The 144,179-nt window shown below is 46.7% G+C and overlaps 1 pseudogene; it reads left to right on the top strand.

Annotated features, from left to right (window-relative positions):
• The first annotated feature begins 33,107 nt into the window (after positions 1-33,107).
• Positions 33,108-132,301, top strand: LOC136611073 (vomeronasal type-2 receptor 26-like; annotated as a pseudogene).
• Positions 132,302-144,179: the final 11,878 nt, after the last annotated feature.

The raw sequence follows: 144,179 nt of genomic DNA, 5'->3' as shown, positions 1-144,179 counted from the left end.
GTACAATGTCGTCATTGATTTGAAGGTATGGAGGGTGTTTTTTGTGTAGAGATCAGAGATATAGTTTATATTATTATTTTTTTTTTTCAAATAATTTTTATTGGATTTTATGGTACATCAAGAGTACATATACAAACATTACATATGCAAGTAGACATTGTGTACATCGCTACAAAGTTCTTGTTAGTGAACAGTTCAAATTTTACACTTTATACAGCGACATATATTTTAAATATGGTGAAGTACTCTTTAAGTTTAATCAGTAGTTGAAAAGATCAACAAAACAGTTTTAAACATGTCAAAACGTATTTTTTAACTCGAATTGCTGCCATTTATTCCAAGTGCTATTAAATTTTGGGAGACAGTTGTTAAATTTTGCATATATCTTCTCATAGCAGTAGTGGTCTGAAACTGCGTCTAGGAGGTCCCTCATTGAGGGTGGGGAAGCTTCTCTCCTTTTTTTAGCTATGATGTTTTTGGCGGTTAGTAGAAAGTGGCATACCTATTTTTTTTTTCTTTTTTGGTATTGTTTGGCAATCAATGAGGAGAAGTGCTAGTTGAGGTGAGCATTGCAAGCGTATGCCAGTTATGAGTTGTATGGTGTTAAATACTTCCTTCCAGTATCTATGGATTTGGGGGCACTCACAGAACAAGTGATACAGGGTACCCTCTTGTCCGCAGCCTCTCCCGCATAAATTAGGGTAAGCCGGGAAGAATCGTGCCATTTTTGAGGGTGTGTAGTATCAGTTGGTTAATACTTTGTAATGGGTTTGGAGAATGTTGGCCGAAAGAGTAGCCTTATTTGCCCATTCAAAGGCTTTCAACCACTTGGGAAGTGGTATGTTTTCTTTTAGTCTGCATCTAAGATATATAATCTCCAATTCTTTTGGGAAGGAGAAGTTATGTATATCGGCGTGTTTGAGAAAGGAGATAATCTTTATATATGAGAAAGCGTCTGAGTCGGGTATATTGAATTTGTTTTGGATTATTTGAAAAGGTAGAGGTTTACCTTTATTTAGTATGTCAAAGATAGATTTTACTCCCTTCACCAACCATCTGTTTAGGTTTAGGTCCCGTATAAAATACGTGAGGACTTCAAATGGAAGCTCTGTTGATGAGCCCCCTGAATCAATCTTATATCCAAGAGCCAGTTGGTTCCAGTAATGTAGAGTGTTTGACATTAGTAAGGAGATATTTTGGAAATCTATTAATGGTTGGATCTTCGGAGTCAAGGCTCCTAGGATTGAGGCTTTAATTAAGAAGCCTAGGTGTCTATCCCCGTTTCTTTTTTTCTCTATATGGCACCAGGATGAAGATGGTTGGGGCTTCAGCCAGACACTAGATTGGCTTAATAAAGAAGCCTTATAGTAGGATTGGAGGTTGGGCACACCGAGTCCTCCTTGCTTCCTATGTTGGTATAATATAGACGCTGCCAGTCTCGGTTTTTTGCCGTTCCAAATAAAGTTAAGTAGTTGTCTCTGGAATTTTTGAATCATGGGTGGGGGGACTGGGTAGGACAGTGTGCGGAAAAGATATAGGATTTTCGGGAGTAATACCATTTTATAAAGTGCCATTCTGCCAAACCAAGATAATTCTTTTTTGCCCAGCTCATCCATCTCTGCTTGGAGGGAAACATATAGAGGGTCAAAGTTTGCGGGAATTGTTTCTAATGGGTTTTGGCATATTTTGGTGCCTAAGTACGGTATCTCGGTTTTCCACTGAAAAGGAAACTCCCTCTGTATATCTGATTTTAAATCAGAATTGACATTAATCCCCAGTATCTGGGATTTGTCAGAGTTTAGCTTGTATAGCGAGGCATTACTGTATTGAGTGATGCAGTTGTTTAGGATGAGGACAACACCCCGTCAGCCAGTACTCTGGCCGAGGGTCTCGTGTAGAGAGCTCGGACCGTCCGTAGGAAGCCCTCGCCCACCCCAAACCTCCGGAGCACTTCAAAAGCAAAGCCCCAATGCACTCTATCGAACGCCTTCTCTGCATCCAGGGAAAGGAGGAGAGAAGGCGTCCAACTCGAGTTAATCTGTTCTAGCAAGTTCTGGATTTTGCGTGTACCATCTGCGGCACTTCTTCCTTTTGTAAAACCCACCTGGTCATTGTGTATGACCATGGGCAGGACCTCTAGGAGGCTATAGGCCAATATTTTAGCATATATTTTTAGATCAGAGTTTAGAAGGGAGATAGGCCTAAAATTTGCTGGTGTTGTGGGGGGTTTGCCTGACTTGGGTATGGTGACAATGGTGGCCTGAAGTATTTCTTCATGCATAGTGCCTTGTTCCATCGTCTCGTTAAATAATGAATTTAGGTGGGGAGTCAACATGTGAGAGAAATTTTTTTTGTAATATTCATTTGAAAGACCGTCAGGTCCAGGGGATTTGTAATTTTTCAGGTCTTGTATGGCTTTGTGGATTTCTGCATCCGAGATTGGCTTGCTCAAGATATCTTCTTGGGCGTCTAGCGTGGGGAGAGTTATTCCATCCAAGAATTTGTTTATTAACTCCGGAGTGGGCTAAGAGGTGTTAGAGCTATCCTTGAGGTTATAAAGATTATTGTAATAGTCTTTAAATTGTTCAGCTATCTGCTGGGGGTGGGCCATTTTTATTTGGGAGATGTTGTTGTTGGTGATGTATGGAATTTTTGTTTTCATTTGTTTTTTCTTCACAAGGTTGGCCATCAGTTTTGAGGGCTTATCCATGTAAGAATAAAAGTTTGCTTTGGAGTACATTAGACCCCTGTTATAATTATCTAGGAGCTTTTTTTTAAATTCTCTTCGCAAGGAAGACAGTTCCAGCAGGTATATGCTTTGTGAAGATTTTTGATGGAGTGATTCCAGCTTTTTTATTTTTTCTAGTAAAAGATTTATCTTTTCTCGCTTATTTTTATTCTGTTGTATTTTGAGTTTTATTAGTACTCCTCTTATAACTGCCTTGTGGGCATTCCAGAGTGTGGCGTTACTTATTTCAGGGGTGAAGAAATATTCCTCTAGAGCTTTGTTAATAATTTTTTGGTTCTCGGGAATATTGTATAAGTTTGTGTCGTTGCACCAAATTTTTGTTAGGGTGCATGGTGCGCCCATATTCAGTTCTAAATGTATCGGCGCATGGTCCGACCAGGTGGAGACTCCAATCGTGGAGTTGTTGATTGATATGAGAGTCTCTCTATTCACCAAGAACACATCTATCCTCGAATATGTTTTGTGTCTTGGGGAGAAAAAAGTGTATTCCTTTGAGGAGGAATTGAGACATCTAAACGTGTCATATAGCCCCTCTTTATGCAACCAAGGATGGAGGACCGACACACTCCTGGTGGGTGCTGTGGAGTCCATTTCTTTGTCCACTATTATATTAAAATCACCACATAATATCAGTTTTCCCAAGAGGGTTTTTTTTAATCTTCTTGATTACTTTGTTCAAGAAGGAGATTTAGGATTTGTTAGGTGCATAAATGTTTACCAGAGTAATCGGTAAATTATTAATAGTACCTTGTAATATCAGATATCTGTCTTTGTCATCTGACATTTGTTTATTGAGAGAGAAGTGAAGATTATCCCTTAGAGCGATCAATACTCCTGCATGTTTTTTGTGGGCATTTGAAAAGAAAACATGGGGGTATTGTTTATTTGAAAATTTAGGACAGGACTGCTGAGCAAAATGCGTTTCTTGCAAACATAAAATGTCTATGTTGGACGCTTTAGCGTCTTTCCAGACCATTGAACGCTTAAATGGGGAGTTTAATCCCCTAACGTTTTGGGAGCAGATTTTTATATGCATTATAAAAGTAAGTTATAAACGTATGTGTTTGGAACACTTTGGCAGCATAGTAAACATAGAAACTTAAACCAGAAGTACAGGCGGAAACAGTAATATGCCTGTTAGCATTTAAAGATATACGGGTTGCATTGTTTATGCTATTCAGGAAAGCAGATTTAGGATATTCGTTTTTTATGTAATATAGCATTAAGATGAGTCCTCTATGCAAGAAGCAATGGACCTGTAAAACAAAAAAAAAATAAAACTTTGGATAATAGCAGGTATAATAACCTGAATCCTGTTGTGTGTGTGTGTGTGGGGGGGGGGGGGGGGGGTGAGTTCGACTTGCAGACCATCAGCCTAGTTTTGAAGGTCGACGAAGAATGTAACCAGCGACATATGAAGAAGAATACTTGGGGGTATTTATGATGTTCTCACGGAGGGGTGGTGAGAAGTGTGCGACGTTGGTAGGATTTAAAGGATCTTCAAGGCTTGCTTGTTTGTGGTTCTTCTGGGAGTAAAATATTCCATTTTGAGAAGATGTTGGCGCCGTCTTCTGGAGAGTTTAGAGCACCCCATTTGTAGGGGATTTTTGCAGCTCTTAGGGAAGAGGTGATTAAAGAAAAAGCCTTTCTTGCTTGTATTGTATTCTGTGATAGGTCGTGGAAAAGGTTGATGTTTGCAAATGGAGGTGGTAAGGTACCCTGTTTTCTTACAGCTGTCATCAGGGCATCTTTTATATGGAAAAAATGGAATTTAGCGATTACGTCACTTGGGACAGAATCTGGAAGAAAGTTCGGCTTTAGCAATCTGTGCGCTCTATCAATTGTGCGGTCCAATTCTGAGACCTCTGGGAGGATGCTTTTGGTTAGTTTGGTAAGAAAGCTTTTTAGATCATGCTGTGGGACACTCTCTGGAATGCCTCTGAACTTAATGTTGCATCTCCTACTTCTGTCCTCCAGATCTGTGAGTTTTTTCTTTATGTTTTCTACTTCCTCCTCCAGGGAGTAGTGTGCATCTATTAACTTATTGTGGGATGCAGTTACGTCTCCCATTTTGGTTTCAATATGATCAGTCCTCTCTTCTAGGTCTTGTATAGAGTTGTTTAGGGTAGTTGACAGAGACTTAATGTCCTTTTGCAAGGATCCTCTTAAAGCTAGGATCATTTGCTTTATAAAATCCTCTGTAGCAGGCATATTGGATGATGGGACACTTGTGATGAGGTCAGGCTCAAGTGTGGGGTCTTCTTGGAGTTGGTTAGTATATGGGGATAGTCATGGACGCTGTTTTTCAGGACTTGATAAAGGGGTGGAGGGGGCAGATGATGGCTGGGAGCCCGTCGGCGTCATTTTTCGGCCATTTGGAATGGTACTGTCACTCTCCCCTGGGGAAACACTTACCCCACGTCTGGATGTGCTCCTCAGTGTCTCCTCCCCCTGTAGATCTTGGTCAGTGTTTTGGCTTCTGGCGCCGAGTGATTGAGAAGGAGAAACCTCTGCTCTCTCTCTGGGGCTTGCAGGCGAGGGGGAGCCATTTTTGTTCATCGGTCCCTATCTCTTCGGGCCATGAGTGATAAAGAAGTCCAAGACTTTATTTAGTGGCGTTCAGGTGCTTCTTCTTTTAGTCATTTTTCTATAGAGGGTCTTTGGTTTGCTTTTGGGAATTTTAGAGGAGAGCAGGGTCACCTTTAATCCCTGTGTAGGTTGGGCGCAGTCAGATCTCTGTGTTATGCGACTGTGTCGGTCTGCGTTCAGGCCACTCCCCCTTCAAAAAAGCTCCTCATTAAATTCAATTTTGGTGTGCTTATGGCTGTGCTTAATCCGGTATATGGCCGATTATAGTTCATTCACTGTTAGGGGAACTCAATTTTCAAGCCCCAGTGCAAGGGAGTCACGGTCCCTGGGGGCCTTATCGCCGGCGCTCAGGCACTGCAGAGCTATTCTCTCTGTTATCAGTTCGCTGTGTAACATGGGCAGCGAGTTTTCCTGTGCCCAGCCGTCTAGTGTGATTGAACAGCTACTTTGAGCTTTATTGTTTCGGGAGACTTGGGGCGACAGCGCGCTATCTGGTGCTGTCACTATCACTATACTCTGCACATCGCGCTCAGCCGCGGCCACCGGAGTCCAAGATGGCACCTCGTTCCCGCGCTTCACCAGGCTTCTTGCTACATCGACTCACCGGGTGGCTTTGTGATGATAGCGCTGGGGCTCGATCTGTCTCCTCCATTATGGAGAATGTTCCCAAGGACGGGAAAGATCTCTGATGTGTCTCCAGATGCTTTTACCTCTCTGGGTTTCACTGGAAGACGGAGATCTCTGTTCTTTTCAGCTGCACTTCTCGGCATCCAGATTGCTCCCTTTCCACTGGAGGGCTCTTCAGCAGTAGAGTGAGCAGGTTTACTGCACTGGGAATGCTTTTTAAAGTTGCTTTAAGGCCAGGTACGAGCAGAACTCAAGGAGACACGTCTGCATCTAGGCCACGCCACCGTTTATATTATTTTTTGACCATGACTTCAGTTGTAGGTTATGAATAAAGAATTCCAGCGTTTCCAATGGTATCTTTAGAGGGATATTATGTGAATTTTGAATGGCTTTTTGTGTTAGATCTTTCCACGCCTCAAGTGAAGCTTTCATTGGAGGTGACATGGGTATAGACTTCAGGAATTTCATTAGAGAAGGTAGATAAGCACAGATGGTAGTAGCGATTAACAGAGTTTTTAATGGTTTTTGTTTGTTAAGTTCCAATTCTATTGATGGCCAATTAAGTTTTGAGTTGTGTCGTGTCCAGGGAAATAAGTGGCTTAATAGAGTGGATTTATAGTAAGATTCTAAGCTGGGAAGGCCTAGACCCCCTTGGTATCTATTGAGGGTTAGAATAGATAGTGCTATTCTGGGTCTCTTATTTTGCCATATAAATTTAGATAATTGTTTCTGAAAGCTAGTTAAGGTATGTTTTGGAATTGGCACAGGGAGTGAAATAATGGAGGATTTTTGGTAATATTATCATTTTGTATAAGGTGACTCTGCCTAGCCACGACAGACGGTGAGATTGGAAGTTGTCAAGGTCTTTTTGAATATCTGCGAGGAGTTGGGGAAAGTTGGCTAGTATTAAGTCAGAGGTAGGGAAGGGGAGGTTTATTCCTAAATAGGGAATGATATTTTTTTGCCAGTGGAATGGGAATTCTCTTTGTATGTCTTCCTTTAGTCTTTCTTTAAAGTGTATTCCAAGGATTTGGGATTTATTTGAGTTCAGTTCATAGTAGGATGTTTCCGTGAATTTTGACAAGATATTTTGGGTGGCTCTCAGTGAATGGAGAGGTTTTGTCAAAATAAGAAGGACGTCATCGGCAAATAAGCTCATTTTGTGTTGTCTATGCGCTGCTGGGATGCAATAGATGTCAGTTCTTATTTTTTTTAGCTAGGGGCTCCATTATTATTGTGAATAGTAGTGGTGAGAGCGGGCATCCCTGCCGAGTGCCATTCGTTTGGGGGAAAGAGTTGGAAAGCATACCATCAACTAAGACTTTTGCCGAAGGATTAGTGTAGAGGGCTTTGATTGCTCTAAAAATATTGCCCGAGAATCCGAATTTACGAAGAGTGGCAAATGCATATTCCCAGTGCAGTCGGTCGAATGCTTTTTCAGCATCAAGCGTGACTGTTAGGGAAAAACTCCCATTAGTATGTCATCCGGCGTCCAAATTGTAATGAGTACTCATCATTGTTTAAGTAATACCGATCGGCAGGAAGAGAGACCGTACATATGCATTGCTCATGTACAAATTCATCTACTATGAGTTTATTGGCGTTACAAGAGGTCTTTTTATAAGCATATCATATAATTAAAGTGAAGTTGATTCTGAGCCAAACATTACATAGGTGTTTACATCATTCAATAGTTTGCCACATGTTTGATCAAAGTCCATTTCATAATACCTAATATTTTCCATTCTTCAGCGGTTTTGCTATATTCTTATGAGAGACTAAACATTTAACATTTAGCATTTCATAATGATTCAGCATAACTATTTATTAGTGTGTGTTTACTTTTTATGACTTTATTTTGAGGTAAGTCTATTGCTTATACCTATCAATTTCTGTTACTTTATCTGTTATCAATCTGTAGCTCTCTCTCTCTTATCAATCTCATGACTAACTATGGCTATGGTTTTATTAACTGTTAGTTATTGCAATGTCTAAGGGTCATATCTATTAGTTGTGTACGTGACAGGGAAAATGAATATCTGAGACAGTAGAATTTAAAGGTAATATCACACAATAATGGGGTCCTAGATAATTTACCCCACAATTCCCCCCTATTTAAAAGAGTCCATGCGAGGAGACGTTGTGGTACTTCAAGGAGAGTGGAGCCCTCCGAGCCAGACTTTTTCCCAATTTTTTCTTCTTTCTTCGGGCCGGGTTCCCACCGATACGGCTCATCGATATGACTGTTTTTAAATTCATTGAAGATTATGATGGAATCGTAAGTCCTTCATTGTTTTCTTTGTGATGCTCAAGATGGTTTTCTTTTAATTCGTGTATATTCGTGTTTTGCTTACTTGATTCCTCAGATCTGAACAAACAAACATAAGCATTAGTTCTTATATAAACGTGACATTTCTATGTTATTCCCATAATAGGATGGTCTTCTTTTTGGTACATACTTCAGACATATAGTCACCAAATTTGGAATACATTGTATACAACAGTAGATCAATATTAATCCAACAACTATTATTGCAAATATCAAAAATATTTTCTTTATCCAGCTCAAACTGAACCATGAAAATAACCAACTGAACCATCCCTGATCCACATCTTGTTTTATACTAATGGATATTTCTTTTAAAGTGTTAATCTTTTGATCAATTGATTCCGAATGGTCAGAGAGGTTAAAACAACACATCCCCTCGAACGCTTCACAATCATGATTTAGTGTCAACAATAAGTAATCTATAGTGGCTCTATTTTTGTAGGGCGGCCTTTCTTACTCCTTGCAGATCCAATAAGAGGAGGTCTAAAGCTTGAGAGGTAGTATATAAACCTTTTTCTAAATCACAAGCTATACCATTTACAACTTTCCCATTATATACAGCTAGCCCCCAGACTCCTACTATAGAAAATCCTAACGCCTTTTACTTCTGTGTCACTGAGAAGGGTTGGTGGACCCTCACAGCTTTCATCTATCCCTTTTATTTCTCTTGTTTCTCTCTTTCGTTCTTCTGGTTTCTAATACATAAAAATACTCAATCGGGACAGTGTACATGGTCCTCCTGTGACATTTGCTGGAATATATGTATAAGTGAGATTTCCACATGATAAAACCCAACCAGTTGGTAATTTAACATGTCGAAAATGATTGGAGCTTCTAGCAATCACTTTACAGCGCATTTCATTTGTTACCTTCTTACATTGATTTACCGTACGATTACAGGGTATTTGAGAATCATTAGTAGCTTGTTCGGGGTGTGCTTCAATTTGCTGACATGATGTGTTTCATTATCTCTCCTGTGAAGTGGGTACCTCTATCTCATTCAATCACCTCAGGTACCCCATACCTGCAGATTATCTCGTTCATCAGATTCTTTGCAGTCACTCAGTTGCCGAATTGACCAGATAGCCTCACACCACCCCAACATGTCCACACATACTAACACAAATTCATACTTGCCTTTGCGGTGCAGTTGAATGTAGTCAATTTGCAGTCTCTGAAACAGGTAGAGTTGTCCAGGTGCGTGTTTCTGAGGTACTTTGACTTTTTGCCCAGGATTGCTTTACGGCACAAATTATATAAAATTGGATAAATGATGCGGCAGCTACAGAAAAACCAGGGGCCAACCAGAATTTCTCTAACGTTGCGACCATTGGTGTTCTTGATAGATGCGTTCTTCCATGAATGAGCTGGGCCATCATAGGGAACAAGGCACGTGGGAGGCAAGTTCTGGTAACAGTTCTTCATATGCCGTCATCTTCCTTGGCCCCAGCTTTCGTCCACTTGTCTTTTTCCTCTTTGCTGGCTTGTATTGAGAAAGTCTTAATAATGTCCATATCAGATGAAACAGGTGTTCCTGTGTCTGCTTTAGAACAAAATGTCTCTGTATCTGTATCAGAACAAAATGTCTCTCTTGTGACTGGGTCGGGGTCTGTATGCTGCGTAGCAAAAACCCCCTTTTTTTCTTTCTTTCCCATGGTTGTATCTTTTGTACGTGCTTTGATCTTTAGTACTGCTATCTTATCTGGCCATAGCAGGGCCTCAATTAATTCTTTCACTGCAGCACCATTTCTTAATAGGTTGTCCAGCAAAGGTTAAAAATTGTCTGGCCTTCCATATTGGGCCGTAATCATGAGGAATGCCGAAAGCATACCTGGAGTCAGTGTACACATTAGCTGTCTTACCTGTGGCCACTCTACACACCTCTGTGAGTGCTTTTAATTCCGCTTCTTGTGCTGAGACATGCGGAGGCAGAGACTCTGCTTTTACCGTGTCATGTTGTGTTACGACTGCATAACCGGAGTGGAATCAGCTATCTTCACCCTGATAACGAGAACCGTCTACAAAAAGTTCAAAGTCAGGATTATCTAATGGTTTTTCAACAACATTTTTAAAACCTGTTGTTTCTTGTTGCATCAATTCTATGCAATTGTGCTCGTGTGTGCCATCATCAAATATGTCATCATCAATTTCTGAATTTTCATCATGTTTTTCCCCTCCTTCCTTCTGGATTCCGGAAAATCCACTGGCAATAGAGTAGCCGGATTCAATGTTAGGAGGCATGAGGAGTGCATATTGCAAGCAGATCTGTCTGGCTGTATAGTAGGCCACAGGCCGTGGCCTGCCACCATGTTGTTGGCAAAGTACTGCTGTAGCATGTCCAGACAGTTCTGTACAGTAAAGTCGGAAAGGAAGTTGGTAGTTGGGTAGACCTAGTGCAGGAGAAGAAGTGATAGCCTGTTTTAGCAAATGAAAGTTAGTGATTGCTTCTTCAGAAAAAAGTGAAGGGAGTGGTAGTAAGAGCCTAAAAAGGTTCGAAGCTTTGCAGCAAAATTTGAGAGAGGCAAATTTTGAATAGCCTTTTTCCTTTCTTCCGTCAAATGCCTGGTTCCTTGTGACAGGCAGTGACCAAGAAAGATTACCTTCTAATTACAGAACTAAAGCTTGTCTTTTAAAGCTTTACATCTATTATCTGCTAGCAAATGGAGCAGTGAGATTGATGCCTGCTGGCAAATTTAGAGATTGTCAGCACATAGTAACAAATCATCCACATATTGTAGCAAGACCACCCCTTGTGGCCAGGGCCAGGCCTGCAGAAAAGTTTGTAGGGCCTGTGTGTACATGTTTGGAGAATTCTGCGCTCCTTGTGGCAGAACTGTCCAAGTGTACTGTTTCCCCTGAAAGTGAATGCAAAGAGATATTGTGAATCGGGGTGCAATACAACTGACATAAAGGCTGACATAAATTGCTAAGGTCAATCACTGTAAAATAGGTGGTGCTAGCGGGTACTTGTGCCTTGAGGCTTTTCTTTTAAAACCCCTGTCTCTGCATTTTCATGACAGCTCTAGGATTTGTAACCTATTCAGGTCTTTCATTTAATTCTATTCCTTTTTCCGTCTGCAACAGATTCTTATATTCAGTCTGCCGCCATTTAGGCTTGCATTCCTGTAATTTCTTGCGAATGGAGGGTTTAAGACCTTCCACAAATGATAATGCTAACACAGAAGTCCCAATGTTACCATCAGTTATGCCGCTATAACCAAGGTCCGCCCACCTATTATGTAGTTTTGCCGCATAGGTCTCCACACTCTCACCCTTTTCCTGCATCACATTGGACAGGGAAAGGGAAGATTCCCGTAGCCTTTCACTAGCCCACTTTTGGAGATCCTCACAGTATTATTGTCCCGGACTGTATACTTTTTCTATCTCCATAGACTGTACCATTTAAATCCACTGCTTCATTAATGATATTTCCCATAGCAGCTTCCCTTAGATTTGATTTTGCTATATTTTTCTAGTAATCACAGGGTAAAGTCCTTTAGGCATAGGGGCCAAAGGTTCTTCACCTGCTACTTCCTGCTTACAGACACGCTGAGAAAAAAAAAAGTTAATGCTGTGCTTTTGAGACAGTCTGCCCGAACCACAGGCAACACAAACGTCTCTATAGCATGGATTTTTGCAGTCTATAGTTCCCACAACTCCAGTAAGGACCCTTTTCTTCCGTGAGTAACTTTTTATTAGAATCATAGGCTGGTGGATTTTGTATTTTAAGAGTGTAATACATTATACCTTTGTACTCTTTTTATTGATAATTTATATCTTCACTTGTTTCACTTATTTTTATCCTGCTGTTTATTATCCCATATATGTTTTTAGCTGCAATCCATCCCCCCTGGTAATTCCTGAATTCTTCCCAAAAGGAAGATTTAATAATTCCAGCTTCTCCTAAACCTGCTCTTCTTAGCAACTGAATACATCTACATTTTCCTACTGCACTTTGTCCTTTTATGTCTTTTTACTATTTCCCTAGCGGTTTTCCATTGATTACCGCTATTTGGGCGTGTGTTTCCTGTTTTATTTTTGCCTGTACTTCCTCCCGCTTCTTCTCACTGACCTTAATTCCTACCCTTTACCTTAAAAAGGGCGTATCCCTGACTAGTTATATAAATATATATATATAGTCTATATAAAATAGCCATTTTGCTATTTTATTTCCCAAGGCGCAGTTTAAAGGGGATCTTTGTAACAAAGGGCCATAAAACGTTTCCTGTCTACAGGATTCCGTAATCATACACACCCAAATTAAGAGGACAAAGTACAGTAGTAAGCTTAGCAGCGCTCTAGTATATGCTGAAGGGAATCATTATAAAACATAAAACATGGGACGCAACATTCTCACCCGCCAAAATGACATACCAGATCCCTTTTACAGGTTCTTTGAAAATTAGGCTTTTAAAGGAGATAAAATTACTTACCCACTTAGCTCCGGACGGAAAGAGGAGAATTCCAGAAAAGCACAGATTTTATGGTAAGATAAAAAAAATCTCTTACCGGGGGGCGTGGCCTAGATGCAGACCCGGGCAGAAGTGTTTCCTTGAGCTCTGCTCGCACCTGGCCTTAAAGCTACTAAAAAAGCATTTCCAGCGCAGTAAAGCTGCTTATTCTACTGCTGAAGAACCACACAGTGGAAAGGGCATAACTTATATGCTGAAAAACGAAACCGGAAAAAAGAAAAAAAAATAGATACTCGCCATCCATCACAACCGGAGAGGTGGGAGCGTCCGGAGAAGTGTTGGAGCTCTCACCCGTATTTGGAGGCTTCTCTACAACGGAGGATACAGATCAGAGCTACAGCACAACCCTGCAGTGCCTCCCGGTGAGTTACTGTAATCAGAGGTCTGGGGAAGCGCGGGAACGGGGCGCCATCTTAGACTCCGGCGGCCGTGACTGAGTGTGAAGTGAGGAGTGAAGGAGAAGTGACAGCAGCTGATTGCACACTCTGCCTCCCCGAGTCTCCCGATATAAAGCTACTTACACACAGCAGCTGACTGCACACTCTGCCTCCCCAAGTCTCCCGTTATAAAGCTGCCCACAACAACTACTTACACACAGCAGCAGGCTGCACACTGCCTCCACAGTCTCCTGATATAAAGAGATCCATAACAGCTACTTACACACAGCAGCAGGCTGCACACTGCCTCCGCAGTCTCCTGATATAAAGAGATCCATAACAGCTACTTACATACAGCAGCAGACTGGGTACAGGAATGCTGGCTGCTTGCATTGAATAGTGAGCTGATAACAGAGAGAACAGCTCAGCAGCATTTGGGTGTCGGTGACAGAGTCCTCAAAGATAGTGACTCCACTACGTTGGATCTTGCAAATAGAGTTCCCCAAGCAGTGTGTAGGCTGAAAACGGCTGAATACAAAGACAAACATAGCCCTACACATACCACAAGTGAAATTAATAAAGAGCTCTTTTGGAGGGGGAGTGGCCTAATCATAGACTGAGGCAGCCACAAAATACAAAGAGTCAACTACTCCCAACACACGCAGGGACTGAAAGTAACCCTGATCTCCTCAAAAATACTAAAAAACTAGATTGGAGGTCCGCTATAGAAAAAATAAATAAAAATAAAAAAATGCCTAAAAGAAGAAGCATCAAATCATCACTAAACAAAGTCTCAGACTTTTTCACTACCCGTGGACCGAGGAGACAGGGGCCAATAAGCAAAGATGGCTCCCCCACGCCTGCAAGTCCCAGAGTGAGAGCAGAGATTTCTCCTTCTCAATCACCCGGCGCCAGAAGTCTAAACAATGACCAAGAATTGCAGAGAGAGGCGACACCAAGGTCCACAGCTAGACGAGGGGTGAATGCCTCCCCTGAGGCGAGGGACAGTGTCGCCTTACATAACCGCAAAATGGCTCCAACGGGCTCTCAGCCATCATCTGCCCCCTCCACTCCTTTGTCAAGCCCTGAAAAACAGCGCCCACGGCTGTCCCCAGACATCAACCAAATCCAAGAGGACCCCACACTTAAACCCGACCCTATCATAAGTGTCCCATCATCCAATATGCCTGCCACGGAGGATTTTATAAAACAAATGATCCTAGCTTTAAGGGGATCCCTGCAAAAGGACATTAAGTCTCTGTCAAATACCCTAAACACCTCTATACAAGATCTGGAAGAGAGGACTGATCATATTGAAACTAAAATGGGAGAAGTAACTGCATCCCACAATAAGTTAATAGATGCACACTACTCCCTGGAGGAGGAAGTAGAAGACATAAAGAAAAAAACTCACAGATCTGGAGGATAGGAGTAGAAGATGCAACGTTAAATTCAGAGGCATCCCAGAGAATGTTCCACAGCATGACCTAAAAAGCTTTCTTACCAAACTCATCAAAAGTGTCCTCCCAGACGTCTTGGAATTGGATTGCACAATTGATAGAGCACATAGATTGCTAAAGCCGAACTTCCTTCCGGATTCTGTCCCAAGAGATGTAATTGCTAAATTCCATTTTTTCCACATAAAAGATGCCCTGATGACAGCTTCAAGAAAACAGGGTACCCTACCATCCCCATTTACAAATATCAGCCTGTTTACCGACTTGTCACAGAATACAATTCAAGCAAGAAAGGCCTTCTCCTTGATTACCTCATCCCTAAGAGCCGCAAAAATACCCTACAAATGGGGTTTTCCTGCTAAAATAATAATTCACAAGGACAACACAGTACATGCTTTAAATTCTCCAGAGGATGGTGCCAAAGTCCTCTCAAGGTGGAATATCCTACTTCCAGAGGAACCACGACCTCAAAGACCTCTCAAGCCCTCCTACCGCCGCACGCTTCCTAACACTCCTCCGTGAGAAAAACAAAAGTCCACCCAAGTGTTCTTCTTTATAGGTCACTGGACACACTCTTCATCCATCTTCGTTGCCAGGCTGATGGTCTGCATGCCGAACTTTCCCCCCACAACAGGATTCAGGTTATTATACCTGTAATTATCCAAAGTTTTATCTGTTTATTTTTACAGGTTCGTTGCTTCTTTCAAAAAGGACACATTCTAATGCTTTCTAAAATGGAAAACGAATATATTAGATTTACTCTACTGATTAGCATTAACAACGTAACCCACATATTCTTAAATGTTAACAGGCATATTACTGTTTCTGCCTGTACTTCTATGTTAAGTTTGTATGTTTACTTTGCTGCCAAACTGTTCCAACCACATACGCTTATGACTTATTTCTATAATGCATATAAGAATCTGTTCCCAGAACGTTAGGGGATTGAACTCCCCATTCAAACGTTCAATGGTCTGGAAAGACGCTAAATCCCTACAGTCCTCTCTGTCCCCCATCTCTCTCCTCTCCTGCCCCAACCTGGCTGCCGCTCACTACAACACCGCTCTCAAACATGCCCTGGATGAAGCAGCGCCCCCCAGAACCCGAGCCATTCGATGTAGAACACGGCAACCCTGGCTCACACCTCATACACGCTTCATCCGGCGGTGCTCTAGAAGTGCTGAACGGCTGTGGAGGAAATCGCAAACGGCACCAGACTTCCTCCACTACAAATTCATGCTCAGAACCTACAACCTCGCCCTCCACCATGCCAAACAAGTCTACTTCACCTCTCTAGTCTCCTCATTATCGCACAACCCTAAACGGCTCTTTGATACTTTTCACTCCCTTCTCAGCCCAAAACCGCAGCCCCCAGTGACGGATCTCAGTGCTGAAGAGTTAGCTGCTTACTTCAAAAAGAAAATAGACGACATCCGTCAGGAAATAACTTCCCAATCCCAGACTAGCCCTGACCCTAGTCCTGTCAGCACTGCATCTAGCTCCTGCTCACTGTCTGTACTCAGACAAGCGACAGAGGAAGAAGTCTCCAAATTGCTCTTCTCTGCTCGCCCCACCACCTGCGCTAGCGACCCTCTCCCCTCACACCTCCTCCGTTCCTTCTCCCCAGTGGTCATCTCCCATCTCACCACTATATTCAACCTCTCTCTGACCTCTGGCATCTTTCCCTCTTCTTTCAAACACGCCATCATATCCCCACTGCTAAAGAAACCGACTCTGGACGCGACTGATGCTGCCAACTACAGACCCATCTCAAACCTCCCCTTCATCTCCAAACTACTAGAACGCCTAGTTTACTCCCGCCTTGTAAGCTATTTATCAGAGAACTCTCTCCTAGACCCCCTACAGTCTGGCTTCCGACCTCAACACTCGACAGAAACTGCCCTTACTAGGGTATCCAATGACCTACTGACAGCCAAATCGAGGGGCGATTACTCCCTACTGATCCTCCTTGACCTTTCTGCAGCGTTTGACACTGTTGACCACAAACTCCTCCTCAGTATGCTACGCTCCATTGGCCTAAAGGACACTGCCCTCTCCTGGTTCTCCTCTTACCTATCTGACCGCTCTTTCAGTGTCTCCTTTGCTGGCTCTACCTCCCCTCCTCTTCCCCTTGCTGTTGGGGTCCCCCAGGGCTCGGTCCTTGGCCCCCTTCTCTTCTCTATCTACACAGCCCCTATTGGACAAACCATCAGGAGTTTTGGCCTCAAATACCACCTGTACGCTGATGACACCCAGCTATACACCTCTGCCCGTGACATCTCTGCACCCTTCCTCCAAAACATCACTAACTGTCTGTCCGCTGTCTCTAACACCATGTCCTCTCTCTACCTAAAACTAAACCTCTCTAAAACTGACTTACTGGTATTTCCACCCTCCACTAACCGACCTCATCCTGACATCTCCATCTCAGTGTGTGGCGCCACCATAACTCCTAGACAACACGCCCGCTGCCTTGGGGTCATATTTGACTCTGATCTCTCTTTTGCCCCCTACATCCAATCTCTGGCCCGAACATGTCAGCTGCACCTCAAGAACATCGCAAGAATCCGCTCTTTTCTCACTGTGGAGACGTTAAAAACGCTTATTGTCGCCCTCATCCACTCCCGGCTCGATTATTGCAACTCGTTGCTGATCGGCCTTCCCTGCACCAGACTCTACCCTCTCCAGTCCATCCTGAATGCGGCAGCCAGGCTCATCTTCCTGTCCAGCCGCTACTCGGACGCCTCTGTCCTGTGCCGGTCACTGCACTGGCTGCCCGTTAAATACAGAATTCAATTCAAACTCGCTACCTTCATCCACAAAGCCCTCCACAGTACAGCGCCACCCTATATCGCCTCCCTCATCTCAATCCATCAACCAGCCCGGGCTCTCCGCTCTGCTAATGAAACCAGACTGAGCGCCCCTTTAATTCGAACTTCTCATTCCCGCCTCCAAGACTTCTCCAGAGCAGCACCGGTCCTCTGGAACGCACTACCAAAGGCTACCCGAGCAATCCAGGACTCGCAGAACTTCAGGCGTGCTCTAAAAACGCACCTCTTCAGGGAGGCATACCGCATTCCCTAAACAAACCTCTCTGTACTCCGCCTGATAACATGCTCCCTGACCTACTGACTGCAATCCCTGCTAGCCATCATAAACCGCTCCTGCAGTCACACCGTTTCTGCCGTCACACGGCTAAATGTCTGACCATTGTCTATGTGTATAGCATCGCTCACCCTCCACCTCGCCATACTGTGCACATCTCCAGCCCCTTTACCCTCTGTATCACCCCATTACTTGTAGTATGTAAGCTCGTTGGAGCAGGACCCTCACCCCTATTGTTTCCATCAACTGATTACTATATGTAACCGTGGTTCTGTAATGTTTGTATTTTGTCTTTCTGTATTCCCCCCTGTCTATGTAAGCGCTGCGGAATATGTTGGCGCTATACAAATAAAGATTATTATTATTATTATTATTATTAAAGCGTCCAGTATAGACATTTTATGTTTGCAAGAAACGCATTTTGCTCAGCAGTCTTGCCTTAAATTTTCTAATAAACAATACCCACGTATCTTCTTTTCAAATGCTCACAAGAAGCACGCAGGAGTACTGGTAGCCCTGAGGGATATTCTTCACTTTTCCCTTAATAAACAAATTTCAGATGATAAAGGCAGATATCTGATACTGCAAGGCACCATAAATAACTCACCGATTACTTTAGTGAACATTTATGCACCGAACAAATCCCAAATCTCCTTTCTGAACAAAGTAATAAAGAAGATCAAGAGAGTCCTCACGGGCAAATTGATCTTATGTGGAGACTTCAACATAATAGTAGACAAGGAAATAGACTCCACAGCATCCACCAGGAACGTGTCGGTCCTCCACCCTTGGTTACACAGAGAGGGTTTATACGACACATTTAGATGTCTCAACTCCTCCTCAAAGGAATACACTTTCTTCTCCCCAAGGCACAAAACATATTCAAGGATAGATATGTTCTTGGTGGACAGAGAGACTCTCACATCAATTATTAACTCCACGATTGAAGTCTCCACCTGGTCGGACCATGCGCCGATACATATGGAACTGAACGTGGGCGCTCCATGCACCCTGACAAAAATGTGGCGCAACGACACAAATTTATACAATATTCCCGAAAACCAAAAAATCATCAACTAAGCTTTAGAGGAATATTTTTCTCTCAACTCTACCCCTGACATAAGCAACATCACACTCTGGAACGCCCACAAGGCAGTTATAAGGGGAGTATTAATAAAACTCAAAATACAACAAAATAAAAATAAACGAGAGAAGATAAACCTCTTACTAGAAAAAAATAAAAAAGTTGGAATCACTCCATCAAAAATCCTCACAAAACATATACCTAATGGATTTGACTTCCTTGAGAAGAGAATTAAAGAAAGCTCTTCTAGATAACTATAATAAGGGTCTAATGTACTCCAAAGCAAACTTTTATTCCTATATGGATAAGCCTTCAAAACTGATGGCCAACCTTGTTAAGAAAAAACAAATAAAAACAAAAATCCCATTCATTATCAAAAATAAGACTCCACAAATAAAAATTTCTCACCCCCAACAGATAGCTGAGCAATTCAAAGACTACTACAACAACCTTTATAACCTCAGGAGTGATTTGGACACCCCGCAGCCTACTCCAGAGCTAATAAATAAATTCCTGGATGGGATAGCTCTCCCCACATTGGGCGCCCGGGGAGACGCCTTGGGCAGGCCAATCTCCAAGGCAGAAGTCCTTAAAGCCATACAAGATCTAAAAAACCACAAATCTCCTGGACCTGATGGTCTCTCAAATGAGTATTACAAGAGCTTTGCTCACCTGCTGGTTCCCCATCTAAACTTACTATTTAAAGGGGTTGTCCCGAGGCAGCAAGTGGGTCTATACACTTCTGTATGGCCATAATAATGCACTTTGTAATGTACATTGTGCATTAATTATGAGCCATACAGAAGTTATAAAAAGTTTTTTACTTACCTGCTCCGTTGCTAGCGTCCTCGTTCCCATGGAGCCGACTAATTTTTGGCCTCCGATGGCCAAATTAGCCGCGCTTGCGCAGTCCGGGTCTTCAGCAGTCTTCTATGGAGCCGCTCGTGCCAGAGAGCGGCTCCGTGTAGCTCCGCCCCGTCACGTGCCGATTCCAGCCAATCAGGAGGCTGGAATCGGCAGTGGACCGCACAGAAGAGCTGCGGTCCACGAAGACGGAGGATCCCGGCGGCCATCTTCAGCGGTAAGTATTGAAGTCACCGGACCGCCGGGATTCAGGTAAGCGCTGTGCGGGTGGTTTTTTTAACCCCTGCATCGGGGTTGTCTCGCGCCGAACGGGGGGGGGGTTTAAAAAAAAAAAAAACCGTTTCGGCGCGGGACATCTCCTTTAATGAGACGATGGATCAAGGCTCTATGCATGAAGAAATACTCCAAGCCACCATCGTCACCATACCCAAGCCAGGCAAGCCCCCTACAACACCAGCAAATTTTAGGCCCATTTCTCTCCTGAACTCTGATCTAAAAATATATGCTAAAATACTGGCCTATAGGCTTCTAGAGGTTCTACCCACGGTCATACACAACGACCAAGTAGGTTTTATGAAGGGAAGAAGTGCCACAGATGGTACACGCAAAATCCAGAACTTGCTGGAACGAGTCAGCTCGAGTCAGACGCCTTCTCTTCTCCTTTCATTGGATGCGGAGAAGGCGTTCGATAGAGTGCATTGGGGTTTTGCTTTTGAGGTGCTCCGGAGGTTTGGGGTAGGAGAGGGCTTCCTGCGGGTGGTCCGAGCTCTCTACACACGACCTTCGGCCAGGGTATTAGTCGATGGGGTGTTGTCTTCACCCTTTTCCATATCGAATGGCACCCGACAGGGCTGCCCTCTATCCCCATTGCTATTTGTTATGACGATAGAACCCCTTGCGGAAATGATTAGACCCTCTCCGGAAATAAGAGGAGTGTCTATGGGATTGAGACAACACAAAATTGGCCTTTTTGCCGATGACATCATTGTTACCATGACAGACCCTCTGAACTCCCTGAGAGGTGTAAATAACTGCATTACTCAATACAGCAATGCCTCTCTATACAAGTTAAACTCTGACAAATCCCAGATACTGGGGATTAACATTGACTCTGATTTAAAATCAGATATACAGAGGGAGTTTCCTTTTCAATGGAAAACCGAGATACCATATTTAGGTACCAAAATATGCCAAAACCTATCTAAAACAAGTTCCGCAAACTTTGACCCCCTATATATCTCTCTTCAAGAGATGGAAGAGATGGGTAAGAAAGAACTATCTTGGCTTGGCAGAATGGCACTTTATAAAATGGTACTACTCCCGAAAATCCTATATCTCTTTCGCACACTGTCTTACCCAGTCCCCCTGCCCACAATTAAAAAATTTCAGAGACAACTTCTCAACTTTATTTGGAGCAGCAAAAGACTGAGATTGGCAGCATCAATACTTTACCAACATAGGAAACAAGGAGGCCTTGGTGTGCCCAACCTCCAATCCTATTATAAAGCTTCACTATTAAACCAATCTAGTGTCTGGCTGAAACCCCAAACATCTCCTTCTTGGTGTCATATAGAAAGAAGCAGAAATGGAGATAGACACCTAGGCTCCCTAATTAAAGCCTCAATCCTAGGAGCCTTGACTCTGAAGATCCAACCACTAATAGAATTCCAGAATATCTCCTCACTAATGTCAAACACCCTACATTACTGGAACCAACTGGCCCTTGGATGTGGAACAGATTCTAGGGACTCGCCAGCGGAGCTCCCATTTGAAGTCCTCTCTTATTTTATAAGGGACCTAAATCTAAATAGATGGTTGGTAAAGGGAGTAAAATGTATCTCTGACATTCTAAATAAAGGCAAACCCCTTCCTTTTCAAACAATCCAAAACAAATTCAATATTCCTGATTCAGAAGCTTTCTCATATATAAAGATTCTATCCTTTCTCAAATACGCTGATATATATAACTTCTCTTTCCCGAGAGAGTTGGAGATTATGTTTCTTAGGTGCAAAAACTCCCAAGCTTCCCAAACCAAGATATTTTACAACACATTCACTCAAAATATTAATAGATCAAAAAAGATTCACCTACTAAATTGGGAGCGCACATTAAGAGAAAACATACCGCTCCCCAAATGGCTGAAAGCCTTTGAATGGGCCAACAAGGCTACGCTTTCAGCCAACATTCTCCAAACCCATTATAAAGTACTAACCAACTGGTACTACACGCCCTCAAAAATGGCAAGATTTTTTCCGACGTATTCTAACTCATGTTGGAGAAACTGCGGACAGGAAGGTACCCTATACCACTTATTCTGGGAGTGCCCCCAAATTCATAGATATTGGGAAGAAGTATTTAACACCATCCAATCCATTACTGGCATACGCCTGCAGTCTTCACCTCAGCTAGCGCTCCTCCTCATTGACTGCCAAGTAATCCCAATAAAGAAAAGAAAATGGATATGCCACTTTCTGCTAACCGCTAAAAATATCATAGCAAAAAAATGGAGAGAAACCCATCCACCCTCAATGGAGGACCTCTTGGGCGCAGTTTCAGACCATTATTGTTATGAAAAGATATATGCAAAATTCAATAACTGTCTTCCCAAATTTAATAGCACTTGGAATAAATGGCAGCAATTCGAGTTAAAAAATAAGTTTTGACATGTTTTAAAAACTGTTTTGTTGATCTTTCTCGCCTATTGCTTGAATTCAAAGAGCAACTCATCACACCTAAAGTATACAACGCTGTATAAAAAGTAAAATTTTGACATGCTCATTAATGAAAAAAATTGTAACAAAGTACACAATTCTACTTGCATGTGAAGTTTTATGTATATGCTCTTGCTTGCTATAAAATCTAATAAAAATTATTTGAAAAACTAAACAAAAAACAAATCTCTTACCTTGTACAGCGCTGTTTTTAAATCTGTGGTTTCCTGGTATCCTCGCTCCTCCAATGCTAGGTCCGGAATCCAAGGGGAAAGATCTCCTGCCTTGATAAGGGTTTTCGGCACCAAGTTTGTTAGGGAAAAACTCCCGTTAGTATGTCATCCGGCGTCCAAATTGAAATGAGTACTCATCATTGTTTAAGTAATACCGATCGGCAGGAAGAGAGACCGTACATATGCATTGCTCATGTACAAATTCATCTACTTCGAGTTTATTGGCGTTACAAGAGGTCTTTTTATAAGCATATCATATAATTAAAGTGACGTTGATTCTGAGCCAAACATTACATAGGTGTTTACATCATTCAATAGTCTGCCACATGTTTGATCAAAGTCCATTTCATAATACCTAATATTTTCCATTCTTCAGCGGTTTTGCTATATTCTTATGAGAGACTAAACATTTAACATTTAGCATTTCATAATGATTCAGCATAACTATTTATTAGTGTGTGTTTACTTTTTATGACTTTATTTTGAGGTAAGTCTATTGCTTATACCTATCAATTTCTGTTACTTTATCTGTTATCAATCTGTAGCTCTCTCTCTTATCAATCTTATGACTAACTATGGCTATGGTTTTATTACTTGTTAGTTATTGCAATGTCTAAGGGTCATATCTATTAGTTGTGTACGTGACAGGGAAAATGAATATCTGAGACAGTAGAATTTAAAGGTAATATCACACAATAATGGGGTCCTAGATAATTTCCCCCACAGTGACCAACACCGCTGGGTTTTTGTCTCGTTCAAGTTTATATAGAAGATTTAAAATTCTTCTGGTTGCATCAGATACTTGCCTACCTCTCGTGAATCCCACCTGGTCGGAATGTATTATATGTGGTAAAATGTCTAGAAGTCTTTATGCTAGGGTCTTGGAATAGATCTTAATGTCGCAATTAATAGGGAGATGGGTCTAAAATTGGATGGGGTGTTAGAAGCTTTTTTTTTCAAATCAAATTTTTATTAAGATTTTAACATATTATACCAAAGTATCACGATACAAACAAATATCAAAAGCCTATTGGACCAGAGAGTACAAGCGCCCGTACCACGGGGGTCAAAAACATGAAACGGTCTCTGGTTAACATGGCCTACACCGTCTATTGCAATACAGAAAGCGCAAAAATTGTGTAACTTCTAATCAACTTCTTCTCCGTAATCTTCTTTACATTACACTTACACAAGGCCGAGAGGAATCAACTATAATATCAACATAAACTTAAGGAAGGGGCGAGGGGGGGGGGGGAAGGGAAGGAAAAGGGGGAAGCCAGGGCAGGGAAGAGGGGAGAGGAGAGAAGGTAAATATGGTGAACCGACCGTCACGGTCCAGGGGAATAGGGACTACGTCTCAATCGTCCCACACCGCCTCAAGTCTCACCTCACGCCAGGGAGCCCATGTCAGAATGAACTTATCATAGGTATTGTTCGACCAGCTGTCTAACTCTTCTAGAGAGTATAGATTATCAATTCTCTCCCTCCATTGAGCCATCGTTGGTTCGGTATTTTGTAGCCAAAGACGGGGAATTAATGATTTGGCGGCGTCCAGTAGTAGGGCAATCAGCTTATTTCTTATGGGATGGAAGTGCTTGAATGGTCTCCAAAGGAAAACCAGGTCTGGGGAGATGGAGATATCTGTCGCAATTTTCTGTATGACTTTTCCAACTCCCTTCCAAAAGGGGACCACAACCGGGCAGGTCCACCGATATGCAGGTATGAAGCTACATCCCTTTTGCATCTCCAGCAGACTTCCTGGGAGGAGAGCTTATGTTGATGCAGCCATTGAGGGGTTCGATACCACCTAACTAATAGTTTGTAGTGTGCCTCCTGGGCTAACACACAAGGAGAAAGACCAAAGGAGGTGTTCAAAATCGATTTGGTCTCCTCGGCTGTAAGTCGGATACCCAGCTTGCCCACCCAGGAAGAGAGGAATGCTGGTTTATAAGGTTGGTGGAAGGAGATTAAGTTTTTGCGTACGAAGGAGATTTTTTTTGGGAAGGTTTATTTTCTGACCAAGCCCTCTCAAAAGATGTGAGAGGTCTAGTAGATTTATGCGATTTGAAGAACTCTTTGAAGATGCCAGTTACCTGGGCTGACTCTAGAAAGGAGAACTGCTCCGATGTAAGTAGTTTTTGGAGGATCGAGGGAGGTGTGAGGTGGGCTAGCGACTCTATGTTGGCTATTGAGAATGATTTGAATTTTCTCCAGACCGAGGCCGAGTTTAGGCTTAGCTGTGTATTAAGGATCTTGGGAATGGTGGACAGGGGGAGAATGGGGGAGGGAGCTGGGGCAAGAACCTCTCTAAGCTTGTCCCATACCTCACACGGGCCTCTGAGGAGTGGGTTAAACGTCTTGGCTTGGTAGTGTGAACTCACTGGGAACCACAGGGCCTCAATCAAAGGGGACCTACCACAGCCCTCCATGACTTTTGTAAGTAGCTTATCACTCTCAGGGTGAAAGAAATCCCACCAGTATCTAAGATGGGAAGCGCCGTAATAATCATAGAGATTAGGGAGGTCTATACCTCCCTCAGTGCACCTTCTAATCATTAAGCCGTGTGCCAACCTTGGTCTCCTCTGCCTCCACACGAAAGCCGAAAAGACCGACCGTATCATTTTGAAGAACTTGGTAGGGAGGTGAATGGGAAGCATTCTGATCTTATACAATATAATAGGTAGGATATATGTTTTTATAATATTTTTCCTCCCAAACCAAGACAAGCAAGGGATTTCATATGATTTGAGAAGACGTTTGACCTGGTCGATGAGCGGAATAAAGTTAGAGTTATATAAATCTTCGGCCTTTTTGGTTAGTCTAATACCGAGGTACTCCAGGTAGGAGGATGACCACGAGAAGGGTGAGTTGTTTCTCAATATGTCATATTGTTTTGAGGGTATGGAGATGTTCAGAGCCATTGATTTTGCAAAGTTAATCTTGAAATTAGAGATCGCGCCAAACTCCTCGAGTAACTCTGAGAGTCTGGGTAGGCTCTTCTGGGGTTCGGTAATTAGGAATGCGATATCGTCCGCAAAAGCAGCGGCTGATAGCTGCTGGTCACCAATACAGAGACCCCTCACTCCCGGGTCCTGCCTGACCCTCAGAAGCAGGGGCTCCAAGGACAAGATGAAGAGGGAGGGGGATAGGGGATACCCCTGCCGAGTGTCGTTTCTTATTAGGAAGGGAGGAGAGAGGATCTCGTTTATTTTAAGTCTTGCATGGGGGCAAGCGTAGAGAGAGAAAATTGCCTTCGTAAACTGCGTTGGTAGGTTAAAATGGTGCAGTACTCTCTCCATGTAGAGCCAATTAACCCTATCAAAAGCCTTTTCGGCATCCGTACCTATTAAGGCAAGGGGTATCCTATGATTTTGTGCATACCTAGCCGCATGGAGGAGTCTGAGGCAATTATCTCTCCCCTGCCTCCCTCTGATAAAGCCGGCCTGCTCCACATCAATCAGAGTGGGAATAAAGGGTTCTAATCTTTTCGCTAGCAGCTTGGCCCACAATTTCATATCTAGATTGATAAGAGATATAGGGCGATAGCTCCCACACAATTTCGGATCCTTGTTATCCTTATGGATCAAGGTGATGTGGGCTTCCTGGGATTGCCTCGGCAGGGATGCCCCCCCCCTCCATTAAGTCGTTAAACAAGACTGTTAATTTAGATTTTAGTATTGGGAGAAAGGCTTTATAATACTGTACCGGTAGACCATCTGGGCCTGGACTTTTGTTGGGGGAACTGGAGACTATCAGAGCCTCAACCTCATCTTGTGTGACCTGTGCGACCAGGGAGGAAGCCTCACTCGGGTTCAGGCGCGGCATATCAATCCGCCTGAGGAACTCGTCAATTTGCGCTGTGGGGTTCCCCGTAGGGGACGGATTCTGGGCGTTATGGAGGTTGTATAAGCCTGTATAAAACCTCTGAAACTCCTCCGCAATGTCTTTTGAGGTGGTCAGAGTCTCACCCGTGGGGGATTTGATAGCCTTAATCTGTTTTTTTGCCCGAGCTCTTTTAATCAATGCGGACATAAGCTTGCTGCCCCTGTTGCCCTGGACGTATATCTTGTGCTTAAAATGGATCTGTTTTTTATTAAATCTAGAGTTGAACAACAGCTACAGCTCTGCTCTAGCTGCCGAGAGTTTGGCAATGTTTTGTTTTGCTTGTGAGAGTTTCACTGTCAGCTCTAATTTGGCAATCAGTGAAAGCTTCTCATCGATAGCTTTTTGTGTGTGTTTTTTAATACGTGAACCCAGGGCTATCTGTAGACCGCGCATATAGGCCTTATGGGCCTCCCAGACCACCGGGGACTCTGATCCCTCCGTAGAATTGAGGCAAAAGTATTCTTCTAATAATTTAGCTAAATATTCCCGGTCCTCCAATTGGTCGAGGAGTGATGTGTGTTGAGTGACCATCTCCATTTCCTAGGAAAGGGTTGAGGGGATCGTAGAGTCACATGGACGGGGGCATGGTCAGAGATCGTCATCGTATCTATGTCCGCTCCGATCAGGGATGTGAGGAGAGCAGAGGAGACCAAGACGTAATCCAACCTCTGAAAAGAAGAGTGCACTGAGGAAAAGTATGAGAAGTCTATTGTGGTGGGGTGTAGCGAGCGCCATGCGTCCACCAAACCCAGCTCCTGCAGCCGCTTGTCCAATTTTTTTAATTTGCTTTGGGAGATTTGAGACCGGCCTGAGGAGGAGTCTAAAGTGGGGTTAAGGTGGCATTGAAATCCCCAGCCAGGATTACCTGGCCCTCTTTAAAGTGTTTCAAAATTTCCAGTTGTTTAAGCAACCAGGGTATCTGCTCTGTATTGGGTGCATAAATATTAGCAAGGGTCAATTTTGTGTTATTCAAGCTCCCATTTAAGAAAAGGACTCTACCCTCGTCGTCCCTAAAATGCGCCTCCTCAACGAAATTGATCGTTTTATGGAATAAAATGGAGACCCCTTTCGAGGCCGACGAGGGGTGAGAGCAATGGAACGCTTTGGGAAAGACCTTTCCCGGTAGGGAAAAGAATTTGTTTCCCTTAAAATGGGTTTCCTGGAGGAAGATAATTTTAGATTTATACCTCTTCAGAAGCAGCTCAAGATTATGTCGTTTCGCAGGTGAGTTAAGTCCCTTGACGTTAAAGGACGTCAGACGCAGTCCCCTCATGGTGGAGTTCCTGTGCTAAGGATGAGAATGGATAAACGTGAGAGAAAAGTACGATGGAGCAGAAAAGTTAGAGCAGGTCACAGCCACTGACTTTCTCTCAGGCGCCTTTTAGAATTGGCAAGGGAGTGGTAGGTAAAGGGGGGAAGGTAAGGTTAGAGAGGAAGGGAAGGCTGGAAGGGGGGGGGGAAATCACAAACACAAGTCTAATTAGCAATGAAAAGCTAAACTTCAAATCAGCAGAGGATTCTGCTGGTAGGAAAAGTACTTATTTGTGTGCACCCGAAGGGGTCCGAGGAATCCCCTCACGGGTTCACCTGGTGGGCTGTCTACTGAGTTCCCACAGAGCCACAGACTCTGTCGGGAGGTCAGAGTGTAAGTCACGGCCTGGACAGTACAGGCACCCACCGTGTCACATATAAAGAAACAGGGCTATAAGCCCAAACTATGCAATTTACTAATAAGGGCAAACATTCAATGAAACGTACAGTGTGATTGGCAATATTAATTAAAGTTCGGCAATAGACACACGGTTGAAAATAACATGTCACCAGACGCGGGTGGTCGTGCTGGCGTATGGAACGAGATCGAATCTTCAGGCTCCCTTAAGGAGCTCTCAGGATTCTTGAAACTAACGTTCTCCAAAATCACACCTCTTCGAGCTGCAAAAGGAAAAGGTTAAGATGGGAAGAAACGCAAAAAGAGATGCAGATGAAGATGAAAAACAGGCCCCAAAACAGGGCGGCAGCGTAGAAGGTGTGAAAGCTGCCTGGGGGCCCTTTCCATCAAGGGGTGTCAAAATACAGGAGGTGTAAACTCTGTGGTGATCGGTCTTCACGGGTCTTGTCTGTGCTTCTTTTTTCCCTTGGGGGATTTTGAGTTACCCGCCACCAGCCAGTCCCCAGGGCTCTCTAGTGGTTGAAATTGAGGTGGATCTGGAAGCAGTTGCCAATTTGGTAGGTCAATTGGGTCAATATCCAAAAGCCCCCACAGTTTTTGCATGTCTTCCTGGGTGCGAATATTCAGCTTCTTGCCTTGGATGGGAATACTGATGCCAAAGGGAAACAGCCAGGCGTATCTTATCTCCCGTGATTTAAGGACCTCAAGCAAAGGTCGCAGGGCCCGGCGTTTCGCTAAGGTCGAGGGCGCTAGATCCTTGAAGATCGAAATTGAGGAGTCCGCATAGTTCAGATCTCTATGAGTTCTAGCTGCTTTCAAGACCGCCGCAGTATCAGGGAAGGCAAGCAGCTTACAAATGACATCCCTGGGGGGATCGGTGCTGCCAGGTAGGGGTCTGAGGGCCCGGTGGATCCTTTCGATACTTATGGTAGACGCTCTCTCCTCTCCCAGTAAGATGGCGAAAATTTCTTTTGCCACTTTTCGGAGGCATTCATTGGGCAAGGATTCCGGAATGCCTTTAAAGCGCAGGTTATTGTGCCTATTCCTATTTTCAAGGTCCTCTTGAAGTAGGAGAGCTCTATTTAGGTGGACGTGCTGTTCCTTTAAGGCTTGTTCCAACTGCATAGAGTGTGAGGAAATAGCAGCAGATGTGGACTCTAAATCTTCTACTCTGTGCCCCAGCTGCTTGAATTCATCTTTTATCTCTGCCAGGTCAGAGCTGATAGGATGCAGAGCTTGCGAGATTAAGTTCTTCATGAATCCTTTGGAAACGGATTCACTATCCTCTCCCTCTGAGAGCAGCTCCTGCTCCTCCAAATGGTTGAGTGCAGGAGCAAGCTCTCGTGCCGGCGCCATCTTGGACAGGGGCCGCGGGGAACGAGCGGATCGTTCTTTGAAGAAGCGCTGGACGTCTACTTGCGTTTTAGCCGGTCCGGGGGTGCCCTGCAGGTCTGTGCCCTTTTCTTTAGTTGTCTTCCCCATCTTTTCCGTTGTTTACCGCTGCTGTGAGGCTCGGCGGGTGCCCATTAGGAGGAGCGCAGTACTCAGGCAGCCATACCGCTCGGCGTCCAGGCTCGGGTGTTAGGAGCTTTGCCTGGTTTAGGGATAGTTAGGATTGTTGCTTCCAAAGTTTCTTTGGGGAAAAAACCATCTGCAATTCCTTGGTTGAAAGCTTGGGACAAATGAGGTGCCAGTATAATGGAGAATATTCTATAATAGTCATTAGAGAACCCGTCAGGTCCAGGGGCTTTTTGAGTCTTTAAAGTGCTAATAGTTTTTGTGATCTCAGAGGGGAGTATCAGAGTTTAGAGACTTTAAGTGAGTTTGAGAAAGAGTTGGAAGGTGGTTTTCTTTTAAGAAATTTTCTATGGAGTGGGTAGAGGGTTGTGGGGTGTTGTTATCATCCTCCAGGTTGTATAACTCTTCGTAGTATTGACGAAAGGAGTCAACAATTTGGGAGGGATGGGATAATTTTACTGATGGCTTTCTTGGGTCAAGAACATAGGGAATTTTGGATTTTTGTATCTGTTTTTTGGCAATTTTTGGCCATCATGCGTGAGGGTTTGTTGTTAGAGGTGTAGAATGTTGCTCGTGAAAATATCATCTCTCTATCGTAATTATCCATTAAGTTAGTCCTTAATTTTTGCCTCAAATTAAATAGATCTTTATGAAGGGTCTCGGAGGTGTCTTTTAAGATCCTGAATTCTGTGGAAGCAATTTGGTCAATCAAATTGTTGATATTTCAGGTTTTCTCTTTTTTTATGTTGTGCGTTTATTTTAATAAGTACTCCCCTGATGAATGCCTTATGGGCGTTCCAGATGGTCAGAGGAGAGGTTTCAGGGATGTTGTTATTTTTAAAATATTTTTCCAGAGCGGACGAGATGATATTAGTATATTTGGGTAATTTTAAAAGAAAAACATTGTTTCTCCAGTTTTTTGGTTTTTGTGTCGTCTCTGTCAGAGAAATAGAAATCTCAACTGGCGCATGGTCAGACCACGTAGTTTTACCGATTTAGGCTGATGTAATTTGAGACAGAGCGGATCTATTTACTAGAATTAGGTCTATTCTCGAAAAGGACCTGTATCTGGGAGAGTAAAAGGAGAATTCTTTTGAGGAGGCATTCAGGCATCTAAAAGAATCATATAGTGCTTCTTTGTGTAGCCAGGGTGAAAGGAAAGGAGTCGATCTCAGGGGCTCTCTTGTGGAGTCTAGTATTTTGTCAGGCACCGCATTAAAGTCACCGCATATAATGAGGTCACCCGCCTCGCATCTCCTGATCTTTTTGATGGTTTTGTTTAAGAAGCGTAGTTGACCTTTATTTGGGGCATACAGATTTATAACTGTAAAGGGCTTTTGGTTTATGTGGCCTGTTAGAATCAGATATCTACCTTTTGGGTCTGTTTCTTGATATATAATATCAAATTGTATTGAATCTTTAATTGCTACTAAAACACCAGCTGGCTTTTTAGGCAAAGAGGCAAGAAAAATTTTTGGACAGTTTTTGTGAGCAAACTTTGGGGTGGCAGAGGCTGCGAAGTGGGTTTCCTGCACACATAAGATATCCGCCTTAGATTTTAAGGCTTTCTTCCAAAGTGAAGACCTTTTGTATGGTAAATTTAACCCGTTGGTATTCAGAGATAGTATTTTGATCGTCATTTTAGTATCTCACTTAAGGTATACGGATATGTGGAATATTGTAGATAAAAGGGGAAATAAATTGGTAGAGCTTCGATAAAGCTATACAACAGAACAGATATCAGAACAAAAGTTTTCGTACCCAGTAGGTTCCTAATAGTTGGATTTCAAGCCAGGTGCGGAAGTAGACTTAAACACTTAAAGCAAAGAAAATTTGGGTAATCTATTAACAATAAGTAAGACAAACTAGGGGATTGACGGATTGTCAGTCCTGTTTCTTCTAGAAAAGGGGGGACAAAAAAGTTTGCCTGGGATGGAGCTTCCAGAGTCACCTAGAATAGGTGTTTAATTGAGATCCAACCCCGGAGTCGGGGTTCACTTCTGAGACCACTCATGTGGTTGTTTTCTTGGGGTTTTGGGGGCCCGTTAAGGGCGAGGAGTATCCGGCAAGTCAATTCCCCACATTTTGAAGAGATGAGCAGCATCTTCTGGTTTAAATAGGACGTGAGTGGTGTCATCTTTTCGGATCAGGATTTTAATAGGAAATCCCCATCTATAGGGGATGTTAGCTTGTCTCAAGGCTGTCGTTATTTCTGTAAATTTTTTCCTTTCAAACATAGTGGCCTGGGAGAGATCTGCATACAGGCGTATGTCTGAGTAGGGAGATGGAAGTTGGTTCAATTTCCGGGCAGCCGCCATAAGCGCATCTTTGGTGTGATAGACATGAATTCTAGCTATTATGTCCCTTGGGGTCGAGTCGGCAATAAATTTAGGTCTGGGAAGTCTGTGCACTCTATCGATAATTAGATCTTGTGGGGGAGCTTCAGGAAGAAGTGTGCGCATAAGTTGGTTTTGGTATTTAGCAATTTCAGGTGTTGTGATAGACTCTGGGATGCCTCGAAACTTTATGTTGTTGCGTCTGTTTCTATCTTCAAGATCCGCAAGTTTTGATTTAAGTTGGGAGACTTCATCCTCTAGGTCGTAGTGGGCATCTATAAGACAGTTATGGGACTGTGTGATTTCGCCCATTTTGTTTTCTGCATGGGCCACACGTTCGCTAATTGCCTCTATTGTAGCTGTGAGAGAAGAGTTAAGCAAAGTAAAAACTGGTGTAGATAGATTCGCTTAGGGCAATTATCATGTCCTTTATACCTTTATAATTGCCTCAGAGGCAGGCTGAGCAGTGGATGGGAGAGATTAAATATATTTTCTCATAAGTGGAGCTTGGAAAGGTGAAGGGTTTAGGTCTCCATTCCTAGGTTTCTGCTTTATAGGACTGTCTGAAGGGGAGAGAGTACCCTCACCACGAGGGGATGAAGAGGACGTCATCTTGGGGGATGTTGTGAGTGAGTGCATACTCTGGCGTTTCCCCCCTGGATGCATATGTTGTGAGGGGATAGATTGGGCACTCACCCCTCCTTCTGCACCTTTGTTTGGTGAATGTCCGGCGGCTGTATTGGAGGGCGCGCTGTCACTCTCCTCTTCCTCCGATCGTGCTGCAGAGCGGTTCGGGACCCCCCTATTACTAGCGCTCGGCACTTCTGGCGCTGAGAAGAACTCCTCTAACCTCCGCGGCTGGGAGCGGGAAGGTCTGCGGCGAGACATCGCTGTCTGCAAGGGAGGCAGGGGAGACAGGAGGGCGCGTTCTATGCTGAAAGGGTCTCCAGGGAGTGCTGTGAAGTTGCGGGAAGGTGACTTTTGGACGGAGCTCCGCGCTTACACCGCCATCTTCTCTCACGGCCAGGCCACGCCCCCTGAAGGGTTCTTTCCTAAGACAATCATACAGCGGCTACATCAGCTGCGAAGCATTCACAGTCCATGGTCTACAATAAGAAACAAGTCCTAGAAAGGTACGTAGTTTAGAGACAGAAGCGGGTAACTTAATGTCCATAACAGCAGATTTACGATGCTGGGTGAGATGACGAGCTCCTGACGTGAGACAATGTCCAAGAAAAGTCACAGATGAACAACAAAACGGAAGCTTATTCTTTGACGCCTTACATCCGTTCTTCATAAGGAATTGAAGAGAAATTGAAGCTTCTATGCATGTAGCTTTGTCTGGAGCACAGAGCAAAAGGTCATCAACGTATTGTAACAAAACAGCCTGTGATTCAGGTTGACAGCCTTCCAACACTTGACCCATGAGATGTGAGAACAGGGAGGGTGATATCTGAGCTCCCTGCAGCCTCACAACCCAGGTATTGCTTGCCTATGTGTGAAAGCAAACAAATACCTACCGTCTTTTATACAGAGGGATAGAGAAATACATGGCAATGGGACTCCTGATTTCAACCTAACCTGAAGAGGTGGTACTGCTAGTTTGCCTATATCCGATGTCCCCTCACTCCAAAGGCGGGGCTGGAAACTTGTTGTAAGCATTGTTCCAGCTCCTCCTCTGACAACAAAGGTGTGCATACAGGTATAGGGGTTTCTGAAGACTGACAAAATGCAGCTAGTAAACAGATTTCTTTCTCTGCTAACTGACCCGTGACTTTAACCAACCCATCCTCCCTGAACTCTAAGAGGTGTGGATTTTCTGCAGCAAATCCACTCCTAATATGTTGAGAGGAGGTTTCATTAACCAACAATCGAGCAGTCAGAGAATAATTGGTTGTGAACTTCACTTCCATTGGCTTAGGCAAAGTAGTAACTTTTGGTATCCCATCTACTCCTACACACCAAAGACTTTGTTTACTGATGTCACTCTCTTTGAAACGTCTGCTATGTATTACACTAGTGGCTGCTCCAGTGTCTACCATGTTTCATGATAGACATCAAAGCCTTACATTCATTAGCTATCTCTTTATCTTCCATATTCCTTACTATGTTTTTGGCCATTGTCCATTCTGACTCATCCAAGGTGGCTTTCTTAGACCATCCATTACCCATGCTTCACTGGTAATCTATATGGGTTTTTAATAACCTTTTTCCTCCTTATTTGAGGAGAGGGTAACCCCATCTGAGGATATTATATCGACTCTGGCAAGAGATTCCTGTCACAAATCAGACACTTTTCCTACAGACAACATACAGTACAAGTGTTCCCACTGCGTGACTCTAAAAACTCAGGCTTCGTTTTGTAGGACCCACCTAAACCATCGGTCCCTCGTCAGCGACCAAAACACGTTACCAGTAGATTAGGGAATAGAAATGAGCGAGCACCAAAATGCTCGGGAGCTCGTTACTCGGGACGAAATTATCGCGATGCTCGAGGGTTCGTTTCGAGTAACGAACCCCATTGAAGTCAATGGGCGACTCGAGCATTTTTGTATTTCGCTGATGCTCGCTAAGGTTTCCATTTGTGAAAATCGGGGCAATTCAAGAAAGTGATGGGAACGACACAGCAACGGATAGGGCAGGCGAGGGGCTACATGTTGGGCTGCATCTCAAGTTCCCAGGTCCCACTATTAAGCCACAATAGCGGCAAGAGTGCCCCCCCCAACAACTTTTACTTCTGAAAAGCCCTCATTAGCAATGCATACCTTAGCTAAGCACCACACTACCTCCAACAAAGCACAATCACTGCCTGCATGACACAGAAGAGTGGGCCTGGTTGGCAGACATCTGCCAGGTCCTTGGAAACTTTGAGGAGTCTACCCAGATGGTGAGCGGGGATGCTGCAATCATTAGCATCACCATTCCTCTGCTATACCTCTTGAGAAGTTCCCTGCAAAGCATAAAGGCAGACGCTTTGCGCTCGGAAACGGAGGCGTGGGAAGACAGTATGTCGCTGGATAGTCAGAGCACACTCATGTCTATATCTCAGCGCGTTGAGGAGGAGGAGGAGGGGGAGGAGCATGAGGAGGAGGGGGAAGAGACAGCTTGGCCAACTGCTGAGGGTACACATGCTGCTTGCCTGTCATCCTTTCAGCGTGTATGGCCGGAGGAGGAGGAGGATCCTGAAAGTGATCTTCCTAGTGAGGACAGCCATGTGTTCCGTACAGGTACCCTGGCACACATGGCTGACTTCATGTTAGGATGCCTTTCTCGTGACCCTCGCGTTACATGCATTCTGGCCACTATGGATTACTGGGTGTACACACTGCTCGACCCACGGTATAAGGAGAACCTTTCCACTCTCATTCCCGAAGAGGAAAGGGGTTCCAGAATGATGCTATACCACAGGGCGCTGGTGGACAAACTGATGGTAAACTTCAAATAACTAAACTAAAACCGAGGGTTCCTTCGTCTATGGGACCTATCTCACAGAGTGCATCCCTCTCAACAACTAAAACAACCGAGGGTTCCTTCGTCTGTGAGACCAAATGAAAAGAAAAAGAGAAAAAAAAATTCTGCAGATACAACAAACAACCTTCACTATCGTTAAAACGCTACGGACTTCAAAGTACAAATAGACTACAGACTAGTTCCTGGGTGAGCGATTGGTGTGCATATCACGGTCAGTGGTCCGTGACGGCAAACCCGAAGCCCACACGAGCTACCGTGTAGAACTCTTAACCCAACCCGTCCGGTCACAAAACAAAGATAGTCCCTCCTGCTGCAAGACTCTCAGTGTAAAACACAACATAAATATATGCCGGTCTTACCTGGAGTTCTGTGAGTTGATCAGGCTCGGTTTGCAGCAGGACGGCTTCCCCGTGGCGTGGATCCGGGTGGACAGGGCTGCACGGCTCCGGTTTTACCGCCCCACTTTGTTGGGCGCCATTTGTGAGGGAAATTTCTGCGTACAGCACCAATCAGGCCCACCCCAATGCCCCGCTGCCGGCGGTAAAGAAGAGACACCACACATGGAGGTCTGGTATAGTTCCTCACACGGGGACATGACTGCGCACTTTATTACAGATTACATAGGATCTTATATCCTTTGGTCTCATCACTAGGAATGGGTGATGGGCTCATTGGCTCAAATTCACCACATAACCATATATGGGAAGTCCGGATTTCCGGCTGAGGCACTGATACTCATATACGTAGTTAAACAGTCGTTATCTTGATACAGCGCCTCTGGGAAAACACACGGCCTTCGTGTTCGGTTCTGTATCATCTCTGAATTTCTGGACACATGTCTCTCAGCCTTGCAAACTTTTGGAATATCTGATGTAAGGCGACATATAAGTTTTTCTCATTTTAACTTTGAATAGAACTTGCATACAGGTATAAAAGCATAAAAAACATGGCAATATATACATATACCCTCACAACCCGTCCTAGGAATAGTGAAGCTGACCGCGTACCGAGCACTCCCAAAACCGTTACAACAGTGCCCACGATCGTTTTGTCAATCTCTGACTGTCCTTCCTTCATTTGGCAGGTGCTATCCCCTAGATATGGGAAACACCGTTCTAAAGATGCCCATTGTACAAAAATAAAAATATTTTTTAAAGACTGATTTTGGTAAAATATGGTAATATCTGTTTCTAGGTATTCTCTTCATCTCCTAAGACATCTCCTGGTATTCATCTTTGCCATAGAAGAAATAAACAGAAAAGCTGACATCTTGCCTAATGTCACTCTGGGATACACGATCTATGACTCTTGTATATTAGAACATAAAGCTGTACAGAGTGCACTAAGTATATTGTCAGGGAGAGAAGAGGCCGTCCCAAACTACAGCTGTGAGGAGAAGAGCAAAGTGGTGGCTTTTATTGGACACTTGACATCTTCCTCCAGTCTGTCCATAGCAGAGATAACTGGGCTCTATGGATATCCACAGGTAATACTGAAGGACTTGCCTCATTAAAATGACTTTTTGTAAAAATGTGTGTATCAGTGTACTCTATATTTTGAACTTTATCCTCACCAGTTCTAATGGACCAAGTTAAAGTAGCTTATATGGCCTTGTATCAGAGTGCAGAAAGATGCATGGTGGATCGACTCCCATTAAAGTGTAAGAAAAACCCTTTTAAGGACCTGAGAATCCCACAACTCGCCGCCAGCTCTACAGACCACCGGAGAAGAAGAGAAACAAGTGGAATGGCAGACCATATCCCTGAGCGGCTGTGATGAGTAGCGTCCTGCTTGCTGCCTGAGACTGCACGCTTCTCTATAGCCAGTCCTGGCACCTGCACACTCTTGGTCTCGGGGAGGAGAGCCAGTGGCACCCTACACCGCCAGAGTAAAATTTGCAATCTTTCTATTGGACCCCGACATCCATAGGAGCTGCTCCATCAGAGTGGAGAAGAGGCAAGACGCTGCAGGGACTGCCATCTTTCCGCGCCAGGGGAAGAGCAGATAATATTCAGCAAGAACCCTGGCAGAGGCCTATCAAGCTGCAGAGACTGCTCGCATTCCAGTGACAACTGTAACAATAGCAAAAGATCCACCACCTCACTCCAGATGAACATGGGCTATGACAAGTTCAACCAGATGACCAACTAGGCTGAACTCCACTCCAGCTCAGACGAGAACGGACTTAGGCACGTGAGCAAATAATCTTTGGGGAAGTGCCCTTATAGGGCAATGGAGCATGGACACATGTGGCACTGGTAGGACAGGGCCCATGTTGGGTTTGTCCATAATGTTAGGGACCTAAGGTCCACTTGTGCTCAGTTGCAATGTTTTTGGCTCAATATGTTTTGGCTAAATTTTGCACCCCCCCTCCTTTTTTTATAGGCCTTCTGCAGCTACTTCTATCCCTCTCAAAGGGATTTTCGGCTGCACCAAGAATGGCATGTGGAATGCACTCTAGAGTAAGATAGATGTTTATTGGAGACAGGGGATATTAACCCCTTCCCCAGTTACTAAGCATAAAGCCCTGTAAATGTTTATATACCTTAAAAACCAATGCAAGTCTTTCATGTTGTTTCCAATATAGATGAATGTCGAACACCCGCTATTGGGGAACAATTTCAGTCGTTCCTGGTTGGATCTTAAGATCCAATTCCTTGTTTCAAACTTTCAGATTTCACCAAGTCTGAACTGTAAGTTACTATTCTATCTTTCTTTAACTAGGTCATCAAGTCAGTCCAACATTACATAATTCTCCAAATTGCTATCATAAACTCTGCTTTAAAGGGTGTCAGCTGGCTGTCTATATCCTGTCCTTATGGTCCATATCCTTTTACATAACGTATAAGGGTTTTAATTCCCTTAGAAGAGAATCATAGAACCATAGAATGGTAGAGTTGGAAGGAACTTCCCACTGCTCAGCGCAGGTTTCACTAAATCATCCCAGGGAGATATTTGTCCAGCTTTTGTTTGATCACTTCCATTGAAGGAGAGCTCACCACCTCCTGTGGCAACCTGTTCCACTCACTGATCACCCTCACTGTCAGAAAGTTTTTATCTCATATCTGATCTGTGTCTCTTCCCTTTCAGTTTCATCCCATTGCTTTTAGCCTTTGTTTGTGCAAATGAGAATAGGGCTGATCCCTCTGCACTGTGACAGCCCTTCAGATATTTGTAGACAGCTAATAAGTCTCCTCTCAGCCTTCTTTTTTGCAAGCTAAACATTCCAAGATCTTTAACCCATTCCTCATAGGACATGATTTGCAGACCGCTCACCATCTTGGTAACTCTTGTCTAAACTTGCTCCAGTTTGTCTATGTCTTTTTTTAAAATGTGTTGCCCAGAACTGGACACAGTAGTCCAGATGAGGTCTGACTAAGAAAGAGTAGAGGAGGCTATACTTCACACGATCTAGACTTAATACATCAGAATTGTGTTTGCCTTTTTGGCTGCTGCATCACATTGTTGACTCATGCTCAGTCTATGATCTATTAGTATACCCAAGTCTTTTTCACATGTGCTGATGCTTAGCCTAATTCCACCCATTCTGTATGTGTTTCCTTCATTTTTACTCGCCAGATATAGGACTTTTTGAATACTCTCCCTCTCTTCCCCAGTGTTAGCTATCCATCCTAGCTTTGTGTCATCTGCAAATTTGATCAGTTTCCCATGAATTCCCTCTTTCAGATCATTTATAAAAATGTTGAACAACACTAGACCAAGGACAGAGCTTTGTGGTACCCCACTTGATATATTCTTCCACTTGGATGTGCAGCCATTTATGACCACTCTTTGAGTATGATCACTCAGCCAGTTGCGAATCCACCTAACAGTTGCCTTGTCAATCATCACTGAATGGACAAAAGGTTTCAATAAAGACTTATGGAAAACCCTGTGAACCCTCCATGTAGCTGGCAAACCAAGTTCATAGGCGAGAGGGTTCAAGGACGAGACCCTTAATTTAACATTATTAGAAGACAGGTATACCTTCTGTCCCACCCTTTAAGGTTCAGATACTGACTGACTCCTCCCACTATGCAACTGCATATGAGCCCCCATTGCTTCCAAGTTTTTCTGTACCATTTTCCTTACTCTCTGCAGCGTATCCGTGGTGACGTCAGCTGCAGGACAGACAGATGGAGTAGGGATCGCTGTAAGGAAGCGAGGATGCTGACCGTATACACAAAAGAATGGAGATACCCCAGTGGAAGAACAAGTGCGGTGGTTTAGCGCAAAATTCGCCAACGGCAAGAACTCTGCCCACTGATGAGCCTTTTCGCTTGCATACAACCATAAATATTGCACTAAAACTTGGTTCTTCCGCTCAGTCTGACTATTAGTTTGCGGGTGGAATGCTAACGAGAAGGAAAGCGATGTTCCCAGGTTTCTGCAGAAGTCTCGCCAAAACTGTGCCGCAAACTGACCCCCCTCCCCCCCCCCCCCATTTGGAAGCAATTTATTTCTTTTACAAAAATCTTGGCAAATTCTATAGCTGAAGGTAGCTTCTTTAGCAGCAAAAAAATGTGCCATCTTAGAGAACTGGTCGACTGCCACTAAGATAGTGGTGAACTTCTGGGATTCCGGTAAATCGGTGATAAAATCTACCGATAACTGCGACTACGGACGAGAAGGTAAAGGTAACGGTCTCAGAGGATCCTCCTGAGCATGCCGACTTTTATTGCGTGCACAGACAGAGCATCCCTTAACAAATTTGCGGATCTCCTGAGACATGCCTGGCCACCAGAAGTATCTAGAACAAAGAGCCAGTGTCCCCTGAAACCCCAGATGGCCTGCAAAAACCGACGAATGATATTTTTCAATGACTAAGCTCTCTGGCACAAACCATCTACCCTCTGGCTCCTCCAAGGAGCGTCCTGCTGACAGTTTTGTAGTTGAGAGACGAAGTTAGATTCTACAGCTGCCACCACCACCCCAGCTGCCAAGATATTCTCGGGAGTCATGGTCTCACTTTCTGGTGCCCCAAAACTCTGTGACAGGGCATCCACCTTCACGTTCTTCTCTCCTGGGATATACGTCATGACAAAATTAAACCTGGCGAAAAACAACGCTCACCTGGCTTGACGAGCTGTGAGTCTTTTAGCATTGGTGAGATGTACCAGATTCTTGTGATCGGTATATACGATAATGGGGTGTCTATCTCCGTCAAGATGGTGTCGCCATTCTTCTAAAGCCCATTTGATCGCCAGTAACTTACGGTTACCCACATCGTAGTTGCATTCTGCTGAACTAAAGTTCCGCAAAAAGAATGCAAATGGACTACACCCGGATCTCTCACTGACTTCCTGATACAATACAGTTTCTGCCCCCACCTCAGACACATCTATCTCAATGAAAAAGGGTCGTCGCGCATCCGGCTGTACTAGCACCGCGGCAGTAGTAAACGCTCTTTTCAGATGACTAAAAGCCTCTAGGGCCGCAGGCGACCATTTTACCAAGTCGGCCCCCTTCCTAGTCAGATTCGTCAAGAGTTGAGTAATAACTGAGTAATTCTTAATGAATTTACGGTAAGAGTTTGCGAAACCCAAAAACTGCTGGAGAGCCTTAAGGTTGTCTGGTCTGACCCATTGGGAGATTGCTGCTACTTTATCAGACTCCATCCAAATCTCTGTGGGTGAGACCACATAACCCAGGAAAGATACTTGTTTAGTACCAAATGTACATTTCTCCAACTTGACAAAGAGTTGATACTCGCACAAATGGGTCAGAAACAACCTCAGGTGCCGCACATGTGAATCCCAGTCTGAAGAATACACCAGAATGTCACCAAGATATATGACCAGAAATCCCCCCAGGAAGTCGTGGAAAACCGCATTCCTAAAACCCTGGAACACAGCAGGGGCGTTACAGAGTACGAAGGGCATGACCAGACATTCAAAATGTCCTAACGGGATTTTGAACGCGGTCTTTCATTCATCTCCCTCTTAAATGCAAAATAAATTGTAAGCCCCCATAAGTGTAGTTTGGAAAACCAGTGGGCCCCTACCACCTGATTCAACAAGTCCGGAATCAGGGGGAGGAGCACTGGTTCTTCACTGTGATTTTATTTAAAGCCCGATAATCCACAAAAAGCCTCAATTTCCCATCCTTCTTCTCTACAAAGAAGAGACCTGCCCCGGCAGGGGACCTGAACGGCCGGATATGTCGCTTGGCCGGAGACTCTGAGATATAGGACTTAAGGGCTTCGTACTCAAGCCCCGACAAATTGAAAATGGCTCCCTTAGGGATGGGACTGTCGGGAATCAGATCAATACCACAGCCCCACTCCCTATGGGGAGGCAAAGTCTCAGACAGTTTTTTGGAGACTATGTCCTCAAAATCTGACAAATACTACGGGACCAGTTCGGTATCTGCTGAGCACATGGCTATAGTAGTTAAGTGATTATGGCAGGACAACCCCCAATGTGTCAATTGGGTGGACCAATCAAATTGGGGGTTGTGCAGTGCCAACCAGGGCATACAAAGTACCACATCAACAGACATGTTTTCCATAACCAGGAAAGACAGATTCTCAGAATGAAGAGCACCCACACTGAACTGTAGAATGGGAGTCCTCCATTGGACAACACCTGCAGAGAGGGGGGTTGAATCAATACTGATGAAGCATATGGGGGGCTTCAGCATGGAAAATTGGTTTCTCAGAGGTCTGACAAAATTTAAATTAATCAGATTGACGTCAGCACCCGAATCAATAAAGGATTGACCGGACCAAATAAAATTCCGGAAGCCAACTTGACAAAGCACCAACAACTTAGGGAATACCTGTGATCCTAGGCGATCCTCCTGACAATCGCCTAGGATCTGTAGTTTTTCTGCCGCTTCAAACTGATGTTGCCGTTGCTTCTGTGGACAGGTTGCCACCCGATGTTCATCTTCTTCACAGCAGAGGCAAAGATGGTGAGTCATCGCCGTTCCCCGGGACTTAGCTGGTCCACTTCCATAGGTTCGGCCCCAGGAGTAGGCATGGGAGAAGTGGGAGCGGGTCTGCAGGATTCCCTAGTTTTACAGGCCTGACGTTCCTTTTCTCTAGATCTCAGTCTCCTGTCAGCCTTTACTGCCAATTCCATCGCCTCATTAAGTGTTGCGGGAGCAGGATGGGAAATAATTAGATCCTTGACAGCATCAGAAAAACCCAACAAAAACACATCTTTGAGGGCACCTTTGTTCCAGGAGGTTTCCCTGTCATACTGTCTAAACTTAGAGCAATAGTCTCCAGCACACTGCTGCCCCTGACGCAGAGCCACGAGGTGAGACACTGCTAACCCCGCCTGGTCCAGCTCATCAAAAATACTTCCTAGTTCCCGAAAAAATTAATCAACAGGCTGCAGGCAAGCCAAACTCTTAAGTAAGGAGTATGCCTATGTCTGGGCCAGACCCTGCAGTAGGGACATAATCAATCCCACCTTCTGGGACTGTGGCAGCAGGAACCTGCGTCAACACCCACTGCTCTTGGGCCACCATACAACTGGTCAGGTCTGGGATCATGCCCACTAGACCCTGCAACTGACTAGCAAGGGCATTCATAGTCTCCACTGGATAGCAAACCAAAACCCATAGGGTAATTTTAAGGGCCAGTTATTATGTTACGGTATCCTACCCGATGATACGCCAGCCTGGATTGCCCTAGAACTTATTCGCAACCCCTGTCCCTGCCTACTTGCCTCCACTCCTGGTTAACCCCAGGTGGGCAACTGGGCGGCGGTCCCTGCTCTCACTAGGGACCAAGAGGGGGGACTGGTGTACCAAGATGGAACAGGGTACAATATCGACAGGAAGGGCAGATGAAGAAAACCAAAAGCAAATACAGACAGACCGAGGCAGATGGGATAACCTGAATTGGGGTGACTTACTACAAATTTGCTAACAAATCAGATCATCTACTAGCATTCAGTCTCCGAAAAAGGGCTAAAACTAACAATGTCCTCAAAATTAACACTCCTCATGCTATATCGACGTCTAAGCCTGACCGGATTTACGACACCTTACTTGAATACTACAACACACTATATAAGGCCCAAGAGGGTAGTACATCTTCCCCAGAAAGCACATTTCTGGGAGCAGTGAAACTCCCCTCCTTATCAAATGCCCAGAGGGTCCCTGAACGCTAATATATCTGAAGAAGAAATATTGAACACCATTAAAAACCTTAAGCTATGCAAGGCCCGTGGACCTGACAGTTTCACAGTCCTTTATTACAAATATATCTTAGTCCAACCATTGATAAAACTATTCCAAGAGACTCCACTGAATGAATTTCTGGACTCCGAGCTCACAGCAATCCCTAAAGAAAATAAAATTCACCTGTCCCCAAAAAGTTACAGACCTTATGCATTGCTGAACCTGGATTACAAGATGTTTAGGGCCATTCAAGCTACATGACTGAATCGCCTTCTCCCAGCCATGGTCAATAGGGGATCATGCAGGGTTTATACCTGTAAGACAAGCCCCAGACAACCCTATGTAAAGTGTTAAATATTGTGGACCATGTCTCTAGTATAACTACCCAGATAACCCTGTTAGCGTTGGACCATGAAAAACCTTTTGATACATTATTGTGGAAATATTTATTTTCGGTTTCAAAAGCCATTGAAATCCAGGGGCCCTTCCTTTCTACACTCTTCACTAGAGATGAGTAAATCTACTCGTCCGAGCTTGATGTTCGCTCGATTATTAGGGTGGTCGAGACCTACGCGGTACTCGAGTCAATTCCATTTCCTTCCCTGCATGTTTTGCGCCATTATCTAGCCAATAGACATGCAGGGCAGGCATTACAACTTCCTCATGTGATGTTCCAGCCCTAACCCACTCCCCTGCAGTGAGTAGCTGGTGAGATCAAGTGACCAAGTATTTAAAGCGGGGTCGCCTCAGACACACACTGGCAGAGATTAGGGAGAGTGCTGTTCCTGCTGTTCCTGCTATAGGGAGAGTGTTAAGCTACTGTTAGCGTCTTCAAAAACCCCAACGGTTCTTCTTAGGGCCACATCTGACCGTGTGCATTACTGTTGTGGCTGCTGGGAGCAGTTTTGCACAATTTTTTTTTTTTTTTCATCTTGGGATGTGCAGGTTATAGCATTCTCAGTCTGCAGTCAATTATACAGAGTATAGGGGCAGTACTGGTGAGGCAGGGACAGTGGTAGTGTAGAATCCTGTCAACAAGTACCCCAACAGTAGTTGTTTACTGCAGTGTGCGTTACATAACCGCTGTCAGCCTCCAACTGCAGGCCAATAATTGCCTAATTTTTTACACTGCTCTGTGCGTCCCGTCAACTTCACGCACAGCGTACGGCCACAGCCGCTGATAGAGGGAAAGACATATACACGCTATCTAGGCTGTTTGCTTTTTCAAAAAAAACCAAACTCCTTCTTAGGGCTACCTGTGACCGTGTGCATTTTACTGCGTGGCCGCTGGGAGTTGTAGTGTCTCACTATTAGCCAGCTAGGCCTTTTTGCGGCCTAGCGTATAATTTTTCGCTGACTGCAGTGTGCGTAACATAACCGCTGTCAGCCTCCAACTGCACGCCAATAATTGCATAATTATTCAGACCGCTCTGTGTCTGCTCTATTCGTAATTCACCATGCTGAGGGGTAGGGGTAGGCCTAGAGGACGTGGACGTGGACGCGGGCGAGGATGCGGAGGTCCAAGTGAGGGTGTGGGCAGAGGCCGATTTCCTGGTCCAGGTGAATCGCAGCCGGCTGCTGCGGGATTAAGAGACAGGCAAGTTTCTGGGGTCCCCAGCTTCATATCACAATTTTTGGGTCCCCATGGAAGACCTTTATTACAAAATGAGCAGTGTGAGCAGGTCCTGTCATGGATGGCAGAAAATGCATCCAGCAATGTATCGACCACCCTGTCTTCTATGCCGTCCACTGCTGCAATTCTGAATCCTCTCGCTGCTGTTCCTCCTTCTTCCCAGCCTCCTCACTCCATGAAAATGACACATTCTGATGAGCAGACAGACTCCCAGGAACTGTTCTCGGGCCCCTCTGTGGATTGGGAAAGCATGGTTCCTCTCTCACCTGAGGAGTTTGTCGTGACCGATGCCCAACCTTTGGAAAGTTCCCGGGGTCCGGGTGATGAGGCTGGGGACTTCCGGCAACTGTCTCAAGAGCTTTCAGTGGGTGAGGAGGTCGATGATGATGAGACACAGTTGTCTATCTGTGAGGTAGTAGTAAGGGCAGTAAGTCTGAGGGAGGAGCGCACAGAGGATTCGGAGGAAGAGCCGCTGGACGATGAGGTGACTGACCCCACCTGGTTCACTAAGCCAACTGAGGAGAGGTCTTCAGAGGGGGAGGCAAGTGCAGCAGAAGGACAGGTTGGAAGAGGCAGATGGGTGGGCAGGGGTAGAGGCAGGGCTAGAGCGAAGACTCCCCCAACTGTTTCCCAAAGCACACCCTCGTGCCAAACCACTGTGCCTAGGTCTTCAAAGGTGTGGATGTTGTTCAGTGAGAGCACGGATGACCGACGAACAGTGGTGTGCAACCTTTGTTGCGCCAAGATCAGCCGGGGAGCCACCAGTACCAGCCTCACCACCAACAGCATGCGCAGGCATATGATGGCCAAGCACCCCACAAGGTGGGACGAAGGCCGTTCACCGCCTCTGGGTCGCAGGGTCGTGCGGGGGGATTGGGCAGCATGTAACCCAGGAGAAGAGGCAACAGTGTGTCCCAAAGGCAGTGATTGTGCTTGGTTGGAGGTAGTGTGGTGCTTAGCTAAGGTGTGCCTTGCTAATGAGGGTTTGTCCAAAGTAAAAATTGTTAGAGGGGGGGGGGCACTCTTGCCGCTATTGTGGCTTAATAGTGGGACCTGGGAACTTGAGATGCAGCCCAACATGTAGCCTCTCGCCTGCCCTATCCGTTTCTGTGTCGTTCCCATCACTTTCGTGAATTTCCCAGATTTTCACGAATGAAAACCTTAGCGAGCATCGGCGATATACAAAAATGCTCGAGTCGCCCATTGACTTCAATGGGGTTCGTTACTCGAAACGAACCCTCGAGCATCGCGGGAAGTTCGACTCGAGTAACGAGCACTCGAGCATTTTGTTGCTCGCTCATCTCTAATTTAACGCTTTGTTAAATGCTGCTTCTATCAAATCTATAGGGTATCCTTTATTATTAAAGTGGTATTTTAATGTTTTAGATTGGGATTTATACATCTCTAATGTCGAGCAGTTCCTCCAAATCCTTTTGAATTGTCCAAATGGTATGTTAATTTTCCAGTCTTTTTGTGACAGCTGGAAAAATTTAAAAAACTATTGCAATCGGTCGGTTTAAAATGCGTCAGGGTCTGAATATTTCCTTCCGCCTCTGATATCACTAGATCCAAAAATACTACCTCAGTTTTACTAAAATTCTTTTCAAATGCTAAATTAAAATTATTCTTATTAATACCTATAAAAAACATATTTAAATCATCCATGTAACCTTCCCATACCAGTAAAATGTCGTATATAAATCGTTGATAAAAGGTAATTGGCTCATCATGAAATAATAATCTCTCGAAATACCCCATAAAAAGATTCGCGTAACTCGGGACTAATTTCATCCCCATCGCCGTCCCGCTGCTCTGTAAATAAAACATCCCATTATATGTAAAATAATTATTCTTTAAAATAAAATTTATAGCCTCCAATATAAAATTCCTTTGTTTTGGTGGCATTAAGGGATCATTATCGAGGTAAAAAGCAATGGCCTCAATGCCTAATTCATGTAGGATGCTCGAATATAACGAGCACAGATCAAAAGTGCCCCATATAGAGGTCTCCTTCCATGTTATATTCTTTAAAAGAGTTAAAACGTGTCTTTTACGTATGATGGCAGATGGACCACATATCACTGTAGATGTATGTCTATATATTCCGATTGGTTATGGAATCTATCCCAGATATGATCGGCCGCCCGGGGGTTCTGAAATATTATGTGCCTTTGGTAAGAAATAGAAATAATGTGTTTCTGGATTGTGATTACAGATAAATTTTGATTCTTCCAGAGATATACACTTATTGTCCACTGCTATTTCTATCATTTTAAACAATCCTGTAGAGATTTTCTCTATTGCATCACAACGTAAGCTTATGTAATAATTAGTATCGCTCAGGATTCTCAGAGCTTCCTTATCATAATAATCTCTTTCCATCATTACTACTCCCCCTCCCCCCCCCTTTTATCCGCTTTTTTAATAATAATATCCTTATTCTTAGATAGACTCTTGATGGTAAATTTCTCCTCCTTACTGATATTAGATGAACTATATTGCTTGGTATTGCACATCAGGGAAAAGTCATCAAGAACACTTTGGTAGAACGTTTATATATTTTCCTTTACTTTCTACGGGGTAAAAGCGACTGGGTGGTTTTAGTCCCGTTGGGATTGGATCCTGTAGATCAAACAAATCCTTTACATCGCTAACAGATGAATGTCTGTCAGCATGTAAACAGAAGTGTCTACGTAGCGTGAGATTTCTCACAAACGAATTTAAATCAATAAATAAATCATAGAGATCCGCTTTGTTGGAAGGACAAAAGGATAAACCCTTTGCTAACACCTCAGATTCCTTACTTAATAGGATATGTTGTGATATATTAAAAATGCCCATCTTGCGTGCCTCTGTATTGTTGATTTCTTTTAACTGCTTGTCTTGGTCATTGACATTTTTATGGAGGCGCTTGCCCCCCCCCCCTTTTTCCTCTTCTTCTTGGGGCTGTTCGCAACAAAGGAACAAGTGGGTCTATTGTTTGTACTATCTGAGATGGACGTGTATTGTTCGTTTCTGTCCGTTTTCTCATCAGATCCAATTAATCTGGATCTGATGGACTGAGCCCTAAAAAACTGAGGGGGGGGGGGGGGAATCTGCCATAGGGGAACAAAGTAAATGTTTTTCCACAGGGTGCATAGTGGTCTTAATTGGAGAAAAGAAAGACACTCTTTCCTTTTTCCTTAATTCCTCTTTATCAGGCATATCACTACCCACAGCTTCCAAGTCAGAATTCTGTTTATCCATGTTAATGGGGGAAAAATCTATTAATAAGGGGGCTAGGGGATTAGATTGAATTTTGGATAATACGTTCTGTTTGGGGGCCATATTGAAGGGTCCAAGTTTCAAATTCTTCTTGTTTATATGTTTCTTCATCTCTGCTAATATTGTAATCAAGTTCCCTTTTTCTATCGGAGCCCACTCTGTTAATTTTTAATCTATTTTGCATCTTCTACTGGTACTCGCTTTATCTGGATTATCTTTGGGATCTATTCTATTTGATTGCGTATTTAGAGAGTCTATCTCAGTTTTCGATTGTGTGTTCTGAACTAGTTCTTCCATTCCTCACCCGATTTTGATTAACAAACACTTTAGTGGTTCCTGACCATATTTGATCTTTATGATGTATATTCTTTGATTTGGGGATTTGTGACCTACTGCTGGGTGTTGGACACATTTTCCAATATTATTTTGGACAAAATCATAGATAAAAGGAAAAAGTTAATGATATCTCTACTACAGAAAGTTGCTTTCATAGCAGAATTTGGCAATGTAATCGATTTTGAATATGCTTTAAGGTACACGAATATAGAAGAAATTAATATCTTATTTCGGAAATTTGGGAAGATTAAAAGAGATCTGGGAGATTTTCAACAAAAAAACTTTTTTTCTTGGGAATACAAGAAATACAAGACTTTACTGGGAAGGTCCACTTAACCACGGACACCTGGACAATTACTGGTGGGCACAGCCACTATATCTTCCTGACGGCACATTGGGTGAATTTGGTGGAGGCTGGGACCAAGTCAGAGCCTGGGACCGCTCATGTCCTACCCACACCCAGAATAGCGGGTCCTATCTCTGTGCTGGTATCTGCGGCGTTTTATGCCACCTCCTCCAAACACTCCCCCTCCTCCTCCTCCGCCACCTCTACCTCTCAATTAAGAAGTGTGAGCACAGAAGTCGGTATCGCGCGGCAGCACAGCGGTGGGCAAGTGTCAGCAAGCCGTGCTGTAACTAATCAGCTTAGGTGACAAGAGGCACATGGCCCCCGAGCTGTTGCAGGGTCTGACTGAGCAGACCGAGCTCTGGCTTTCGCCACTGAGCCTCCAACCGGGCATGGTCATGTGTGACAACAGCCGTAACCTGGTGGTGGCTCTGCAGCTCGGAGAGCCTCACACATGTGCCATGCCTGGCCCACGTCTTCAATCTGGTGGTTCCTGAAAAGCTACCCCCACTTGTCTGACCTGCTCGGCAAGGTGCGCTGCGTCTGCGGACGTTTCCTCAAGTCCACCACGGACGCTGCCACCCTGAGGACCCTGCAACATCGGTTTCAGCTGCTAGAGCACCGATTGCTGTGCGACGTGCCCACACGCTAGAATTCTACGCTGCACATGTTGGACAGGCTGTACGAGAACAGTAGAGCAATAGTGAAATACCAGCTGCAACATGGGCGGCGGAGTGGTAGTCAGCCTCCCCAATTCTTTAATGAGGAGTGGCATGGATGGCAGATATCTGCCAGGTCCTTGGAAAGTTTGAGGAGTCAACGCAGATGCGGCAATCATTAGCGACACCATCCCGCTGCTTTGCCTGCTGAGAAGTTCGCTGCAAAGCATAAAGGCCAACGCTTTGCGGTTGGAACAGGAGACGGGGATGACAGTATGTCGCTTGACAGCCAGACCACCCTCATGTCTATATCTCAGCGCGTTTTGGTGGAGGAGGAGGAGGGGGAAGAGACAGCTGGGCACACTGCAGAGGGTACCCATGCTGCTTGCCTCTCATCTGTTCAGCGTGTATGGGCTGAAGAGGAGGAGGAGGATCCTGAAAGTAATCTTCCTAGTGAGGACAGCGACGTGTTGTGTACCCCAGCGTTAGATGCATTCTGGCCAACACGGATTACTTCTCAACCCACGATATAAGGAGAACCTTTCCACTCTCATTCCTGAAGAGGAAAGGGGTACGAGAGTGATGCAATACCACAGGGCCCTGGTGGAAAAAGTGATGCTAAAGTTCCCACCTGACAGCGTTAGTGGCAGAAGACGCAGTTCCGAGTACCAAGTAACAGGGGAGGCGCAGGAATCAGGCAGCATGTCCAGCGCAGGCAGGGGAACACTGTCCAAGGCCTTTGCTAGCTTTATGGCTCCCCAGCAAGACTGTGTCCCCACTCCCCAGTCAAGGCTAAGTCGGAGGGAGCACTGTAAAAAGATGGTGAGGGAGTGCGTAGTTGATCGCACCACCATCCTCCGTGATGCTCCATACAACTATTGGGTGTCAAAGCTGGACACGTGGCATGAACTTGCACTGTACGCCCCCAGGAGGTGCTGGCCTGCCCTGCTGCTAGCGTCTTGTCAGAGCGGGTGTTTAGTGCAGCTGGGGGAATCATCACAGATAAGCGTACCCATCTGTCAACTGCCAGTGCCGACATGCCTATACTCATAAAGATGAACAAAGGCTGGATTTCCCCAGACTTCTCTTCTCCAGCAGCATAAGCTAAAGATTCTTTTTGCTGCAACAGGAGAAAAAAGCATTTTAACCGGAAAAAAAGGAGGAATTAGCTTTGTCAATCGCTCTTGGATATTATTACTCCTCCTCCTTCTACTCCTACTCCTACAACAGCATGTCATCACGCTGAACTGCCAATTTTTCTGCGGCCCAAAAGTCTCTGCTTATAATTTTTTTACAATTTTTCAAAATTTCAAAAGTATTGATACTTTAACAGAAACCAATTTTTTTCACAGGGCTGCCTCCAGGCTCTTTAAAAAGTGTTTCTGGGTTTCACCTGCCCCTGCGGTTGAGCAATTTTTCAGGTGTACAATTGTACTCTTGGTACACCAATTTTTCTGGTCCTCGCCTATACTGTTATCTAACTAATTGTTTCAGCCTTCGCCTACACTCATGGTACACCAATGTTTCAGGGGTTCGCCTATACTCTTGCTACAGAAATGATACTGGTGTCCGCCCATACTTTTACTACAGAAATGTTACTGGGGTCTACCTATACTTTTGCTACAGAAATGTTACAGGGGTCTGCCCATGCTGTGGGTGCACAAAGACTTCCCATCGCAGTGTTTTACCTATCTGGCACAACTACACAGACTGACTAGGGCAGATGTGGGCCGAGGCCAAGGCCTATACCTTTGCTACAGAAATGTTACTGGGCTCTGCCTATACCTTTGCTACAGGAATTTTACAGGGGTCTGCCTATACCTTTGCTACAGAAATGTTACTGGGGTCCGCCTATACTTTTACTACAGAAATGTTACTGGGGTCTGCCTATACCTTTGCTACAGGAATGTTACAGGGGTCTGCCTATACTTCTGCTACAGAAATGCTAAAGGGGTCTGCCTATACTGTGGGTGCACAAAGGCTTCCCATTGCAGTGTTTTACCTCTCTGGCATAAATACACTGACTGACTAAGGCAGATGTGGGCCGAGGCCAAGGTCCTTTGCGGGGTGAAACTTCCCCATGTTTGGGCACTCTGATATCTTCCTGTGTAATACCATCTTTGTGCACTGACAGCATAGGTGAGTCCAAGGAACTCAAAGACTTCCCCTTGCAGTGTTGAGCTATCTGACACCTACACAGAACGAGTTTTGTAGGGACTCATGGATTTCCCATTGCTATGTAACTCAGGGCACCTTGGGTCACACAAGGTGGAGGCTGGGACCGAGCCTGACCCAGGGCCCGCTCACATACTTCCCACACAGACTATTGCGTGTCCCGGTCATGGTTTCTTGGCCTTGTAATGCCACCTCCTCCTCCTGCTTGGGGTCTGAGGATCAGCACTGGGCAGCATGTATTTTCTCTCATGCTACCACAGTTATCTGAGACACTGGTTTGGGCCAAACAAAAAAAATGTTACTGCACTAATGAGACGTTCACTGCTTTCTTGCATCGGAGTCCGCTTTATACCCACGATTGCTGAGAGTGTGGGCAGAGGCCTATGTCATGGGGGAAATGCAACTGCGCCAGGTTTGACCCGTGGAACTTCTTTCTGGTTCATCCAGTCTTTGGAGCGATGAAAGGAACCGTAACTGATTTAATGAGACTTTCAGAGCTGTACTAGCATTAGAGTCCGCTTTATGCGCACGATTGCTGAGGGTTTGGGCAGAGGCCTATATCTTGGAAAAATGCATCTGCGCTAGGTTTGGCTCGTGGAACTTCTTCCTGGTTCATCCAGTATTTGGAGCGATGAAAGCAACCGTTACTGATTTAATGAGACCTTCACAGCTGTACTAGCATCGGAGTCCGCTTTATGCCCACGATTGCTGAGGGTGTGGGCTGAGGCCTATGTCCTTGGGGAAATGCAACTGTGCCAGGTTTGGCCCGTGGAAATTCTTCCTGGTTCATCCAGTCTTTGGAGCAATGAAAGCAACAGCAACTAATTTAATGAGACCTTTACAGCTGTACTAGCATTGGAGTCTGCTTTATGCCCACGATTGCTGAGGGTGTGGGCAGAGTCGAGGTCCTGGGGGAAATGCAACTGCGCCAGGTTGGGCCTGTGGAACTTCTTCCTGGTTCATCAAGTCTTTGGAGCGATGAAAGCAACCGTAACTGATTTAATGAGACCTTCACAGCTGTACTAGCATCGGAGTCTGCTTTATGCCCACGATTGCTGAGGGTGTGGGCAGAGGCCGAGGTCCTGGGCGGAGTGAAAGTCTGCCATGTTTGGGCACTGTAATTGCTTCATGTTTAATACTTTCCTTGGGTTTCATGGGCTTGCCTATGCTGTGAGTGCACAGATTTCCCATTGAGGTGTTTTAGCTATCTGGCACAAATACACTGAATGACTTGGGTAGGGCACAAACGGTTTTCCTAGCACATCGTTCAGCTATCTGACACCTACACAGAATGAATAGTGTGGGGATACATGGATTTCCAATTGCTATGTAACTCATGGCACCTTGGGTCACACAAGGTGGAGGCTGAAACGTTAATCTTTTATCAATTCTCAGCAGCATTGTGGGCTATCACCTACACTTTCCAAGAGGGTTGCTGCCTGGCTCTGTCAACCCTCTGCAGTGTGTGCCTCTGGTTCCTCCTCATCCAGTACGCACTTATAAATAGACATGAGGGTGGTGTGGCTATGAAGTGAGCATGTGGCATGAGGGCAGCTGAACGCTGCGCAGGGGAACTTTTGTGTGCGCTGTGGACGCAGGGTCGTAAGGGGGGTTGGACAGCAATGCCAGCATGTAACCCAGGAGAAGAGGCAGCAGTGTCACCTGCAAGCAGGTAGTTGCAGGTAGTGTGGTGCTTGGCTAAGATGTGCCAGCACGTGTGCCTTGCTAATGAGTGTTTGTCTGAAGTAAATTGTTAGGGGGGTGACGCCAGACTCTTGCTCCCATTTTGGCTTAATAGTGGGACCTGGTAGGCTCAGATTCAGCCATGCATGCTGCCCCTGCCCTTCCCTATCCATTTCTGTGGTGTTTCCATGACTTTCTGATGTTTTCTGGTGTATCACAAGTCATGACCTATGCAGAGCATCGGTCACATACAAAAATGCTCCAGTCGCCCATTGACTTCAATGGGGTTCGTTAATCGAAACAAGCTCTCGAGCATCATGGAAAGTTTGACTTGAGTACTGAGCACCCGAGCATTGTGGTGCTCGCTCATCTTTAATCATAAACACCAGAATTTTCTGCAAGTTGAATAGATAGACTTAGTAGTTCATGCAAAGCTTTAGTCACTGATCCATCTGGATGGGGATGTAGGTGCCGCATGAATCCCCAATCATCTTGCAGACTCCTCCTTTTTCTGCTATTAGCATGTCCAGAGCAAGTCGGTTCTGAAAGGCCATTGAGGATGTTGGTTCTAGTTGTTCCACTAATCCTTGTATGACATCTCTGGTGTAGTTTACAAATCTCTGTTGATTATAATTTATATAATTAATCCAATCAATATTTTTATTAATTGTGCACCAAGGACAAAAGAATGATTCGATTCCTCCTGTAATCTGGTTTCTGGCTTTAAACTCATTTTGCACTTCCCTGGGTACCCCTATTTCATCAATATGAATACCTACATTAAAAGATCCGCCAGGGAGATTACATCGCAGTCTATTCAGAGATTATTTATGTCCTGGTGGGGGTGTGATTGTGTGTCCTGTCCACCCAGCTGCGACCAGCTGGAAAGGGAGGAGTACCTTTGTAGGTGCGCACTTACCTTTTCAAAATTTGGGCAGGGTTGCACGCATGCTACCATCACCACAAATTCACCAGACATCTGAACCAATCAGAATCTCATAAGGACTGAGACCTGTCTGTTTGGTGGGTGTGTGTCTTATTGACAAGAGAGACAAGGAAAGACACTTAGGCCGAGGTTTACTCAATTCGGTCATTACTTTTAAAAGTTTATCTTATTTTTTTTCTGGTCCCATTTAGCCTCTCTACTCTCCCACTGATTTGAGGATGGTAGGGTGTGTAGAATGCCTGTTCTTGGCCTGAGATCCCTGCCATCTCAGTAAAGTGAGTACTACGGTCACTCTCAATGGTTTCTGGGACACCAGACCTACAGACCACATCAGAAAGAAGCTTTTTGCCTGTTTTTCTTGGCATTAGCTGCAGAAACAGGGTAAGTCTCCATCCAGAGAAAAGAGCAATACATACAAGGACGTATTGAAAACGGTCCAGATTTGAGGAAGTTGTATGTAGTCAATCTGCAACCTCTGGAAGGGGTACAAGGGCCTAGGAGTGTGTTTAGAGTGGGTTTTGATAATTTTACCTGGGTTGGACAGTGCACAAGTTATACGTCCCTGAGTATAAGAGACAGCAACTACCGAAAAAACGGACGCATACCAATACATGGAAACAAGATCACACATTGCAGTTTTAGAGTCATACATGAGGTCATGTGTTATGGAGGCTAGCACTGGAAACAAGGCTCTTGGAAGACAAGGCTTCTCGTGAAGTGTCCACATGCCACTGGAATCTGAAGTGGCTCATTTTACTTACCAACCTGACACTTCATGGAAAGATGCTTGTTTCTGAAAAAACAAAAGAAGATACTGTGAGACATTTAGCGACGGTGACATGTCGTCTTCTTCTTGGCAGGTGGCCAGAACTGCTGGTGTGAAGGGCAGAAGGGCTGCTTCTTTGGTTGCTTCGTCTGCTAAGGCATATCTAGAGTCCGTTTAAATGTTAACTGTCTTGTGCCAGTGTATAGGCATGAGTAAGTGCCTGCAGTTCGGCTTGTTGGGCTAAGATGTTTGCAAGTAATGATTGCTGAAGATGGACAAGGGTCTGTGTGGTGACCGCATATTCAGTGTGAAATTGTCCATCTACAGCCTACCTGGAGCCATCACTAAATAAGGTTAGGTTGGGACTAAGTAGTGAAGTATCCTTGACAGAATCAAACCCACAAGTTTCCATCTGCATGAGCTGGGCGCAGTTGTGGGGTTCTTCTTGAGTCGTTTGGTCAGTGTCATCCTGTTCCAATGCCTGTGCTGTACATGCTGCCTGATCTCCGCGCCTCCCCTGCTACCTGGCCCTCGGAACTGCGCCTTTTGCCACTAGCGCTGTCGGATGGGAATTTTACCATCAGCTTGTCCGCCAGGGTCCTGTGGTATAGCATCACTCTCGAACCCCTTTCCTCTTCGGGTATGAGAGTGGAAAGGTTCTCCTTATACCGTGGGTCGAGCAGTGTGTACACCCAGTAATCCGTAGTGGCCAGAATGCGTGTATCGCGAGGGTCACGAGAAAGGCATCCTAACATGAAGTCAGCCATGTGTGCTAGGGTACCTGTATGCAACACCTGGCTGTCCTTACTAGGAAGATCACTTTCAGGATCCTCCTCCTCATCATCCTCCTCCTCCTCCTCCTCATACCATATACTCTGAAAGGATGACAGGCAAGCAGCATGGGTACCCTCAGCTGTAGGCCAAGCTGTCTCTTCCCCCTCCCCCTCATCCTCCTCATGCTTCTCCTCCTCCTCAACGCGCTGAGATATAGACAGGAGGGTGCTCTGACTATCCAGCGACATACTTTTTTCCCCCGGCTCTGTTTCCGAGCGCAAAGCGTCTGCCTTTATGCTTTGCAGGGAACTTCTCAAGAGGCATAGCAGAGGAATGGTGACGCTAATGATTGCAGCATCCCCGCTCACTATCTGGGTAGACTCCTTAAAGTTTCCAAGGACCTGGCAGATGGCTGCCAACCAGGCCCACTCTTCTGTAAAGAATTGAGGAGGCTGACTTCCACTGCGCCGCCCATGTTGGAGTTGGTATTTCACTATAGCTCTACGCTGCTCATAGAGCCTGACCAACATGTGGAGCGTAGAGTTCCACCGTGTGGGCACGTCGCACAGCAGTCGGTGCACTGGCTGATGAATCCGATGTTGCAGGGTGCGCAGGGTGGCAGCTGCGGAAATGTGCGCAGAGCCGGCACACCTTTCCGAGCAGGTCTGACAAGCGTGGGTAGCTTTCCAGAAAGCGCTGAACCACCAAATTAAAGACGTGGGCCAGGCATGGCACGTGCGTGAGGCTGCCGAGCTGCAGAGCCGCCACCAGGTTACGGCCGTTGTCACACACGACCATGCGCGGTTGGAGACTCAGCGGCGCAAGCCAGCGGTCGGTCTGCTCTGTCAGACCCTGCAGCAGTTCGTGGGCCGTGTGACTCTTCTCTCCTAAGCTGAGTAGTTTCAGCACGGCCTGCTGACGCTTGCCCACCGCTGTGCTGCCACGCCGCGCGACACCGACTGCTGGCGACGTGCTGCTGCTGACACATCTTCATTGCGAGTCAGAGGTTGAGTTGGAGGAGGAAGAGGAGGGTGGTTTAGTGGAGGAAGCATACACCGCTGCAGATACCAGCACCGAGCTGGGGCCCGCAATTCTGGGGGTGGGTAGGATGTAAGCGGTCCCAGGCTGTGACTCTGTCCCAGCCTCCACTAAATTCACCCAATGTGCCGTCAGGGAGATATAGTGGCCCTGCCCACCTGTGCTTGTCCACGTGTCCGTTGTTAAGTGGACCTTGGCAGTAACCGCGTTGGTGAGGGCGCGTACAATGTTGCGGGAGACGTGGTCGTGCAGGACTGGGACGGCACATCGGGAAAAGTAGTGGCGACTGGGAACTGAGTAGCGCGGGGCCGCCGCCGCCGCCATCATGTGTTTGAAAGCCTCCGTTTCCACAACAGTATCTCCAGGCTGATCAATTTGGCAATGTGCACGTTTAACGCTTGAGCGTGCGGGTGCGTGGCGGCGTACTTGCGCTTGCGCTCAAACACTTGCGCTAGCAACGGCTGGACGGTGCACTGACAGACATTGCTGGATGGGGCCGAGGACAGCGGAGGTGAGGGTGTGGGTGCAGGCCAGGAGACGGTAGTGCCTGTGTCCTGAGAGGTGGGTTGGATCTCGGTGGCAGGTTGGGGCACAGGGGGAGAGGCAGTGGTGCAAACCGGAGGCGCTGAAGGGCCTTCGTCCCACCTTGTGGGGTGCTAGGCCATCATATGCCTGCACATGCTGGTGGTGGTGAGGCTGGTGGTGGTGGCTCCCCAGTTGATCTTGACGCAACAAAGGTTGCACACCACTGTTTGTCGGTCGTCTGCACTCTCAGTGAAAAACTGTCAGACCTTTGAGCATCTCGGCCTCTGCAGGGTGGCAGTTGGTGGATTATTCGGTCTGGCCCTGCCTCTACACCTGGCCACCGCACTGCCTCTTCCAACCTGCCCTGCTGCTGCACTTGCCTCCCCCTCTGAAGACCTGTCCTCAGTAGGCTTAGCAAACCAGGCGGGGTCAGTCACCTTATCATCCAGCTGCTTGTCCTCCGAATCCTCTGTGCGCTCCTCCCTCGGACTTACTGCCCTTACTCCTACCTGACTGATAGACAACTGTGTGTCATCGTCATCGTCCTCCTCACCCACTGAAAGCTCTTGAGACACTTGCCGGAAGTCCCCAGCCTCATCCCCCAGACCCCGAGAACTTTCCAAAGGTTGGGCATCGGTCACGACAAACTCCTCCGGTGGGAGAGGAACCATTGCTGCCCATTCTGGGCAAGGGCCCGACAACAGTTCATGAGAGTCTGCCTGCTCCTCAGAATGTGTCATTGTAATGGAGTGAGGAGGATGGGAGGAAGGAGGAGCAGCAGCCAGAGGATTCAGAGTTGCAGCAGTGGACAGCGCAGAACTCTGGGTGGTCGATAGATTGCTGGATGCACTTTCTGCCATCCACGACAGGACCTGCTCACATTGCTCATTTTTTAATAAAGGTCTACCGCGTGGACCCATTAATTGTGAGATGAATGTGGGGACGCCAGAAACGTGCCACTCTCCTAATCCCGCAGCAGTCGGCTGCGATACACCTGGATCAGGAGCTCGGCCTGTGCCCACACCCTGACTTGGGCCTCCATGTCCTCGCCCGCGTCCACGTCCTCTAGGCCTAACCCTACCCCTCAGCATGCTGTATTACCAGTAGTGCAGAAACAGAACGCTGTAATTAAATGTGTCGCTTATTGGCCTGTGGTTGGAGGCTGACTTTGCTTACGGAACGCACAGCAGAGCCAGGAAAGAATTTTGTGCAAGCCAGCTGTAACACTTAGCTGGCTGCGTATGAATTAGGACAACTACCCCCAGCAGAGACGCAGTACACTGAGGACGGTCACAGTCAGCCAAAATAGATTTTTTTTCCCAATTTTTTTTGGAAAAGCCCACTGCCTATATAGACTGTATATGTCTTCTGTCCCTGCCTCACCACTACTGGCCCTGGACTATGTAAAATTACTGCAGACTGTTTCACTCTGGACAGGAATACACCGTTCGATGATCCCGGTCTTTATAGACAGAGAGGGCAATCTGCCATAAAGACCGGGATCGTTGAACGGTGTGTTGTCTTCCTGGCGCTCGAGTTCGACACATCGCGGATCGGATTGACAGATTACTCGGAGGGGCTGGTGAGGATCCAGCGGTGATGGTGCATGTTGGCACCAATGAACAAGTTAGAGGTCAATGGAGGGCCCTCAAAAATGATTTCAGGGACTTAGGATCCAAGCTTAGGGCACGGTCCTCCAGGGTAGTTTTCTCGGAAATACTACCTGTACCTAAAGCCACACTAGAAAGGCAGCAGGGAGGTAAACAAGTGGCTCCGGAGTTGGTGTAAGAAGGAGGGATTTGGGTTCCTGGAGAACTGGGCTGACTTTGCTGTCGGCTACAGGCTCTACTGTAGGGAAGGGCTGCATCTTAATGGGGAGGGTGCAGCTGTGCTGGGGGATAAGATGGCTAGAAGGCTGGAGGAGTGTTTAAACTGGGGTCTGGGGGGAGGGTAAAATGAGAAATAGTGGGGTAGCCAGTGTAACTAGCGATCCGGGTCCAAGCAAAGGGAATGGGGGTCGAGCAGGGGGTGGGGTTAGTACAGTTAGAACTGATAGATCAGCCATAAGTACAAATAGCAACAAAACAAATTTAAAAAACAAAAAAAATGATATAAATTGTATGACCACGAATGCAAGAAGTCTGATTGGTAAAGTGGGTGAGCTTGAAGCGAGAATGACTGATGAAAACTATGATATAGTCGGAATTACGGAAACATGGCTTGATGATAAGTGCGATTGGGCGGTGAATTTGCAGGGGTACAATCTCTTCAGAAGAGACCGAAGGAACCAGAAAGGGGGAGGGGTATGTCTGTACGTCAAATCGAACTTGAAGCCGAGGCTACTGGAGGATATAGGAGTAGGAGACGAACAGGTGGAATCTCTGTGGGTAGAAATACAGGGAGGAAAAAATAACAAAATCCTGATAGGGGTCTTCTATAGCCCACCAAAAACAACAGAAGAAACTGAAAACTTACTACTAAGGCAGATAGAAGAGGTGTCAAACTGCAACGAAGTAATTATCATGGGGGACTTTAATTATCCAGATATAACATGGGAGAAGGAAACCTGCAAATCTCACAGGGGTGATAAGTTCTTGAGAGTAATTAAAGACAATTACCTGAACCAACTTGTGCAGGAACCAACAAGAGGGAGGGCCATTCTGGACCTAGTACTAACCAACAAACCGGAACGTATAAAGGGGTGCAGGTTGAGGGACACTTGGGGAACAGTGACCACAATATAATCAACTTCCAGCTGTCAATCAATAGGAAACCTTATCAAGGAGCGACAAAGAAACTAAGCTTTAGTAAAGCAAAATTTGATCAGCTTAGAACTACTATCGGTAACATTAATTGGGACAACATCCTCAAAAATAACGGTACAGAGGACAAATGGAAAAAAGTTTAAAAGGATCCTAATCACCTCATGTGAGCAGTTCATTCCCTTTAAAACTAAAAGAAACTCAACTAAAAGGAAACAAATGTGGCTAGACAAGACGGTAAGAGGGGCAATAAACGAAAAAAAGAAAGTGTTGAAACTACTAAAGCAAGAAGGCAGCGAAGAAGCGTTAAAATCATACAGGGAAAAAAACAAAATATGCAAAGATACGATCAAAACTGCCAAGGAGGAAGCAGAAAGACGGATCGCCAAAGAGAGCAAAAACAACCCGAAGCTATTTTTCAACTATATTAACAGCAAAAGGATTTGCAGGGAGAGCGCTGGCCCTTTAAAAAACAATGCAGGAGAAATCATTGATGATGATGAAGGGAAAGCAAATCTACTAAACACTTTCTTCTTAAGTGTATTCACAAATGAAAAGGAAATGCTACACGAGATGCAGGGGAATAAAACGAACCCCTCACAAAATATCTCATACCTAACGCAGGAGGAGGTGCGGAAGCGTCTAAAGAAAACTAAAATTGATAAATCTCCGGGCCCAGATGGATTACACCCAAGGATACTATGGGAACTAAGTGACGAGATAGCTAGGCCGCTATACCTAATATTTCTAGACACTATCAAGACCGGTGTAGTACCATTGGATTGGCGCATTGCCAACGTGGTTCCAATTTACAAAAAAGGGAGCAAAAGTGAGCCTGGTAACTACAGGCCAGTAAGTCTCACTTCAATAACGGGAAAAATTTTCGAGGGGATTCTGAGAGACGCCATCGATGAGTACCTCAAGGAGAATAAGGGAATAACTCCTCACCAGCATGGATTCATGAAGGGTCGCTCATGTCAGACAAATCTTATCAGTTTCTACGACGAAGTAAGCTCTAAGCTGGACCAGGGAGAATCTATTGATCTTGTATATCTGGACTTCTCAAAAGCCTTTGACACCGTGCCACATAATAGGCTAATATACAAAATGAGGCAGCTCAGACTGGGCGAAAACGTGTGTAAGTGGGTAAAAAATTGGCTCAATGATAGAAAGCAGAGGGTGGTAATAAATGGTTCGTACTCTGATTGGACCACAGTCACTAGCGGGGTGCCACAGGGTTCAGTATTAGGCCCCACTCTGTTCAACATATTTATCAATGACCTGATAGAGGGGCTGCACAGCAAAATATCAATATTTGCAGATGACACAAAATTATACAATATAATTAATGCAACGGAGGACAATGTGCGGCTACAAATGGACCTGGATAAGCTGGGGGCTTGGGCAGGAAAATGGCAAATGAAGTTCAATGTTGAAAAATGCAAGACTATGCACATAGGCAGGAGTAACAGATGTCACAAATATTCACTTAATGGGGTACCACTGGGGAAAAGTGATATGGAAAAGGATCTGGGGGTATTAGTGGATAATAGACTAAACTGGAGTAACCAATGCCAGTCAGCTGCTGCAAAGGCAAATAAAGTCTTGGGGTGCATTAAAAAAGGTATAGGGGCGAAGGACGAGAACATTATCCTTCCATTATATAAGGCACTTGTCAGACCTCACATGGAATACTGCGTACAATTCTGGTCACCAGTGCTCAGAAAAGATGTCACAGTGCTTGAGGGGGTTCAAAGAAGGGCAACTAAACTAATACATGGAATGACGGGACTGGAATACCCAGAGAGGCTATCCAAATTGGGACTATTTACTCTAGAAAAAAGAAGGTTAAGAGGCGATCAAATAACCATGTATAAGTACATGAGGGGACAATACAAGGATCTCTCCCATGATCTGTTTACACCCAGGACCATGACGGTAACAAGAGGACATCCGCTTTGATTAGAGGAAAGCAGGTTTCATCACCAACATAGAAGGGGATTCTTTACTGTAAGAGCAGTTAGACTGTGGAACTCTCTACCGGAGGAAGTGGTGATGGCAAAATCCATAAAGGAGTTTAAAAAGGGATTTGATGTCTTTCTGGAGAAGAAGGATATTACAGGATATAAATCTTAGGTTAAGTGTCAATCCTGGTATATAGGAGGGTAGGAACTATTAGGGATTGATCCAGGGAACAGTCTGATTGCCATTAGGGAGTCGGGAAGGAATTTTTTCCCCAAAAGGGCTAATCGGCTTCTGGCCTTGGGGTTTTTTGCCTTCCTCTGGATCTACTCAGTAGGATAGACAGGCTGGACTAGATGGACATTGTCTTCATTCAGCCTTACATACTATGTTACTATGTTACAGAGGTGATGTGACGGTGTTACGGCACTCTGCCCCCCGAGCGCCAAGTGGGATGCCCTGACCTTCCCGCACACCACTGTCCCTGCCTACTTGCCTCGGCCCTGGCTAACCCCAGGCGGACAACTGGACGGCGGTCCCTGCCCTGGCTAGGGACCTGGCGGCTGACAAGCAGGAACCTACCTAATGGGGGGAACAGAGTGCCGACAGAGGAGGCAGATGAATCAGACCAACAAAACTGACAAGGCTGGAGATGGAGCTCACAGGCAAACTGGCAGGGTGCTGGATAGCAACTAGTGCTGACTGGGCCAGACTAGATTAGAGGCAAACAGAACCAACTAAAACAGACTGAGTAATAGGGAACCAGAGGGAGCTGACCGGCAACTAGGGACTGGCTGAGGAGAACCGCAGACAGACTGGCTAGGTGCATGCAGAACCAATAACTGGCAGTGAGCTCACTTCACTGCCAGTCTTTTAACCACAAGGTTCCGCCCAGGGGCGGAGAGTGGGAGGAGGCAACTCCGCCCACTGCTGTATAAGAAGAACGGAGGAGGGCGGGCGGCACCCTACGGGCGGACACGCCCATGCCGCCGCCCACAGCTGCTGGGACAACCTCGACACAGGGCTCCAGGCCGCCGAAGCCGACGCCGGAGCGACGCGCCGCGCTGTATGGTAACATTACCCCCCCTCTGACGGGGGACCTCCGGGCCCCCGGAAACTCGACCAGGCTTATCCGAAAAACGGCTATGAAAACGCTGTACCAACCCGAGAATGTGACCCTCCCGAGCGGTCACCATGGACTGATCCTCAGGTCCATGACTTCGGTAGCCTGTGGCTGCCCCATTTCCTTCAGGGGCTCTCCTTTCTACATCTTCTTCAGGACCAACCGTTGACATATCGTCGTGTTTCAGGTCGTCTTCCGAGTCAATGCCCGAACATTCACCACTATCTCTTGTCCCATCCGCGCTCCCAATGACGCTGCCTTCAAAATATGCGGCAACTCCAATTTTAAAATCACTGTCATCTGAGCTATCATACTCCAAAAAACTCTTCCGGGGCCCCAAATATTGTAAGGTTCCTGTACCCCGGCGAGAATCCGGGATCTCCTGAGCCTCGTCTTCAACTTCATCACAGACCAGGGTGGGCGGCGGGGGACCGGAGGTGGGCATCACCGAAGGGACAACAGGTTCCGACAACGACTTATGGAACCCCCTGCGACCCCTCCTTTTGTGATTTCCAGAGGACCGGTACCCCTTCTGTCCCACCCTGTACGGCTCAAATACCGACAGACTCTCCTCACAACGCAACTGCGTACGAGACCCCACCCCTTTCTTCCGTCCCCTATGCAGGGCATCGGTAGCGACATCAGCAGCAGGGCAGGCGGACGGGGTTTGAAGGTAAGTGAGACCTCGGGGACTGAGTGCGGTATCGACTGGGCAGGGAGGAAGGGAAGCGTGATGGCTATGGCAAGACGGCCCCCACTGGGTTAGCTCCCCAGTGGCCCAATCGAATTGGGGGTTGTGCAACGCCAGCCACGGCATCCCTAGTATCATGTCTACCGACATTTTCTCCATTACCAGGAACGATAGACCTTCCGAATGGCGACCCCCCCACCGTGAGTTGTAACACTGGGGTCCTCCATCGTACCAAGCCCGAAGCAAGAGGAGTAGCATCAATGCTAGCAAAACGAATTGGCGTCTTTAGCGCCACAAATTCAGCCCTCAGGGGCTCAACGAGACGCATGCTTATCAGGTTAGCAGCAGCTCCGGAATCAATAAACGCCTGCCCTAGGCGGGAGAAGTTCCGGAATCTAACCTGGCAGGGTATCAGAAGTCTAGGACGTACCTGAGGTCCTAGGCGACCCTCCCTGCAATCGCCTAGGACTGGAAGTCTTTCTGCCGATTCAGACTGTGGACGCTGAGGCCTCCGGGGGCAGGTTATCACCCGATGTCCAGCTTTCCCGCAGTAGAGACAGAGATGATGTAATAACCGAATCCGGCGTCGCTCCTCGGGGTCCAGCAGGTCCAGTTCCATAGGTTCGGGAACAGAGACTGGTACGGACGAGGAGGGAACAGGACAAATGACCTCCCTGACTCTATGGGTCGGTCTATCTTGCTTCCCAGCCCTGAGCCTCCTATCTGCCTTCACTGCTAACTCCATAGCCTCCTTTAAGGACCCGGGAACGGGATGGGAGATCAACAGTTCTTTGACCGCATCCGAGAGACCTTGCATAAAAACGTCTTTCAGGGCGCTATCGTTCCATGCAGTATCACCCGCATAGCGTCTGAAACTGGAGCAATAATCCTCCACACAAAGCGACCCCTGACGCAGCGCCAGCAACCGAGAAACCGCCAACCCCACTCTATCCGGTTCATCGAAGATGCCCCCGAGTTCCTGAAAAAAGGAGTCCACCGAATGCAGGGAGGGGGAACCCTCGGGAATGGAAAAGGCCCAAGTCTGGGCAGAGCCCCGCAGCAGGGACATTATGAGCCCGACCCTCTGGACCTCCGAGCCGGAAGAGCGGGGACGCATCCGAAAAAACAGGCGACACGCCTGTTGAAAAACGAAAAACTTGTTCCTCTCCCAGAGAACACCTCGGGAAGAGGGCACTTGGGTTCGGGACTGGTAACGGCATTCTGCTCCTGCGACAATGCCCACTGTTCCTGGGCCACCATGCGAGCTGACAAATCCCGGATCACCGGCACCAGGTCTTGCAGCTGGTTTGCAAGGGCGCTGATCGCCGCCATGAAAAGAAAAACAGTATTTTAAGGGCCAGTTATTATGTTACGGCACTCTGCCCCCCGAGCGCCAAGTGGGATGCCCTGACCTTCCCGCACACCACTGTCCCTGCCTACTTGCCTCGGCCCTGGCTAACCCCAGGCGGACAACTGGACGGCGGTCCCTGCCCTGGCTAGGGACCTGGCGGCTGACAAGCAGGAACCTACCTAATGGGGGGAACAGAGTGCCGACAGAGGAGGCAGATGAATCAGACCAACAAAACTGACAAGGCTGGAGATGGAGCTCACAGGCAAACTGGCAGGGTGCTGGATAGCAACTAGTGCTGACTGGGCCAGACTAGATTAGAGGCAAACAGAACCAACTAAAACAGACTGAGTAATAGGGAACCAGAGGGAGCTGACCGGCAACTAGGGACTGGCTGAGGAGAACCGCAGACAGACTGGCTAGGTGCATGCAGAACCAATAACTGGCAGTGAGCTCACTTCACTGCCAGTCTTTTAACCACAAGGTTCCGCCCAGGGGCGGAGAGTGGGAGGAGGCAACTCCGCCCACTGCTGTATAAGAAGAACGGAGGAGGGCGGGCGGCACCCTACGGGCGGACACGCCCATGCCGCCGCCCACAGCTGCTGGGACAACCTCGACACAGGGCTCCAGGCCGCCGAAGCCGACGCCGGAGCGACACGCCGCGCTGTATGGTAACAGACGGGCAACGCAGAGCCAGGAAAGAATTTTGCGCAAGCCTGCTGTAACACTTAGCTGGCTGCGTATGAATTAGGACAACTACCCCCAGCAGAGATGCAGTACACTGAGGACGGTCACAGGCAGCCCAAATAGATTTTTTTTCCAAAAATTTTTTTGGAAAAGCCCACTGCCTATATAGACTGTATATGTCTTCTGTCCCTGCCTCACCACTACTGGCCCTGGACTATGTAAAATTACTGCAGGACGCAATGCTCTGGACGCAATGCTCTGCACGGCCGATATAAAAAAAAACAAAAAAAACTGCAACACTGCAAAAAGCAGCCTCAACAGTACTGCACACGGTCAGATGTGGCCCTAAGAAGGACCGTTGGGGTTCTTGAAGCCTAAAATAACTCCTAACGCTCTCCCTACAGCAGCTCCAGCAAGACAGCACTTTCCCTGAACAATGTCAGAATGCATCTGTGGCGAGCAGCGGGAGGGGCCGATTTATATACTCGGGTGACACCTGATCTCGCCAGCCACTCACTGCAGGGGGGTGGTATAGGGCTTGAACGTTGCAGGGGAAAGTTGTAATGCCTTCCCTGTCTATCTATTGACCAGAAAAGCGCACTAACGTCTCAGAGATGAAAGTGAAAGTAACTCGAACATCACGTGGTACTCGTTTCGAATAACGAGCATCTCGAACACGCTAATACTCGAACGAGTATCAAGCTCGGACGAGTACGTTTGCTCATCTCTAGTTAAGATCTATAAATAAATAAAATAAGTTAGAAGTGGTCGAGGGACAGAAGGATAAGCCTTTACTTAATAATTCTAGTTCATTATGTTTTAATTTGTGGCTGGATATATTAAATACTAGCTTCGCCCGAGTTAATTTGGTACTGGTGTTTATCTGGTGTTCACACGGAAAATCTTATGAAGTCGTGGTTACTTCAGAGATACTGAGGAAAAACATATGTTCACCATTTTGCATAGTTCTCTGCGTTACCCAGGAAACACCACGTGGAGGCTACCATGCGACGTTTCTTTATATAAAATGACACCAGGAAGTGAGAGAATTGGATTACGTACATAAAATTTGGACACTAATTCTTTTGCGCTTAGAATGGAATAATCGAGTTGGGACTAGAGATTATTTTCATATTTATGACACAATCAATGCTTGTGCCAAATTTCCCGTTTCTATGACACCGGGAAGTGAGAGATTTAGATTATGTACGTAAAATTTGGACGCTAATTCTTTTGCGCATAGAATTGAATAATGGAGTTGGGACTAGAGATGAGCGAGCACCAAAATGCTCGGGTGCTTGTTACTCGGGACGAAATTATCGCGATGCTCGAGGGTTCGTTTCGAGTAACGAACCCCATTGAAGTCAATGGGCTACCGGAGCATTTTTGTATTTCGCCGATGCTCGCTAAGGTTTTCATGTGTGAAAATCTGGGCAATTCAAGAAAGTGATGGGAACGACACAGAAACAGATAGGGCAGGCGAGGGGCTACATGTTGGGCTGCATCTCAAGTTCACAGGTCCCACTATTAAGCCACAATACCGGCAAGAGTAGCCCCCCCTCCCAACAACTTTTACTTCTGAAAAGCCCTCATTAGCAATGCACACCTTAGCTAAGCACCACACTACCTCCAACAAAGCACAATCACTGCCTGCATGACACTCCGCTGCCACTTCTCCTGGGTTACATGCTGCCCAACCCCCCCCCCCCGCACGACCCAGTGTCCACAGCGCACACCAAACTGTCCCTGCCCAGCCTTCAGCTGCCCTCATGCCACACCACCCTCATGTCTATGTATAAGTGCGTCTGCCACAGGAAAAGCAGGCACACACTGCAGAGGGTTGGCATGGCTAGGCAGCGACCCTCTTTAAAAGGGGCGGGCTGATAGTCCACAATGCTGTACAGAAGCAATGAGAAATCCAATCCTGTGCCACCTCCATCTGGAGCTGCACACGTGGGCATAGCAATGGGGAACCTATGTGCCACACACTGTTCATTTTGTCAAGGTGTCTGCACGCCCCAGTCAGACCGCAGTTTTTTATAAATAGTCACAGGCAGGTACAACTCCGCAATAGGAATTCCGTGTGCACCCACAGCATGGGTGGCTCCCTGGAACCCACCGGCGGTACATAGAAATATCCCATTGCATTGCCCAACACAGCTGAGGTAGTAATGTCGTGCTTAATGCAGGTGGGCTTCGGCCCACACTGCATGCCCCAGTCAGACTGGGGTTCTTTACAAGTGTACAGATGTAGTAAAAACTCCGTGTGCACCTACAGCATGGGTGGGTGCCAGGAAGCCACCGGCGGTACATAAAAATATCCCATTGCATTGCCCAACACAGCTGAGGTAGTAATGTCGTGCTTAATGCAGGTGGGCTAAAAATTTATTTGATTACACTGTAGGCGAGGGCCCACAAAAATTGCTGTATCAACAGTACTAATGTACCAGAAAAAAATTGGCCATGGCCAACCAAGAGGGCAGGTGAAACCCATTAATCGCTTTGGTTAATGTGGCTTAAGTGGTAACTAGGCCTGGAGGCAGCCCAGTTTAACGAAAAATTGGTTCAAGTTAAAGTTCCAACGCTTTTCAGAGCATTGAAACATCTAAAAATTGTTTAGAAAAATTATGAGTGAGCCTTGTGGCCCTAAGAAAAATTGCCCGTTCAGCGTGATTACGTGAGGTTTCAGGAGGAGGAGCAGGAGGAGGAGGAGGAATATTAGACACAGATTGATGAAGCAGAAATGTCCCCGTTTTGGATGGTGAGAGAGAACGTAGCTTCCATCCGCGGGTGCAGCCTACGTATTGCTTACGTATCGCTGCTGTCCGCTGGTGGAGAAGAGAAGTCTGGGGAAATCCAGGCTTTGTTCATCTTGATGAGTGTTAGCCTCTCGGCACTGTCAGTTGACAGGCGGGTACGCTTATCTGTGATGATTCCCCCAGCCGCACTAAACACCCTCTCCGACAAGACGCTAGCCACAGGACAAGCAAGCACCTCCAGGGCATACAGCGCTAGTTCAGGCCACGTGTCCAGCTTCGACACCCAGTAGTTGTAGGGGGCAGAGGCGTCACCGAGGATGGTCGTGCGATCGGCTACGTACTCCCTCACCATCCTTTTACAGTGCTCCCGCCGACTCAGCCTTGACTGGGGAGCGGTGACACAGTCTTGCTGGGGAGCCATAAAGCTGGCCAGGACCTTAAAGACTGTTGCACTGTCTGGGCTGTACATGCTGCTCGATCTACGCACCTCCCCTGCTACATGGCCCTCGGAACTGCGCCTTCTGCCACTAGCGCTGTCAGATGGGAATTTTACCATCAGCTTGTCCGCCAGGGTCCTGTGGTATAGCAACACTCTCGAACCCCTTTCCTCTTCGGGAATGAGACTGGGAAGGTTCTCCTTATAGCGTGGGTCGAGCAGTGTGTACACCCAGTAATCCGTAGTGGCCAGAATGCGTGTAATGCGAGGGTCACGAGAAAGGCATCCTAACATGAAGTCAGCCATGTGTGCCAGGGTACCTGTACGCAACACATGGCTGTCCGCACTAGGAAGATCACTTTCAGGATCCTCCTCCTCCTCCTCCTCCTCCTCCTTTCTCAGGCCATACACGCTGAAATGATGACAGGCAAGCAGCATGGGTACCGTCAGCAGTGGGCCAAGCTGTCTCTTCCCCCTCCTCCTCATCCTCCTCATCCTCCTCCTCCTCCTCCTGAACGCGCTGAGATATAGACAGGAGGGTGCTCTGACTATCCAGCGACATACTGTCTTCCCCTGGCTCTGTTTCCGAGCGCAAAGCGGCTGCCTTTATGGTTTGCAGGGAACTTCTCAAGATGCATAGCAGAGGAATGGTGACGCTAATGATTGCAGCATCGCCGCTCACCGCCTGGGTAGACTGATCAAAGTTTCGAAGGACCTGGCAGATGTCTGCCAACCAGGCCCACTCTTCTGAAAAGAATTGAGGAGGCTGACTCCCACTGCGCCGCCCATGTTGGAGTTGGTATTCCACTATAGCTCTACGCTGCTCATAGAGCCTGGCAAACATGTGGAGCGTAGAGTTCCACCGTGTGGGCACGTCGCACAGCAGTCGGTGCACTGGCAGATTAAACCGATGTTGCAGGGTGCGCGGGGTGGCAGCCTCCGTGTGGGACTTGCGGAAATGTGCGCAGAGCCGGCGCACCTTTACGAGCAGGTCTGACAAGCGTGGGTAGCTGAACCACCAAATTAAAGACGTGGGCCAGGCATGGCACGTGCGTGAGGCTGCCGAGCTGCAGAGCCACCACCAGGTTACGGCCGTTGTCACACACGACCATGCCCGGTTGGAGGCTCAGCGGCGCAAGCCAATGGTTCGTCTGCTCTGTCAGACCCTGCAGCAATTCGTGGGCCGTGTGCCTCTTATCTCCTAAGCTGAGTAGTTTCAGCACAGCCTGCTGACGCTTGCCCACCGCTGTGCTGCCACGCCGCGCGACACCGACTGCTGGCGACGTCCTGCTGCTGCTGACACATCTAGATTGCGAGACAGAGGTTGAGGAGGAGGAGGAGGGTGCTTTAGTGGAGGAAGCATACACCGCCGCAGATACCACCACCGAGCTGGGGCCCGCAATTCTGGGGGTGGGTAGGACGTGAGTGGTCCCAGGCTCTGACTCTGTCCCAGCCTCCACTAAATTCACCCAATGTGCCGTCAGGGAGATGTAGTGGCCCTGCCCGCCTGTGCTTGTCCACGTGTCCGTAGTTAAGTGGACCTTGCCACTAACCGCATTGGTGAGGGCGTGTACAATGTTGCGGGAGACGTGGTCGTGCAGGGCTGGGACGGCACATCGGGAAAAGTAGTGGCGACTGGGAACTGAGTAGCGCGGGGCCGCCGCCGCCATCATAGCTTTGAAGGACTCCGTTTCCACAACCCTATACGGCAGCATCTCAAGGCTGATAAATTTGGCTATGTGGACGGTTAACGATTGAGCGTGCAGGTGCATGGTGGCGTACTTGCGCTTGCGCTCCAACACTTGCGCTAGCGACGGCTGGACTGTGCGGTGCGAGACATTGGTGGATGGGGCCGAGGACAGCGGAGGTGAGGCTGTGGGTGCAGGCCATGAGACGGTTGTGCCTGTGTCGTGAGAGGGAGGTTGGATCTCAGTGGCAGGTTGGGGCACAGGGGGAGAGGCAGCAGTGCAAACCGGAGGCGATGAACGGCCTTCGTCCCACCTTGTGGGGTGCTTGGCCATCATATGTCTGCGCATGCTGGTGGTGAGGCTGTTGGTGGTGGCTCCCCGGCTGATCTTGGCGCGACAAAGGTTGCACACCACTGTTCGTCGGTCGTCAGGCGTCTCTGTGAAAAACTGCCAGACCTTAGAGCACCTCGGCCTCTGCAGGGTGGCATGGCGCGAGGGTGTGCTTTGGGAAACACTTGGTGGATTATTCGGTCTGGCCCTGCCTCTACCCCTGGCCACCGCACTGCTTCTTGCAATCTGCCCTGCTGATGCCCTTGCCTCCCCCTCTGAAGACCTGTCCTGAGTAGGCGTTGCAAACCAGGTGGGGTCAGTCACCTCATCGTCCTGCTGCTCTTCCTCCGAATCCTCTGTGCGCTGCTCCCTTGGACTTACTGCCCTTACTACTATCTCACTGCAAGACAACTGTGTCTCATCGTCATCGTCCTCCTCACCCACAGAAAGTTCTTGAGACAGTTGGCGGAAGTCCCCAGCCTCTTCCCCCGGACCCCGGGAACTTTCGAATGGTTGGGCATCAGTGACGATAAACTCCTCTGGTGGGAGAGGAACCACTGCTGCCCAATCTAAGCAGGGGCCCGAGAACAGTTCCTGGGAGTGTTCCCGCTCCTGAGCAGGTGTCATTGTAGTGGAGTGAGGAGGCTGGGAGGAAGGAGGAGCAGCAGACAGAGGATTCGGATTTGCAGCAGTGGACGGCGCAGAACTGTGGGTGGATGATAGCTTGCTCGAAGCACTTTCTGCCATCCAGGACAGGACCTGCTCACACTGCTCATTTTCTAATAAAGGTCTCCCGCGTGGACCCATTAATTGGGCGATGAATGTGAGGACGCCAGAAACGTGCCTCTCTCCTAATCGCGCAGCAGTCGGCTGCGACACACCTGGATCAGGAGCTCGGCCTGTGCCCACACCCTCACTTGGCCCTCCGCGTCCTCGGCCACATCCACGTCCACGTCCTCTAGGCTTACCCCTACCCCTCAGCATGCTGTATTACCAGTGATTTGATTTCCCAGGCAGGAAATAAATTGGCGCAAGCCTGCAGGCCAAATATAATGTTTTCGCTTTTTTGCAAAGGGAAGACCCCACTGCGTATATTCAATGAAAAACAAGAAGTTTAATATCTGTGGTGTGGCCCTCAAAAAGTGTCACACAAGTATAGTGTAGCAGAGTTATTAACTCTAGCAGAGCAGGTATTTGCCAGTCAGGAAAGACAATGGCGCTAGGCTGCAGTAAAGCGTAGCTGGTTGCGTCTGATTTTTGTACGTTGTACACGCAGCACACACGTACACGGAGACCTTAGGACTGACACAGGCAGGCCAAATATAATTTTTTTCCTTTTTAGCTTAGGGAAGACCCCACTGCGTGTATTCAATGAAAAACAAGAAGTTTAATATCTGTGGTGTGGCCCTCAAAAAGTGTCACACAAGTATAGTGTAGCAGAGTTATTAACTCTAGCAGAGCAGGTATTTGCCAGTCAGGAAAGACAATGGCGCAAGCCTGCAGTAAAGCGTAGCTGGTTGCGTCTGATTTTTGTACGTTGTACACGCAGCACACACGTACACGGAGACCTTAGGACTGACACAGGCAGGCCAAATATAATTTTTTTCCTTTTTAGCAAGGGGAAGACCCCACTGCGTGTATTCAATGAATAATAAATGTCTTCTGGCCCTGCCTACACAATTCTATCCCTGTAGTATTAATGCCGGGTGCAATGCTCTGCACAGCCGGTTTTGAGGAAAAAAAAAAATATGCAACACTGCTAACAGCAGCCTGGACAGTACTGCACACGGATAGAAGTGGTCCTGGAAAGGACCGTTGGGGTTCTTGAAGCCTACACTAACTCCTAACACTCTCCCTGCCTATCCCCCACTTCTGTCCCTATTGCAGGGCGCAATGCTCTGCAGATCCAATTTTGGACAAAAATTAAAAAAAATACTGTGCTAACACAGTACTGCACACTAGTAGATGTGGCCCTGAGAAGGGCCGTTGGGGTTCTTGAAGCCTACACTGACTCCTAACGCTCTCCCTACAGCAGCACCAGCAGCAGCACTTTCCCTCAGCTAAGTCACAAGGCATGTGTGGCGAGCCGCGGGAGGGGCCGATTTTTATACTCGGGTGACATCTGATCGCCCCAGCCACTCACAGCAGGGGGGTGGTATAGGGCTTGAACGTCACAGGGGGAAGTTGTAATGCCTTCCCTGTCTTTCAATTGGCCAGAAAAGCGCGCTAACGTCTCAGAGAGGAAACTGAAAGTAACCAGAACACCGCGTGGTGCTCGTTACGAGTAACGAGCATCCCGAACACCCTAATATTCGCACGAATATCAAGCTCGGACGAGTACGTTCGCTCATCTCTAGTTGGGACCCATTAGCTTTTTCCTATTTATTACATAATCAATGCTCGGGCCAAATTTCACGTTTCTATGACACCGGAAAGTGAGAAAATTACATTCCACACTTAAAATTTCGACGCTAATTCTTTTGCGCATAGAATTGAATAATGGAGTTGGGACCCATTAGCTTTTCCTATTTATGACATAATCAATGCTCATGCCAAATTTCCCGTTTCTATGACACCGGAAAGTAAGAAAATTACATTCCGCACGTAAAATTTTGACGCCAATTCTTTTGCGCTAGAATTCAATAATCGAGTTGGGACCTATTAGCTTTTCCTATTTATGACATAATCAATGCTCTTGCCAAATTTCACGTTTCTATGACACAGGAAAGTAAGAAAATTAGATTCCATACGTAAAATTTGGACGCTAATTCTTTTGCGCATAGAATTGAATAATCGAGTTGGGACCCATTAGCTTTTCCTATTTATCTCATAATCAATGCTCGTGCCAAATTTCCCGTTTCTATGACACCGGAAAGTAAGAAAATTACATTCCGCACGTAAAATTTTGACGCCAATTCTTTTGCGCATAGAATTGAATAATCAAACAGTGGCGCTAGCGACGTCTGGACGCTACACTGAGAGACATTGCTGGATGGGCCGAGGACAGCGGAGGTGAGGGTGTGGGTGCAGGCCAGGAGATGGTAGTGCCTGTGTCCTCAGAGGGGGGTTGGATCTCAGTGGCAGGGTGGGGCACAGGGGGAGAGGCAGTGGTGCAAACCGGAGGCGGTGAACGGCCTTCGTCCTACCTTGTAGGGTGCTTGGCCATCATATGCCTGCGCATGCTGGTGGTGGTGGCTCCCCGGCTGATTTTGGCGCGACAAAGGTTGCACACCACTGTTCGTCGGTCGTCAGGCGTCTCTGTGAAAAACTGCCACACCGTAGAACACCTTGGCCTCTGCAGGGTGGCATGGCGCGAGGGGGCGCTTTTGGAAACAGTTGCTGGATATTTCGGTCTTGCCCTGCCTCTACTCCTGGCCACCGCACTGGCTCGGCCTGTGCCTACACCCTGACTTGGGCCTCCGCGTCCTCGCCTGCGTCCACGTCCTCTAGGCCTACACCTACCCCTCAGCATGCTGTATTACCAGTAGTGCAGAAACAGAATGCTGTAATTAAATGTGCCGCTTATTGGCCTGTGGTTGGAGGCTGACTTCGCTTACGGAACGCACAGCAGAGCCAGAAAAGAATTTTGCGCAAGCCCGCTGTAACACTTAGCTGGCTGCGTATGAATTAGGACAACTACCCCCAGCAGAGACCCAGTGCACTGAGGACGGTCACAGGCAGCCCAAATAGATTTTTTTTCCCAAATGTTTTTGGAAAGGCCCACTGCCTATATACACTGTATATGTCTTCTGTCCCTGCGTCACCACTACTGGCCCTGGACTATGTAAAATTACTGCAGACTGTTGCACTGTGGACAGGAATACAGCGGTGATGTAACAGCCAACACAGAGCCAGGAAAGAATTTTGCGCAAGCCCGCTGTAACACTTAGCTGGCTGCGTATGAATTAGGACAACTACCCCCAGCACAGACCCAGTACACTGAGGACGGTCACAGGCAGCCCAAATAGATTTTTTTTCCCAAATGTTTTTGGAAAGGCCCACTGCCTATATTCACTAAATATGTCTTCTGTCCCTGCCCCACCACCACTACTGGCCCTGGACTATGTATAATTACTGCAGGACGCAATGCTCTGCACGGCCGATATACAAAAAAAAAAAATGTGCAACACTGCAAAAAGCAGCCTCCACACTACTGCACACGGTTAGATGTGGCCCTAAGAAGGACCGTTGGGGTTCTTGAAGCCTAAAATACTCCTAACACTCTCCCTATAGCAACTCCAGCAAGACAGCACTTTCCCTGATCTTTGTCAGAACGCATCTGTGGCGAGCCGCGGGAGGGGCCGATTTATATACTCGGCTGACACCTGATCTCGCCAGCCACTCACTGCAGGGGGGTGGTATAGGGCTTGAACGTTGCAGGGGGAAGTTGTAATGCTTTCCCTGTCTTTCTATTGGCCAGAAAAGCGCGCTAACATCTCAGAGATTAAAGTGAAAGTAACTTGAACATCGCGTGGTGCTCGTTTCGAATAACGAGCATCTCGAACACGCTAAAACTCGAACGAGCATCAAGCTCGGACGAGTACGTTCGCTCATCTCTATTAATAAACTAGGTTCTATTCTATTAGTAGGGGTACTTAATTTATTTGATGCGTTTAAGTTCTCATTAATAATTGTAAAATTTGGTGGAGAATTACATGGAGGAAGTTTGAGTAATGACTGTTCAAAACGTACCATGGAATTGTGTGTAATTTTAGAAATTGGTATGGTATTTAGTTTCGGAGGGTCGAGTGACTTATTATTTTTATTTTCTATTAGTGGATCTTTTGGTACTATTTTATTATTTTGGTATGCAGTCGATTTATTAGAAGCAAAGGTAGGTATATTTAAATTATTAGATCTCTTAAAAATACGAGATTCCCCTGTCCAAATGGTAGCTGATTTTTGGTTCTTTTTATTCTTCTTATTTTTATTACTATTTTTATTTTTATTTAAATTTTCATTAGGTGTAAACTGTTTTTCTGAATTGCTGGATTTAATGTAGTCTTTAATTTTGCTCTCTCTATATATTCGTTAGGGAAAAATTGTTCATTTTTAAAATCAAAATAGTCACGAGTTAATTTAATCAATTTTGAATGAATTATCGTGATTTCAATAATATTAGTAAAATTCAACAATTTATGCAATAAAAAAGAATTATAAAATGCATTAGACAAAAATTTATACAGTGATTTAGCTATCAATTGTTTCCTTTTATCTATTAATTTCGTAATCATTAGATTTGAAAATGTATTAAGCATAATTAGCTAACCGCCTGAAAAGTCTTTATCATTGGGAAAAGGGGATTTAAATGTAAACCTCTAGGTGATAACAAATTAGTTTGATAAATTGTTAGAAAACATAAATCCATCGAGTGTCTCCATACATCACTCAACAAGGATTTTAAAATATTCAAAGAAACCACATTGTGATTTAAAATCACTTCTCCATCATCAGGCCAAAGGTCTGATAAAAAAAATCACTTGAAAAGGTGACTTTAAACTCACTCAGTTCTCAACATTTGTGTACCAAGAATTTAGGCGAACCCCTGAAACATTTCTGGACCAAGAGTATATGCGACCCCCTGAAACATTTCTATGTCAAGAGTATAGGCGACCCCCTGAAACATTTGTGTACCAAGAGTATAGGCAAACCCCTGAAACATTTGTGTACCAAGAGTTTAGGTAAACCCCTGAAACATTTCTGTACCAAGAGTATAGGCGAACCCCTGAAACATTTGTATACCAAGAGTATAGGTGACTCCATGAAACATTTGTGTACCAAGATTATAGACAAACCCCTAAAACATTTGTGTACCAAGAGCATAGGCGAACCCCCTGAAACATTTTTCTACCAAGAGTATAGGCAAACGCCTGATAGATTTGTTGACCAAGAGCATAGGCGACCCCCTGAAACATTTGTGTACCAAGAGTATAGGTGATCCCCTGAAACATTTGTGTACCAAGAGTATAAGCGAAATCCTGAAACATTGTTTATCCAGAATGCAGGTGAAACACTGAAATATTTGTGTACCAAGAGTATAGGTGAATTCCTGAAACATTTGTATGCCATGAGTATAGATGACCCCCTAAAACATTTGTGTACCAAGAGTATAGGCGAGCCCCTGAAACATTTCTGTACCAAGAGAACAGGCGATCCCGTGATAGATTTGTGTACCAAGAGTATAAGTGAGCCCCTGAAACATTTGTGTACCAACAGTATAGGCGAACCCCTAAAACGTTTGTGCACCAAAAGTATAGTTGATTCCCTGAAACATTTCTGTACGTAAAGCACAGACGTCCCCCGAAGCATTTGTGTACCAAGAGTATAGGTGAACCCCTGAAACATTTGTGTACCAAGAGTATAGGCGACCTCTGAAACATTTCTGAACCAAGAGTATAGGTGAACCTCTGAAACATTTCTGAACCAAGAGTATAAGCGAACCCCTGAAACATTTGTGTACCAAGAGAATAGGTGACCCCCTGAAACATTTGTGTCCCAAGAGTATAGACGAACCCCCTGAAACATTTTTCTAACAAGAGTATAGGCAAACGCCTCATAGATTTGTAGACCAACAGTGTAGGCAACCCCCTGAACCATTTGTGTACCAAGAGTATAGGCGAAACCCAGATAGATTTGTTGACCAAGAGTATATGCGAACCCCTGGAACATTTGTGTACCAAGAGTATAGGCAAACCCCTGAAACATTTGTGTACCAAAAGTTTAGGTAAACCCCTGAAACATTTCTGTACCAAGAGTATAGGCGGACCCCTGAAACATTTGTATAACAACAGTATAGGCAAACCCCTGAAACATTTGTGTACTAAGATTATAGACAAACCCCTAAAACATTTATGTACCAAGAGCATAGGCGAGCCCCCTGAAACATTTTTCTACCAAGAGTATAGGTAAACGCTTGATAGATTTGTTGACCAAGAGCATAGGCGACCCCCTGAAACATTTGTGTACCAAGAGTATAGGTGATCCCCTGAAACATTTGTGTACCAAGAGTATAGGCGGAATCCTGAAACATTGTTTATCCAGAATGCAGGTGAAACCCTGAAATATTTGTGTACCAAGAATATAGGCGAATCCCTGAAACATTTGTATGCCATGAGTATAGATGACCCCCTGAAACATTTGTGTACCAAGAGTATAGGCGAACCCCTTAAGCATTTCTGTACCAAGAGTACAAGCGATCCCGTGATAAATTTGTGTACCAAGAGTATAAGTGAGCCCCTGAAACATTTGTGTACCAAGAGTATAGGCGAACCCCTAAAACGTTTGTTCACCAAAAGTATAGTTGATTCTCTGAAACATTTCTGTACATAAAGCACAGGCGTCCCCCGAAGCATTTCTGTACCAAGAGCATAGGCAAAATCCTGAAACATTTGTGTACCAAGAGTATAGGCGAACCCCTGAAACATTTCTGTACCAAGAGAATAGGCAAACCCCCTGAAACATTTGTGTACTAAGATTATAGACAAACCCCTAAAACATTTGTGTACCAAAAGCATAGGCGAACCCCTGAAACATTTTTCTACCAAGAGTATAGGTAAACGCCTGATAGATTTGTTGACCAAGAGCATAGGTGACCCCCTGAAACATTTGTGTACCAAGAGTATAGGTGATCCCCTGAAACTTTTGTGTACCAAGAGTATAGGCGAAATCCTGAAACCTTGTTTATCCAGAATGCAGGTGAAAGCCTGAAATATTTGTGTACCAAGAGTATAGGCAAATCCCTGAAACATCTGAATGCCATGAGTATAGATGACCCCTTGAAACATTTGTGTACCAAAAGTAAAGGCGATCCCTTGAAACATTTGTGTACCAAGAGTATAGGCGAACCCCTGAAATATTTGTGAAATAGGAGTATATGTGATCCCCTGAAACATTTGTGTACCAAGAGTATAGATGACCCCCTGAAAGATTTGCTTACCAAAAGTATAGGCGAACCCCTGAAACATTTGTGTACCAAGAGTATAGGCGAACTTCTGAAACATTTGTGTACCAAGTGTATAGGCAAACCACTGAAACATTTGTGTACCAAGAGTATAGGCGAACCCTTGAAACATTTGTGTATCAAGAGTATAGGCGAACCCCTGAAACATTTGTGTAATAGGAGTATATGCGAACCTCTGAAACATTTCTGTATCCAGAGCATAGGCAACCCGCTGAAACATTTGTGTACCAAGAGTTAAGGTGAACCCCTGAAACATTTCTGTACCAAGAGTATAGTCGACCCCGTGAAACATTTGTGTACCAAGAGTATAGGCGACCCACTGAAACATTTTGGTACCAAGAGTATAGGCGTACCCCAGTACACAACATCGCTTTCCACACTAGGAGGATGACTTTCAGTTTCCTCTTTCTCTTTAGCCCATACACGCTGAACAGATGTGAAGGAAGTAGCACAGGTACCCTCTGCAGAGTGGGCAGCAGTCTCATCCCCCTCTCCCTCCTCCACCCTCTCCTCCTCCTTCAATACGCGTTGAAAAACAGACGTGAGGGTGGTCTGGCTATCAAGCTAATAAGCAACGTATTATCTTCTGTTCTATCCGCAAAGCGTCGTCCTTAATGCTTAGCAGCGGCCTAATCAGCAGGCAAAGCAGCGGGATGGTTACGCTGATAATGGCCACATCACCGCTCATCATTTGTGTAGACTCCTTTAAAGTTTCCCAAGACATCCATGTCCACTCCTCTGTGAAGAACTGTGGAGTCTGACTACCAGCCTGACGGCCATGTTGCAGCTGGTATTCTACAATGGCTCTACACTACTCGTAAACCCTGGCTAACATGTGCAACGTAGAATTCCAGCATGTGGGCATGTCACACAATATTCGGTGCACTGGCAGCTGGGAGCAATGTTGCAGTGTCCTAAGGTTGGCAGCATCTGTGGTGGACTTCCTGAAATGTGCACACACGCGACGCACCTTGCTGAGCAGTTCAGACAAATGGGGTAGTTTTTAAGAAAGCGCTGAACTACTAGATTGGACATGTGGGCCAGGCACGGCACGTGTGTTAGTCTGCCAAGGTGCAGAGCCGCCACCAGGTTACTTCCATTGTCACACACGACCATGCCTGGTTGGAGATTCAGTGGCCAAAGCCACAGATCTGTCTGCTCCGTCAAACCCTGTAAGACCTCTTGAGTGGTGTGCCTCTAGTCACCTAAGCTCAGGAGTTTCAGCATGGCCTGCTGACGCTTCACCGCACCAGTGCTGAAGTGCCTCAAGCTACTGACTGCAGGCAACGTGTAGGAGGGAGGAGTATTTGGAGGAGGTGGCATAATAAGCCGGAGAAACTATCACTGAGGTATGACCCGCAATCCTCGGTGTGGGTAGTACGTTAGCAGACCCAGAGTTAGACTCGGTCCCAGCCTCCACCAAGTTCACCCAATGTGCCGTCAAGGAGATGTAGTGTCCCTGCCCACCAGCACTTGTCCATGTGTCGGTGCTTAAGTGGACCTTCCCAGTAACCACGTTGGTGAGGGCATGGTTAATGTTCCGTGGGACATGCTGGTGTAGGGCGGGGACGGCGCACCGGTGAAAAATAGTGGCGGCTGAAGACTGAGTAGCGAGGGACTCCCACTGCCATCAGGTTGTGGAAGGCCTCCATTTCTACTAGCCTATATGGCAGCATCTCCAGGCTGAGTAGTTTTGAAATATGCACATTTAAAGATTGTGCATGCAGGTGGGTGGCCATGTATTTCCATCTGCGCTCCAATGCTTGGGTTATCGACAGCTGAACGCGTGGAGGCAGTGGAGGACCGTGGAGTTGAGGGTGTGGGTGCAGGCCGAGAGATGCTCGTGCCTGCGTCCTGGAAGGGGGATTGGATCTCAGTGACAGGATGTGACACAGGGGAAGAGGCAGTGGTGTGACCCGCAGGCGGTGAATAGCCTTCGTTCCACGTCGTCGGGTGCTTAGCCATCATATGCCTGCGCATACTGGTGGTGGTCAGGCTGGTAGTGGTGGCTCCCCGGCTGATCTTGGTGCGGCACAGGTTGCACACCACGTTTCGTTGGTCGTCCACACTCTCCTCAATATGTCTCCAGACATTCAAACACCTAGCCCTCTGCACGGAGCTTGCTGCGACAAGGACTGTGGGGAAAATTTGGGGGATAACTTGCTCTGGACCTGCTTTTCCCCCTGGCCACCCCACTGCCTCTTCCAACCTGTTCTGCCGCAGCACTGCTTCCTACTCTGAAGTCCTGTCTTCAGTTGGCTTAACAACCCAGGTGGGGTAAGTTACCTCATCATCCACCAGCTCTTCCTTTGACTCCTCAGTCTGCTCCTCCCTCAAACTTACTGCCTTAACAACAACGTCACTGACAGACATCTGTGTCTCATCATAATCATCATCCACAAATAGCTCTTGAGACACTACTAGGAAGTCCCCACCCTCATCACCCTGAGTCTGTGAAAGGTCCAAATTTTGGGCATCGGTCACGACAAACTCCTCACGTGGCTGATGAACCATTTTTTCTGACTCAGGGCAAGGACCTGAGAACAGTTCTTGGAAGTATGCCTGTTCAGAATCTCTCCTTTTCCTGGAGTGACCGGTCTGGGAGGAAGAAGGAGCAGCCTGAGGATACAGAGGTCCAGTCCCTTTTAAAAAAAATAGCTGATCTGTAATAGCTAGATCACCTATGCCTCCCCCTCCCCCATTTGAACCAGGATATTCGATTAGAGAAGAGTAGCCGGGTTCAAAATAGTGCACCATTGAAAAGAAATATTAGGCGGGGCATGAGCAAGGCACATTGCAGCCTTATTTGATGAGCTAGAGACAGATGTTTAGGTTGTACTAGAGTGAGTATACTCTGGATGTCATGAGGTGTGAAAACCACTAGGGGTATTCCAGAACCAACTCAGAAGATTTGTCAACCATTACTTGTACTGCTGCCACCGCACATACACAGAAGGGGGCTCCTGCCACCGGATGCATTTTTGTGCTGAGGAGCTCCGCAAGTAGGGAAGCTCTCTCTCCAATCCGGGTCTTGTTGTCCACAATGCCAGCAGGTCCATCCCTCCACTCCAATGTTTGACCTTGGAGTGGATGGCTTGGCATAGGGTGGGGGAGGAGTAGACGGTTGGAATTGAGATGGAGGAGGGGGTGGAGGTGGATAGGGAACTGACCCGGCAATGGGGGAGCATAATATACCTGTGCTTTGAATTTTCTTAATTTTCAGCCATTGAACAGTATATATTTCATATAATGCAACATACGGGCCCTTCCTGTGCAGCCAAATATAACGAATTCTCAATTCCCCTTTTTTTCAGAGACAAGTAGGCCCTCCATAGCACACTACCCCACCCTTTGGAATTTAACTTATTTCCTATAGAACACAGAAACTTCTCCAGACAAATAGCAGAACTGTATAACAGGTTCCACTGCCTATAACCATCTTCTATTATGTGCAAATAGCCTGGGCTCCTGTGTCTATTTAAAATTAAGCTAGAGTGTAATATACTTGCCCCACCTTACAAAACTGCAAATTCACACTCACTGGGGTTTTATTCATTCCTATACGGACTGATAAGTTTATTATGTGAAGTAGAAACTGGGGTTGTATTTACTGTACGTAGGACTGCCGACAGCGGACAAAGCACATATATAAGAAAAACTCTTATGTACCACGGTTTTTACATGCTTTGTCCATTATAGGTTATCCAATGACAAACACAATACAACTTATGCCCATTTCCACCCACATACTTATATTCATTGCTTTAGTTAGCGACTATTATCACTGTTAAACCGTCTTCTATATTTTTACTTGCCTTTTTCCAACTATTCAACATTTCCCGTAATCCATTATCTTTAACTCATCCAGCATGACTTTCTGCAAACTTATCCCAATGCTGGGTGTCTAATACTCCTCTCCCTTCATATCCTCTACTTACTGCATCCCTGCCTTCTCTTTGTTTCACTATTTTCCTTGCAGTCTCCATATCTTATCCTCTCTATCAGCAGTATTCCCAATGGCTGGCGGCTTATGTACACCAAGAGGCCTATTATTTTTATTCTTTCACACACATAAAACAATCCCCTGACCATTGAAATATACAAACGGAACTGCTGGTAGCCCTGTCCAGAATCGTGGACTTGTTAGGGACTCCCTTCATCGTCACTGATCGGGTTCCTCTTAACACGGGACACAGAGATTTATATTTTCACCCTGGAGGTCAGGTTCCGTCGATCAGGTCAGCTCATCTCAATCACTCACTCATGCATAAACAGGCACACATAAAAACAAAAACATTTGCATGTCAGTTACTTCTTTTAAGTGTCAGTACTTCCTCACTGTCTGTAAGTGTCAGTACTTCCCAACCCTGTTTATTTTCCCCTGTCTCTACTACTTCTCTTATACATATAAGAGGCTCCCATCAGGGATTTTATCCCCTGCAAACTTTAGGCTTCCCTGGTACAACTTATACCATGCCTTCCAGAGATCGGCAAGAGGGTTTCATATTCTGTAAACTGACCACGCAAAGTAACAAATAAAAACAATAACAGTTAAAGAACACCCGCACAGCATATTCAGCCCATCATATGGATTCTTAAAAAGCTTGAAGATTTATAAGAGGCGTGCACTTCTTACGCCTCGGACAGGAAAGGAGCAGCCAAGAAGCACGGATAGATTGTGGCAAGATAAAGCCCTATCTTACTGCGCAGTTTTGTCAATCCGTGGTTCCGAGTGGCTCCTTATCCCATCTGTGTCCTGGGGGGTTCGAGGTGTAGGTGCTTCTCTTGTTCCTTCAAGCCCCACGTTTCTTGGGCGCCAATTAATGTTAGGGAAATTCAATGTTCCATCAATATGCTGTGAGGCTCCAAATCAGAGATGGCGGATAGTTTACCCTTAATTGCTGTGAAGGCTATAAGCATAAAACTTTTATATATATATATATATATATATATATATATATATATATATATATATATATATATATATATAAGTTTTATGCTTATAGCCTTCACAGCAATTAAGGGTAAAATGGGAAAAGATTTAGGCCATATCAGCAAAGAAAAAACACCTGCTGTATTTCATATGATTCCAATGATATCTCCGTCTGATATTAATTGTGCTTAGTTCATAGAGTATTCAGTTCATAGAGTTTATTTAACTTCATTAAAGTTGTTTAACAAGAGTATTATATTAAACATCGACTGTCTGAAATATTATATGGATGGTGCAGATGTAATGCATGTGGTCAGGGATTGTGTAGGATTGCATGAATTTTGGAATGGGGTACTATTAGCATCATTGACTTTAAATTTTTGTCATAGTTCCTCATATATTTTCCCTTATAGATCAGCTATGGAGCGATGGATTCCATCTTCAGTAATAAGCTCCAGTTCCCTTATTTCTACCGCACAGTCCCTGATGGGAAGGCTCAGTATGAGGCCATTGTTCTCCTTCTGAAGCATTTTGGTTGGAGCTGGGTGGGGATTGTTAGAGCAGATGATAAGACTAGTGAATGGGCCGGCATGGAGCTCTACAGCCACATGATACGGAATGGAATATGTGTCGCTTTTCAGGATGTTTTTAATGATGATACACGTCACTGTAGCTTCAATAAAGATTTATACAAGATGCATAAGATCAGCTGTGATGTTATCATAATTCTTGGCAGCTCAGATGGTCTACAGATTATCCAGCAGATGCCTATTGATGACTACAAGAGTAGGAAAGTTATTATCATTCCCTCATTATTCATTACGTGGCAAAATATGCAAAATGATCTTTTGAGACGCTCACTCCAGATTACTCAACATAGAAGGAACATTCCGGGACTGAAGGATTATCTCCTGGCTGTGGGTCCTTACAAATACCCAGGAATACTGACACATAATATTTGGTACGACTACTTTGATTGCTGTATTATCCTTTCTTTGTATGCTTCCTGCAGACCATGTAATGAGACAGAGAGCCTCAATAATGTGGATCCCTCCAAGTACGATGTGAATAATTTCCGCTATACCTTTAGTGTCTACTCTGCGGTTTATGCTGTGGCTTCTGCATTACAAGATTTATTTCTAAGTAAATGTCCAGGTCACTTTAAGTCTTGTATATCCAACCAGCTCTTCCACTTATGTGAGGTAGGTGCTAAATCCGACCAATGTTGTGACTGCAGTGATGTAATAAGAAACATTAACACTAGAATTATCTAATAGTGGAAGAGAAAATCCCATCAACCATCATCTTCATCATTATAATCCCCACCAATCATTCACCATCATCGGCCACCACTGATCTTGTTCTGTTCCACATTTTCTGCAGGTCAACCGATACCTGAAGAACATTAATTTCACCACTCCTGGTGGAGAGTCAGTTTACTTTGATCATGAAGGAAATTCTCCTGCAAGTTTTGATCTCTTAAACATGTTTGTTTTGAACCAAACCGACAAGATAAAACAAGTCGGATATTATCAAGATAAGGACGGACAATTTCATATAAATGACAGCGAGATTCACTGGGATCCAGGATTCAGCCAGGTAGTGCCATGAATTGGCCTCACCACTTTACATCGTAGCAGCCATTCTGGCCAATGCATTTGCTATGCAAAGTTAAGAACGGGTACGGAAGATCAGTCTCGGAGGGTTCCAGATGCAGGTCCTCCTGAGCTAGATTGGACATCATTATAACCAAGAGCAGTTCACTGCAACGTTAACAAAGAAGTGCTCTAGACTGGAATCCGGCTGCATGTGGTAGACCTGTAGAGCATTCTACCTGGTACACAGATGAGTCGCAGCATATTTGCTGTATAACTCGCTTTATTACACCCATTCATGGAGGGTATCAGGCATTCGGTACCAAAGTTTAGTATTCATGGACAGATCACTAGCATGAGAACACTGGGGTTGTTTACTTTCTGGGAAAACATTGTCCTGTTGCCAGTTAGGAGCCTCCCTCCTGGGAGCGGGCTTTTCAATCATTGCCTGCTTAGACCTTTCATCCTGTTGTGTTATGTCATCTCAGCCAAATATCCACCTATGACTAAACGGGCACAGCAGGGGTCAGTACTGCCAGAAGCATAGTCGGTACTGCTTCTGCCTTTGCTGTTTCAGTAACAGGATTGTCCCTAGTTTCTTCCAGGGGACTGATGTGGTTGATGATGCCACATGCAAAGTTCAGAACAGGTACGGAGGATTGATCCCCAGAGGCTTTCAGATAGAGGGCCTCCTCAGCTAGATTGGGCATCACTACACCCAAGGTCGATTCACAAGGAGGGTTAAGAAAGAAGCGCACTACACTGGAATCCAGCAGGAAGGATGTGGTAGACCTGTAGAACATCCCATCTGGTACTCAGCAGAGTTGTAGCACCTGTGATTCCAAGGTCAAATCAATCAAGGACCACAAGTGTGCTGTATAACTTATTGTTTACTCTTTAGGGCCAATGGGTAACAGAGGATGTATAGCAACACAGTCTTTTTTATCAGAAGAGGTCTCAGCTTGTGATGTGCTTGCTGAATGCAATATCAATACTGCTTGTTCAGACTCGAATTGCTTCCTGGGCTAATAAAAGTGAGAACTCTTACTACTTCCTTAACCTACACTGTATATATATAAAACTGAAACACTGTGGTCTATATAGGGTTAAACACTGTACCTTTTAGGAGGGGTTCGGCTTTGTTGAGTGAAGGCTGTAGAATACCACTGTATTCTACAGTCTACACTCAACAAAGCCGAACCCCTCCTAAAAGGTATAGTATTTAACCCTATATAGACCACAGTGTTTCAGTCATAAAGGACTAGACATTTTTTAACGATTTTACCTATGAGGTGGTTTTATGGCCCCATTTTTTTATCTGAACTGCCAAGATTATTTTTGTCGGAATGTTTTTTTTTCAAATAGCAGCTATTTTTAATACATTTTTCACGTACATTTTTAACGTTTTTTCTATTTGTAATATGTGCAAAAAGAAAAAATGGTTGTTTTTTTTTTCATTTTAAACCTCCCCTGGCTGCCGTAATCCTTCTCACAGCTGGCTTACTAGGACACGATGGGTGCTGCCCTGTGCCGTGTCCCCGTCACCATGATGACTAGGCATATGTTCTTGGTCTCCGTCTGTCCAGAAAGGCTAGGGGCAGGTTCCCCAGAGCCTTGGTGATTGAACTCTGCTGCTGTCAGGCTCCCCGCCCCAATCAGCTGCTGGTGAACTGGATTATGTTTTTTCTCCAGCAGGTTTCAGGGTATTCTGTAGCTTCCTAATTGTGTAATATAGTATGCGCACACTAGCCGAGTCAGAGGCAAGATATTAGTCTCAAGTCAAAACTGGATCTGAGCATACAATACTCAGAGCCTCAGTTGTATTAAAACACAATGCCTGCCCTTTATGGGCATATAACATATTACATACATGGTCCATGGACATAATTATTGGGTCTCCAGCCAACTGAGTCCCCCTTCCTGGGGCTGAACTGAAATTTTACATTAGGCTAACATTATAGCACACATCTTTTGCCAAGCCTTGGTCCAGCAATTACCATAATGAGATTATGCAGCCATTAGCCTCTACAGAGGTAAATCACTACAGCTGCCTAATACATGTAGTTTATATAAATCAATAGACATTTTATGCTAACTAATTATCATGTCTACTACACTGGGGCGGGAGCTCTGACAGCATTTCAACGCCTCTGTTCCTTCCAGCATTGCCAGTGTTAGTTAGGTCTTCTGCTGCACTCAAGGTCTTTGGATTACCTGTCTCCCTGTTTGACTATTTGCTTGACCCTGACTTCGCCTTCACCTGACACCTTCTACCGCGTACCTTCCTGTTGCTGACCCAGATTTGCCTCTGTGTTTGTTTGTCTCAGTGTCAGTTTGTAGTCTGACCCCTTTTCCCGCTTCCCTAGAGAGTCTATGGACCGTCGCCCAGTCATCGCTCTGGGGCTTAGCCCAGGGAGGCAAGTAGGTAGGGTCAGGGGTTGCGGGCAGCTTTTAGGGACTACAAGTACAGGACCCCAGTTCCCTGACAGCAACACTGGCCCAAAGAAGGTCAGACTTTTTCATCCGACCGTGTATTGACTACAGGGAACTCAACAAGATAACCGCCCAGTGGTTCTCTAAGCTTGACTTGAGGGGAGCCTATAACCTAATCCGCATATGAGAAAGGGGTGAATGAAAACAGCCTTTAATACAGCTATTGGACACTTTGAATATCTTGTTTAGCATTTGGCTTATGCAATGCCCTTGTTGTTTTTCAAGGGTTCATGAACACCATTTTCCAGGATGTCATGTGTGTCTTCATTGTGCTTTACCTGGATGACATCTTGATCTTTTCCTCTGACTGGGAAACACACTGTGCCTGTTTACAAACTGTACTGACTCGTCTTAGAGCAAACAAGTTATTCGCTAAGTTTGGGAAATGTGTTTTTGTCGTCCAGAAAATATCCTTCTTGGAGTATATCATTACTCCTTGTGATATTCAGATTGATACAATTAAAGGGGTTGTCCCGCGGCAGCAAGTGGGGTTATGCACTTCTGTATGGCCATATTAATGCACTTTGTAATATACATCGTGCATTAAATATGAGCCATACAGAAGTTATTCACTTACCTGCTCCGTTGCTGGCGTCCCCGTCGCCATGGTGCCGTCTAATTTCAGCATCTAATCGCCCTCCTGATTGGCTGGAATCAGCACATGTGACGGGGCGGAGCTATGCGATGACGCGTACAAGGGTCGGAGCCAGAACGCCACTGCTGCCGAGCCGAAGGGAAAAGACCCATCTGCGCAAGCGCGTCTAATCGGGCGATTAGACGCTGAAATTAGACGGCACCATGGCGACGGGGACGCTAGCAACGGAGCAGGTAAGTGAATAACTTCTGTATGGCTCATATTTAATGCACGATGTATATTACAAAGTGCATTAATATGGCCATACAAAAGTGTATAACCCCACTTGCTGCCGCGGGACAACCCCTTTAAGGTTAAAGCCATCATGGAATGGGCTCAGCCAGTCACTTTAAAGGCATTACAACACTTCCTGGGATTTGCTAACTACTAGAATCATAGAATGGTAGAGTTGGAAGGGACCTCCAGGGTCATCTGGTCCGACCCCCTGCTCAGTGCAGGATTTACAAAATCATCCCAGACAGATATTTGTCCAGCCTTTGTTTGAAAATTTCCATTGAAGGAGAACTCACCACCTTCCGTGGTAACCTGTTCCATTACTCATTGATCCCCCTCACTGTCAGAAAGTTTTTTTCTAATATCTAACTTGTGTCTACTCCTTTTCAGTTTTATCCCATTGCTTCTAGTCTTTCCTTGTGCAAAAGAGAATAGGGCTGATGCCTCTGCAGTATGACAGCCCTTCAGATATTTGTAGACCGCTATTAGGTCTCCTCTCAGCCTTCTTTTTTGCAAGCTAAACATTCCCAGATCCTTTAACCATTCTTCATAGGACATTATTTACTACCGTGAATTTATAAAGAACTTCTCCGTGGTGGCTAAGCCTTTAACGGATCTCACCAGAAAGAGGGTTGATGTGAGTACCTGGTCCTCTGATGTACTTGCCGCTTTCTCCACCCTGAAGACTGCCTTCTCCTCTATGCCTGTCTTCATTCACTCTGACCTAACCTGTCCATTTGTGGTGGAGGTAGATGCCTCCAAGTTAGGTGTTGGAGCTGTACTGTCACAAGGTTCCTCAACACTCATAAATCTCAGACTATGTGCCAACTTTTCACTGAAATTCTCATCTACCGAACAAAATTACAACATAGGTAACTGGGAATTACTTGCTATTAAGTGGGCATTTGAGGAATGGAGGCATTTTCTGGGAGGAGCACGCCATGAGATCACAGTGCTTACTGGCCATAAAAATCTCATTTATTTAGACTCAGCTAAGAGGTGGAATGCTCGGCAAGCACATTGGGCCTTGTTCTTTTCACGCTTCAACTTTTGTTACTTACCAACCTAGCTTGAAAAACGTTAAGATGGATGTCTTGTCCAGGAGTTTTAGTACCTTGGAACCTACTGAATCTGAGCCTGAAACTATTCTCTCCCCGGGGTGGTTCTTGTTGCTGTCTCCTCTGGCCTTTCACCTCTAATACACGTTGCTGAGCAATCAGCCCCTGAAGCCCTTCCGGAAGGCAAATTTTTTGTTCCCTTGCCATTAAGGTTGAAAGTGTTAGAGGAGACGCATGTGTCAGTCCTAGCTGGTCACCCTTGTATCAAGGGAACTAAGTAACTACTCTTAGTGGCCTAGTGGCCTCATATGGCTAGAGAGGTCCACTCATTTGTAATGGCATGCCCAGTTTGCGCCAGGGGGAAGAGTCTCAGGTGACATCCTGAAGGCCCTCTTCCCCCCTTCCCATTCCATCCAGGCCATGGTCCCTTCTGTCCATAGACGTTATAACTTATTTGCCTCCCTTGCGTGGGAACACGGGTATTTGGGTTATAGTTGATCGTTTCACCAAGATGTCACATTTCGTTCCTCTTTGCAAGTTGCCTAATGCCAAATATTTATCAGAAATATTTATCAAGGTGGTTGTTTGACTACATGGCACTTCAGAGGATATTGTCTCCGATAGAGGGGTACAGTTTGTCGCCCACTTCTGGTCGGCTTTCTGTAAAAACTTAAATGTTAATTTGTCTTTTTCTTCGGCTTTCCATCCTGAGTCTAATGGACAAATGGAACGCATCAATCAAGAATTAATCCACTACCTACGACTTTTTGTTTCGGACTATCAGTTTCAGTGTGCAGACTATTTACCTCTCGCCGAATTCGGCATCAATAACCATGTTAATTGACTTCCGGTTCCTGTGCCATGCTGTAGAGACACACAGTTGAGCAGCTCCGGTAACCTGCTATCCCTGCACCAACAAACAAGCACATACAGCCTGCCTGCAAGTGGCTGTGAACAGTGGAAGAAACAGGCAGTAAAACTGCCTCCAGAGGAGCTGCTCTCACTGAAGCCGGGGGACACAAATCAAGGAAAGAGCAGAGGAGGTGGCGGGGCCGACTGACCGGGCTGCCACGTGGAGAGGAGAGAGGACTCCAGCCAACAGCCAGAGTGTGCGTGACTGTGTGCTTGCAGCCTGTCAGCAATTACAGCTGCAATAAGCCGTCATCTGAGCTGAAGAAGTGACGTCTAATTCATTAATTGCACTCAGGAGTGCTGCACAGGGCTGAGCAAGGGGAGTCATTTATTCATTTATTCACTGCACACAGGGGGCCTGCCAGCAGGGAGCAGATATCTTTCTCACCCTACTCTGAGACACAAGTGAACACCATGGATTAACTATTACATCCCCACTGCCTCAGAGAGAGACTTTGCTGCAGTTCATCTCCCCACTAGTGGAGATAAAATGCTCTGGTGCCCAAAGTGAAAAGCACACTGTAACAGCAAATTCTCATTTATACTATATAGACTGCTCCTTCTCCTACTCTGCCTCAGCTTCAGCCTCAGAGGAGCAGAAGAAGTTGTCAACAGGAGTTTGACCAGCCAGGAGGAGTTGCAGAGGGCCGTGCCACAATTGCCCAAACAAAACCTTTAAGAGAAACACAGTGGACTTACGCAGAAAAACACACTAAATACTCCCCAAAACACTAACAATACTCCCTTAACTAATATCTAATATTACTCTGACAAAAGGAACTACTGAGGATTCAGATTAAGAGAAAGTCAGCGCAACTCCATGCCAGGACACCTTACCACTATTATAGAAAACATAAAAATGCCCCTGCCCTCCCAGAAGTAATATGGGGGAGAGCCCCATGACCAACATGGAGGAGACATTTTATTAGCAACTTACCAGGCAAACCCCCCACTCCCACCCCCCTCCTCTATCAACTAGCAGCAGTATAGGGCTAACAGAGAATCCCAGTTCAACAAATTATAAAGGATTTAACTTTCGCCACTCAAGATGGTCAAGATTGGTCCTAACAAAAATAGGGATGTGGCCGCTACCAGCAAATCTGGAAATATAGACAACTTTGTGAAAAAAACACAGCCACTTCCCTCAGCACCCTCAGCACATCAGATGCCATCCTCTGTGAAAAAATCCACACTGATGACCTTCAACACCAGGGCAGACAAAACTAGCAGTGAGGATGATGACCCTGCAAGTAACACAGAGCTGCCCATCACTAAAGACTTCCTCACCAGAGCGCTGGAGCCTCTCATGAGAGAAATACAGGACTTTAGACAGGAGATGAGACAGATAGGAGGGAGAGTGGAGCAGCTGGAAACAACACAAGAGAAGCTGGTGACCTACACCACAGCCGCTACCTCATCTCTCACAACCTGTCAAGGCCTTCTAAATCGAATTGCCAACTGGCTGGAAGATCAAGAGAATCGAGGGAGGAGAAACAACCTGTGAATTAAAGGTGTCCCTGAATCCATCCTACCGGAGTCCATCATTGGAGCAATAGGGGAGCTCTTTATCACACTGCTAGGTGACAACTACCCAGAGGAGATCATCATAGAAAGAGCACACAGGGCGCTAAGACCGAGACCCAGGCAAGATGAACCACCCAGAGATATAATCTGCAGGCTGCTTACTTCCAAAGTCAGAGACGACATCCTGAGAAGAAGCAAAATCTATGGAGAACTATTACTGGAAGGAGCCAAAGTCTCAATTTTCCAAGACCAGGCCAGAACCACCCTCCCTAAAAGGAATGTCCTAAGACCCCTGACAGAAGTCCTCAGGAACAAAGAGATACCATACAAGTGGCTTTTCCTATTCGGCTTAGCGTTTGCAACTGAAGGAAAAATATTTCAAATCCGGAAACACGCTGACCTTTCAGACATATATGAGGCTTTGGGAACAGAGGATTTGAGAATTCCAGATTGGGCTGCTATCCAGGACATTGGAGACTTACCAACTATTACAACTCCCGCACAGTGGGAATTGGCCCGACCTCGAACTTTATAGTTGGTCTTAATTTCCCCCTCCTCTCCCTTACCCTTCCCCCTCCTCTCCTCCCCCTGCTCCCCCCTCTTCTCTCCTTACCTGTTTTTTCCCACCTAGTAACCAATATATAATATCAAAGGGTTCTTGTAACCTTTGTTTCCTCCTTCGGTGTGGACATGACTCTGCTGAAGGAAACTTGCATTGATTGCATAAATCTGTTTCTCGTGTTTTTTTTACTGTGTTATAGATTTTTGAAAATGTTACAAACGGTCTCCTTAAGAGGCCAAGTGGCTGCCACCCATGCGTCAGGATCAGGTAAGAAGAAAATCCCTTATGGGTGTTAATATTATGGCTAGTGGTTCTGCCCCCAGGCCCATTGCCCTGGTCTCATACAATGTCAAAGGACTGAATGAGCCCAGGAAAAGAGGTCAGATACTATTAGGGATGAGCCAGTATACTCGCTAAGGCACTACTCGCTCGAGTAATGTGCCTTAGCCGAGTATCTCCCTGCTCGTCCCTAAAGATTCAGGGGCGGCCGCAGCTGACTGGTGAGTTGCGGCGGGGAGCGGGGCAGAGCGGGCGGGAGAGAGGGAGAGAGAGATCTCCCCTCCGTTCCTCCCTGCTCTCCCCCGCAGCTCCCCGCCCCGCGGCGGCACCTGAATCTTTCGGGACGAGCGGGGAGATACTCGGCTAAGGCACATTACTCGAGTGAGTAGTGCCTTAGCGAGTATACTCGCTCATCCCTAGATACTATCTCTATTAAAGAAATCTAATTATGATATACTCCTGCTCCAAGAGACACATTTTAAACGTAAGAATATACCTGACCTGCATAAACATCGTCAATATGACAAATGGTATCACAGTGCTCAGTCAGACTCGTCTTCAAGAGGTGTGAGCATTGCCCTACATAAGAACACTCCCTTTAACCATATAGTCACACAGTCAGACCCAGAGGGTAGGTTTCTCCTCACCAAAGACACTATTGCACATACATTGGTAATGATAGCCAACCTGTATGCCCCTAACCAAGGACAAATCCAATGGCTGCTGCAAATACTGGAACGACTGAACATGTTTGTGGATGGGATAGTGATAGTGGGAGGAGACTTAAACCTAGCACTAAGCCCTCTAATGGACACCTCAAATGGAAAGTCCTCTATTTCTTAAAAAGGACTTAGTAAATTAAAAAGCTATTTAGCAGATCTCAGTCTTATAGATATTTGGAGAAGACACCACCCTGATGATAGAGACTACTCTTTCTACTCACCTCTACATAAATCTTATCACAGGCTAGACTATTTTTTTTATCAATATCAGGTTTCTCCCACAGACGAGTAACCCACAAATAGGTTCTATTACACAGTCAGACCATGCACCAGTATCTTTCTCGCTAGAGATCAATAGTATCCCTCCGCGCCTTTGGTCCTGGACACTAAATGAAACCTTACTAGACTCTTCACAGCACCAGGCCCAACTAAATAATGTCTTAAAAGATTTTTTTGAGAGAAATGACACACTAGGAATCTCGCCAGCTATTTTATGGGAGACCCATAAGGCCTTCATCAGAGGTGAGCTCATTGCTCTGGGAGCTAAATGAAAAAAAAAAACAGCAAAAAGCTGATCTAAGTTCTTTACTTGCACAGATCTGTACGATGGAAAGAATAAGTAAACTCTCGGGGGCGGCCGGGGTTCAAGAGGAACTCGGAGAGCGACGGAGGGATCTCAAAAATTTACTTAATAAATGTTCTGCGAGGCTGTACCAGAGGAGCTCTTTCAAATATTACATGCACGGAGACAGAGGCTCTAAAGTCATGTCTGCCCTGCTAAAAAAAACTAAAAGGAAAAATGTTTATAGAATCAGTTAAATCCCCCAGCCAAGGAGTAGTCTCTAAAATAGATGAAATCACGAAAGAATTTGTCCCTGCACGACCTCCCTGGACATCCAGATGCAGAAACTCTAACATCCAGTTTCCTGGATTCGATTGAGCTCCCGTCGCTCACTGACGAGGATAAACACATCCTGACACAACCATTTACCAGAGATAAAATTTTGGAGGTGCTATCTTCCATAGACAGTGGGAAGGCACCTGGCCCTGATGGTTTGCCAACCAGCTACTATAAAAAAAATTCCGAGTGGTACTGGTTTTGAGATTCCTGACGTTGTGTAACTCTCTTCTGAATGGTAAGCAATTTACAGAGCAAACTCTGATGGCCCATATCTCTCTCATTCCCAAAGAAGGCAAAGAAAGCAAGGAATGTGGCAGCTATCGGCCAATTTCCATACTTAACGCTGATGTGAAGTGGTGGGCAAAGCTGCTAGCATATAGAATGCGACACCTCCTACTTAAATGAAAGGTCCAGAGCAAGTGGGTTTTGTTAAGTCACGAGAGGGCAAACACAATGCCTCACTGGTAATTAACCTAATACACCACGCAAAGTCCCATGGGCTTCCAATGACTCTGTTGGGTACCGATGCCGAAAAGGCATTTGACAGCTGGCCTTACATGGAGGCTACACTTACCAGATTCGGTTTCCCATCCCTCTTTATCCAAGCCATACTCACACTATACAAATTCCCCTCTGTGCAACTTAGAATTAATGGCACCCTCTTTCCCATTTTCTGTATTTTTAATGGAACAAGACAGGGATGCCCGCTCTCCCCCTCCCTATTCATCCTTGTTATGGAAACATTAATACAAAAAATAAGACAGACCAAGGAGATAAGGTATAGATGCAGGTGGCTATATACATAAGACCGCAGCATTCGCCGATGACCTTTTACTAATAATCTCTAATCCAAAATTGGCCCTGCCCCAAATACTGGGAATATTCAACCAATTTGGTATTGCCTCAAATTTTAAAATAAACTATGCTAAATCTGAGATCCTGAACATTTCCGCCCCAAAGTCAGAGTTGGTGGACCTTCTAAAACTAGCCCCCTTTAAGTGGCCAGATAAATATTTAAAATATCTGGGCATTATGCTCCCAAGATCCTTGCAGGACCTGTACACTGCCAACCTCGAACCACTACTTATTAAGATCCGTGGCCAACTGGAGACAACCAAAATCCCCTTTGTATCGTGGATGGGCAGAAAGATTTACCTGAAGGCTTATGTAATGCCTAAAATATTATATGTATTACAGACAATCCCCATGAACACCCCACAAGCCTTCTTTACTAAAATCAAACAATATGTTACACGTTTTCTATGGGACAGAAGTAAAGCACGACTGCCCCACAGATTACTGATTCAAAAACCCATACACGCTGGTATAGGCCTTCCGGATCTCTTGCTTTATTATAGGGCGATACATCTGAACAGATGGCTACAGCTGGCTAGATTAAAAGATAATCCCTTACATATTGCAATAAAACGAGACCTACTGGGACCTCGACTCCTGAGGAGCCTCTGGGGCCCGACCAGCAAATCTCTCCAACAACAGAATATAAGCCCCTTGACCAGAGGCACATTAAAAGTCTTTAATCAATACTTAACATCCCTGACGCCCAGCAGAAGTATTTCAGCCCTGGCGCCAATGAGTTTTCTACCATTCTACTTAAACTCTCAGCAGGCATATCTGGCTGATTGGAAATACTGGCTAGATACCACCACAGCTGAACACTTTGATGTTAGGCTCAAGGAATCAGCAGAGGTAGCCAAACAGGCAAATTTCTTGCAGGCACTCTCCCTTAGGAGAATGGAAAATTCCTTCCGGGCCAGATTTGTCCCATTTTATGAGCCATCTTGGCTTGAGACTTTCCTTCTGCTTCCCTCTCTACCTCTGGGTTTGACCTCAAAGATATATGCTGGTCTGCTACATCACACTCGTTCGAGTAAACCAAGTTTTGTTCTGGCGTGGAAAAGAGAACTGGAGACTACATTCACTGACAAAAACTTATCCCTAATTCTATCACATTCACATGGCTTTTCAAGATGCGTCACAATACAAGAAAACTCGTACAAAACTTTAACAAGATGGTACCGGACTCCAGACTTCCTACACAGAATAAAACTGACCCCTTCAGATAAATGCTGGCGCTGTGACGCCCACACAGGAACACTTACACATATATGGGTAGATTGTCCTAAGATTGAGAATTTCTGGAAGAGTATTACAGATCTTATAAAATCTATCACAGGCAAATCTGTTCCCCTTACAAAGGAGCTTATCCTTATCTGGGCACCTTCAGATTTCTTTTGCCCAAAACGTCACGATTAGAGATGAGCGAGCACCAAAATGCTCGGGTGCTCGTTACTCGGGACGAAATTCCCGCGATGCTCGAGGGTTCGTTTCGAATAACGAACCCCATTGAAGTCAATGGGAGACCCGAGCATTTTTGTATTTCGCCGATGCTCGTTAAGGTTTCCATTTGTGAAAATCTGGGCAATTCAAGAAAGTGATGGGAACGACACAGCAACGGATAGGGCAGGCGAGGGGCTACATGTTGGGCTGCATCTCAAGTTCACAGGTCCCACTATTAAGCCACAATACCGGCAAGAGTGGGTCCCCCCCTCCCAACAATTTTTACTTCTGAAAAGCCCTCATTAGCATGGCATACCTTAGCTAAGCACCACACTACCTACAACAAAGCACAATCACTGCCTACATGACACTCTGCTGCCACTTCTCCTGGGTTACATGCTGCCCAACCCCCCTCCCCCCTGCACGACGCAGTGTCCACAGCGCACACCAAACTGTCCCTGCGCAGCCTTCAGCTGCCCTCATGCCTCACCACCCTCATGTCTATTTATAAGTGCGTCTGCCATGAGGAGAAACTGCAGGCACACACTGCAGAGGGTTGGCACGGCTAGGCAGCGACCCTCTTTAAAAGGGGTGGGGCGATAGCCCACAATGCTGTACAGAAGCAATGAGAAATATAATCCTGTGCCACCGCCATCAGGAGCTGCACACGTGGGCATAGCAATGGGGAACCTATGTGCCACACACTATTCATTCTGTCAAGGTGTCTGCATGCCCCAGTCAGACCTGGCTTTTTAATTCATAGACACAGGCAGGTACAACTCCCTATTGTGAAGTCCCTGTGGACCCACAGCATGGGTGGGTGCCAGGAAGCCACCAGCGGTACATAAAAATATCCCATTGCATTGCCCAACACAGCTGAGGTAGTAATGTCGTGCTTAATGCAGGTGGGCTTCGGCCCACACTGCATGCCCCAGTCAGACTGGGGTTCTTTACAAGTGGACACATGTAGGTTAAACTCCGTGTGCACCTACAGCATGGGTGGCTCCCTGGAACCCACCGGCGGTACATAAAAATATCCCATTGCATTGCCCAACACAGCTGAGGTAGTAATGTCGTGCTTAATGCAGGTGGGCTTCGGCCCACACTGCATGCCCCAGTCAGACTGGGGTTCTTTACAAGTGGACACATGTAGGTTAAACTCCGTGTGCACCTACAGCATGGGTGGCTCCCTGGAACCCACCGGCGGTACATAAAAATATCCCATTGCATTGCCCAACACAGCTGAGGTAGTAATGTCGTGCTTAATGCAGGTGGGCTTCGGCCCACACTGCATGCCCCAGTCAGACTGGGGTTCTTTACAAGTGGAAACAGATGCATTTATAATTCCCTGTGGACCCACAGCATGGGTGGGTGCCAGGAAGCCACCAGCGCTACATAAAAATATCCCATTGCATTGCCCAACACAGCTGAGGTAGTAATGTCGTGCTTAATGCAGGTGGGCTTCGGCCCACACTGCATGCCCCAGTCAGACTGGGGTTCTTTACAAGTGGACACATGTAGGTTAAACTCCGTGTGCACCTACAGCATGGGTGGCTCCCTGGAACCCAACGGCGGTACATAAAAATATCCCATTGCATTGCCCAACACAGCTGAGGTAGTAATGTCGTACTTAATGCAGGTGGGCTTCGGCCCACACTGCATGCCCCAGTCAGACTGGGGTTCTTTACAAGTGGAAACAGATGCATTTATAATTCCCTGTGGACCCACAGCATGGGTGGGTGCCAGGAAGCCACCAGCGGTACATAAAAATATCCCATTGCATTGCCCAACACAGCTGAGGTAGTAATTTCGTGCTTAATGCAGGTGGGCTTCGGCCCACACTGCATGCCCCAGTCAGACTGGTAATATGTACCTTAACAGTAACCGCGTTGGTGGTAATGTGGTGGTGACTGCGGACCTAGTAGCGCGGTTTTATTTTGTTGGTTTTCGGAATGTGGCCAGCATTAAGTGGGCTGTGGCGGGGGATGTTTTTGAGGCACTACGTGTCCTCTCCACGTGTCCGTGGTTATATGCACCTTAACAGTAACAGCGTTGGTGGGAAATGGCCTCGCCGCCATCATGTCTTTGGGAAGCCTCTGTTTCCACACCCCAGAGACATACCATTAGCAGCGGTATAGGCAGAGCCCATAATTAGTAACATTTCAGCCGTAGCATTAGGACAGGCCCCACTAACATATCACTAGCAGCATTATAGGGGGAGCACAGTCTTCGTTCCATTTCAGTAATAGTAGCACTCAAGACAGGCCCCAGTAACAATTCCGAAGCAGCAGTATAGTGGGAGCGCAGTCTTCGTTCCATTTCAGTAATAGTAGCACTCAAGACAGGCCCCAGTAACAATTCCGAAGCAGCAGTATAGTGGGAGCGCAGTCTTCGTTCCATTTCAGTAATAGTAGCACTCAAGACAGGCCCCAGTAACAATTCCGAAGCAGCAGTATAGTGGGAGCGCAGTCTTCGTTCCATTTCAGTAATAGTAGCACTCAAGACAGGCCCCAGTAACAATTCCGAAGCAGCAGTATAGTGGGAGCGCAGTCTTCGTTCCATTTCAGTAATAGTAGCACTCAAGACAGGCCCCAGTAACAATTCCGAAGCAGCAGTATAGTGGGAGCGCAGTCTTCGTTCCATTTCAGTAGCTGCAGTATAGACAAGGCCCAAGTTACATTTATGTAGCTAAAGTGTAGGCCAACCCCACACACCTTTCTGTACCATGAGTGCAGGCGAAGAACATAGAAATTGCTATGATTACACTGTAGGTGAGTGCCGAAAAAATTGGTGTACCAACAGTACTAATGTACCTCAGTAAAAATTGGCCATGCCCAACCAAGATGGCAGGTGAAACCCATTAATCGCTTTGGTTAATGTGGCTTAAGTGGTAACTAGGCCTGGAGGCAGCCCAGTTTAACGAAAAATTGTTTCAAGTTAAAGTTCCAACGCTTTTAAGAGCATTGAAACGTATAAAAAAGTTTTAGAAAAATTATATGAGTGAGCCTTGTGGCCCTAAGAAAAATTGCCCGTTCAGCGTGATTACGTGAGGTTTCAGGAGGAGGAGGAGGAATATTATACACAGATTGATGAAGCAGAAATGTCCCCGTTTTGGATGGTGAGAGAGAACGATGCTTCCATCCGCGGGTGCAGCCTACGTATTGCTTAGGTATCGCTGCTGTCCGCTGGTGGAGAAGAGAAGTCTGGGGAAATCCAGGCTTTGTTCATCTTGATGAGTGTTAGCCTGTCGGCACTGTCGGTTGACATGCGGGTACGCTTATCTGTGATGATTCCCCCAGCCGCACTAAACACCCTCTCCGACAAGACGCTAGCCGCAGGACAAGCAAGCACCTCCAGGGCATACAACGCGAGTTCAGGCCACGTGTCCAGCTTCGACACCCAGTAGTTGTAGAGGGCAGAGGCGTCACCGAGGATGGTCGTGCGATCGGCTACGTACTCCCTCACCATCCTTTTACAGTGCTCCCGCCGACTCAGCCTTGACTGGGGAGCGGTGACACAGTCTTGCTGGGGAGCCATAAAGCTGTCCAGGCCCTTAAAGACTGTTGCACTGCCTGTGCTGTACATGCTGCTCGATCTCCGCACCTCCCCTGCTACCTGGCCCTCGGAACTGCGCCTTCTGCCACTAGCGCTGTCGGGTGGGAATTTTACCATCAGCTTGTCTGCAAGGCTCCTGTGGTATAGCAACACTCTCGAACCCCTTTCCTCTTCGGGAATGAGAGTGGGAAGGTTCTCCTTATAGCGTGGGTCGAGCAGTGTGTACACCCAGTAATCCGTAGTGGCCAGAATGCGTGTAACGCGAGGGTCACGAGAAAGGCATCCTAACATGAAGTCAGCCATGTGTGCCAGGGTACCTGTACGCAACACATGGCTGTCTTCACTAGGAAGATCACTTTCAGGATCCTCCTCCTCCTCCTCCTCCTCCTCAGGCCATACACGCTGAAATGATGACAGGCAAGCAGCATGGGTACCGTCAGCAGTGGGCCAAGCTGTCTCTTCCCCCTCCAACTCATCCTCCTCATGCTCCTCCTCCTCCTTCTGAACGCACTGAGATATAGACAGGAGGGTGCTCTGACTATCCAGCGACATACTGTCTTCCCCCGGCTCTGTTTCCGAGCGCAAAGCGGCTGCCTTTATGCTTTGCAGGGAACTTCTCAAGATGCATAGCAGAGGAATGGTGACGCTAATGATTGCAGCATCGCCGCTCACCACCTGGGTAGACTGCTCAAAGTTTCGAAGGACCTGGCAGATGTCTGCCAACCAGGCCCACTCTTCTGAAAATAATTGAGGAGGCTGACTCCCACTGCGCCGTCCATGTTGGAGTTGGTATTCCACTATAGCTCTACGCTGCTCATAGAGCCTGGCCAACATGTGGAGCGTAGAGTTCCACCGTGTGGGCACGTCGCACAGCAGTCGGTGCACTGGCAGATTAAACCGATGTTGCAGGGTCCGCAGGGTGGCAGCGTCCATGTGGGACTTGCGGAAATGTGCGCAGAGCCGGCGCACCTTTACGAGCAGGTCTGACAAGCGTGGGTAGCTTTTCAGAAAGCGCTGAACCGCCAAATAAAGACGTGGGGCAGGCATGGCACGTGCGTGAGGCTGCCGAGCTGCAGAGACGCCACCAGGTTACGGCCGTTGTCACACACGACCATGCCCGGTTGGAGGCTCAGCGGCGCAAGCCAGCGGTCGGTCGGCTCTGTCAGACCCTGCAGCAGTTCGTGGGCCGTGTGCCTCTTATCTCCTAAGCTGAGTAGTTTCAGCACGGCCTGCTGACGCTTGCCCACCGCTGTGCTGCCATGACGCGCGACACCGACTGCTGGTGACGCGCTGCTGCTGCTGACACATCTTGATTGCGAGACAGAGGTTGCGTTGGAGGAGGAGGAGGGTGGTTTAGTGGAGGAAGCATACACCGCCGCAGATACCACCACCGAGCTGGGGCCCGCAATTCTGGGGGTGGGTAGGACGTGAGCGGTCCCAGGCTCTGACTCTGTCCCAGCCTCCACTAAATTCACCCAATGTGCCGTCAGGGAAATGTAGTGGCCCTGCCCGCCTGTGCTTGTCCACGTGTCCGTTGTTAAGTGGACCTTGGCAGTAACCGCGTTGGTGAGGGCGCGTACAATGTTGCGGGAGACGTGGTCATGCAGGGCTGGGACGGCACATCGGGAAAAGTAGTGGCGACTGGGAACTGAGTAGCGCGGGGCCGCCGCCGCCATCATACTTTTGAATGACTCCGTTTCCACAACCCTATACGGAAAACAGTTGGTGGATTATTCGGTCTGGCCCTGCCTCTACCCCTGGCCACCGCACTGCCTCTTGCAACCTTCCCTGCTGCTGCCCTTGCCTCCCCCTCTGAAGACCTGTCCTGAGTAGGCGTTGCAAACCAGGTGGGGTCAGTCACCTCATCATCCTGCTGCTCTTCCTCCGAATCCTCTGTGCGCTCCTCCCTCGGACTTACTGCCCTTACTACTACCTCACCGATAGACAACTGTGTCTCATCGTCATCGTCCTCCTCACCCACTGAAAGGTCTTGAGACAGTTGCCGGAAGTCCCCAGCCTCATCCCCCGGACCCCGGGAACTTTCCAATGGTTGGGCATCAGTGACGATAAACTCCTCTGGTGGGAGAGGAACCACTGCTGCCAAATCTGAGCAGGGGCCCGAGAACAGTTCCTGGGAGTCTTCCCGCTCCTGAGCATGTGTCATTGTAGTGGAGTGAGGAGGCTGGGAGGAAGGAGGAGCAGCAGACAGAGGATTCGGATTTGCAGCAGTGGACGGCGCAGAACTGTGGCTGGACGATAGGTTGCTCGAAGCACTTTCTGCCATCCACGACAGGACCTGCTCACACTGCTCATTTTCTAATAAAGGTCTCCCGCGTGGACCCATTAATTGGGCGATGAATGTGGGGACGCCAGAAACGTGCCTCTCTCCTAATCGCGCAGCAGTTGGCTGCGATACACCTGGATCAGGAGTTCGGCCTGTGCCCACACCCTCACTTGGCCCTCCGCGTCCGCGGCCGCGTCCACGTCCTCTAGGCCTACCCCTACCCCTCAGCATGCTGTATTACCAGTGATTTGATTTCCCAGGCAGGAAATAAATTGGCGCAAGCCTGCAGGCCAAATATACTTTTTTCCCTTTTTTTAAAAGGAAAGGCCCACTGCGTCTATTCAATGAATAATAAGTTTAATAACTGTGTTGTGCCCCTGCAAATGTGTCACAGAACTTTAGTGTTGCAGAGTTATTAACTACAGCTGAGCAAGGAATTTCACAGGCAGGAAAGAAAGTGGCGCAAGCCTGCTGTAAAACGTAGCTGGTTGCGTCTGATTTTTTTACGTTCTCCACGCAGCACACACGTACCCAGAGCCCCGAGGACTGTCAGAGGCAGGCCAAATATACTTTTTTCCCTTTTTTTTAAAAGGAAAGGCCCACTGCATCTATTCAATGAATAATATATGTCTTCTGGCCCTGCCTAATCAATTCTGTCCCTGTAGTATTAATGCAGGGTGCAATGCTCTGCACAGCCGATTTTGAGAAAAAAAAAATGCAACACAGCTAACAGCAGCCTGCACAGTACTCCACACGGTTAAATGTGGCCCTAGAAAGGACCGTTGGGGTTCTTGAAGCCTACACTCACTCCTAACACTCTCCCTGCCTAACCACCACTTCTGTCCCTAATACAGGGTGCAATGCTCTGCACAGCCGATTTTGAAAAAAAAAATATATATACACTGCTAACAGCAGCCTGCACACGGGTAGATGTGGCCCTAAGAAGGACCGTTGGGGTTCTTGAAGCCTACACTCACTACAAACACTCTCCCTACAGCATCTCCAACACAACTGGACTTTCCCTCAGCTAACTCACAAGGCATCTGAGGCGAGCTGCGGGAGGGGCCGCTTTTTATACTCGGGTGACATCTGATCTCCCCAGCCACTCACAGCAGGGGGGTGGTATAGGGCTGGAACAACACAGGAGGAAGTTGTAATGCCTTCCCTGTCTTTCAATTGGCCAGAAAAGCGCGCTAACGTCTCAGAGATGAAAGTGAAAGTAACCCGAACATCGCGTGGTATTCGTTACGAGTAACGAGCATCCCGAACACGCTAATATTCGCCCGAGCATCAAGCTCGGCCGAGTACGTTCGCTCATCTCTAGTCACGATCTTTTTACTCAGATGATAGTGGCAGCAAAACTAACTATCCCAGCACACTGGAGGGATCAGGAACCTTCCACTATAGGGGAATGGATGGAGAGGCTTGATAAAATCAGCAGGATGGAGGAATTAGCCGCTTGGGAGAGCAGACAGCATGCCAAATACCTACAGGTCTGGTCACCCTGGCTGTCTTACCGGAAGAATAGATTCCTCCCGACTGGCTCTCAGAGGAACACACCTCCTTAGTCTGAGGGTAATAGCAGAGGTAGCGCAGAGATAGCCCATCCTGCAGAATACAAGGCCTACCTGAGATTCAAGGGTGATGGACCTGGAATTTAATACTAAGCATGACACCTACTCAGGGGGGGGGGGGGGGGACACTCGGCTTGCCAGGGTCTCTTACTTGGACCAGAGAACTTTTGCCTTTTAATATCTGTGTGCGAGGTTTAGCCTCCCATGCGGGTTACAGTAACTCCAGACGCAACGGTAGCAACCACACTATGCACATAGTTGTTGATAAACTATTGTTGATAATTTTTGATAAATATACTCTGTTTTATAATTTCCATTCTTCCGAACGGATTGTAAATTTGATAATATGCTCAGCTGGAAGAAGATACTAACTATTATGTTATAATTGGAAGTTCTATAGAAAATGTACTGAAGCTGGCAAAAGCTCTTATTTCTTACTGTTTTATTAATTGACACTTTTTATGCCATAATTGTTACAGTGAAATAATGTAACCATTTTCTCCCACTTTCCCTTTCCCCAGTTACAAATAAAGATTTGTTAAAAAAATAACCATGTTAATTAGTCTTCCCAAGTCTCGCCATTTTTCTTTAATTATGGTTTCCATCCCCGATTTACATTTTCCACTCTGTATCGGCCACTCCATCAGCTGATATATCTATGGAGGAACTGTGTACGGTTTTTGCTCAGGTTCATAAGAACCTTCAAGGTTCCCAGGAGAGACTGCTTAGGCAGTCAAACAAAAGATGCAGTATTTCTGCACCTTTTGTGGTTGGGAAACAGGTCTTACTGTCTATGAAGAACTTAAAGCTTAAGGTTCCATCTTTAAAACCTGCCCCTTGATTCATTGGTCCATTCACCATCTCACAAGTGTTTAAACAGGGGGCTTATAAATTGTCCCTTCCTCAATCATAGAAGGTTCATGATGTCTTTCACAAGGGTTTGCTTAAGAACTATGTGACCCCAGTTCTGCCCACCCGGAACCCGCCCTCTCCTACACTGGTACAAGGGGGAACTGGAGTACGAGGTGGAAAGACTGATTGATGTCCATCGGGTTAGAGATACATTACAGTACTTGGTGCACTGGAGGTTTTTTTTCCCCAGAGGACCAAATGTGGATTCCCGCAGGGGACGTGCATGTGCCTTGTTTGGCTTGACTGTTCCACAGGGCCTTCCCCCTCAAGCCCACTCAGGGCCATGGGGGTCTGGTGTCCCCCCACAGAAGGGAGGGGACTGTCAGGACCAGAGGCTTGCGGGGCCTGCATGCCCACACCGCCAGCCCTATCACACGGGCTGCAGTTGTGTAGTGCAGTGAAGCCCCTGTTCTCGTAACCTCCCCTGACAGCTGTAATCCTGCTTGCCGCTGGGTTCCTAGGACACGGCAGGTGCCGCCCCGTGCCGCATCCCCATCACCATGATGATCAGGTATGCGTCCTTGGTATTTGTCTGTCCAGCAAGGCTGGGGGTGGGTTCCCCAGAGCCTCGTTGATTGAACTTTGCTGCTGTCAGGCTCCCCGCCCCAATCAGGTGCTGGGGTGGGAGCTCTGACAGCATTTAAATACCTCTGTTCCTTCCAGCATTGCCAGTGTTAGTTAGGTCTTCTGCTGCACTCACGATCTTTGGATTGCCTGTCTCCCTGTTTGACTATTTGCTTGACCCTGACTTCGCCTTCGCCTGACCCCTTGTACCGCGTACCTTCCTGTTGCCAACCCGTACTGCCTGACTTGCCTCTGTGTTTGCTGGTCTCAGTGTCAGTTTGTAGTCTAACCTCTTGCCCCGCTTCTCTACCGTTGCCCAGAAGTCGCTCTGGGGCTTATCCCAGGGTGGCAAGTAGGTATACACATGAGTTGCGGGAGTTTCAGGGACTTCCAGTACCTGGACCTCAGTTCCCTGACAGAAACATAATAATGGTGGTCATCATCCCCCCCCCCCCCTCACCCCATACAGCTGGCCCAGTGTGTTCACGTACTGAGCTTATTTCTGCAGAAAGTAGACAGCTCTGTTCCCACTGCAGTGGCTATGTTTGATGTTTGATATAACAGGTGAACTTATGTGGCTCGGTAACAAAAACAATTACATTTTGGGTCCATAGACAGAAAATCCCCAGATCTCAATCCCATTGAGAACATGTGGTCAATCCTCAAAAAGCGTGTGGGCAAACAAAAGTCCCTAAATTGTGATCAGCTCCAAGCACTGATTAGGCAGAATGGGTAAAAAGGCAAACACAATTCTGGGATGTATTACGAGAAACATAGAGTCTAGATCACGTAAGATAATTATCCCCTCTACTCCTCCTTAGTCAGACCTCATCTGGAATACTGTGTCCAGTTCTGGGCACCTCAATATAAAAAAAAGACATCAACAAACTAGAGCAACTTCAGACAAGAGTTACCAGGATGGTGAGCGTTCTGCAAATCATGTCTAATAAGGAACGGTTAAAGGATCTGGGAATGTTTAGCTTGCAGAAGAGAGGGCTAAGAGGAGACTTAATAGTGGTCTACAAATATCTGAAGGGCTGTCACAGTGCAGAGGGATCAGCCCTATTCTCATCTGCACAAGGAAAGACTAGAAGCAATGGGATGAAGCTGAAAGGGAGGAGACACAGATTCGATATTACAAAACACTTTCTGACAGTGCGGGTGATCAATGAGTGGAACAGATTGCCATAAGATGTCGTGAGTTCTTCTTCAATGGAAGTCTTTTAACAATGGCTAGACAGACATCTGTCTGGGATTATTTAGTGAATCCTGCAGGGAGTTGGACCCGATGACCCTGGAGGTCCCTTCCAACTCTATCATTCTATGATGAGCTCCATCCTCATGCCCTGGTCACATGATGATGACATCACAGCTCCTCCACCCCCACTTATCTTCCATAGTGCTGAACTTCATGCTTTGGTCACATGGTGGTGAAATCAGTTCAGATCCTTCACTCTCAGTTATACTTACAGAGCAGGAAACACGGGCCCATGTGGTATTTGCCATAACTGCCAGATGGGCAATCTAGCCCTGGTGGTTTCAGAGGTGATAACAAGCAAATTGTAGCATCAGACACTTTATCATTCCTCTTTGTGGACAAAGGATTCAAACATTTTTTTGCAGATCCCACGCTCAGCTTGTAGTGAGAGTTGTCTCCCTGGATACAGGAAAGTCCCAATGGAAGGACAACAGCGATGCTGCTACTACTGCATTCCCTGTCCTGAGGGTGAGATCTCCAACCAGACCGGTGAGTGGAATAGAGCTGCAGACATTTATCTTCATCTACTTTTATTTTGATTTCTTGGTAATAAACGTTGATAGGAAGAAGCAGATCGGCCAACAAGTTTGAAGAAGGACGGCACCAGGTACTATAACTCCCCCTGCAGTCCCTGGACTGATTTCTCAGGAGGGTTGCTACAATAAAGTTTCCATCAGATTTTATCCACTTACTCCTCTCATGTAACCTGGTATGATAGCTGCTCCCTAGTGCTTGTTAACCAAGCTCTGTATATTCCCTAAGAATGCAGCAATTTATTCTAATTTTTTCAACTCTACATTTCTAAAGCCAGAACTTTTTAATGTTTTCATTGCAGAAACCATATTAGTGCTTGGGTTTTGTGGAATGAGTTATATGTTTAATGGCGCTATTTTGCACTTATTATTCTTCTTATTGTTAGCCATTTAGTTGTTCCCGATTCTCGGCGATGCATAAGGCGAACTCCCTCCATATTTTTTGCTTTTGCACTGCTTTTTTCAGTTGTGTGATATCCATGCCAGTATCAGCTTTGACAGTGTCAGCCATCATGTCTTTTGGCGGCCAGGTCTTCTTTTTACATAGTATATAATATATATATATAATGCACAGTATGGTTTTTATTATTTCTTGGGACCATTTTATCAATTGATTACTACTAGAGATGAGCGAGCGCACTCGTCTGAGCTTGATGCTCGCTCGAGTATTAGGGTACTCAAGATGCTCGTTACTCGAGACGAGCACCACGCGGTACACGAGTCAATTCCATTTCCTTCCCTGAAAGTTTTGCGCCATTTCCTGGCCAATAGACATGCAGGGAAGGCATTACAACTTCCTCCTGTGACGTTCCAGCCCTATTCCACCCCCCTGCAGTGAGTGGCTGGTGAGATCAAGTGACCACCGAGTACTTAAAGCGGTCCCGCCTGTGGCTCACCTCAGACAAACGCTGGCAGAGATTAAGGAAGGTTCTGTTGCTCATTCAGGCATAGTGTTAGCGTCTTCTGACCGTGTGCATTACTGTTGTGGCAGCTGGGAGCAGTTTTGCACAATTTTTTTTTCATATCGGGCTGTGCAGGCTATAGCGTTCTCAGGCTGCAGTTTGTACTACATAGTATAGGGAGAGTGGTGGTGAGGCAGGGACAGTGGTAGTGTAGAATCCTGTCTGCAAGAACCCCAACAGTCCTTCTTATGGCCACATCTGACCTAGTGCATTACTGTTGTGGCTGCTGGTAGCAGTTTGCACATTTTGTTTTTTTATATCGGGCATGCAGGCTATAGCATTCTCAGGCTGCAGTCTATACTACATAGTATAGGGAGAGTGCTGGTGAGGCAGGGACAGTGGCAGTGCGAAATCCAGTCTACAAGAACCCCAACGGTCCTTCTTAGGGCTACCTGTGACCGTGTGCATTTAACTCCGTGGCTGCTGGGAGTTGTAGTACCTTACTATTGCACAGCTAGGCCTGCTTGCAGCCTTCCATATAATTTATTTCTGGCTGCAGTTTGCGTAACATAAGCTCTGTCTGCCTCCAACTGCATGCCAATAAATCAGAAATTTTTTACACCGCTCTATGTGGGCCGTCAACTGCACGCACAGCGTACGGCGACAGCCCCCGATAGAGGGAAAGTCAGATACACGCTATATAGCCTGCATTGCATTTAAAAAACAAACAAAAAATACTCCTTCTTAGGGCTACCTGTGACCGTGTGCATTTAACTCCGTGGCTGCTGGGAGTTGAGGTGCATCACTATTGCACAGCTAGGCCTGCTTGCAGCCTTCCGTATATTTTATTTCTAGCTGTAGCTTGCGTAACATAAGCGCTGTCTGCCTACAACTGCACGGCAATAAATCAAAATTTTTTTACACCGCTCTGTGTGTGCCGTCAACTGCATGCATAGCGTACGGCGACAGTCCCTGATAGAGGGAAAGTCAGATACACGCTATATAGCCTGCATTGCATTTCAAAAACAATTTTAAAAAAACCTCCTTCTTAGGGCTACCTGTGACCGTGTGCATTTAACTGCGTGGCTGCAGGGAGTTGAGGTGCATCACTATTGCACAGCTAGGCCTGCTTGCAGCCTTCCGTATAATTTATTTCTGGCTGCAGTTTGCGTTACATAACCGCTGTCAGCCACCAACTGCGCGCCAATAAATCACAAAATTTGTTACACCGCTCAGTGTCTGCTCTATTCGTAATCCACCATGCTGAGGGGTAGGGCTAGAGGACGTGGCCGTGGACACGGGCGAGGATGCGGAGGTCCAAGTGAGGGTGTGGGCACAGGTCGAGTTCCTGGTCCAGGTGGATCGCAGCCGGCTGCTGCAGGATTAGGAGAGAGGCAAGTTTCTGGGGTCCCCAGCTTCATATCACAATTTTTGGGTTCACGTCATGGACCTTTATTACAAAATGAGGTGTGTGAGCAGGTCCTGTCGTGGATAGCAGAAAATGCATCCAGCAATCTATCGACCACCCAGTCCTCTACGCCGTCCACTGCTGTAACTCTGATTCCTCTCGCTGCTGCTCCTCCTTCCTCCCAGCCTCCTCATTCCATGAAAATGGCACATTCTGATGAGCATACAGACTCCCAGGAACTGTTCTCGGGCCCCTGCCTTGAATAAGAAAAAATGGTTCCTCTCCCACCTGAGGAGTTTGTCGTGACCGATGCCCAACCTTTGGAAAGTTCCCGGGGGCCGGGTAATGAGGCTGGGGACTTCCGGCCAAGTACTTAAATATGTGGGTGTCCTAGCAGTTCTCTCCAGTTAGTTGTTGATCTAAGAACTGATTGTGCATTCAGGGATCTACAAGGACAATCAGTCTAACATGATTTTGTACTCAACATTATCCATTATAACAATAGTTCCACCTTTATCAGAGAGTTTAATGACTACTGATTTATCCTCCACAAGACTGACCTATAGCAGTCTTGCAGATATTGAATTATACCTACTGTATGTTATGGCGACTCTCTAGTTCCCGAGTTACAACCTTAGTAATAATATCACCCATCAAGGCTATTCTGATGAGCAGGTAGACTCCGCTGTCCTCGGCCCCATCCAGCAATGTCTCTCAGCGCAGCGTCCAGCTGTCGCTAGCGCAAGCGTTGGAGGGCAAGCGCAAATACGCCGCCACTCACCCGCACGCTCAAGCATTAAACGTGCACATTGCCAAATTGATCAGCCTGGAGATTCTGCTGTACAGGCTTGTGGAAACAGAGGTTTTCCAAAAAACATGATGGCAGCGGCCCAGCGCTGTTCGGTTCCCAGTCGCTACTATTTTTCCCGGTGTGCCGTCCCAGCCCTACAGCAGCACATCTCCCGCAACATCAATCGTGCCCTCACCAACGCAGTTACTGGGAAGGTCCACTTAACCACAGACACGTGGACAAGTACTGCCGGGCAGGGCCACTATATCTCCCTGATGGAACATTGGGTGAATTTGGTGGAGGCTGGGACCGAGTCAGAGCCTGGAACTGTGCGCGTCCTAAACACACCCAGAATTGCGGGTCCTTCCTCGTTTCTGGTATCTGCGGCGGTCTATGCCACCTGTAAACCATCCCCCTCCTCCTACAACAATGAAAACATCCTTGGCAAATGCTTTCGCTGTGGTCCGTCTTGCACCGGTCCAAGAATTTCACCTAAACTGGCACAATAGGAAAGCCCCTGCCCCTTCCCGTCCCTCTTAATCCTGGCCACAGTTCCGAAAACCAATTAAATACAACCGGGGTCGTATTCGATTATTCCTAGCTGAAGCATTCAGCCGACCTGTAGAGCAATAGTGGCTTGCATCTTGTTGGTACTGATAATAATTACATATTTTAGTGTACAGCTGAGGTAGGAATAGAGCCGACTATAGAACACAGCATCCCTGCAGGGCTGGGGACAGAGTAGCAGCAGGCACATATCCTTGGTGGAAGCAGGCCAGCCTAGATCCACATACTCCCGGACTGATTTTGGACTGATTGAGGAAGCCTTTACTTGTGATCATCTTTGGTAATTCCTGACAAAGATGAATGGTATAGCCAGAAACTTCATTGCTAATACTTTGAAATGGTCAACAGAAAACATATGAATGAAGCCTTTCCATATTTCTGATTGAGATGAGGAGGAGTTCAGACTTTTAGTACCTAGAATATCCTTTTCATTGCTATCAAATGCCCCTCGTGTCTCAGAAAATACTAGCTTTTCCACATAGCTGTTGACGCTTCCACTTTTCTTCTGTGGCTTTACCTTTGTCCATTGGCTATTATTCGTATCTGAAGCTTTGATTTTGCCAATGGAGGCAAAATGCAAGGTGGAGGCGTGGAACCGAGCCTGACCCTGGGCCTGGTAACGTGGTTCCCACACAGACTATAGCGGGTCCTGGTCATGGTGTCTTGGCCTTGTAATGCCGCCTCCTCCTCCCGCTTGGGGTCAAAGGATCAGCAATGCGCATCATGTATTTTCTCTCGTGTTACCACAGTTATCAGAGAAACTTGTTTGGGCCAAAGGAGAGGAGCGTAACTGCATTAACATTACAGGGGGCTGCCTATATTTCAGCTGCAGAAATGTTACAGGGGTCTGCCAATACTGCTGCTACATAAATGTTTCTAAGGTCTGCGTATACTTCTGCAACTAAAATGTTACTGGGGTCTGTTTATACTATTACTACTGAAATGCACCTAATACTGGGCTCTGCCTAGACTGCTGCAACGGAAATGTTACTGGGGTCTGTCTATACTGTTACCACTGAAATGTTACTAATACTGGGCTCAGCCTATACTGCTGCTACTGAAATGTTACTGGGCTCTGCCTATAGTGCTGCAACTGAAATGTTACTGGGGTCTGTCTATATTGTTACCACTGAAATGTTACTAATACTGGGTTCTGCCTATACTGCTGCTACTGAAATGTTACTGGGCTCTGTCTATACTGTAACTACAGATAGGTGAAGGAGATCCGCAGCAGACAAGGAGATGATGTAAAAAAATGCTCTTTTATTCCAAATCCATAAAAGCAAACGGTACAGGCAGCGACGTTTCGACCATTACTGGTCTTTATCAAGCATCAGTATTTTTACTGTAACTACAGAAATGTTACTGGGGTCTCCCTAGACTTCTGCCACATAACTGTTACTGGGTTCAGCTTATACCTTTGCTACAGGAATATTACAGGAGTCTGTGCATAGTATGGGTGCATTAAGTTTTCCCATCGCAGTGTTCTACGTATCTGGCCCCTCAAAACAACCCAGTCTGACTCGGGGCATGCAGTGTGGGCCGAAGCCAACCTGTATTCGATTACACGTTAGCTCAGCTATCGGGGGCACTGCAATGGGATTTATTATTGTACCGTCGGTGGCTTCCTGGGACCCACCCATGCTGTGGGTGCACACAGACTACCCATAGCGGAGTTGTACCTGCCTGGCACTTTAAAAAAAAACCAGACTGACTAGGGCATGGAGTGTGGGCCGAAGCCAACATGCATTTTCTCTCACGTTACCACAGCTATTCGGGGCACTGCAATGGGATTTATTAATGTACCATTGGTGTCTTCCTGGGACCCACCCATTCTGTGGGTCCACACAGACTTCCCAGAGTGGCGTTGTACCTGCCTGTGACTATTAAAAAACCCAGTCTGACTCGGGCATGCAGTGTGGTCCGAAGCCAACCTGTATTTTATCTGACGTTAGCTCAGCTATGGGGGGCACTGCAATGGGATTTATTTATGTACCGTCGGTGGGTTCCAGGGAGCCACCCATGCTGTGGGTGCACACAGACTTCCCATAGTGAAGTTGTACCTGCCTGGCACTTAAAAAAAAAACAAAAAAAACAGACTGACTAGGGCATGGAGTGTGGCCCGAAGCCAACATGCATTTTCTTTCATGTTACCACAGCTATCCGGGGCACTGCATTGGGACAAACAAGAGGAGTGATACAGCTCTAATGAGACGTTCACAGCTACGCTAGCATTGTAGTCCGCTGTAGGCCCGCGATTGCTGAGGGTTTGTGCAGAGGCCTATGTCCTGGGTGCAGTGAAAGTCCGCTTCCTGCCTACGATTGCTGAAGCTGTTGGCTGAGGCCTATGTCCCGGGGTAACTGCAATTGCGCCAGGTTGGGGCTGTGAAACTTTTTCCTGGCTAATCCAGTCATTGGAGCGGTGAAAGGAAAGCTAACTGATTTAATGAGGCCGTCGTAGATGAACTAGCATCGAAGTCCGCTTCATGCCTACGATTGCTGAAGCTGTGGGCCAAGGCCTATGTCGTCGGCGGGGTGCAAGTCTGCCATGTTTGGCCGCTCAAATTTATTTTTTGTTCATGTCTTGGGTTTCCTAGGACCCACCTATGCTGTTGGTGCACACTTAGTTCCCATCGCGGTGTTTGACCTGTCTGGCACAAAGACACTGAGTGACTTGGGTAGGGGGCAGAGTGCAGATGGCTTTCCCCTTGCGGTGTCAATTGAGCTATGCGACACCTAAACAGAATGAATACTGTGTGGGCACATGGATTTCCCATAGCTATGTAACTCATGCCCCCGTTTGCAGCTCCTGACGGAGGTGGCACGGGATTGGAATGAAGATCGAACGTCAATGTCTCATTGATTCTCTACAGCTTTGTGGGCTATCGCCCCCCCCCCCCCCCCATTTTAAAGAGGGCCGCTACCTGGCCCTGCCAACCCACTGCAGTGTTTGCCTCCAGTTCCTCCTCATGGCAGATGCACTTATAAATATACATGAGGGTGGTGTGGCTATGCAGCCAGCGTGAGGGATGAGGGCAGCTGAAGGCTGCGCAGGGACACTTTTGTGTGCGCTGAGGACGCAGGGTCGAGCAGGGGGGTCGGGCAGCATGTAACCCAGGAGAAGAGGCAGCGGTGTGTCCTGCAGGCAGTGCTTGTGTTTGGTTGGAGGTAGTGTGGAGCTTAGCTAAGGTGTGCCTTGCTAATGAGGGTTTGTCCGAAGTAAAAATTGTTAGGGGGGGTCGGGGGGCCTCACTCTTGCCGCTATTGTGGCTTAATAGTGGGACCTGGGAACCTGAGATGCAGCCCAGCATGTTGCCCCTCGTCTGCCCTATCCGTATCTGTGTCATTTCCATCACTTTCGTAGGTTTTGAAGATTTGCACAAATGAAAACCTTAGCGAGCATCGGCGATATACAAAAATGCTCGAGTCGCCCATTGACTTCAATGGGGTTCGTTACTCGAAACGAACCCTCGAGCATCGCAGAAAGTTCGACTCGAGCAACGAGCTCCTGAGCATTTTGGTGCTCGCTCATCTCTAGTATTTATGCATAGTTATTTGGTTGCCCCTGAACCATCTTTTTTCCAGGGTTAATAATCCTAATTTTGATACCCTCTCTGGGTATTCTAGTCCTCTCATTTTGTTTTTTTTTTGTTTTTTTTGTCCTTCTTTAAACCCCCTCAAGCACTGCAACATATTTCCTGAGCACCGATGTCCAGAACTATACACAGTATTCCATGTGGGGCCTATCAAGTGCCTTATATAGTGGGAGAATAAGGTTCTCCTCCCTCATCCCTATACCTCTTTTACTGCACCCCTAGACATTAATTGCTTTTGCAGCAGCTGACTGGCATTGATTGCTCTAGGTAAGTCTACAGTCGATTAGTACCCCAAGGTCCTTTTCCATTTCACTTTTCCCTAGATGTACCCCATTTAGTGTATATTGGTGATATCCCTTTCTCCTGCCCATGTGCATAACCTTACACCTATCAATATTGAACTTCATTTGCCATTTTTTCTACCCAAGCCCCTAGCTTCTCTAGGTCCATTTGCAGTCATACATTGTCCTCTGTTATATTAATTATCTTGTATAATTTCATATCATTTGCAAATATCGATAGTTTACTGTGCATTAACTCTATCAGGTCATTGATAAATATATTGAACAGAATGGAGCCCAATACTGAACCCTGTGGCACCCCACTAGCGACGGTGGCCCAATCAGAGTACAAATCATTTAATACCACCCTCTGATTTCTAGCTCTGAGCCAGTTATTTACCCAGACCTCATTTTATATATTAACCTATTATGCGACACGGTGCCAAATTCTTTAGAAAAATCCAGATATACAAGATCAATAGACTCTCCCAGGTCCAGCCTAGAACTTACTTCATTGTAGAAGCTGATCAAATTGGTCTGACATGACCAACCCCTCATGAACCATGCTGATGAGGAGTTGCACCTTTTTTTCCTCAAGGTATTCCAGGATGGCGTCTCTCAGAAAACCCTCAAATATTTTTCCAATTCTTTAAGTGTGACTTACCAGCCTGTACTTACCGGGCTCTTTTCTTGACCCCTTTTTGTATATCGGAATCTCATTGACAATATTCCAATCCAGTGGTATAACCCGGGTCTCAATAGTGTTCCTAAACATAAGAAATAGCGGTCTAGCTATCATGTCACTTAGTTCCCTTAGAACCCTTGGGTGTAGACCCCCTACAGTCTGGCTTTCGACCTCAACACTCGACAGAAACTGCCCTTACAAGGGTATCCAATGACCTACTGACAGCCAAATCGAGGGGCGATTACTCCCTACTGATCCTCCTCGACCTCTCCGCAGCATTTGACACTGTTGACCACAAACTCCTCCTCAGTATGCTACGCTCCATTGGCCTAAAGAACACTGCCCTCTCCTGGTTCTCTTCCTACCTATCTGACCGCTCTTTCAGTGTCTCCTTTGCTGGCTCTACCTCCCCTCCTCTCCCCCTTGCTGTTGGGGTCCCCCAGGGCTCTGTCCTCGGCCCCCTTCTTTTGACACTGTTGACCACAAACTCCTCCTCAGTATGCTACGCTCCATTGGCCTAAAGAACACTGCCCTCTCCTGGTTCTCTTCCTACCTATCTGACCGCTCTTTCAGTGTCTCCTTTGCTGGCTCTACCTCCCCTCCTCTCCCCCTTGCTGTTGGGGTCCCCCAGGGCTCTGTCCTTGGCCCCCTTCTTTTCTCTATCTACACAGCCCCTATTGGACAAACCATCAGGAGATTTGGCCTCCAATACCACCTGTATGCTTCATGACAGCCAGCTATACACCGCTTCCGTGACATCTCTGCACCTTTACTCCAAAACATCACTAACTGTCTGTCCGCTGTCTCTAACACCATGTCCTCTCTCTACCTAAAACTAAACCTCTCTAAAACTGACCTGCTGGTATTTCCACCCTCCACTAACCGACCTCCTCCTGACATCTCCATCTCAGTGTGTGGCGCCAACATAACTCCTAGACAACATGCCCGCTGCCTTGGAGTCATATTTGATTCTGATCTCTCTTTTACCCCCTACATCCAATCTCTGGCCCGAACATGTCAGCTGCACCTCAAGAACATCGCAAGAATCCGCTCTTTTCTCACTGTGGACACGCTAAAAACGCTTACTGTTTGCCCTCATACACTCCCGGCTCGACTATTGCAACTTGTTGCTGATCGGCCTCCCCTACACCAGACTCTACCCTCTCCAATCCATCCTGAATGCGGCAGCCAGGCTCATCTTCCTGTCCAGCTGCTACTCGGACGCCTCTGCCCTGTGGTGGTCACAGCACTGGCTGCCCGTTAAGTTAAGTACAGAATTCAATTTAAACTCGCCACCCTCATCCACAAAGCCCTCCACAGTGCAGCGCCCCCCTATATCGCCTCCCTCATCTCAATCCATCAACCAGCCCTGGCTCTCCGCTCTGCTAACGAAACCAGATTGAGCGCCCCTTTAATTCGAACTTCTCATTCCCGCCTCCAAGACTTCTCCAGAGCAGCACCGGTCCTCTGGAACGCACTACAAAAGGCTACCCGAGCAATCCAGGACTCGCAGAACTTCAGGCGTGCTCTAAAAACGCACCTCTTCAGGGAGGCATACCGAATTCCCTAAACAAACCCCTTTGTACTCCACCTGATAACATGCTCCCTGACCTACTGACTGCAATCCCTGCTAGCCATCATTAACCGCTCCTGCAGTCATACTGTTTCTGCCGTCACACGGCTAAATGTCTGACCATTGTCTATATGTATATCACCCCTCACTCTCCACCTCGCCATACAGTGCACATCTCCAGCCCCTTTACCTTCTGTATCACCCCATTACTTGTAGTATGTAAGCTCGTTGGAGCAGGACCCGCACCCCTATTGTTTCCATCAATTGATTACTATTTAACTGTGGTTCTGTAATGTTTCTATTTTTGTCTTTCTGTATCCCCTGTCTATGTAAGCGCTGCGGAATATGTTGGCGCTATACAAATAAAGTTTATTATTATTATTATTATCTGGGCCCAGCGATTTGTCGATTTAACATTTTTTAACCGGTTCTTCACTCCCTCCTTAATTAGACAGGTGATATTTTGCGGGGGGCTTGTTTTATTCCTCTCCATCTCATGTAACATTTCTTTTTCCTTCATGAATACACTTCAGAAAAAACTATTAATAGATTTAGCTTCCCCCATCATCTTCTATGATTTCTCCTGCATTATTTGTTAAAGGGCCAGTGTCTTCAGTGCAAATCCTTTTACCGTTTATATAATTGAAAAATAGCTTATTTTTGCTCTCTTTGGCAATAAGTCTCTCTACTTCCTCCTTAGCATATTTAATATTTTCCTTGCATACTTTTTTTCCCTGTATGTTTTCAGTGCAGTGAATGGTAGTTGCAGACAACTGAGCGCAAAGACAAGCTGGAAAAGAAGAGAGCTGCTTGCAAGACATGCAGGGCTTCCTAGTTTATCTTGTAACCCAGTATGAGAGGCTGGTGTCCCAGCTACAGATAAGCTTAGATGAGGAAGCCAAGGAATATGAAGCTCAAACCCAAGAGCTTAAACAGAAGCATGCTCTAGTTATGGGGGAATTGCCCAAACAGCCAAAGCAAATTGAAAAGAAGAAAGAAACCTTGGAATAGGCCAAGTGGCATTGGAAAGTGAGTGTACAGAGCTGACCTAAAGGGTGAAGGTGTTCGTGGAAGACAAGTGTGAGTCTGAACACAAGAGAAATAGAGTATAAATGCAGTTTCAAGATCTACAAGTAAAAATCACTTAATGTGACAGAGTGCAGACAGAGCAGTCTGAGAAAATTAACAGACTACAGGTGGAATTGGAAGTTCAGAGTGAAGAGTCTCAGAAGTTGGTGCAAGAAGAGACGCAGCAGAGGCTTGGCCTTAGAGCACACCTGAAGAGAATGGGAACAGAGAGATATGTTCATCAAGCAGTTAGAGAAAGATGCAGAAACTTAGAGAAATCTGTCACAGTAGATTTCAATACTTCAGGCTCAGGTGTCAGATATGGAAATGAAAAGCGATGAGAATCCTGCATGCTATGTCTTTGTTCAAGAGCAAGATAGCAATGTCCTAGAAAAATTGAAGCTATATATTAGCTGCTTTTTCCTCATTGCTGATGTCTAGGATGAATTAAAGAAGTTTACAGTGAGTCTTCAGCAGGAAGTAGAAGATATTAGTGTGTAGCACGATTACCAATGTCAGATAGTGTCCAAAAGCAAGAAGAAACAAGCAGGTGTGCACTGAAATACAAGATTGTGTTAGCACCAAGACGGATGCTGAAAAGAGAGTTCTAGTACGAGAAAAGCTTAAAAGTGTGTTCCAGCCACTGGTACAAAAATGAAGGACCAGTGAGAGACCAAAGAGCTAACCTTGCTACCCACCCTGAAAGTGCTGTAAGAAGAAAGAGCTGTGTTTCAAAAGTCCACTAAGACATTAAGTGTAAAAGTGCCACTCTGGTAATCAAATAGTTGTTTTGCTGGAAGTAAGGTTTAGAGACTAGAAAGATCTAGGACCCAGTTCAGACAGCAAGTAAAATAAAAATTCTTGTTGAAGAATAGTGAAAATGAGACACGAGCAGGGAAGTCTGCCAAAGTATGAGAAGGTAACCTGGGTGCTACAGGGGAACAGTTTGTAAAAACTGGGAAAATCTTGAGGGAAAAAAATCACGTGTGTAAACAAGAGAAAAGTCATTGAGAAAGTGAAAGCTGAGCAACAGATGAAGGCTGAGAAGACCTTTAAAGTGCAAGAGACTAAAGAAAAGGTAAAAGGCGAAGCTGCAGAATGCTGAGAAGGTCATTAATGTAGAGACTGGATAAGAAGCCTCAAAAATTACAGTTGGGAAATGTCCTGTAACAGAATTTGCAGAAAGTAGAAAAACTGAGTCAGCAGAGGCACACTGCACGCAAAGACCTGAAGAGAGGCCACTTAGAGAAAGGGCCAATTATAGAACAAAAAGAAAGGTGCAATTTTAGCCCCACACAGAATGATCCCCAAGCCTGGAGTTTTGACCTCAGAGGGGCAAAAGCTGTGATGAAGCCTACAGCCTTCATCAGGAAGGGGGAGGAATATGTGGGTGTGCAGTATTAGAATGGCCTGCGGAGGGCTAGACACAGGCATTCTGGTAATGAGAGAGTTAACATCTTTTGGGTGTGGCAGAAGCTAAGGTTAAAAGAGCCAGTTCCTGTCAGACTTGGGAGAGAGTTACAGCTCAGTGGAACTGAAGGGCTGCTAGCCTGCAATCCAATTTGGATCAGTGAGGTCCTGTGTGGACCAGTTCTGGGTCTGTCGCTCGTCTGAAAGAGGAGGGCGCTCTTTAGATGCCCGATGGGGTTAGCAATGTTGCCGTAGTGGGTTGCTGTACCCTGGACTTCTGTATATACATTGTTGTGCTGCAAAATAAATGCTGGCAGATGCCATATTTCAAAAGAATTCCAAGTGTCTGGAGTGATGTCTACTAGAGATTAGCGAGCAGCAAAATGCTCGGGTGCTTGTTACTCGAGTCGAGCTTTCCGCGATGCTTGAGAGTTCATTTCGAGTAACGATCCCCATTGAAGTCAATGGGCGACTCGAGCATTTTTGTATATGATCGATGCTCGCTAAGGTTTTCATTTGTGCAAATCTTCAAAACCTATGAAAGTGATGGAAACGACACAGATACGGATAGGTCAGGGGAGGGGCAACATGCAGGGCTGCATCTCAGGTTCCCAGGTCTCACTATTAAGCCACAATAGCGGCAAGAGTGATACTCCCCCCAACAATTTTTACTTCGGACTAACCCTCATTAGCAAGGCACACCTTAGCTAAGCACCACACTACATCCAACCAAGCACAATCACTGCCTGTGGGACACACCGCTGCCTCTTCTCCTGGGTTACATGCTGCCGCCCAACCCGCCTGCACGACCCTGCATCCGCAGCACACACAAAAGTGCCCCTGCGCAGCCTTCTGCTGCCCTCATGCCACACGCTAGCCTCATAGCCACACCACCCTCATGTCTATTTATAAGTGCGTCTGCCATAAGGAGGAACCGGAGGCACACACTGCAGAGGGTTGGCAGGGCCAGGCAGCGACCCTCTTTGAAAGGGAAGGGGGGACGATAGCCCACAATGCTGTTGAGAATTGATAATAGATTGACTTTCCATCTTTATTCCAATCCTTTGCCACCTCCGTCAGGAGCTGCAAATGTGGGCATAAAGGGGAGTCCGCTGCCAGCCCAGCACTTCTACACATCTCTACAATGCAGCAATACTCGGTGTGGGAAGTATGGGAGCGGGCCCTGGGTCAGCCTCTGTCCCAGCAAACACCTTGTGTGGCCCAAGGTGCTGCGAGTGACATAGCAATGGGGACTCCATGTGTCCACACACTACTCATTCTGTTTGGGTGTCGGATACCTCATCGACAACACAAGGGGTAAACCATCTGCACTCTGCACCCTACCCAAGTCTGTCAGTGTTTTTGGGACAGACAGGGACAACTCCGCTATGGCAAGTCTGTGTGCACCCACAGCATGGGTGGCTAGCAGGAACACACAGACGGTACATAAAGAATCCTATTGCAGTGCCCCGGATAGCTGAGGTTACGTGAGAGGAAATACATGTTGGCCTCGGCCCACAATCCATGCCCTAGTCAGTCTGGGTTTTTTTGGGGGGTTGGGCCAGATAGGTAGAACACCGCGATGGGAAGACTTAGTGCACCCATAGAATACACAGACCCCTGTAATATTCCTGTAGCAAAGGTATAAGCTGACCCCAGTAACATTTATGTTGCAGAAGTCTAGGGAGACCCCATTAACATTTCTGTAGTAACAGTATAGACAGACCCCAGTAACATTTCATTAGCAGAAGTATATGCAGACCCCTGTAACATTTATGTAGCTGCAGTATTGGCAGACCCCTGTAACATTCGTGTAGCAGCAGTATATGCAGACCCCCTGTAACATTTACGTGGCAAAATTATAGGCAGACCCCAGTAACATTCTTGTAGCAGAAGTATAGGCAGACCCCTGTAATATTTATGTGGCAGAAGCATAGGCAGACCCCTGTAACATTTCTGTTGCAGCAGTATAAGCAGACCCCTGAAACATTTATGTAGCAGAAGCATAGGCAGACCCCAGTAAAATTCTTGTAGCAGAAGTATAGCCAGACTGCTTTAACATTTATGTGGCAGAAGTATAGGCAGACCCCAGTAACATTTATGTAGCAGCAGTATAGGCAAACCCCAGTATCAGTTTTGTAGCAGCAGTATAGGCAGACCCCAACACCATTTCTGTAATAGAAGTATAGGCAGACCCCTGTACAATTTACGTGGCAGCACTATAGACAGATCCCAATGACATTTCTGTAGCAGAAGTATAGGCAGACCCCTGTAACATTAACGTGGCAGCAGTATTGGCAGACCCCAATAACATCTTTGTTGCACAAGTATAGGCAAACCCCAGTTAAATTAATGGGTCAGCAGTATACGCAGACCCCAGTAACATCCTTGTGGCAGCAGTATAGGAAGACCCCTGTAAGATTTACGTGGCAGAAGTATAGGCAGAGCCCTGTAACATTCAAGTGGCAGCAGTATAGGCAGACTCCTGTAACTTTCTTGTAGCAGAAATATAGGCAAGCAGGCAGACCCCAGTAAAATTTCTATAGTAATAGTATAGGCCAACCTCTGAAACATTGGAATACCATGAGCGTAAGCGAAGGCCGGAAAAATTAGTTGGATAAGAGTGTTGGCGTGGGCCCCAAAAATTAGTGTACCAAGAGTACAAAGCGCTGCGGAATATGTTGGCGCTATACAAATAAAGATTATTATTATTATTATTATTATTACAAGTTTATCTCTGAAAAATTTATCAATCGAGAGGGCAGGTGAAACCCAGAAACATTTTTTTAAAGATACAGCTCACTTTGGCTTAATATGGAACAGAGCCTGGAGGCAGCCCTGTTGAAAAAATTTGTTCATGTTACAGTCTCAATACTTTTGAAACTTAGCAAAATTGTAAAAACTTTGGTAGATGTAGATGAGCCTTTTGGGCCGCAGAAAAATTGGCCATTCAGCGCGATGACATGTTGTTTCTGGAGGAGCAGTAGCAGGAGGAGGACTAATGTCAGAGACAGATTGACAAAGAGAAATGCCCCGTTTTCCCGGTGATAGAGAAGAGTGCTTTTATCTGCGGTCACAGCGAAAAGAATCTTTAGGTTCCGCTGCTCTCCGCCTGTGGAGAAGAGAACTCTAGGGAAATCCAGGCTTTGTTAATCTTTATGAGTGTAAGCATGTCGGCACTGCCAGTTGACAGGCGGGTACGCTTATCAGTGATGATTCCCCCAGCTGCACTAAACACCCTCTCTGACAAGATGCTAGCAGCAGGGCAAGCCACCACCTCCAGGGCATACAGCGCAAGTTCGTGCCACGTGTCCAGCTTTGACACCCAATAGTTGTATGGAGCAGAGGCATCACGGAGGGCGGTGGTACGATCGGCTACGTACTCACTCACCATCTTTTTACAGTGCTTCCTCCGATTCAGCCTTGACTGGGGAGAGGTGACGCAGTCTTGCTGGGGAGCCATAAAGCTGGCAAAGGCCTTGGAGAGTGTTCCCCTGCATGCGCTGAACATGCTACCTGATCTCTGCGCCTCCCCTGCTACTTGGCTCTCGGAACTGCGCCTTCTGCCGCTAGTGCTGTCAGATGGGAAGTTTACCATCAGTTTGTCCACCAGGGCCCTGTGGTATTGCATCACTCTCGAACCCCTTCCCTCTTCGGGAATGAGAGTGGAAAGGTTCTCCTTATACTGGGGGTCGAGAAGGGTGTACACCCAATAATCCGTGTTGGCCAGAATGCGTCTAACGCGAGGGTCACTACAAAGGCAGCCTAACATGAAGTCAGCCATGTGTGCCAGGGTACCAGTACGCAACACATTGCTTTCCTCACTAGGAAGATCACTTCCCGAATCCTCCTCCTCGTACACAGGCCATACACGCTGAACAGATGGGAGGCAAGCAGCATGGGTACCCTCTGCAATGGGCCCAGCTGTCTCTTCCCCCTCCTCTTCCTCCTGCTCCTCCCCCCCTCCTCCTTCAAAACGCGCTGCGATATAGACATGAGGGTGGTCAGGCTATCAAGCGACATACTCTCATCCCCCGCCTCCTCTTCCACCTGCAAAGCGTCGGCCTTTATGCTTTGCAGCGAACTTCTCAGCAGGCATAGCAGCAGGATGGTAATGATAATGATTGCAGCATCACCGCTCACCATCTGGGTAGACTCCTCAAAGTTTCCGAGGACCTGGAAGATATCTGCCATCCAGGCCCACTCCTCGGTAAAGAATTGGGGAGGCTGACTACCACTACGCCGCCCATGTTGGAGTTGGCATTCTATTATTGCTCATACAGCCTGGTCAACATGTGCAGCGTAGAATTCCACTGTGTGGGCACATCGCACAGCAGTCGGTGCTCTGGAAGATTAAACCGATGTTGCAGGGTCCTTAGGGTGGCAGCGTCTGTGGTGGACTTGCGGAAATGTTCGCAGGCGCGGCGCAACTTGCCGAGCAGGTAAGACAAGTGCGGGTAATTTTTCAGAAACCGCTGGACCACCAGATTGAAGACATGGGCCAGGCATGGCATGTGTGAGGCTGCCGAGCTGCAGAGCCGCCACCAGGTTACTACCATGCCCGGTTGGAGGCGCAGCGGCGAAAGCCAGAGGTTGATCTGCCCTGTCAGACCCTGCAACAGTTCAGGGGCCGTGTGCCTCTTGTCACCTAGGCTGATTAGTTTCAGCACGGCCTGCTGACGGTTGCCCACTGCTGTGCTGCCGCGTCGCGCTATACCGACTGCTGGCGACGTGCTGCTTACACTTCTTAATTGAGAGGTAGAGGTTGCGTAGGAGGAGGAGGGCGAGGGTTTAGAGGAGGTGGCATAAACCGCTGCAGATACCAGCACTGAGGTAGGACCCGCTATTCTGGGTGTGGGTAGAACGTGAGCGGTCCCAGGCTGTTACTAGCTCCCAGCCTCCACCAAGTTCACCCAATGTGCCGTCAGGGAGATATAGTGGCCCTGCCTGCCAGTACTTGTCCACGTGTCCGTGGTTAAGTGGACCTTCCCAGTTACCCCGTTGGTGAGGGCACAATTAATGTTGCGGGAGACATGCTGGTGTAGGGCTGGGGCAGCACACCCGGAAAAATAGTGGCGACTGGGGACTGAGTAGCGCTGGACCGTCGCCGCCATCATGTTTTTGAAAGCCTCCATTTCCGCAAGCCTGTACGGCAGCATCTCCAGGCTGATTAATTTGGCAATGTGCACGTTTAAAGCTTGTGCATGCGGGTGCATGGCGACGTATTTGCGCTTTCGCTCCAACGCTTGTGCTAGCGACAGCTGAACGCTGCGCTTAGAGACATTGCTGGATGGGGTGAAGGACAGTGGAGGTAAGGGTGTGGGTGCAGGCTGGGAGGCGCTCGTGCCTGTGTCCTGAGAGGGGGATTGGATCTGTGTGTCAGGTTGTGGCACAGGGGAAGAGGCAGTGGTGTGATCTGCAGGTGGTGAACGGCCTTCGTCCCACCTTGTGGGGTGCTTGGCCATCATATGCCTGCGCATGCTGGTGGTGGTGAGGCTGGTAGTGGTGGCTCCCCGGCTGATCTTGGTGTGACACAGGTTGCACACCACTGTTCGTCGGTCGTCCCCGCTCTCACTGAAAAAACATCCACACCTTTGAAGACCTAGCCCTCTGCACGGAGGCTTGGCGTGAGGGTGTGCTTCGGGTAACAGTTGGGGGATTCTTCGCTCTGGCCCTGCCTCTCCTACTGGCCACCCCACGGCCTCTTCCAACCTGTCCTGCTGCTGCACTTGCCTCTCCCTCTGAAGCCCTGTCCTCAGTAGGCTAATCAAGCCAGGTGGGGTCAGTCACCTCATCGCCCAGCTGCTCTTCCTGTTTGTTTGCCGCAGGCTAGGAATTATTTGTGTGCACTTTCACGGTGAGAGCGGTATTGTTTGTACGGCACTCCAGCCAGTAAAAAAATATTACGAAAGGCTGCTGCAAACAGGCATAGCTGCCTAATACAAAAATAGAAGCACTACAACTCCCAGCAGGTGCCAAGTAAAATGCACACGGTCAGATGTAGCCCAGCAAAGGAGCTTTGGGGTTTTTGCACAGAGGATACGGACTGTATAGTGTATACAACTTTCCCTTTAGAAGTGGCTGTGGCTCAGCACTCTGCGTCTAATTCACTGCAGACACAGAACGCATAAATAAGTTTCTTTGCAGCAGGCTAGGGATTATTTGCGTGCACTTTCACAGAGAGGAGGGATAGCAACTCCACAGCCTTAGCTGCTAAGTCTGCTCTCCGGTTTTCATAAGTCTCTTATGTCTGACCTCTAGTATGAGCCTACACTTTCATGATACTTTGGGCAGTTCCAGAGCTCTCAAACACTGCGCTACCAGTTTCGCATTTTGATGGGCTTCCCAGAGGATTAGGTAAAGTCTCTGGCTCACCTTAAGGGCAAGTAGTCATGACATATACCAAAGCAGTATTGACTGTCAGTGTAAATGTTGGCTACATGATGCTGACATGCTGGAAGGCAATGCTTCACTCTCCAGCACTATGGCATAACCCGTTTGTGGTTTTCCATCCCTATAGGAGCGGGATCCATCTGCATACTGTTCAGTATCTGCATTTAGGATTAGGATCTCACTGACATTGGCAAGTGGTTTAGTTTCTGTTTTCATTAGTTCAAAACAGTCATGTTCTGTTAAAGGGGTTGTCCCGCACCGAAACGGGTTTTTTTTTTTTCAACAGCCCCCCCGTTCGGCGCGAGACAAACCCGATGCACTGGTTAAAAAAGAAAAACGGACAGTGCTTACCTGAATCCCCGCGCTCCGGTGACTTCTTACTTACCTGCTGAAGATGGCCGCCGGGATCTTCTCCCTCGGTGGACCGCAGGGCTTCTGTGCGGTCCATTGCCGATTCCAGCCTCCTGATTGGCTGGAATCGGCACGTGACGGGGCGGAGCTACACGGAGCCGCTCCCCGGCACGAGCGGCCCCATTCAGAAGAGAAGAAGACTGGACTGCGCAAGCGCGTCTAATCCGGCGATTAGACGCGGAAAATTAGACGGCACCATGGAGACGAGGACACTAGCAACGGAGCAGGTAAGTGAATAACTTCTGTATGGCTCATAATTAATGCACAATGTACATTACAAAGTGCATTAATATGGCCATACAGAAGTGTATAGACCCACTTGCTGCCGCGGGACAACCCCTTTAACCCCTCAACTTTCCCCTCCTGTACATCAGGAAGAAGCGTAGCAGAATTCAATGCTGTATATCTTTTGATTGTAGCATTTGGTGGAGTCCCGCATTCTCCACCATGTCTCATCTGCATTGAAATGCAATATCCCAAGAACCCTACTTTGGTTTTAGCAACTTGCAGTTTGTTCTTTGAAACAGTACGCCCTTCAATTCTGAGATACCAAGAGGGACAGGGTTTCCTTTAAACAAACATCCTTAGTTTTAGTACAAAGCATCAAATCATCAACCTATTGTAACAACTGGGTCTGTTCATCCTGCAGATGCCAGGATGATAGTAAATAGAATAAAGTTTGTGAAAAGTCTGACAGAGAGGTTACCCCTCTCTCTGCAACCTTAACTTAATCCTTTCATACAAAACTCTTCTCTGCTTGGTGAAAACCGTGATATATTCCCAACTTTATCCCCTGAAATCTCTGGAGCACCATCAGTGCAATACCAGGTGGAACAACCAAAGAAATCATCACTGAGATGGACTGTTTTGGGGCTTTTTTGTTTTTTTAAATTGAACTTGTCCTTTATGCTCCCAGCAACCACTAATGTCTGTTCTAGTGGAGCATACTTATATGTTTTCACTTCCTCCCATAAGCCGTTAATAAAACAGATACTGAAAAGCCGAGCATCTTTACTAGCAGTTCCACTGATATCATATTCCTGATCCACAAATACATTAGCACATCTGGGTGATGGTTTGTGGTCTCCTCTGTGCCTTGCACAGCTTCAGGCAAACCTGTATCGAGTGCACCAGTTAACTCTGGAAGGCGTGCATGGACAGCCGTCTGGAGTCAGCTGCTTTCAGACATTATGAACAGACAGTCAGTTCAGACATTCTGAACTTTCATCACTATTGGTGCTCCAGCAGCTATAGAACACAATTATGCTAAATCACTGCAAGTAGCATCATAATTCATTTGGTTCTATGCCTTTATAAGAATCCTATTGGGTTCTTATAAGACTCTGGCAACTTACTTGCCATGATCATCTGTTCACTTTGTGACCAGGGTTAATACCAGTTAGTAATTTATGTCTTTCTCTCTCCCACTCTGTCCCCCTGCATCATTGGATTTTGTATGATAGCAGAGTATGCTCCAGTCTCCAAGGAGCAGAGTGCATGACTCTTACAGGGTCTAACTTTCTGAACGTCCCACATTTATACACTTCTTTACACAACCTGCTGCACTACCATATGAGCAGCTTCTCCCCCTCCTATCTCCGTGCCTTTCCCTTGTAGGCTACAAGTCATTGTGGACCGGACTCTCTTGCCCTCCATACTAGTCTGTCACATATTATTTCATGTATAATGTTCTTGGTTTTATGCTATGTAATGTAAAATGCTTTTAGTCGCATCAAAATACCACACGCTAGATTGTAACCTGAACTACGCTAAGGTACACCAAACAGTGGTAAACAATTCAAACATCCACAACAAGGAAATACTGTCCCTAAATGAGCTAACCCACAGAAGGGACCTGCTTATACACAGGTAACCCACCCTAAGAAGTGCAAACCTGATCATGTACCTAGGCCACTAGCTGACCTTATGTGGGATAGGAGAAAACCACAAACAAGTTGAACAAAATAAACCTGTAAGGACCGGCGGTTCGTGGATCCCTCATACCCTCACCACCTGTCCTGTCACATGGGCTGCCACTGTGCGGCGCAGGGGATCCCCAACCTCGTCACCTCCCCTGGCCGCGAAGGTCCTCCTCGCCGCTGGGTTGCCAGGGACACGGTGAGTGCTGCCCCCTGTCGCGTCCTCGGTCTCATGGCAACCAGGCATGTGTCTCCTTCCCTGCCTCCTGCAGCACTCAGCTGCTGTCAGACTCCCTGCCCCCCATCAGCTGCTGGGGCGGGAGCTCTGACAACATTTAAACCTGCTTGTGTCTGCAGACCAGTGCCAGTGTTAGTTTGGGCTTCCTGCGACTCCTGACTTTTGACTCCCTGTTTTTGAACCTGACGTTGCCTTTGCCTGACCCTCTTGTACCGCGTACCCTCTCGTTGCCGACCCGGATAGTCTGACATTCCTTGCTGTTTGTTCCAGTGTCTGTGTACTTGTTAGTCCCAGCGTTCCCCTTCCTTAGTGAGTGTAGGGACCGTCACCTAGTTTTCGCCCTGGGGCTTAGCCCAGGGGGGCAAGTAGGTAGGGACAGGGGTATCTTCAGGGACCTTCAGTTTCCCAGACCCCGAGTCCTGACAAAACCACTATACTTAGCTTGAGAAGACTCAGGCAAGCAGGACATACAGCTGCAAGTTCTGACTTCACCCAAAGCCATAGGAAGACTGAAAAATTAAGCAGCACTTGAGCTAAGCACCAGGCCAAACTAAATAATCCTGACAAATTATCCACAGGTGAGGCCAAGCATGTCTCACCTAATACCACGCCCACTAGAGCCAGACAATAAAGAAATACATACAAAACCTGTACCAGATTATTTAGAAAGGACACGATCCCAGAACTGCAGCAACACTTTTCTTATATGCTGCACCCTGGAATTAATGTGTTATGGTTTGCTGCTGGGATCTGTTGTATTATATGGATTTTAAGCAGCATAGCTTCACGGGTGGTGTTGATTGATCTGGCTGGGTGTGGATTGCTCCAGCCAGCCAATACTCAAGATCTATTGTTCATATATGCCAGCTCCTCTGCTAGAGGCTGCTGGCCTTTTCAATGTTTGTTCAAGATGTTCAGTGTGCTTATGCAGGATATGTTTGTGCTATACAAATAAAGATTATTATTATTTATTATTGTTAACAGTGTCATGCTCCTGCATGTCTGTTTATGTGGCTGGACATGAGTCTATGCAGTATTCAGGATGTTCCGTCTGAACAGAGTCATGCTCCTATGAGTCTGTGCAGCTCTCAGTACATGTAGTGAGAACAGAGTCTTGCTGTGGGTCCTTTATCACCTAGAATAAGGTAGATCCCTAGGTTCCAGTGTGGGATCATCCCTATCAGGATGATTGCCCTGCATTGTAGGCAGGTTACCAGGGGTTAGTTGTCTCGTAAGTGTAGGGACCCACAAGACAACGGGGACCCTTGAAGTAGGCTTGCAGGCTTCAGTATCTTGGCCAAAAATACAAACTAATACCTTGTATTGTATTTATTCCATCTGTTTATACATTCAGGTATGTTTGGTGCATGTTTTGAGTGTTTATCAGCTGTTGGTTTGTGTCTGTCCAGAAGTATCAAGTCTGTTACGCAGTTCTGCTGTTCAGTTTGGTTTCACCAGTATGAGAGTGTGAGTGGCATAATGTTTATGTCTGTTTCCCGGTCACGTCAGTGAGTTTTGCGTCTAGTCTGCAGTTTTGCAGTTCAGTATGAGTTCATCTCCTGGCAAGTTTCATGTCCAGTTTGCAGTTTCACAGTTCCCGTGCTGGTAAGACTCTGCAGAGTGTTCATGTCCCAGTTTGACTTTACATAATGACACTTAAAGTGACAACTTACTATTGTTCATTTTTAATCTGGTACTTCTAACATCTGTTACATCATGCTACTTCTTGTAACATGTTCACCTTCACAGATATGGAAAGATGCTTGAAGTGTCCGGAGGATCAGTGGTCGAATGACAGAAGAGATGCCTGCATTCTGAGACCCATTGAATTCCTGTCTTATGGAGACACTCTGGGGATTTCTCTTCTTGCTATTGCTGGACTGTTTTGTATCTTCACAGCTGTGATATTAGGAATATTTATCACATACAAAGACACAGCGATTGTAAAAGCCAATAACCGGAACCTCAGCTTTATACTTCTGCTCTCTCTCATCTTATCCTTCCTCTGTCTTCTGTTCTTCATTGGACGTCCCACAAGGATTTCATGTCTCCTCCGACAAGTGGCTTTTGGAATCATTTTTACAATTGCTGTTTCTGCAGTTTTGGCCAAAACAGTCACCGTGGTCTTGGCCTTTAGCGCCACCAAACCAGACAGGACACTAAGGAGATGGCTCTGGAGACATGTTTCTTCATTTCTTCTGATTATCTGTTCTTCCATTGAGGTTGTGATCTGTGTCTTCTGGTTGTCTTTATCTCCACCATTCCCAGATTATAACACTGAGGTAGAGGTTGGGAAGATAATCCTACAATGTAATGAGGGATCTGTCATTGAGTCTATGAGTCTATGAGTCTCATTTCTACATGGTCCTCGGCTACATGGGATTCCTGGCTGTGTTGAGCTTTATTATAGCATTTCTAGCCAGGAAGCTTCCAGATGTCTTCAATGAGGCTCAGTACATCACCTTCAGCATGCTCGTCTTCTGTAGTGTCTGGATCTCCTTCATCCCAGCCTATCTCAGCACCAAGGGGAAATACATGGTGGCTGTAGAAGTTTTCACCATCTCAGCTTCCAGTGCTGGACTTCTGGGCTGTATCTTCATACCCAAATGTTACATTATCCTACTGCGACCAGAGCTGAATATGAAAGGAAATTTAGTTATGCAGAGGAAAACTGAGAACTTGAATTGATAAATCTGGAAAAATGCTATGGAGATAAATAGATCCTCCTATATGTAACTTATTAGAAATGTTTTGTACTTTTAGATTTATATTTAAAATCAGTGGAGAAACAAAAATAAAGAAACAAATCCATGTGTAGTTTGGTGTATGGTATATTATAGCCTTAGATTTCTTATGTGTAACAATGCCTGGATATTGATTACCTTAGGATAGGTCATCAACATCAGATTGCCCATCAATGTCAGATCACTCCAAGCACCTCCACCAAGGAACCATGGCACACAGGTCAAAACTGCAGCCTCTTCATGTGAATCAGGCATATGGACAATCTGTAGATGTAGTAACTGGTATAACAGTTTGGTTACATTCATTTAACCCCTTGAGTGGCGGGTTTCCTACCACCCTGTCGTGCCCACCAGGGCAGGTTTTTTAAAATGGTCTAATCATTGAATTTCAACTAATTTTGCAGTTGCGTCTCAAGAGCCATAACTTTTTCATTTTTCAATTGACATGGCCATATAAGGGCTTGTTTTTTGCGGGACAAGTTGTGTTTTTTTTAAACGGGGGAGGAAAAAAAGAAATGGGGAAAAAAGAAAAAAAAGGGGCCATGTCATTAAGGGGTTAAATAATGTATTAACTTCCTTCTCTGGGTCATTACGACGCATGGATACCACATGTGTGATTGTATTATTTTTTTTTTACAAGGTAAAGGTAGACAAGTGTTTTTATTATTTTTTTTATAATTTTTTAACTTTTCTTTTTTTTTTTTATTTTAATTTTTTGTCCCTTTAGGGGACTTCCACAGGGACCCATCAGGACCCCCTGATCACATTCCGGGGGTCCGATGGTGACAGCCCTTTACATGCTGCAGTGACAGCCCTTTAAATGCTGCAGTCACATAGACTGCAGCATGTAAAGGGTTAACACAGCAGAGATCGGAGGTTTTCTCTGATCTCTGCTGTAAGAGCAGGTACCTAGCTGTCCTCTGACAGCCAAGCAGCAAGCTCTCCCTGCCACAGAGACCATCGGCTTGCTTCTGACAAGCCGATGGTCTCTATGGCAACCTATAAACAAAACAGGAGATTGCCGGCACATCGGCAATATCTTCTGCTGGTTTTTCAAAGTCCTGCACTGCTCTATGTGGGTCTGTGCAGGCATAACACAGTGCCACAGCTTGTGGCATTGTGCTCTGCAGCTCCCATAGTGATACATAGCCCGGAAATCTTCCGGGCTATGTTGCTTTGAGCAGTGAAGCTCGTCCCGGAAAATTTCCGGGCGTATCCACTCAAGGGGTTAAATGAGACAGAGCTGCAAAATTAATACATCACCAATATTATAGGCCCAAAGCAGAGGCAGAAGACCTATGGCACATTCAAGCAACTGATTGGTAGGGATTCTGGGAGTGAGAAGCCAACCAATATGATATTGATGACTTAGCCTGAGAATAGCTTCTGCGGATAACAGCACAGGCTTCCAGGAAATGATTGAAGAGTAGATAGGTCACTTAATTTCTATTATTTATTCATGGAGAAGTGCTCAGCATGAACAATAGCATGGTATTGTTAGCATGGTATGGTATGAATAAATAATGGAAATTAAGTGATCTATCTACTCTTCAGTCATTTCCTGGAAGCCTGTGCTGTTATCCGCAGAAGCCATTTATCGTCCATTATCTTGGGATCTTTGTGTGTCCAGGATCCAGGTGGCGCACACGGCGAGTATAATAGGTTCCTCCACACTTATATAGTGCTGCTTATTTGGTGCTGCTGATTGACTATAATTAGCCTAAGAATAGGTCACACCTGGAAACACCGAAGTACGTGTTTTATGTGTTGCTTTTTCAAGGGTAATGGTAACACTGATTTCTCTCTGACTTCATTACATTCATGTCCACCTCCTTACTACCACTCCCACGTGTGTGTCCATATGTATCATGGCCCGGAATAATAACACTGCATTAGAGATGAGCGAGCACCAAAATGCTCGGGTGCTCGTTGCTCGAGTCAAACTTTCCGCGATGCTCGAGGATTCGTTTCGAGTAACGAACCCCATTGAAGTCAATGGGCGACTCGAGCATTTTTGTATATCACCCATGCTCCGCTAAGGTTTTCATTGGTGAAAATCTGGAAAACCCAAGAAAGTGATGAAAACGACACAGAAACGGATAGGGCAGGCGAGGGGCAACATGCTGGGCTGCATTTGAGGTTCCCAGGTCCCACTATTAAGCCCCCCCCCCCCAACAATTTTTACTTCAGACAAACCCTCATTAGTAAGGCACACCTTAGCTAAGCACCACACTTCCTCCAACTAAGCACAAGCACTGCCTGCGGGACACACCGCTGCCTCATCTCCTGGGTTACATGCTGCCCAACCCCCCAGCACGACCCAGCGTCCACAGCGCACACCAAAGTGTCCCTGCGCAGCGTTCAGCTGCCCTCATGCCACACGCTGGCTGCATAGCCACACCACCCTCATATCTATTTATAAGTGTGTCCAGGATCAGGAGGAACCGGAGGCACACACTGCAGAGGGTTGGCAGGGCCAGGTAGCAACCCTCTTTAAAAGGGGTGGGGCGATAGCCCACAATGCTGTACAGAAGCAATAAGAAATCCAATCCTGTGCCACCTCCGTCAGGAGCTGCACACGTGGGCATAGCAATGGGGAATCCATGTGCCACACAGTATTCATTCTGTCAAGGTGTCGCACAGCTCAATTGACACTGCAAGGCGAAAGCCGTCTGCGCTCTGCCCCCTACACAAGTCAGTCAGTGTCTTTGTGCCAGACAGGTCAAACACCGCAATGGGAACTAAGTTTGCACTAACAGCATAGGTGGGTCCTAGGAAACCCAAGACATGAACAAAAAATTGATCTGAGTGGCCAAACATTGCAGACTTGCACCGCACCCACGACATAGGCCTCGGGCCACAGCTTCAGCAATCCTAGGCAGGAAGCGGACTTTCACTGCACCCAGGACATAGGCCTCTGCACAAACCTTCAGCAATCGCGGGCCTACAGCGGACTCCAATGCTAGCGTAGCTGTGCACGTCTCATTAGTGCTGTATTGCTCCTGTAGTTTGTCCCAATGCAGTGCCCCGGATAGAAGAGCTAACGTCAGATTAAATGCATGCCCCAGTCAGACTGGGGATTTTTATAAATAGTCACAGGCAGGTACAACTCCGCAATGGGAATTCCGTGTGCACCCACAGCATGGGTAGCTCCCTGGAACCCACCGGCGGTACATGAATACATCCTATTGCAGTGTTCTGGACAGCAGAGCTAATGTCAGATTAAATACAGGTGGACTTCGGCCCACACTGCATGCCCCAGTCAGAATGGGGTTCTTTATAAGTAGACACAGGCAGGTAAAACTCCCCTATGTGAAGTCCCTGTGGACCCACAGCATGGGTGGGTCCCAGGAAGCCACCGGCGGTACATAAATAAATCCCATTGCATTGCCCTGGACAGCAGAGCTAACGTCAGATTAAATGCAGGTGGGCTTCGGCCCACACTGCATGCCCTAGTCCGATTGGGTCATTTTTTTTTGGGCCATGTACGTGGAACACCACGATGGGAACACTTAGTGCACCCATAGTATGCACCGACCCCTGTAATACTTCTGTAGCTAAGGTATACGCACACCCCACTAACAGTTATGTTGCAGAAGTCTAGGGAGACCCTATTAACACTTCTGTAGTTATAGTATAGACGGACCCCAGTAACATTTCAGTAGCTGCAGTATAGGCAGAGCACAGTATCAGTTATATTTCAGTAGTAACGTTATCGACAGACCCCTGTAACATTTGCGTAACAGCAGGATAGGCATAGCCCAGTATTAGTGGGATTTCAGTAGTAACAGTATAGACAGATAGACAACACCTATGTGGAAAAGCTAGTATTTTCTAAGACAAGAGAGGGGTATTTGATTGCAATGAAAAGGATACTCAAGGTACTGAAAGTCTGCACTCCTTCTCATCTCAAGCTGGAAAATGGAAAGGCTTCATTCCTATGGTTTCAGTTGTCCATTTCAAAGTGTTAGCAAATACCAATCCAAGTTTCCGGCTACTACCACGGATCTTTCTTAGGAATTACCAAAGCTAATCACAAGTAAAGGCCTCATCATCGGTCAGTCCAAAATCATTCAGGGAGTATGTGGTTCTCAGCTGGCCTGCTTCCATTTAGGGTCGGTACCTGCTTCCACTCAGTCCCTTGCCCTGCAGGGATGGTGTGTTCTATAGTCCCCTGTATTCCGACCTCAGCTGTACGCTAATCTTTGGATTTAGCAGTACCAACAAGTTTTAAGCCACCAATGCTCTACCAGTCGGCTGAAAGCTTCAGCTAGGGATAACGGAATACTACCGAGGTTGTATTTAGTTGGTTTTCAGGATGTGGCCAGGATTAAGTGGGCCGTGGCGGGGGGGGGGGGGGGGGGGCTTTCTTATTGTGTCGTTTAAGGTGAAATTCTTGGACTGCCGCCAGATGGACCACTGCGAAAGCATTTGCCAAGAATATTTTCATTGTTGGAGGAGGAGGAGGGGGATGTCTTTGAGGCAGTATGTGTCCTGTCCCCATGACCGTGGTTATATGCACCTTACCAGTAACCGCGTTGGTGGGAAGGTGGTCGCGACTGTGGACCTTTAAGTGTGGTTTTATTTCGTTGGTTTTCGGAATGTGGCCAGGATTAAGTTGGCCATAGTGGGGGGCTCTCTTATTGTATCGTTTAAAGTGAAATTCTTGGACTGCCGCCAGACGGACCATTGCGAAAGCATTTGCCCAGAATGTTTTCATTGTTGGAGAAGGAGGAGGGGGATGTCTTTGAGGCAGTACGTGTCCTGTCCCCGTGTCCGTGGTTATATGCGCCTTACCAGTAACCGCTTTGGTGGGAAAGTGGTCGCGACTGCGGGCCTATTAGCGCGGTTTTATTTAGTTGGTTTTCGGAATGTGGCTAGGATGAAATGTGGAGTGTGGATATAGTAGCGCGGTTTTATTTAGTTGGTTTTCGGAATGTGGCCAGGATTAAGTGGGCCGGGGTGGGGGGGCTCTCTTATTGTATCGTCTAAGGTGAAATTCTTGGACTGCCACCAGACGGACCACTGCGAAAGCATTTGCCAAGAATGTTTTCATTGTTGGAGGAGGAGGGGGGAGTCTTTGAGGCAGTACGTGTCCTGTCCACGTGTCCGTGGTTATATGCACCTTACCAGTAACCGCGTCACTGAAAAATTGACATGCCTGGGGACATAATAACGCGGCCTCGCCACCATCATGTCTTTGGCAAGCCTCCATTTCCACAACCCTGTAACATAGCAGTAGCAGCAGTATAGGCAGAGCCGAGAATTAGTAACATTTCAGTGGTAACAGTATGGACAGACCCCAGTAACATTTTATTGGCAGCAGTAGGGACAGACCCCACTAACATTTAATTTGCAGCAGTATAGACAGACCCCAGCAACATTTCAGTAGTATAAGTATAGACAGATCCCAGTAACAGTTCAGTAGTATAAGTCTAGACAGACCCCAGTAATATTTCAGTTCAAGCAGTGTAGACAACCCCAGTAACATTTCAGTAGTATCAGTTGCGACATGCCCAAGTAACATTTCAGTTCCAGCAGTGCAGACAGACCCCACTAATATTTCAGTTCCAGCAGTGCTGACAGACCCCTGTAACATCTCAGTAGTATCATTAGGGACAGGCCCCAGTAACATTTCAGTTGCAACAGTATAGACAGACCACAGTAACATTTCAGTTGCAACAGTATAGACAGACCACAGTAACATTTCATTTACAGCAGTATTACAGACCCCAGTAACATTTCAGTAGTATCATTAGGGAAAGGCACCAGTAACATTTCAGTTGCAACAGTATTGACAGACCCCAGTAACATTTAATTTACAGCAGTATTGACAGAGTGCAGTAACTTTTCAGTTGTAGTAACGGTATAGACAGACCCCATTAACATTTACGTTGAAGCAGTATGGGCAAAGCTGCAGATTCACATTTTACTGGCAGCAGTGTAGGGAGAGCATATTTTTCTTTAACATTTCAGTAGTAGCAGTATAGTTAGACCCCAGTAACATTAACGTAGAAGCAGTATGGACAAAGAAGCAGATTCACATTTCCCTGGCAGCAATGTAGGGAGAGCAAAGTATTTGTAACATTTCAGTAGTAGCAGTGTAGTCAGACCGCTGTAACAGTTACGTAGAAACAGTATGGGCAAAGCAGCAGATAAACATTTCCCAGGCAGGAGTGTAGGGAGAGCATTGTATTGGTAAGATTTCAGTAGTAGCAGTCTAGACAGGCCCCAGTAACATTAACGTAGAAGCAGTATGGGCAAAGCAGCAGATAAACATTTCCCTGGCAGCAGTGTAGGGAGAGCAAAGTATTTGTAACATTTCAGTAGTAGCAGTATAGTCAGACCCCAGTAACATTTACGTAGAAGCAGTATGGGCAGAGCCCACTACTAGTTACATTTCTGTTATAGCAGTATAGACATGCCCCAGTAACATTTCCGTTGAAGCATTATGGGCAGAGCCCAGTATTAGTAAGATTACAGTAGTAACAGTATACACCAACCAAGGTAACATTTCAGGAGTAGAAGTATTGGCAGACCGAAGTTACATTTCTGTTGCTGAAGTATAGTCAGACCCCTGTAGCATTACTGTGGCAGAAGTATAGGTAGGCAGAACAGAGTTACATTTCTGTAGCAAAAGTGTAGGCCAACCCCAGACACAGTGGTGTATGAGTGCAGGCGAAGCCCATAAAATTACTTGGATTACATTGTAGGCGAGGGCCCGAAAAATTGGTGTACCGACAGTACAAATGTACCCCACAAAAAATTGCCCATGCCCAACTTAGAGGGCAGGTGAAACCGATTAATCGCTTAGCGTAATGTGGCTTAATTTTTAACTAGGCCTGGAGGCAGCCCAGTCAAAATAAAAATTGGTTCAGGAGGAAGTTAAAATACTTTAATGAGAATTGAAACAGATAAATGTTATTTAGAAAAGTTATATGAGCCTTTTGGCCCACAGAAAAATTGCCCGTTCGCGGTAATTACGTGAGGTTTCAGGAGGACGAATATCATACACAGATTGACAAAGGTCTTTAGTTAGCGCTGCTGTCCGCTGGTGGAGAAGAGAAGTCTGGGGAAATCCAGGCTTTGTTCATCTTGATGAGTGTAAGCCTGTCGGCACAGTCAGTCGGCAAGCGTGTACGCTTGTCCGTGATGATTCCCCCAACTGCACTAAACACCCTCTCTGACAAGACGCTAGCCGCAGGGCACGCCAACACCTCCAGGGCATACAGCGCGAGTTCGGGCCACGTGTCCAGCTTTGACACCCGTAATTGTACGGAGCAGAGGCGTCACGGAGGACGGTGGTACAATTGGCTACGTACTCCCTCACCATCTTCTTACAGTGCTCCCTCTGACTCAGCCTTGACTGGGGAGGGGTGACACAGTCTTGCTGGGGAGCCATAAAGCTGGCAAAGGCCTTGGAGAGTGTTCCCCTGCCTGCGCTGAACATGCTGCCTGATCTCCGTGCCTCCCCTTCTACTTGGCCCTTGGAACTGCGCCTTCTGCCACTAGCGCTGTCAGATGGGAAGTTTACCATCAGTTTGTCCACCAGGGCCCTGTGGTATTGCATCACTCTCAAACCCCTTTCCTCTTCGGGAATGGGAGTGGAAAGGTTCTCTTTATACCGTGGGTCTAGCAGTGTGTACACCCAGTAATCCGTAGTGGCCAGAATGCGTCTAACGCGAGGGTCACGAGAAAGGCATGCTAACATAAAGTCAGCAATGTGGGTCAGGGTACCTGTACGCAACATATGGCTGTCCTCACTAGGAAGATCACTTTGAGTATCCTCCTCCTCAGGCCATACACGCTGAATGGATGAGAGGGAAGCAGCATGGGTACCCTCTGCAGTGGGCCCAGCTGTCTCTTCCTCCTCAGGCTCCTCCCCCTCCTCCTCCTCCTCCTGCTTAACGAGCTGAGATATAGACATGAGGGTGCTCTGACTATCCAGCGACATACTGTCTTCCCCCACCTCCGTTTCCGACCGCAAAGCGTCAACCTTTATGCTTTGTAGGGAACTTCTCAACAGGCATAGCAGGGGAATGGTGACGCTAATGATTGCAGCATCGCCAATCACCATCAGGGTAGACTCCTCAAAGTTTCCAAGGATCTGGCAGATATCTGCCATCCAGGCCCACTCCTCTGTAAAGAATTGAGGAGGCTGACTCCCACTATGCCGCCCATGTTGGAGTTGGTATTCCACTATAGCTCTACGCTGCTCATACAGCCGGGACAACATGTGGAGCGTAGAGTTCCACAGTGTGGGCACGTTGCAATGCAGTCAGTGCACTGGCAGATTAAACCGATGTTGCAGGGTTCACAGGATGGCAGCGTCCGTGTTGGACTTGCGGAAATGTGCGCTGACCCGGCGCACTTTGCCAAGGAGGTCTGACAAGTGTGGGTAGCCTTTCAGAAACTGCTGAACCACCAAGTTAAAGACGTGGGCCAGGCATGGCACGTGCGTGAGGCTGCCGAGCCGCCACCAGGTTACGGCCGTTGTCACACACGACCATGCCCGGTTGCAGGCTCAGTGGCGAAAGCCAGCGGTCGGTCTGCTCTGTCAGACCGTTCAACAGTTCGTGGGCCGTGTGCCTCTTCTCTCCTATGCTGAGTAGTTTCAGCACGGCCTGCTGACGCTTGCCCATCGCTGTGCTGCCACGCAACACTGACTGCTGGCGACATGCTGCTGCTGACACGTCTTGATTGCGAGGTAGAGGTTGCGTTGGGGAAGGAAGAGGAGGAGGAACGCTTAGTGGAGGTGGCATACACCGCCGCAGAAACCAGCACCGATCTGGGGCCCGCAATTCTGGGGGTGGGTAGGACATGAGCGGTCCCAGGCTCTGACATGCTTCCAGCCTCCACTAAATTCACCCAATGTGCCGTCAGGGAGATATAGTGGACCTTGCCAGTAACCGAGTTGGTGAGGGCGCGTACAATGTTGCGTGAGACGTGGTCATGCAGGTCTGGAACGGCACACCGTGAAAAATAGTGGCGACTGGGGACTGAGTAGCGAGAGACCGCCACCACCATCATATTTTCGAAAGCCTCCATTTCCACAAGCCTGTACGGCAGCATCTCCAGGCTGATCAATTTCGCAATGTGCACGTTTAAAGCTTGAGCATGCGGGTGCATGGTGGTGTATTTGCACTTGCGCTCCAACGCTTGTGCTAGCGACAGCTGGATGCTGCACTGAGAGACATTGCTGGATGGGGTCGAGGATAGCGGAGGTGTGGGTGCAGGCCGGGAGGCGCTCATGCCTGTGCCCTGAGAGGGGGGTTGGATCTGAGTGGTAGGTTGGGGCACAGGGGGAGAGGCAGTGGTGCGACCCGGAGGTGGTGAACGGCCTTCATCCCACCTTGTGGGGTGCTTGGCCATCAAATGTCTGCGCATGCTCCCCGGCGGATCTTGGCGCAACACAGGTTGCACACCACTGTGCGTCGGTCGTCTGCGCTCTCACTGAAAGACATTGCACCTTTGAAGACCTAGGCCCCTGCACAGTGGCTTGGCGCGAGGGGGTTCTTTGGGAAACAGTTGGGGGATTATTCGCTCTGGCCATGCCTCTACCCTTGGCCACCCCACTGCCTCTTCCAAGCTGTCCTGCTGCTGCGCTTGCCTCCCCCTCTGAAGACCTGTCCTCAGTTGGCTTAGCAAACCACGTGGAGTCAGTCACCTCATCGTCCAGCGGCTCTTCCTCCGAATCCTTTGTGCGCTCTTCCCTCGGACTTACTGCTCTTAATACTACTTCACTGATAGACAACTGTCTCTCATCATCATCATTCTCCTCACCCACTGAAAGCTCTTCAGACAGTTGCCGAAAGTCCCCAGCCTCACTTTCCAAAGGTTGCGCATCGGTCACGACAAACTCCTCAGGTGAGAGAGGAACCATTTTTTCTCAATCAATGCAGTGGCTCGAGAACAGTTCCTGGGAGTCTATCTGCTCATCAGAATGTGTCATTTTCATAGAGTGAGGAGGCTGGGAGGAAGGAGGAGCCGCAGCGAGAGGATTCAGAGTTGCAGCAGTGGACGGTGTAGAAGACTGGGTGGTCGATACATCGCTGGATGCATTTCTGCCATCCACGACAGGAACTGCTCACACTGCTCTGTTGTAATAAAGGTCTACGACGTGGACCCAAAAATTGTGATATGAAGCTGGGGACCCCAGAAACTTGCCTCTCTCCTAATCCCGCAGCAGCTGGCTGTGATTCACCTGGACCAGGAATTCGGCCTGAGCCCACACCCTCACTTGGACCTTCACGTCCTCGCCACGTCCATGTCCACGTCCTCGAGCCCTACCCCTACCCCTCAGCATGGTGTATTACGAATAGAGCAGACACAGAGCAGTGTGAATAATTATGGAATTATTTGCGTACAGTTGGCGTCTGACAGCAGTTATGTAACGATAACTCCAGGCAGAAACAAAAGATACAGAAGGCTGCAAACAGGCCTAGCCGTGCAATAGTGATGCAGTACAACTCCCACAAGACACCCAGTAAATTATGGAATTATTTGTGTACAGTTGGAGGCTGACAGCGGTTATATAATGCAAACTGCAGCCAGAAAAAATTATACGCAAGGCTGCAAAAAGGCCTAGCTGCGTAATAGTGAAGCACTACAACTCCCAGCAGCCACGCAGTAAAATGCACACGGTAACAGTTAGCCCTAAGAAGGACCGTTGGGGTTCTTTTAGACAGGATCCCACACTACCACTGTCCCTTTCTCACCAGTACTGCCCCTATACTCTGTATAATTGACTGCAGACTGAGAACGCTATAGCCTGCACAGCCCGAGATGGAAAAAAAAAATTGTGCAAAACTGCCCCCAGCAGCCACAACAGTAATGCACACGGTCAGATGTGGCCCTAAGAAGGACCGTTGGGGTTTTTGAAGATGCCAACACTCTCACTATAGCACCAGCAGCACCCCCCCCCCCCCTAATCTCTGCCAGTGTGTTTCTGAGGCGAGCCGCGGGACCGCTTTAAATACTCGGCGGTCACTTGATCTCGCCAGCCACTCACTGCAGGGGGGTGGGATAGGGCTGGCACGTCACAGGAGGAAGTTGTAATGCCTTCCCTGCATGTCTATTGACCAGAAAATGGCGCTAAACATTCAGGGAAGGAAATATAATTGGCTCGAGTATCGCATGGTGCCCTAATGCTCGAGTGAGCATCAAGCTCGAACGAGTGTGCTCGCTCATCTCTAGTAATGAGCCATCCCTCTCCTGTCCACAAGAGGGGTGAGAATCTTGGGCACTCAGAAATTTATTTTATTTGTTTTGGTTTGTCTCAAATTTGATGAGACATTACAGGCGGGATCAGATTAACCCCTTAATGACATGGCTTATTTTGGCGTTGAGGAACAAGCGATTTTTAGTATTTTTCCATCTCCATTTTTCAAAAGCCATAACTTTTTTATTTTTCCGTCAACGTGGCCATATAAGGGCTTGTTTTTTGCGTGGCAAACAGTAGTTTTTATGGGTACCATATTTGGTTACATAGATTACATTGTAAAATTTTATTATTTTTTTATGATCGTAGGGAGAGAAAACGCATTAATTCTGCCATAGATTTTTTTTTTAAAAAGTGTAACATAAATGATACACATTTTTTTCTGCGGGCCGGTATGGTTACAACGATACCAAAATTCTTATATTTTTTTTAGGTTTTTCCACTTTTCCACAATAAAAACCCTTTTTTGGAAATTATTATTTTTTTCTAAACTCACTGCATTCAAAATTCTATAACTTTTTTTTTTTCGATGGACTGAGCTCTCTGAGGGCTTTTTTTGCGAGACGAGCTGTACTTTTTATTGGTAGCATTTTGGGGTAAATAGTTTTTTTTAATCACTTTTATTGCGTTTTTTTGTGAGGCAA

Source organism: Eleutherodactylus coqui, chromosome 1 (assembly GCF_035609145.1).
Source record: "Eleutherodactylus coqui strain aEleCoq1 chromosome 1, aEleCoq1.hap1, whole genome shotgun sequence".
NCBI lineage: Eukaryota > Metazoa > Chordata > Amphibia > Anura > Eleutherodactylidae > Eleutherodactylus > Eleutherodactylus coqui.
The sequence above is the reverse complement of the archived record's forward strand: the minus strand, read 5'-3'. Positions and strand labels throughout refer to the sequence as shown.